Genomic DNA, 121,896 nt, shown 5'->3' with positions numbered 1-121,896 from the left:
CTTGAGCCACCATGCCCGGCCAAATTTGGGTTCTTTGGCCCGGCCTGCCTGGGGCAGGGTGGATTAATTTCGATTGCAGAATGAGCTGCCTTGGTGGGGGAAGGGATAGCTCCTACCCTGGTGCTCAAAATGATTGGTGTCCTGTGCCCCTCAATTGGGATGGAGATACCCATCCAAGAGCCTCCCAGTTCCCACTGGACACCCCATGCGTGGGATATCCCAGTGGGATAGCCATCGGCCTGCCCATGGACAGTTGCTAGGGAATAGGAATCTGGGTCAAAAGGAGTAGGGGTGACAGAGTAGACCTTTGCAACAGCAGAGATGGGAGGGCCCCCAGGAATACCTGTCAAGGCTCCTCATTATTCTAAAGGGGAAACTGAGGACCAGAACAGAGAAGTGACATGCTTAAGGCGACATGATGAGTCAAGCACAGACAGAGTCTGGCACTGGGTTCCGAGTCCGCTGTGCTTCCTGCAGTCCACAGGCGCTGCACCTAGTGCTTGACACAACAGCACACACCAGCCCAGGCCCCTCCCCTGCTCTCCCCAGCTTGGCCTGAGTTGGTGCAGGAGAGGCACTCACGCTTCCTTAAGGGCCCAGTTTTCAAAGCTGAGGTTCAGAGAGGGAACATGATTTGCCCAGTCATACAGTTGGCTAATGAGTGAGCCTGGGATAGAACCCAAGTCTCTCTTCCCCCAGTAAATGCCTTCCCTAGGCTGACCTGATGTCCCTGGGCAAATAGGCTCATGTCGTTTGGCACTAGTTCCCAGAGTCCCGTTCCCATCCCCCATCAGCATGACGTGCCTCATGTCAGTTTGCATAGGGGTCCTTCCTAGGTTACCTATTTCCCTTCCATCTAGCAAGGGTGGAAGGTAGTATCAAAACATCTTCAGGTGACAGGAGCCTGGGGTAGTGTCTGGTGGGGTGCAGGCTGGGCAACTGGACACAGGACAGGAGGGCAGGCCCCCACTAGGTCTCCTGGCCTTCTTCATTGGCTTTTTGGGGGCTCAGAAGGTCTGCGCAGGAAGGGCTCTGCAGGAACCCTTCTCAGAGAGCCCTAGTAGCACTGCTGCCCCCCACTCTTCCTACAGAATCTCACGCCAAAACCCACCATATTTCAGTCATTCCTGGCTGCCCGCTACCAGGCTGATGTCCAGAGTGCCAGCTACTTCTTAGGACAGGCTCCAGCAACCCAGTGGATGAGGGCTCCGGAGGGCCTGGGGAAGGAAGCCCCGCTGAGAACCACATCCTGGCATCCTGACATGGCACACGGATGTGGTGGGGGGCGGTTAGTGGAGCCTAGCCTAGGAGAAAAGGGAGCAAGGCCCTGGGGAAGAGGTGATGGGAATAGACGAGTTGGGATGGGGGAGTTGGTGGCCTGAATTGGCAACTTTTTCTTTTCTCTGGCAATAATGACCTCGAGGTCTAGGAGGTGCTGGGGAAGGAGGGGCAAGTGGGTGCCAGGCACTCAGCCTGGCTACTTGGGATTCCATGGGAGGGGTTTTCCCCTATGGCCCTGGCAAAGTCACCTCTATCCCAACCACAGTTGCCTCTGCTTCTCAAGTGGGATTCCCAGTAAACAGGTGGCAAAGGGACTAGGAACAGTTTGCCCCAACAGATTGACGGTTCTTCCTGTGGGCAAATAGGCAGAAGAGGAGGGTGTGTTCAGCCAGGAAGGGAAGTGTGCATCATAGCTATTGACCGATAGAGTGACCCAGGCTGTAGCCTAAGGGACAGGGATTAGACTTGTCCCATTCTGTCCCAAGGCAAGACATTAGGACTGGCAGGGAGAGACAGATACTGATCCAATGTAAATCAGAGCTGTGCAGGGGGTTGAGTTTTTGAGGTAATGAGATCCCCATCCCGGAAGGTATGTAAGCATAACTTGGGGGTGTTTTTGGGAAGATTCATATATCAGGTCATACTTTTAGATAGCCTTTAAGTTTGCTGATAATGGCCCTCTACAGTCCTCATTTTAGGACTCAAATGATAGAAGTGGGATAGAAGTCTTGCTTGCTTGAAGATAAGTATAACACATACACCGGCAAACATGCACACGTGTCTGGCCCTCTGCCTTCTTACTCAGTTGTGGTTTTCCCCAGGCCCCCTCTATACCCCTGTACCACTTTACCTGGTTCTTCTGTATCTGATTTATCCGTGGTGGGGATGTGGGGGGTGTGGGCAAACCTCTATGTACAGTGAGAAATACGCTGGGAGAGGGTGGGAAATTTGAAGCCAGGTGACCTTGGGGAGCTTCTTTCCAAAGATGAGGCCAAGTCTAACTTGCCTTCCTAGGCCCACTAGCCAGGTCAGAAATTCCCGTCTTTCCAGTCAAGACTGTAGATGGACGATACAAGTCCTCCCTGCCTCCCTCTCCCTGAGTGCCCCCAGCTTGGCCAAATCTGTCAACATCTCCCTCAACTCCCCCATAGCACGCTTATACCCGGAGGCTGTCCACGGGAGCTGAACCTGCTGGAAGGGCTAAGGGGTGGATTTCATGGCCATCTTGAACTTTAAGGGCATTGAGGGAGGAAGGTATGGGACTCTTGGCTAGATCAATAAGAAGAGCCACTATTTACCGAGTACCTACTCTGTGCCTGGTGCTGACCTAGGTATTCGATGTACATCAGCTGACTTCATCCTCAGGGCAACATCCCACCCAAATGCATTCTTTTCTCATTTTTACAAATGAGGAAACAAAGTTCTGTGGTGTTATAAGTATGTGTACAAACAAGGTGGCATAGCTAGGAAACAGCAGAGCCAAATTCACGCTCAGGGCCTGGTGAGGCCAAAGCTATCACATGACATCAGGAGAAAGGACGGTGAACTGGGCTCTTACAGACCAAGCACTTGGGGGTGGGGGAAGGGTGGCTTGGAGCCAACCCTAAAATGACCATGGACAACAACATAAGGGCAACACTGTGAACAGAGGCCATGCTTTCCCGGTGGGCCTCTCCTGCCCACCCCTACATGGCCCGGCCCTTGGCCCCACAGCTCTGTGCAAACAGCCACAGCATCTGCTGGCCACCTTCTCCTCTCCTGGCTTCTGGCTCCACTCCCTTCCTGCCAAAAGCCTGTGTATCCTCTGCTTCACCTACTGGGCAATTGTCTCCCTGTCCCCACCCGTCCCCTTCAGCCTGAGCCACATTCCAAATTCTTTAAGTTGCCCTCGACTCAGGAATTCTCTCCTCTGCTCCCAGACCTCCTCTCTTCCTCTCATCTGCCCCCCACCATCTCTGCCACATTTCCTCTCCTGGTCCACATCCTCCCTCTCCCTCACTTTGCAAGACCCACTGCTCCTACACTAAATGCTCCTAATGCATGAAGCCAGAGCATCTGGGGAGTCCTGCCAGGTACTCCGTGCTATGCTGTGCTTCTGGCTTGCTCAGTCTGTCTCAGGTGCCCATTTCAGACCCAGCCAGGAGGGTATCTGGCTATTCAGCTGACAAGGCAGTCCTGCGAGAGACAGGCTGCAATGGATGACAAACCTTCCCAAAGCCTCCAGTTCCCAGCCCTCCCGAGTCACCGTCCTCCCTTGATGGACAGGCAGGGGTCCATGGTGACCCATGAAGCAGAGAGAGAAATATAGCTCTGGGGTGCTGGGTAGGGTGGTTGACACCCTGCCCGGGGGCTTCAAACCCCACCCCAGTGTGGCCTATAGTAAAGAGATGTCCAGGACTCACCCCGTCTCGGAGCTACTGCAAGGGCAGCACATGCCTGCTCCTGGAAGTGGGCGCACACCCTCTGCAGCTCGGGACTGGCCGGTGAGCATCCCTCTGGTCAGGATATTCCAGCTCCCTCCTCCCTCTGCCCTCCTCCTTCCAATGAGCTCATCTGTCTGGGGCTCCCTACCCACCTTAGCCTGAAAGGATGTTTGGACAGAACCTGGCAGAAAACAGAAACAGAGGAAGGGAGGGATTGAGGATGTGGCTTCCTACCTGCCTCTGCCCAGAGCCCCTAGAAAGCAGAGGAGTGAGAAGAAGCGATCCACTCTCCTTGGGAGAAGGGTTCAGAAAGAGTTTATCTTTACTCCAACTCGCTGGTGTGAGGTGGACTCTGCGTGGTGTTCCTTGCTGGACTGCTAAGCCTCGTGCCTGTGGGTTGGTTTGGTGCATGCTGTCCTGTTAACCCCCTCGGCACCTGCCAAACTTCAGTGGACGCTGAGACTCTGGCTGGGGCCAAGCCGGTGCTCTGAGCTGGAGGAAGGGAGTGGTGAGTAGGGAGGGGTAGAGGGCAGACCTTGGTGCAGCAGAAGGAAGCCTCCAAAAGTTTGTCCAGGTAGCGTCACCTAACCCCAACCCAAGTGGCAGAAGCATTTGTGCACATTTAACTTTAAGTTAGTGCAAGTAGAGAGAATCTCCTGCCTGCAGTTTCCCCATCCTGAGACGGGGGCTCTGGTTACAACCAGGGAGTAGCTCGGGGAAGGAGAGGGGCAGATGCATCTTGGTGTTGATCTGGAGAGGAGCTGTGAGGTGGGTGTGTGGTGGGGGAGGCGGGCTCCCTGCAGAGCCCGTTGTCCTCCAGCTCCAAGAGCCGAGTCAGCGCTGCGCTGAGCTCCCTCTGTTACCTGCAGTGCCCCGGCAGGAGCGCGAGGGTTTATGGGGGAAGAGGAGGGAGAGGGAGGCGGGCCGGCAAGGGCAATAGGGGAGCCAGAGTAGGAGGAGGCTCCCTGCCAGGCTCTTGTTACTTAGGAGGAGCTCCTCTCAAAATAGCGCTGGAGACCTCCTTGGAGCTCTCTGTTGCCCTTCCTCCTCTGCACAGGGTCTCGATGGCTGTCTGAGAACTGACAGGGGAGGAAGCACTTTCCATGTACCCACCCTGATCATCTGTACAAGGTGATCCCGCTCCAGGGGTGAATGCCTTCCAGTGTAAGGGCAGCTCTGGAGGCTGGCAGCTGGAGCTCGGCCCTTTCCTGCCCACCTGACTTCCCCTAGGGCTTGCTGATTCCTCTCTAGGCTGGCCCTCCTGGAAAACAGGCACCCACCCTCCTTCCTAGCTTAGATTCAGCTCCCTAGGAGGGCAGGGGAGAGGAGACCAGCTGAGTCAGTTGCTTGGTCTCTGAGGATTTTTGTTGGGCTTACTGCTTCAAAGAACCCTACGTGAATCCCCAAGGAAACAATCTCCTTCCCCTTAAATCTAGGCCTTGTCTCCTGCAGCCTGAGAGCGGGCAGTTCTCTGACAACTCTGTGGCACAGGGCCCAATCCGCCTCTGCATCTTTGAAAACTGGCTCTTCAATGTATTTCTGAGCTAGGCCACCCAAGAGCTGTGTGTGCATTACCCCATCACCAGGAACCGGGCTTGTCTGACCGTGGCTGGGGACTGTGTCCCCAGATACCACCCCTGCCCTCCCCCAAGGGACTTCCAGCAGAAGGGACAGGAGCCAAGGTGTGGTATCTGTTTCTTCCTGTCCCTATCCAGTGACTGGGGACTCTTGAGCTGGGTGAGGAGGTACTAAATCAGGGAGGGCCCTGGAAAAGATAGTTTTAAAAGGTAAGAGAGAAGGAGCTCTGACCTTTTGACACCCTCTCCCCTGGCATCCTCAGTAGGAGCCTCTGAGTTAGATCGATGGGCTGGGTTTTTGAGAATTTTTGAGGAAAGTGCTCTATAAATGTAAAAATCCTCTAGCCCTTAAGCTAATGCATTTCCCAAGCACTCTTTCTGCCCAGCTGCGGAGCCCTCCTGGAGTTCTTTAGAGGAAAGCTGGGGGTGTGGATTGGGGAAATCAAGTAATGGGGGAGGTGCTAACCCTGACTTTAGCAGTAACTTTCTAGGTGACCTCGGGTTACACATTCTACCTCTCTGAGCCTCTTTCTTCCTCCCTAAGGCATGGGGATTGCCTATGGACCCTTCAAACTCTACGAATTGGTGAGGTAGCAGTGAGGTAGCAGGGAAGGTGGGGAGAGGGCACTGAGGACAGTGGCCACCTTTTCCTGTCACCAGGATCTAAAGATAACCCTGCAGCTCTGTCCCTCTCCTCCCCCTGCTCTGGGCAGGGGTCACTTTCCTTCCCTTTGGCTCACCTCCTCTCTCACCTCAGTCTAGGGCTCTGAGAAACATGACCCCTGCTGTAAAAATAAAGTGGTCAGTTTGTGTGCCTGGCCCTGCTGATCTAGTGCAAGGACCTCCTGGGGGAAGGACAGGGTAAGCCTTGGAACCTAGAGACAGAGCGGGAGGCTCAGCCTCAGGGCCCACAGACCTCTTTAAGTTCAAATGGACTGAGTGTTTTTCCTGTGCCTAGCAGTCTGCTAAGCACTTTTACATGCAATAATACCTCATTCCCTCTTTACGGCTAGGTCCACTTCTGATGTTGCAAGGCCTGGAGCAAAGATACAAATGGAAATCATACATATGTCTAAATATTAATCAGGAAAGCAAAGTGTTAAGATTGATGTTTTATCATCTGCCTTTAATTACTTTTCCTTCATGATAACCTGGAAAACCATGTCCAAAATGAAACTTTCAGGCCATTCTCTGGCACACGCTCTTCTCTGGTCCTGTAGGCAGAGGGGCTCCTGTGCATGCCTGGGGTGTATGTCAAGTTCCATGCGTTCCCCATCACCTGCAAACAGCTGTCCCTTGCCCACTACTCTAGCCCTTGAATGTACACCCGATATGGTCAGCTCTTGAAAGGACAGATCTGGGGAATAGGGGGAATTCCAGAGTTCCTGATACCCAGAGTACAGTCTGGAAGGGGAGGAGGTGCATGTCCCTGTCTGCCCTGCCCCCTTGGTCCCATGGACTCATTCTCCAGTGAGAAGGGGCATGGCCAGAGGAGGGCCAGAATGAGGGCCTTTGAAACCAGGAATCCAGGGCTGAGGCTCCTGTTGCCCAAGTCTAGGGGTAACATTGCTCTTAGTATGCCTAGGAGGCAAATATTATTGCATTCACCATTTTATAGATGAGGAGCAGAGGCTCCCCTGGAACACTGTGTAACTTGCTCAAAGCCATACAGTCATAAATGGTGGCGCTGCCAGAGCCTCTGTGCCACTATCGGGAAGGCAGCGACCCTCTCTCCTGAAAAAGCAAACAGACATTCAGCATTTTGCCTGCAACCTCAAGGGGTCCGCTATTACTCCGAAGCCCACCCAGAGACCCCTGTTAAGAAGGTGGCGTGTTGGTGTGCCTGCAGCAGAAGTCAGACCATGAAGTGGGAGCAGGTTTCCCAGTTCGGACCAGTCCTAGACAGTAAAGATGGCCTGTGATGCAGGGAGGGTCTTGGATGGTTGGAAAGGTGCTCAGGAGGAGATCTACTCATTTACAGAACCACCAGCCCAAGTAGCACCGCTCAGGTGAAACTCTTTCACTTGGGACTGTCTGGGAAAAGGCTTACTCGTTCACAGCCTCGCCTCAGCCCTCTGACCTGGTTGTCACCTCGGACTCCTGCACCCCTACCCCAAAAGGGAGGCCGAGGGAGTCTGCGGTTCCGAAGAAAACCGGAGAGTTGGAGGAGGGCGAAAAGGCAGAGTCTGAGGGGGAGGGCCTAGGTAGGAAAAATGAGAAGCAGGGTGCAGGGGGAGGGAAATGGGGCGCAGGACACAGACCAGGAGCGGGGCCGTCCTGCTCCCTAACCTGGAGCATGGCGATTTCCAAGGGGTCCATGGAGAAACGTGGGGCGGGGTGGCGGGTGGGGGAAGGGAGGGCGGGGGCAGTTTGCAATTGGAAAGCTCTGTTCCGGGCTTCCTAAAACAACCGCCGGAGTTGCCGAGCGATGGGGCTGAAGGTGGCGGGAGCGGGTCCCGAAGCTGCACGCGCGCCAAATCGCACGGCCACCGAGGAGGCGCAGGCTGCAGTAGGCAAGCCCGCACACGCCCACCCGTTGTTGCAGTGTCCGCTGCGGACTTTAGAGCGGTCTCTTGGCGGTCCTGGGAAAGGAAGCCACTAACCTTCCCGTGTTCCCCCAAGCAGAACAAAACAGCCTTCCAACAACCGAAAAGCTCCACCTCTACTCCCCTCTGAACTATGTTCCTAATTGGCAGCTCAGCGCATGGGATGATGCGGGTGGCTGCAGGCCGGCCCTGCAGTGCCAGCCGCAGCAGCCCAGCCCCACCGGAGAGGGAGTTGGGGGTATGGCCTGGTCCCGGGGCTCCGGGACCGCGAGGCGGGGCGCGCCGGGCAGGGTGCGCAGCGGGCGGGGGCTCCCTGGGCTCCGCGGCGGCCACCGCCCCTCCTGCGGCTGGAGCGCTTCCAGAGCAAAGGCGCAGCCTCGCTCGCCGCTGCGCTCGCTCTGTCTTCCTCCTGCTCCTGCTCCGGCTCCTCCTCCTCCTTCCCTCCCGCCGCGGCTCCAGCAGCCGGCTCCCAGCAGCGGGCGAGCGCGCCTCCCCCTCCGCTCCCTTCCTCCCCCTCCTCTCGCTCTCTGCCCGCTAACTTTCCCGAGCCCCGACCCGCGGCGCAGAGCTCCGGGGTAGCTTCGTGGCAGAACGCCGACTTCGGGCGGAGAGCGCGGCTGTGCCCAGTATCCCATCCCCGCGCCCCCCGCGCCCCCCGCGCCCTCCGGAGAGAACAGGACTATGCCCGGGGCTGGGGACCGAGGCAAAGCCCCGGCGAGATGGCTGGGCACTGGGCTTTTGGGTAAGGCAGCCCCAGCTTGGTCTCTTCTCTTGCCTCCCCCCACCCCCAGAGAAGGGGACACTCGAGAAGGAAGATGCCTTGGATAGGGTGGGCTTTGGAGTGCGGCACGGAATGCGGACCGTGGCCGCCGTCTTCCTGCCTGGTTCATAGGCTGTGCTCCCTGGGGACCGTGCGCGTCCCTCTCTGCCCCAGCAGCCCGCCAGTCTCAGGATGAGTTTTTTTGCTGTCTCTGGCACCTTTGGCTCCAGGTTTTTGGAGCTGGATCTTGGGGCTGCAGCGCGGGTCTCCCGAGTTCAGAGGTTCAGGATGCTGGAGGAGGGGGTCCATGCCTTGGGTGCAGGGGGTACCAGGTGGGTTGCTCGTGTGACTGTTGGGATGATGGTTTGCATCCCTGCCCAGAGCCGTTTGCTTGTTTCCCAGGCACCAGGCATGCACCAATTGGGGGTGGGGGAGTCCCCTTCTTCCTGGGCCCTTTTCCTGCTTTGCTCCTCTGCCCTCTACCTCCCTCAGGAGCCACTGCCTTCTCCACACCAGCACCCCAAAGCTGGAAGGGGCTGGAGGGGCTTGCGGGATCATTCAAGACCCTTTAGGAAGGGCCTTGTCTGTCTTCCTACAAGGAGATTCCGTAGGGAAGACCTGTTTGACCTGCTCCCGGCTCTTCATTTTTGGAGTGAATATGGAGACAGAGGAGACTTGTCCAGAGGACACGGAGGAAGAAGCATTATTAATATCTATTAATATGCACATGAGAGTTTTGAGTGTCAAACTCCAAGAGATTAGGGAATGATATTAGTCCAGAATGTAATCTCCTCATAAATCATAGCCAGACTTTAATGTAAGCCGACTCCATCTCCGGCAACGGCATCTCTTCCTGTTTATATTGGTCAGATTTGGCTTTCGGCAGCTCCCTGCATTGGGAAAGACACACGATGTAGGTATTTGTGCTCAAAACAGGGAGATAGAAGCCTATAAGGGAAGTGGCTACTATTTCTGCGAATGTAAACTGTGTGCAGATCTATCAGGTTGGTGCCTGGTGGTGAAGAGGGGAGAGAGTATTTCTTGTACTTCGGATGTTTATTTACCTCCGTACGGCGAGGTGGAAGACACCCGTGTTTTCTCCTGTACCTTTGGCACAGATGTCATGCTGGTTTCACAGTGACCTTAATGAAGTGGGCGTCAGTGAGGCCTGAGGCTCCTTTTCACAGGGTGGGCACAACGTCATTCCATGCTTCTTCCCCCCATCGAATCTCAGATCAGCCCAGGTCCCCATGGTGGCAATGGCAGGGGTAAAGGGTCACTGAGGAATTCAAAGTCAGACAGTCATTAAACGACCCCACTTCACACCTCTGGCTTATGTTCCTGGGTGGGGGATGCCAGTCCCTGGTTTGTTAGAATACTCATAGAACCAGGCCTCTGTGGACAACCGAGAGGGCTCTGAAAATGATGTATCTGTGTGTGTGCGCGCACGCGCATGTGTGTAAGGGGGATTGTGGGCATAGTCTCGGTACATTTCTCCAGGTGGAAGCCCCACCTTCTCCAAGGACTGTTCAGGTGTATAGACCAGGTAGGGGCTAAGGCCTGTTGATGGAGGTTTAGATGAATTTCTGAGCTACGCTTTGGGAGCCCAGGAGACAGCAGAGTGACTTGTAGGTGGGAGACCTGCTGGCCCCAGGACTGGCCTCATCTGCTCTGTCCCCTGCTCCTCTGGTCTGCAGAGGGGCTCCAACCAAGGTCCCTTTGGCCCTTGACCAGGCAACACTGACTGAGCCCTCACAGGGGCATTGGTCTGAGCTTGGGACATAGATGACATCCTTGCTGTCAGTCCAGTAGGGGAGACACACAGATGACTGGACAGCCAACTGGAAGTGTTCCCTGGGAGCATCAGAGCTGGCAGGGACTTTGGGAAGCAGAGCACAGAATTCTCCTAGGGATGAGGAAGTCATGGTCCAGAGAGGGATGGTGACTTGTCTAGGGGCGCATGGCCAATTGATGGCCAAGTGGGACAGAATCTGAGTTTCTTGGGCTCTGTCACACCACGCTGCTTCCCAGTTAACTCAAGTCTGGTGAGGGGGAAGGTAAATAGGGATTGTTCTTAGGGCTGAAGAATAAGTGAGGCTCTGGGGCATGGGCGTGGAAGGATAAAGACTTGGGGGGCCTAGAGCTGCTATTTTCATAGCTTTGGAGACTGGGTACAGAGCAGTGAACTTCCAGGAGTCCTCTTCCCCTCTTCCCATATCAAACCCAGTCTCACAGACTGAGACCAAAGTGATTTCTGATAACCTAACAAAATGCCCTTTTCTTAAACTGAGAAGCAGTTTCCAAGGCTGTATTATTGCAATTGAGGTTTATGTGCTTTCCTATCTCTTCCTAAGCATGTAACTGGTAATCTCTCTGTCCTGCCCACTCCTTCCTTGTTCCCCCATTTACTTAATTGCTGTGATCTATGTTTAATTATCACTTGTGAGAGTGCTCTGTTGCACAACCCTATTTCCCCTGGTGTGTACTTATTAACGGCTTGTTTAATGAGAATGCAATTAAGGAGAGGGTGCACAGTCCCACTCAGAGGGAGAAAAAGGAAAGAAGAAGCAAGGAGACTGTGGAGAAGAAGAGAGGAAAGGGGAGAAGTGGAGGGAGTTTGAATCTGGAATCCTGGGTTTGAACCTGGAAAACACGCTTAATTCTCCTTCTGAACCTGCTGGAGGTGCAAGCCTGTGGGGGCACCTGGGAGAGAAGGCTGGAGTCCCAAAGCTCTTTTGACTGGCTCCCTTCTGGTGGGATCAGCATGAGAGGGAGACTGGGCACAGCAGACCATCTTGCCCTACTGCCAGTCCTCAAGGAGGTATAGGAATCTTTGCATAAGCCAGGGGTGGGTCATGCCAGCACAACCTGCTCTCTGGCCTGTAAGAGGAGGGACAGGCATGCTGCTGGGACTTGTTTGCAAAGCTGGTTTCATTGAGCATCCCCTGCTGTCTCAGGGGCATGCTTTCATCCCAGCAAAGCTCCTGGGGGTGGGCAGGAAGCAGGCAGGTTGCCTAGGGAGAGGGAACTGAAATCTTTCCTTTGTCTCTGGGCCCAGGGGCCTTGCCTGGCCCAGCCCTGCCTCCCAAAGCCCCCAGGGCCTGCACCCCAGGAGGGGTCCTGTCCTGCTGGCCTCAGCCCACTTTCTGCACTCAGCTCTAGCTCTGAGCCTTTCTAACTCTCCCTGGGCCAGAGTGTATCAGCCTCCCTATCAAAGTCAGCCGTGTGTCCACTCGCCGTGCCAGCAAGCCCTCAGAGCTACACTTAGAGTGGCTACCAGCCTGCCCCTCTTTCCTGGGGTGGTTGTGAGTGATCCCTGGATGTGGGAAAAGGTGGTGGAATGTTTCCTGCCTCCACATTTGCCTTGGGATAAATGGTAGCTGCCATAAGATTCCTGCTGGTGTGAATATTTAATAATGTGATTTGCATGTGCTGAATACTTTTCCACTTTAACAAAAGTGTTCCTGAGTCAGTCCTCAGACAAAACCCCAGATAGGATGGCAGGGGGCCGAGGACTTCAGAGAAGGCAAAGAAAATAGCTGCTCTGAGAGTGGCTAAGTGGATAGGGCCTTTTAGGGAGGAAAAGCAAGGTTTTGGGGTTCAGGATGGAATTCCACGGGATCATGACTGGGAAGAGTTCTTCCTCAAGTCCACAGTGCCAGAAAGAGGCTCCCCACTCTCAAACACACACATGTGCACTTTAACATTCTAGAATTAAGTTCAGAAAAGAGCAAAGCAAGGCTTTCTTTACTCCAGGGAAACGGCCACATGGAAATAAGCCAAGAAGTGGTACAGGGTGAAAATACAGATCAATGTGGGAATGGCCTGGAGACATTCTTGGCTGACACTGGTTATTCAGGGAAGCTAGGGGTGCCCTGGCTACCTGTGATGAGGGATACCCTTGTCCCCTGCTCCCCTTTCAAATACCATCCTCCTCTATCTGCAGGGTGCCCACTCATGGAAGCCCCTCTTGTGTTTTATAATCTCCTGTTTTGGCTTCACACCAACCTTGAGAAGTAGGAAAGAGGCATCCCTGCCCTGGCTTGGGGATATGCACACCGGATGTGGCACCTCTGACTTTCTCAAGGTCAGCTGGCAGAGTGGGGCCTGCCTTGCGCATGCTCACCAGTCCTCTCCAGGGTTGGTCATCCTGAAGCAGCCCTCGGGGGGCCTTTGTGGACCAACACCTGCCCCTGGTTCCTCCCTCTCCCCCAGAGCAACCTCGTAGGAGACACTGAGTTCAGTGGGAGGCAGGCCCCTCAGCTTTCTCGTGCATGACCCTCCCAGACATAACTGGCTGGACTGCATGACTCCCAGCTGGGAGGGCTGTGCACTGAAGAAGCCAGGCTTGCTCCCCCTCTCTGATGCTTTCACTTGGACAGGGCTCTGGACTCTGTGAAACCATTTCTGTCGGTTTTCATTTTCCCCTTCCAGCTACTGAGGAAGTAGCAATGCTTCACTTGCAGAGTCCTGAGTGTATTCGAGTTAAGTCATCCACATAGACGCACACAAATCAGGCAGAAATGTGTACTGTGTCATGAGCCAGACCTTAAAGAAATAGTGTACTCCTCTCTTCTGGACCCGTCTTTTGCTCATTTTTGCTTCTATTTAAAGCAACCAACAAGATTTCCCTTTTCGCATGCATCTTTTGTGCTCTTGAATATCTCTTTCTGGCTGGGGTTGAGGTGGGGAGATTTGGGCACTGATTTGAGTTGCCCCATCTCCTCCGGGACCCTGATTCCTGGACCGGTATGCTGATGAGGAGCAGCCACACTCCTTGGTGCCCTGAGGGAGGCCATTAGCTATCAGGAAGCTGCGTTGTCTGACAGCTTCCCTGTCCACTGCTCTGCATTCACTTCCTGTTTGTGGGGGCTACGGAGGGTGGGAAGCAGAGTCGGTGTCTCCCACCAGAAGGTTCTAGTGCTGGCTGCAGACTGGAGAGTGGGATCTTGTGTCTGGCTTCTGTCCTTAGACCTCTGGGGGAGATGGGGCGGAGGAGGGCAGAGATAAACAGAAAGGCAGAAGTTCTATGGAATGCTAAGCCCTGATCAGTGTTTTCTTGGAGAGCACGGTTGGTCACAGAGTGGTGAAAGGGGGGCTAATATCTGAATGCTGCTTATGCCACTCACTGGGTGTGTGGCCATGAGCAAGGTAATCTCTTTAAGCCTGTTTCCTCATTTGTTTATTGAGAAGGAAAATGTAACTTATAGGATTATGATGAAGGTTAATAATAGTAACCTAAAGGATTATGATGAGACAGTGTATATAAAATACCTCTCCTATCCTATAGTAACTGCTCAGTCTCAAATTCACCATTTACTGTGTGGCCCTGGGCAAGTCAACTTAACCTGTCTGAGCCTCAATTTCATCATATATAAAATGGGAACATTATACATGCCTTTGAGCATTCTAATAAAAGTTGGAGTTAGTATCCACAAATCCTCTGGCACAGTGGTTCTCGGAGTGTGGTCCCTGCTCACAGCATCTCCTAGGAACTTTTTAGAAATGTAAAAGCTCAGGTTCCACTCCATACCTTCTGGATCAGAACTCCAGGGGCTGCGTGGAGCCAGCTGTAGCTGTTCTGTAGGGGATTCTGATGACTCTCAAGTTTGAAAACCATAGCTCTAGAACAAATTCTGGCTGGCCATGAATCCTAGAAGCTGACCAAAAATGAAGGCTAATTGAAATAACTTCCCAGCACTAATCAGAGCCCTGGTGGGCAGATCCGGATCTCGCAGGCAAGTTACCTAACCTCTCCAGGCTCAGTTGTCTCACCTACAATGTGGACCTATAATAGTAGGTGACTCATAGGACAGGTGAGGATGAAATGTGCCTGGCACATAGTAGATGCTCAGTTAATATCAGTTATTACTACTGTCACCGGCAGTGGCTGGATCACGATGGGATTACTGGACCACGGGGAGTGATTTTAGGGCTGGGGGCTATGAGCACTCCACTTTGTCATCAGAAGTTAAGGGCACAGGAAGAAGCTGAGCCGGCAGGGCTGCCAGCTCTCCTTGGAAATCCTTTTCTGTCATTTGAAAAGCATTGCTAAGACGCATTATCATCTGGTGGGGGCAAAACAAGAGGTTTATGATGCAGAACAGGGAATTAAGTTAGACAACACAGGGCCTTCCTGAGAGTGGGGGTGGAAGGTGCCAGTTTCCCCTAGGGACGAGGAGAGGCAGGCATCCACTTCCGGACACCCGCCCCCACCGACCTTGAGGCGAGTGGGGTTTCCTTGAGGCATCTGCAGGACATGGGGTGGGGAGGGGGCGGGGAACCAGGCCCCCTTACAAGGACACGGAGCTGCAGTTTGGAGGCCGTGAGCGGAGAGGGCTTGTCCCAGCGGAGAGGGGTCGCATCGGAGTGCTGGGGAGGAGGTACGAAGCGTGAAAAAGAAGCCTAGGGGCGCTCGGGGACGCACCGGGACGAGGGGGCGGAGTGTGGCAGGGAGGCCGGGCTGCCGGGCTCAGGACGGGACCGCGTGTCCAGCGCCCTCCCCGTCCCGCCCCCGCGCGCGTGCACTTGGGCTGGCCGGGAATCCCTCCCCAGGGTGGCTTCTGCCTGTGACTTTCCCACCCTGGCTGCGCCCGCGCGCCCCCGCGGCTGCCCAGCTCCAAGACCCGCGTTGGTCCCCACCCGCGCCGTGTTCCTCCCCGCCCGGCCGTCTTCCTGCGGTTCCCAGGCTCCCGTTTGGCGGCCAGAGTGCGTCGAACTCGGCTGACCCAGCGAGGTCCAGCCCGAACGTGTCCTTCTGCCTCTCAGCCCCTGGGGGCCAGGGAGGAGCCTCCAGTACGGGGGAACGAGAGGCTGCTGGACGGCAGCCCGGGACTGCGGCGGCCGCGTTTCTCTTCCTCACCTTACGGGACCCGGCTCTTCCCCCGCCTCGACCGCCCCGCCCGCCCCGCCCGCCCCACCCGCCAGTCCTGAAAACCTGGCGGGAGGTGCGCACTGTCCTAGGGGAATTCCCCTGCAAACAGAAGGGAGCCCGCCCTGCGCGTCCTGGGGTGGGTGCGACAGGAGCGCTTCCAGGCACTGCGTCCCCAGGTGAGGGGTGGAGCGGGCGCGGTTCGCGGCAGCGGCCAGGCCTTCGTTTCCTTGGGTTGGGGTGACCCCTGGTGGTCATCCAGAGCGCCACAAGGGCTACTCCCTGATCCAGAATTCAGTCCTTTCCAGGGGAGAAATGGAGAATGATGGAGGGCAGCCCAGACGGTGTTAATTGGAGTAGAGAGCCATCCTCCCGAAGTTGGGACGGAGGGTGACAGAGACCTCCCTGCTGGCCAAGTCACTCCGCCCTGTCCGAGCATCCCCTTCCAGAGCTCCAGGCTGAGGTTTTGGTGGGGTTTTATTAAGGAGGCGGTGCTCCTTACACAGGCCTCTTCCTGCTCCCCGTAACCCTGTCGCTGGAGGTGTCTGTGGGAAAGGCCACCAACATCTACGCTGTCAACGGCACGGAGATCCTGCTGCCCTGCACCTTCTCCAGCTGCTTTGGCTTCGAGGACCTCCACTTCCGGTGGACCTACAACAGCAGTGATGCATTCAAGATTGTAAGTATTTGGAGGAAGGACAGTACAGCCCAGCCTCCCTTACCCATGCCTTCCCTCCCAGGCTCTGGTCACTTCCGGACTGAGACCCACTGCGATGGTCCCCAGAACCTTTTGCCACCCTTTCTCCCAGTATTCTTTTCAGAGCCTGCCAGGAAGAATGTAACTGAGAGAGATGCATAGATCGTGTTGCCAGCATTCGGGGACTGTTGGAATTCTTGGCTAGAGTCCTCTGTCTGGTCTTAAGAAATACCCGGAGCTTGGACTGCTTGTCTAAAAATCAATAGTTTAGTCTAACAAACAGGAGAGAGAAAGGCCTTGGAAAGCTTGGAGAGAGGGAATGAGAAGAGTCTAAATGAGGCTGGACTGGCAGGGAAAGGAGAAAGGAAGGGAGAGAGGAGGGAGAGCTGCAGGATCATTGGTGGGGCTGCGATGGGAGTGGGAGTGAACCAATCAACAGGTATTTATTGAGTACTCACTCTACAATCTAGTGGGGGATCCAACCTGAGACTTTCACAGGGAAGCCACAAGAGACCAACTCTGGTTATAATTAAATGCTGACCTCAGAGGGTGCTGACGGGCAGAGCTGTGGGATTGATCCAGGTCTTGATAGAGGGCCAGAATTCAGATGCGCATGGTGTCAGCAGAGGCTGGGTGGGAGGTGACAGAGGGAAATGAGTTCAGTGCTTGCAGGAGTCATTACATAAAAGGCTTTTATGAAGAGAGCGGTAAGAGCTGTGCTGCATTCCAGGGAGACCTTAATAAAAGGAAATGGGTTTAGCCTGAAACAAGCAAAATTCAGGTTAAACAGGCAGAGCTATTGACGCTGGAAGAGGAAACTGTGGGGGCAAGGAGCAGGGTGTGACTGCAGGCTCTTCCTGGTCCTGGACAGGGAAGGTACTTAAGGAGTGGGCTGGTGTGATGTCATGACCCTTGAGGACCCTGATTCTTTCTTGGCCACCTTCTCTCTCCAACGCCTTTCCTCCACCAGCTCATAGAGGGGACTGTGAAGAATGAGAAGTCTGACCCCAAGGTGACGTTGAAAGACGATGACCGCATCACTCTGGTAGGCTCTACTAAGGAGAAGATGAACAACATTTCCATTGTGCTGAGGGACCTGGAGTTCAGCGACACGGGCAAATACACCTGCCATGTGAAGAACCCCAAGGAGAATAATCTCCAGCACCACGCCACCATCTTCCTCCAAGTCGTTGATAGACGTATGCAGTAGGGGCTGGTACAGGGCAGTGGAGTGGGAAGGACTTGGGGGGCACCCAACTCAGCATTACAGTGAAATGGCAAAATGGACTGTGTTGGTGTTTTCTTTTGCTTTACACTTTCCAGAGTTGCTGGAGTTACATCTAAAAGCTAGAAAAGCTCAGCTTGAACACTTAATTCTGCTACCAAATAGCTTATGAAATACTCTTAGCCTCTCTAAGCCTCGTTTTCCTCATCTGTAAAATGGGAATATGACTGCATTTTCCTGGAGTTGTGGTTAGAGAAGCTACATGTGAGTGTTTTGTGGCTAGTAAGGTTTTCTCCATATATACTGATTATTAATACCATTGGGTATTCCATTAGCAAAAATTGATTGAATGTCATGCATTGGACTAAAAAGTGCTGTGAGTGATACATCACATTCTTCCTTGAGGAATTCACAGTACAACGATAGAGTCGGGATTTTTGAAGAAAGTGAGAGAGGAGCCATGAGGGCGTCTTTGGGAAGACAGGGAGGGAGCAGTGAGTGCAAAGGCCTTGAGGCAGATGTGTGAAGAATCACAGCAGGCTAGTGCTGGAGTAGGGCAAAGAGTGAGAGATCAGTCAGGTGAAGCCAGAATGTGTAACCACCTTACTGGAAGGGTGAGTGAGGTGGGAGCCACTGGGAGCAGAGGAGTTAAGGCCTGAACAGGTTCACTCAGGCCCCTATGCCAAGAATAGATGATAGAGGGAGGAGATCAGTTAGGAAGCTATTGCAGACATCCACGGAAGAGGTGGCTTGGGCCAGGGCCAGGGGGATTGTGAGCCATCAGATTCTGGAATTTTATAAAGTTAGAGCCATCAGGATTCTCAGGTAGATTGGATAAAGGGTTTGAATAAAAGGCATTGAAGAAGACTCCAAGGATTGTGGTTATAGCGATTGGGAGGATTAAGTTGTTCTCAGTAAACAGAAAAATAATCAAACATATTGACTGGGAGCATCATCTATGCATGAATATTCAGAAGCAAACTCTGTTGATTGGCCTTGTTATGTATTCAGCATTTCAAGGTGACTCCAAGATCGAACTGTTTTACACAGAAAGAACCACCCTGGAGGAAGCCTAGATTACACTCATTTATTAAATCATTTGGTTATCCAGTCACTCATTTATTTGGAGGAATTCAGCATGTTCCTCTCTATTTACAAGATCCGGTTCGGTCCGGTTCAGTCTGGTCTGATCTGGTGTGGTCCGGTCTGATTCGGTTCGGACTGGTCTGATCTGGTCTGGTCCGGTCTGATCCGGTTCGGTCCCGTCTGATCCGGTTCAGTCCGGTCTGATCCGGTTTGGTCCGGTTCGGTCCAGTCTGGTCTGGTCTGGTCCGATTTGGTCCGGTTTGGTCTGGTCCGATCTGGTCTGATCCGGTTTGATCTGGTCCGGTCCGGTCTGGTTCGGTCCGGTCTGATCGGGTTTCATCCGGTCTGATCCGGTTTGGTTCGGTCTGATCCGGTTCGGTCCGGTCTGATCTGGTCTGATCCGGATCCATCCGGTTTGATCCGATCTGATCCGGTCTGATCGGTCTGGTCCAGTTTGATCCGGTCTGGTCCAATTTCGTCTTTTCTGGTCCGGTTTGGTCTAGTCTTATCTGGTCTCGTCCGGTCTGGTGCGGTCTAGTCGAATATGGTCTAGTCTGATATGGTCTAGTCTGGTCCGATTTCGTCTTTTCTGGTCCGGTTTGGTCTAGTCTTATCTGGCGTCGTCTGGTCTGGTCCGGTCCGGTCTCGTCTGATATGGTCTAGTCTACTCTGGTCCGGTTTGGTCAAGTCTGATGTGGCCCAGTTTAGTCTGGTCTGGTCTGGTCTGGTTTGATCCGGTCTGATCCGGTTCGATCCGGTTTCATCCGGTTTGATCCTGTTTCATACCGGTCTGATCTGGTTTGATCCGGTTCGATCCGGTTCAAACCGGTCTGATCTGGTTTGATCCGGTTCCATCCGGTTTGAGCCGGTTTCATCCAGTTCCATCCGGTCTGATCCGGTTTGATCCGGTCCGATCCAGTCTGACCTGGTTTGATCCGGTTCCATCCGGTCCGATCCGGTTCTATCCAGTCTGATCTGGTTCCATCCGGTCTGATCCTGTCCGATCCAGTTCCATCCGGTTTCATCCGGTTCCATCACGTTCCATCTGGGTTGATCCGGTCCCATCTGGTCTGATCCGGTTTTGATCCGGTCTGATCCGGTCTGATCCGGTTCCATCCGGTTTGATCTGGTTCCATCCGGTTCCATCCGGTCTGAACCGGTTTGATCCGGTTCCATCCGGTTTGATCCGGTCTGATCCGGTCTGATCTGCTTCCATCCGGTTCCATCCGGTTTCATCCGGTTTGATCCCGTCTGATCCGGTTTGATCCAGTTCCATCCGGTTTGATCCGGTCTGATCCCGTTTGAGCCGGTTTAATCCGGTTTGAGCCGGTTTGAACCGGTTTCATTCGGTTCCATCCGGTCTGATACGGTTTGAACTGGATTGAACTGGTTCCATCCGGTTTGATCCGGTTCCATCCGGTTTCATCTCGTTTGATCTGGTTCCATCCGGTTTGATACGGTTCCATCCGGTTTGATCCAGTTCGATCCGGTTTGAACCGGTCCCATCCGGTTTGATCCGGTCCCATCCGGTTTGATCCGGTTTGAACCAGTTCCATCCGATTTGATCCGATTCCATCCGGATTGATCCGGTCTGATCCGGTCTGAACTGGTTTGAGCCAGTTCGATCCGGTTTGATCCGGTCCCATCCGGTTTGATCCGGTGCTATCCGGTTTGACCCGGTTTGAACAGGTCTGATCCGGTTTGAACCGGTTTACCAGTTCGATCCGGCTTGATCCGGTCCCATCCGGTTTGAACTGGTTTGTACCGGTTCCATCCGGATTGATCTGGTCCCATCCGGTTCCATCCGGTTTGATCTGGTTCGATCCGGCTTGATCCGGTTTGATCCGGTCCCATCTGGTTTGATCCGGTTCCATCCGGTTCCATCCGGTTTGATCCGGTCCCATCTGGTTTGTACCTGTTCCATCCGGTTTGATCCGGTATGATCCGGTCCCATCCGGTCCCATCCGGTGTGATCCGGTTCCATCCGGTTTGATCTGGTCCCATCTGGTTTGATCCGGTTCCATCCGGTTTGATCCGGTCCCATCTGGTTTGTACCTGTTCCATCCGGTTTGATCCGGTTTGATCCGGTCCCATCCGGTGTGATCCGGTTCCATCCAGTTTGATCTGGTCCCATCCGGTTTGTGCTGGTTCCATCCGGTTCGAACCGGTTTGATCCGGTTCCATCCGATTTGAACGGGTCTGATCCGGCTCGAAGCAGTTGGAACCCTTTCGATCCGGCTTCATCTGGTTTGAACCAGTTTGATCCGGTCCCATCCGGTTTGATCCGGTTCCATCCGGTTTGATCCGGTCTGATCCGGTCTGAACTGGTTTGAGCCAGTTCGATCCGGTTTGATCCGGTTCCATCCGGTTTGCGCCGGTTCCATCCGGTTTGCACCGGTTCCATCCGGTTTGATCCGGTCCCATCCGGTGTGATCCGGTTCCATCCAGTTTGATCTGGTCCCATCCGGTTTGTGCTGGTTCCATCCGGTTCGAACCGGTTTGATCCGGTTCCATCCGATTTGAACGGGTCTGATCCGGCTCGAAGCAGTTGGAACCCTTTCGATCCGGCTTCATCTGGTTTGAACCAGTTTGATCCGGTCCCATCCGGTTTGATCCGGTTCCATCCGGTTTGATCCGGTCTGATCCGGTCTGAACTGGTTTGAGCCAGTTCGATCCGGTTTGATCCGGTTCCATCCGGTTTGCGCCGGTTCCATCCGGTTTGCACCGGTTCCATCCGGTTTGATCCGGTCCCATCCGGTTCGATCCGGTCTGAACCGGTCTGATCCGGCTTGAACCGGTTTGAGTCAGTTCGATTCGGTTTGAACCGGTTCGATCCGGTCCCATCCGGTTTGATCCGGTCTGAACTTGTTTGAGCCAGTTCGATCTGCTTTGATCCGGTCCCATCGGGTTTGATCCGATTTGAACTGGTCCGAACCGGTTCGTACCAGTTCCATCCGGTTTGATCCGATCCCATCTGGTTTGATCTGGTTTGATCTGGTTTGATCCGGCACCATCCGGTTTGGTCCGGTTTGAACCAGTTCCATCCGGTTTGATCCGGTTCCATCCGGTTTTTACCGGTTTGATCCGGTTTGATCCGGTACCATCTGGTTTGGTTCCATCCGGTTTGATCCGGTACCATCCGGTTTGATCCGGTTTGAACCAGTTCCATCCGGTTTGATCCGGTTCCATCCGGTTTGATCCGGTTTGATCCGGTACCATCCGGTTTGGTTCCATCCGGTTTGATCCGGTACCATCCGGTTTGATCCGGTTTGATCCGGTTCCATCCGGTTCCATCCGGTTTGATCCGGTACCATCCGGTTTGGTTCCATCCGGTTTGATCCGGTACCATCCGGTTTGATCCGCTACCATCCGGTTTGATCCGGTTTGAACCGGTTCCGTCCGGTTTGATCCGGTTCCATCCGGTTTATAACCGGTTCCATCCGGTTTGAACCAGTTTGATCTGGTTTGATCCGGTTTGAACCAGTTCCATCCGGTTTGAACCAGTTCCATCCGGTTTGAACCAGTTCCATCTGGTTTGAATCCGGTTCCATCTGATTTGATCCAGTTTGATCCGGTTTCATCCGGTTTGATCCGGTTCCATCCGGTTTGATCCGGTTTGATCCGGTTCCGTCCGGTTCGATCCAGTTCCATCCGGTTTGATCCGGTTTGAACCAGTTCCATCGGGTTTGATCTGGTTTGATCCGGTTTGAACCGGTTCCATCCGGTTTGATCCGGTTTGAACCAGTTCCATCTGGTTTGATCTGGTTTGATCCGGTTTGAACTGGTTCCATCTGGTTTGAATCCGGTTCCATCTGATTTGATCCGGTTTGATCCGGTTCCATCCGGTTTGATCCGGTTCCATCCGGTTTGATCCGGTTCCATCCGGTTTGATCCGGTTTGAACCAGTTCCATCCGGTTTGATCTGGTTTGATCCGGTTTGAACCAGTTCCATCCGGTTTGAACCAGTTCCATCTGGTTTGAATCCGGTTCCATCTGATTTGATCCGGTTTGATCCGGTTTGATCCAGTTCCATCCGGTTTGATCCGGTTGTATCCGGTTTGATCCGGTTGCATCCGCTTTGATCCGGTTTGAACCGGTTCCATCCGGTTTGAACCAGTTCCATCCGGATTGAACCAGTTTGAACCGGTTTGATTCAGTTTAAACCCAGTTCCATCCGGTTTGATCCGGTTCCATCCGGTTTGAGGTTTGATCCGGTTCCATCCGGTTTGAACCAGTTCCATCCGGTTTGATCCGGTTTGATCCGGTTCCATCCGGTTTGATCCGGTTCCATCTGGTTTGATCCGGTTTGATCCGGTTCCATCTGGTTTGAACCGGTTTGATCCGGTTTGAACCAGCTCCATCCTGTTTGAACCGGTTCCATCTGGTTTGAACCGGTTTTATCCGCTTTGAACCGGTTCCATTCGGTTTGATCCGGTTTGATCCGGCTGCATCCGTTTTGATCCGGTTTGAATCCGGTTTGAACCGGTTCCATCCGGTTTGAACCAGTTCCATCCGGATTGAACCGGTTTGAACCGGTTTGATCGAGTTTGAACCGGTTTGATACGGTTTGAACCGGTTCGATGCGGTTTGAACCAGTTCCATCCGGTTTGTTCCATCCGGTTTGAACCAGTTCCATCCGGTTTGATCCGGTTTGATCCGGTTGCATCCGGTGTGAACCAGTTCCATCCGGATTGAACCGGTTTGAACCGGTTTGATCCGGTTTGTACCGGTTCGATCCGGTTTGAACCAGTTCCATCCGGTTTGAACCGGTTCCATCCGGTTTGAACCGGTTTTATCCAGTTTGAACCGGTTTGATCCGGTTTGATCCGGTGTGAACCAGTTCCATCTGGATTGAACCGGTTTGAACCGGTTTGATCCGGTTTGTACCGGTTCGATCCGGTTTGAACCAGTTCCATCCGGTTTGAACCGGTTCCATCCGGTTTGAACCGGTTTGATCCAGTTTGAACCGGTTTGATCCGGTTTCATCCGGTTCCATCTGGTTTGAACAGGTTTGATTCGGTTTGAACCAGTTCCATCCGGTTGCGTCCGGTTTGATCTCGTTTGATCCGGTTGCATCCGGTTTGAAGCGGTTTGATCCGGTTTGATCCGGTTGCATCCGGTTTGATCCGGTTTGATCCGGTTGCATCCGGTTTGATCCGGTTTGAACCAGTTCCATCCGGTTTGAACCGGTTTTATCCAGTTTGAACCGGTTTGATCCGGTTTCATCCGGTTCCATCTGGTTTGAACAGGTTTGATCCGGTTTGAACCAGTTCCATCCGGTTTCAACCGAGGGTTTGAACCAGTTCCATCCGGTTTTATCCGGTTTGAACCGGTTTGATCCGGTTGCATCCGGTTTGATCCGGTTTGAACCGGTTCGATCCGGTTTGACCCAGTTCCATCCGGTTTGAACCGGTTTTATCCAGTTTGAACCGGTTTGATCCGGTTTCATCCGGTTCCATCTGGTTTGAACAGGTTTGATCCGGTTTGAACCAGTTCCATCCGGTTTCAACCGGGGGTTTGAACCAGTTCCATCCGGTTTTATCCGGTTTGAACCGGTTTGATCCGGTTCCCTCCGGTTTGATCCGGTTTGGTTCCATTCGGTTTGATCCGGTTTGAACCAGTTCCATTCGGTTTGAACCAGTTACATCCGGTTTGAACCGGTTCCATCCGGTTTGATCCGGTTTGAACCAGTTCCATCCGGTTTGAACCGGTTTTATCCAGTTTGAACCGGTTTGATCCGGTTACATCCGGTTTGATCCGGTTTGAACCGATTCCATCCGGTTTGATCCGGTTCCATCCGGTTTGATCCGGTTTGAACCAGTTTGACCGGTTTGATCCGGTTCCATCCGGTTTGATCCGGTTTGAACCGGTTCCATCCGGTTTAATTCGGTCCCATCCGGTTTGATCCGGTTTGTACCGGTTTCATCCGGTTTGAGCCGATTCGATCCGGTTTGAACCGGTTTGATCCGGTTCCATCTGGTTTGATCCGGTTCCATCCGATCTGAACTGGTTTGAGCCAGTTTGATCCGGTTTGATCCGGTCCCATCCGGTTTGATCAGGTTCTATCTGGTTTGATCCGGTTTGAACCGGTCGGATCCGGTTTGATCCGGTCAGTTCCGGTTTGATCCGGTTCGATCCGGTCTGATCCGGTCTGGTCCAGTCTGATCCGGTTCTATCCAGTTCGATCTGGTCTGATCTGGTCTGATCCGGTTTGATCCGGTTCTGTCCGGTTTGGTCTGGTCTGATCCGGTTGGTCTGATCCGGTTTGGTCCGGTCTGATCCGGTGTGGTCCTGTTTGGTTTGGTCTCATCCGGTTTGATCCGGTCTGCTCCGGTTTGGTCCGGTTTGGTCCGGTCTGGTCTGGTTTGGTCTGGTTTGGTCTAGTCTGGTTTGGTCTAATCTGATCTGGTCTCGTCTGGTCTGGTTTGGCTCGTTTGGTCTTGTCTGGTCTGGTCTTGTGTCGTTTGGTCTAGTCTTATCTGGTCTCGTTTGATCTGGTTTGGTCTGGTCTGGTCTCGTTTGGTGGAGAGGAGGAAGACTGGGTGGAGCAGGTTCGGGAATCAGTCAGGAGTTCAGTTTTCAGATGAAGAAAACGAGGCTAGGGGGGTTCAATGACCTGCCCAACATCGCCAGCTAGTTAGTGACAGTTAAATCCCGTACTTGAAATTCAGACTATCTGACTCCAAATGCTTCTCACCATCTAAGAGGTATCATAGGGAGGTTCTTAATTTTTTGTGGGTGAGTAAAGGAGGTCTAGAAAGAGGCAATGGAATTTTCTTCTGGTAATTTCGGGATCAAGTTACCACTCAAACTTGAGTGTTATGGGCTCCAATTCTGATTTGTTCCCGAACTTGTGTGAGCACATCTGTGGGAGGGCATGTGTGGGGTGGGGGAGAGGGCCCCTTGTGTGTGCCCTAGCCTGATGGATGCCATGCTCTGCCTCTCCAGCTTCCTGCTGCAGGCCTGGGGAGGGCTGGGGGTCTGGGAGTGGATGTGCCCCAGATGCCAGGGGATGGAGTCTACATGGCCCTTGTACTGCCACGGTGCTTGACTCCAGGTAACCCTTGCTCCCTTTGTGCCTTCCCTTTCCTCCCTACTCGGGCCACACAGTGGAAGAAGTGGACAACACAGTGACACTCATAATTCTGGCTGTCGTGGGCGGGGTCATCGGGCTCCTCATTCTCATCCTGCTGATCAAGAAATTCATCATCTTCATCCTGAAGAAGACTCGGGAGAAGAAGTGAGTTGACCTGGAGCACACTCCTGTCCTCCCAGCAGCCCACCACCCTCTCATCCACCCCCATCAGCTTTCAGCCTTCCACCTGCCTCCTCATTCCCCCCATTCCCATTCCTACCGCTCTCTGTTCTATCCCTGCCACCCCCACCCCATCTCTCAGCCCCCCTCCTCGCTTTCTTTCTTCCCCATCCTCCCAATGTGTATTTATTGAATACGTTCAATTCATTGAATACACAAACGCCAGCCACCTACTCTTCCTCATCCCACTGTCTTCCTTCCCGTCCCATTAGCCTCTCTTTCCATTTGTACCACCCAACTGAGAGCCTTACCAAAGGACTCAGGGAGCCTTTGAAAAAATCAGAGAAAATATAAGATTCCATGTACAGAGACTCTAAAATGGGAAGACCCTTCTAGGGAGATGGGAGCGAAATTCTTCTATTAGGAAATTCTGAAACTTCAGTAGGGGGTGATTTTTTAAAAGTTTGAAATGGCAGCTATGGCCTCCCAGGGAGCCCTAGGAAAAGTTCAGGTATAAAAATAGACATCTATAAGGGGAAGGGGAGGGAAGATGGGGAGGTATGGAGGGTGCAACCCTCAAGCCTAGAGTTTTTGGAACAGTATCAGACAGGCTCCAGAGCAGCATGTGGTGAACCTTGCAAAACTAGAGCAGGGAAAAGGCATTTGAAAGTTGTGTCCTGAGCAAGACAGATGCGACGAGATGGCTTCCCATTGGAACAGAGAGTGTGATGGTAACCACGAGATCCAGAGAAGGGAGAAATGCTCTACTCTGCTCCTGTTTGCTGAAACATTCTGCTCTGCTGAGAAGAGGGAATTCCTCTGGAAAGGGCAGAACTTACTCTGGAAAGAGGGGGTGGAAGTTGGAGGTAGGAAGGGGATGTACAGGTAGCAACACTGGGGCTGTGGACCAGGGGAGGACCCCAGAACTGGGTTGTTGATGAAGAGCTCCAGGGTTGTCTGCCTGCCTTGTGGCCAGAGGCTGTGAGGGTTTTGGTGATCTTGTGAGGGGCCAGAAGTGTGGAGCTTGACTAGGTTCTGTTTTTAATAACCAGTCTTACTATCGATGGATGGAGAACGTATTTGTCAATATATGGTTTACAAGCACCTAGAAAAGACAACAGTGTTCCTTCAGAGTCACAGTGAGTTGTGTTTTTTTTTTTTTTTTGGAGACGGAGTCTCGCTCTGTCCCCCAGGCTGGAGTGCAGTGGCCGGATCTCAGCTCACTGCAAGCTCCGCCACCTGGATTCACGCCATTCTCCTGCCTCAGCCTCCCGAGTAGCTGGGGCTATAGGAGCCCGTCACCTCGCCTGGCTAGTTTTTTGTATTTTTTAGTAGAGACAGGGTTTCATCGTGTTAGCCAGGATAGTCTCAATCTCCTGACCCAGTGATCCGCCCGTCTTGGCCTCCCAAAGTGCTGGGATTACAGGGTTAAGCCACTGCACCCAGCCCACAGTGAGTTTATTAAAAACAAGACATGCTAAGCTGGATGTGCGTGCCTGAAGTCCTGGGCACTGCTGTGGAGGAGGGACACACTGAAGTCGGAGCATGTCCAGCTCAGGGCAGTCAGGGTGGAACGGCTCCCGGGAGGTGTCTTCCCATCTGACCATCTCTCCTTCCTGCTGTCTTCTGCTCCATCCCACCAAACTCTGCCCAGACCTGGCTTGAAGCCAAACCCACTGCCTGCTCTGCCCCTTCCATGGACTCTGTTCTTCTCTTAATACCGCTGGTCACAAGAGCTCAGGGAGGAAGGCGTGGGGGGCCTGGGGAGAGGGACTCCGTCCTCACCATACTTCTTGCTGGCCTGGACCCCTCCCCCTGCTGTGGCACAGCCTGGGAATGGACCCCTGGGAACAGCACCTGGTGCCCTTTGCTTTCTGCCATGTTGAGACAACTAGGTGACAGCTAAGCTTTATTGAGAACTTTCTTTTTTTCTCTTTTTGAGACAGTCTCACTCTGTTGCCCAGGCTGAAGTGCAGTGGCACGATCTCAGCTCACTGCAACCTCCGCCTCCCAGGTTTAAGTGATTCTCCTGCCTCAGCCTCCCTAGTAGCTGGGACTATAGGCACGTGCTATCACGCCTGGCTAATTTTTGTATTTTTAGTAGAGATGGGGTTTTGCCATGTTGGCCAGGCTGGTCTCGAACTCCTGACCTCAAGTAATCCGCCTGCCTTGGCCTCCCAAAGTGTTGGGATTACAGGCATGAGCCACTGCTCCTGGCCAGTTGAGAACTTTCTACATGCCAGACACTGTTCTAAGTACTCATTTCTGCTTCCAGCAACCCCATGCAGAAGGTGTCTTCCCTACATCTATTTCACAAATGAGAGAACTGAGGTACAGAGAGGTTAGGTGACATGGCCTCTGGCTACCTTAGCTCTGCAGAAGGCCAGGGAGAGGCATAGGGCTGGGTGCAGGGCCCACGGCTCTCGCCACAGTTCTCCCCCTACTCTTGCTCCTCTCCTCACCACTGTCCCCTCTCTCTCTCTCTCTAGGAAGGAGTGTCTCGTGAGCTCCTCAGGGAATGACAACACGGAGAACGGCTTGCCTGGCTCCAAGGCGGAGGAGAAACCACCTTCGAAAGTGTGAGCCCTGCTTCGGGCTAAGCAGCTACAGGGAGCCCCCTTTCTGATGATGAAACTAATGCTTGAGCCCTGTCCGTAGAACCCATGTGCCTGAGACATCTGCTGCTTGGCTCAAACTGTAGTCTTTCCGGGCACAAGAAACCGGAGTCCTGCCCAGCCTGCCCATCCCCTTCCCAGTCAGGGCTCCCCAGGGACAAGGGATGGCCAGGGGAGGGGGTCTGTGGAAGATTCAGGAGAAAGAAACGAGAGGCTAGGGTGGTGTTGAGGGGCTGGTCCCCTGACACCTGGGCAGATGGGGTCTCCTTCGGTCTCCCCACCCTGCACAAACAGGGCGTTGGTTTTCCTCCAGGCTTCTTTTCACAGGGGACTGGGAGGATCCGTGAGGGCTGTCCTAAGAGCTGGGCCCTGGAGATGGGGTGTAGGAAGAGGTGGCTTCCTTTGGAGGTGGGAGTGAGCTGGAGGACTCTGGAAAAGACCTGGGGTAGGAGTTGATGGGGGCAGGCCCACAGTGAGAAGCTGCCTCGGCTTCATAGGATGCCAGATCCCCTACAGTCCCCCAAGTAGGGAACTTCCTTTCCCCTGCCCCGGGACCCTGTCTGCCTATTCCCTCCCCTGCTCAGAGTTTTTAAGCCCTCCCAATCAGGGCTGGCCGCCTTATCTTGAGAGGTTCTGGCCACCTAGCCTGCTCCTCTGCTCTTTGGGCTACTGAGGGGCTCAGGAAGGGGCCCCTCGAGCCTTCCTGGAGCACCGGAGTGCTCCCTATGCCTTTCCTAGCATTTTTACTTGGGGAATTGGGCCGCAGAGGTAGCGAGCCAGTGTCCTGGGCTTCTGGGATGCCCGCCCCATCCCTGCCAATGCTGGCAATCCCTCCCCTGGCATGGCAGGACCATCACCACTCTGGGCACTCCCGAGTTCAGCTCTCCCCTGTTGTTCCTCCTCCTACTTGAGAGGCTGCACCCTCCAACCTCCCACTGGCTCGCTCCTCCCTTGCCATCCATCACGCCCTGCCCCCAGGGTTGTTCATTTCCCAGCCCTGGGTCAAGGGCCTGCCTTCGCCTCAGGGACTTTCTTCCTTTGGGTGAGGGGGTCCTTGGATTTCCCAGATGCTTCCTGCTCAGCTGGGCCACCCCCTCCCACCTTGGGGTTGGGGAGGAGCAGGGAGTGGATGCCTGTAGTTTTCCTTTGTTTCTCCCAGAGCTGGTTTGCACACCCCTTGTGTGTGGGGCTAGACTGTGCCTTAGTCCTGAGTCCTAGCCCTTACCCCCGTCCTCTCCAGCTGGTATGTCCTGACATAACAGCAGAGTCTGGTGTGGCGCTGGTGATGGTTCGCCAGCCCTCCACTCCCCAAGGTCATAGAGGGGGCCATGAGGCTGGAATTGGCCAGTGACTGAATCTTGGAGACACTGGCCATTTCTAGCCTGCCCTAACGGGAGGCGGTGATGTTGGGAGTGGGATCTCCTGATGGAGCCCAGTGTGTGAGTCCCTGTGGGGCAGAACTGGTGAGGCCAGGGATGGTAGGGAAAAGTGATAACAGGCCTCTCTGCCCAACTGCTTCCAGTCCCTCTCTTCCTTACTGATTTTTTGATGCCTTGTCTTCTGGGCCCCTAGGAGGGATGAGAGAGTAGTAGCCCTCTTTTTCAGAGAGTTTGGGATCTGCCTCAGAGCTCTCCCTGTCAAAAAGTAGTTGCAAACCTTGAGAGGGTGGAGGAGGGGGAGACTGAGGACCAGTAGCACCTTCAGGGTACCCGTGGCTGTGGCCAGTGTCCCTTAGCCAACCTGCTGGGCTCATCAGTTCCCTGTCTGATCTGCCTATGCGCCTCCCATTCTTCTCTACCCAGAACCTGTCACGGGCTGGGGTTCAGATTTTCCTGGCTTTGGGAGCAGACAGACCAGAGCCACCAGCCATTCAGAGAACTTCTTACAGCTGCCTTCATGCAAAACTGCTTTCTTCTTCCTTCTCAATGGTGACATTTGAAGAGGCGGAGCACCTTGGAGCTCCTCTTCTCGTCTTAAGAGAAAGCCAAGGCACGTAGAGTAGGGAGAGGAAGGGCACCATCCTCTCTTTCCTCCCCTTGGTCTACTGCTGATTTCTAGATGGATCATGCAGCTTCTCTGGGCTCAGCTCTTTCCATCTACCAAATAAATGGGTGTAATAATACTTACCTACCTCACAGGACTGTTGTGAGGCTTGGCGAGTTTTGTCTAAAAACTTCTTTTTGGCTTGGAAAGGGATCTGGGAAGCCAGGTATTAATTGCAGGGATAGTTCCAAGTCTGTCCTGTCTTCATCTCTGTGTCCCATCTCTACAACCCCCCCCCCCCCCCCCCCCCACACACACACACTCTCTCTCTCTCTTTCTCTCTCTGTCTCTCTTTCTTTCCATCCCACCCCCTTGGAATTATTTAGTCTTTGCAATATTAGAAACCTTGACTCTGATGCTTAAAGCTTCTTGTCCATGGCTCTTGTTTGATGGTTTTCAATAGAGGTGATTGAGATTGTAGGGGAGCATTTTTGGTTGTCCCCATGCCTGGGGGCACTACTAAGAATGCTAAACTTAGTCCCCGCAACAAAGAATCATCCTGTCCAATATCAACATTATACCCATGGAGAAACACTGGCATGGATTTGTACTAGGATGTATGTGGGCAAAGCTGTCTTCCCCAAGTGGACCCTCAGTGCATGCAAATCTCTGATGGTGGCTTCCAGGGCTTGTGGGCTAGAGAGAGCCACTTACAAATACGATCTTGAGAGACCTGGGCGCATGCAGCTGCACTGAGAGTGATGCCAGTGAGACCAAAGACAGAGTTCCGAGCTCCTCATCAACTACAAAATATGACATCAGCATTCCAGGTTCTGGGCTTCTCCTCATGTAGGAATTGAACAGAAAGCAGCCCGAATAAACCCCTGATGCTAGAGGGGCCTGGGGAGAGCAGCCGATGGGGCTCAGCCTATATACGGCAGGCCGATCAGAGCTCCTGTGGAGCGAGAGCGTGAGAGCATGCTTGTGAGATGGCAGGAGGTGGGGTGTGCTTGTGTGGAGTGTGCGTGTGCAGGCAGTATGGGTGCATGGTGACGTGACTGTGGAGTGGGTGGGCTGTGCATGGAAGGGGTGATGCGTGATGGGGAGGTGCTGGACATTTCAGGAGCCGTCTTTCTTGGCCTGAGCTGTGCCTGTTGAGGCATCTGGAGACTGAGAAAGAATCAAAGATAGAGAAGACCAGCCATGCTCCTACATTCCATCACTCCATGACTTCATCTCACTGTTACAGACAGCTGCCATCAGAGGGCTGGCGGGAGGGAGTTCCAGGAGCGGGGACTTCTCGGGAAAATCCTATAGCTTGCTTTACTTTACTTTGTCCCAGGTTGGAGTCCCTACCCTCCCACCTCCCGCCTGATATGCAGTGCTTTTGACTATCTTATGCATGGTTTATTCCTCTGGCTTGGATGACAACAATACCCATAGTGAATTTTCCTATATAACTATAGATCAAATGATGCAGCGATGGGTCTTGGGAGGCCTCAGGTGTGTGAGTGCCTCTGGGAGGCGCGGATGTACACACACCCAGAACTCACTTGTGTTCAAGCTCAGAACGGATGTAATCAGACTGGCCTCTACAACAAGTTTTGCATTGTAGAATTGTATTTAGCTTTGCCTTGGATGAAATAAAAATTATGTTTAATAGTTTGGGATTTGGGCGCTTCGATTTTTGACTGATTGGGGGTTGGGGTCCAGTTTTATTTCTTGCCAGCTGTGCTCAGGACAAGTTCCTTTACCTTCTCTGAGCCTCAGTCTGTTTGTGTCTGAAATGTCACCTGCCTGGGTGAAATAACACATCCAAACTGCTTAAGAACCTCTGGCACATTCACAGGCGTTTGGGTCGTTTTCATTCCCATACCTTCTCTGGAGAAGTTGGCAAGGTGGACCTTTAATACTGGAATCATTGCCAGGGCCCTCCTGGTATGGATGACCTTGGTCATGACCCTGGCACCACAAATGTTACAACAGCTCCTCCTCCAGGCTCTCTCTCCTTCCCTCCTCCGGGTTAGTATTTAGGTCCAGGTAAAATCTGCTTCACACGAACGCCTACCTTCCAAAGAGAGTTTCCGGGTGCTGGGCATAAGGCCAGTGCCTGGGAAGGAACTGGGGATACATACCAATGTGTAGGTGTTTGTTTATATTCTTGGACTTTCTCATACCACAATTTCTTACCATACTGTATTCCCTTCAATGGATTCACCTCACACTGCATTTCAAAAGGTTCCAGACACTAAGTACTCAGAAGAGCTTGTTGAAAGACCCTGTCTTCTCTGTCAAGGACTCCAGGTATGCAGAATCAGTTTTGGCAGATGTCCCTGCCAGCTCTGCCTCCTCCAGCCCTCAGCTATAGAGACTGCACTATGCTCCTGCCCTGAATGGATTCACCACCTGGGTTCCCCACACAGCCACTTTCCTGTCTTCAGGTACTTCCTGTAGCCTGGGACCTCCTGCTACCTTTGCATCTGCAGTACACCGGTTGGATATTGAGGTTTCGTGCGGCAAGCCTGGGTTTAGAACACTTGGGATGCCATGCATTGAACTTGCAGTTACCCCTGTAAGGATCAGTCCCCAGGTCTGATTAGGTCTCTGTCATTGCTCTGTTTCATCCCTACTTCCTTTCCCCACCCAACAGCCATTATAACTGACAGATGGCCCAATGTCTCAAAACCACATTAGGAACTGGGACTGTCCTGGGCAAACCTGGATATAGGGTCACTCCCTGTTAAGCTCCATGCTAGCCCCACGCTAACTCAATGGGGACTAACATACACACAAATTAAGGGTCCTTAATCTGAGCTGGTGGCAGGCACGCAGATCAGATTGACTTTAGGAGGTCTGTACACCTAAAAATAAAGGTGAAAGTGAACATACGTGCTTAGGGGATCTTTCAGAAGGCCTTGGTACAAAAGCTGGGAATTATCTTCTACTCCCCCACATTGGTGTTAGGAAAGAAGCTGGTTACACTTTCCTCTCCTGCCTCCTCAAGTATGTCATCTTCTCCGTTGCTTTCAGAAGAGAGAGGGGAGCTTTGCTGACCCCAAGGGCTAGGCCTTTGCATTAAAGGAACAGAAAAGATTTCTTTTGATAGACCCTTTGGTCTTTTGGCCTTTGGGCCTAATTTCTTTGTCTTTGGCCAACTCTCCTCCCCACCTTGCATTCTGCAAGCCCCAGATTGGGTCGATTGACTCCCGGTGGAGAACAACCCTTTAGCTCCCTATGTTCAGCTTTCCAGGAGGCTGGGGGGTATCCGTGCAAATTCACACACTTAACAGAGGAGGCAACAGCACAGGTGGATCTGCTGCAAAATGGTAGACAGTTACCAAAAAGAAGTCTGGACCTTAGGAGTAAGCAGTGTCTCAGATTGTGGGGAAGGTGGCTCTTCTAGATTATGGGAAGGGGGAACCCTGGTCTCTGACATTCAGAGGCTAATTGGAGGAAGAGGAGGCCAGGAAGGGGACTGATGAGGAAGCACCCAAGGGCAAGGCAGAGTGATGTCTTTGAGGCCAATATAGAAACAGTGTTAAGAACAGGGTGACCATCGCTAAGTTAAGGACTAATCCTTGCCGCTTGGTCACTGGTGACCTCAGTGAACCCAGAAAAGTGAAATGGGTCAGCCAGATGCGGGGAGATGGCAGAAGCTTGATTCCAGTATGTGGAAGAGTCAGTAGGAGGTGGAAAATGGCCCTGGTGCATAGGTTACAATTTCAAGTAACTTAGCTGTGACAGGCATTGGCCCTGGTAGGAAGGAGGGTAGATGGTTTTCTTTTAAAGATGGAAGAAATTAAAAAAAGTTAAATGCGCATGAGGAAGAGACAGTGGAGCCAGACAGCCTGCAGTAGTTGAGAGAGAGGAAAGAAAGTGTCATTTGGGTGGACGCAAGGGGATAGGATCCAGTGGCCAGGCAGAATGATTGGCCTTAAGACAGGTCAGGTCACACCTCTGGCACCAAGACAGAGGAAAGGGTGTCAAGGCGAAATGAATGCAGGTAAATCTGCCGAGGGGGCAGGGCAAGAGGTGGAGAGACTTTGCTTTCCAGTCCTTGCTTCCTATGGTGTTATCAAGTCATTTGGAGAGCAAACTTAAGGTTGAAGCCAAAGAAAGCTGAAGACCCTCCCAATTCAGGAGCCCCAGGGCTCCCACTTCCTCAGGCAGATGGCCAGCCCTTCCGCTGCCATTCTAACTGGACCTGTGCACACTGTAGCAGCAGAGGGCACACAGCAGGAGGGGGGATGTTCTCTCATAGCTCATTGCTTCAACAAAGCCACCTGCAGTGCTAACAGGAAAGATGTAGGGTTCCCTTCCACGGCCTGCAAGCAGATATAGAAAAGAACAATCCTGGACTTAGAATCCAGGAACCTGGGTTCAAGTTCTCACTCTGTTACCTACCAGTGAAACGGCATTGGGCAAGCCACTTCATCTCTCCAACACTCAGTTCCCTAACCTGCAAAATGGGAATGATGAAACCTACTGCATAGTACTCTTGTGAGATTAAATGAATCAACAGGTGTGATATATACACACACACACACACACACACATATATATATATATAGAGAGAGAGAGAGAGAGACAGAGTCTCGCTCAGGCTGCAGTACAATGGCACAATCTCAGCTCACTGCAACCTCCACCTCCTACTCCTAGGTTCAAACAGTTCTCCTGCCTCAGCCTCCCAAGTAGCTGGGATTATAGGCGTGTGTCACCAGGCCCAGCTAATTTTTTTATATTTTTAGTAGAGATGGGGTTTTGCCACGTTGGCCAGGTTGGTCTTGAACTTCTGACCTCAGGTAATCCGCCCGCCTCGGCCTCCTAAACTGCTGGGATTACAGACGTGAGCCACCACGCCTGGTCTGAAATACTTTAAAAACTACAAAGTGCAGGCCATGTAAATGTTAAGCAGTTTGTAAGCTGAGCCAGCATTACGGGAAGAAAACCCAGGTATGGCCAGCACTGAGCTCACACCCTCCTGTTCCTGGTCAGGAGGGGCTGTCAGCTGAGTGGGTTGGGGCTGGGAGGGGAGTGGCCAGTATTAAGAAATGACTTCCTGGCAGACTTGGTTATGTCAACTGCCCAAAACCAAACTCATGATCTCACCTCAATCTGACTCCAAATCTGCTCCTCCCCACGTTTCCCCATTCATCCAGTCATCAGGCCAAAACTTTTAGAGTCTAACATGACTCCTTATTTTGTCTTCGACCTGAAACCTTTTTATCAGCAAATCCCATTGGCTTTATGTTCAAAATATATCATCACCTCAACTACCTCTCGCTGCCACCATCCCTACAGTCCTGACCCAGCCTGCCCTGGCTCTCCCTTGGATTATTGCAGTAGCTTTCTCACTGATCTTCCTGCTTTAGGTCCTCTTTAGTCTAATTTCCAGGGTGGTTCTTTTAAAACAGGATTAGATGATGTCATCTCTAGTTCTGGCCAAGATGGAGGCATAGTGACCATTTACCCTTATACCTTAAACAACTGAAAAATTGGAAAACACATATGATACAATGGTTTTCAGACCCTGGACAATAGGCAGTGGAGAATTGTCATTCCTGAGAGGGAGAAACACATGAGATGAACTTTACTATTGCTCCAGCTTACTGCCTGGAGATAGTTTCCAGGCTGCAGTGCCTGGAAGGCTGGGGAGGGGGCCCCAGGCTAAGCCTAGCATCGTCTCTGAGTTGTGGAGAGGTGCCAAGAATCTGGAGGAGGTTAGGACAGTAAGAGTTTGCAGGACCAGAGAACCTTGGAGGGTCCCCCCAAGTTTTCAGCTGAGCACTGATAGTGCAGATGTGTGAGGAAACTATCTAAGGTGAGGGAAGGAGCCTCTAAAAAGGATGAGGAAGGAAAATCCCTGGAGCTCACATAGGGCAGCCTTTAATCCAGGGCTGACCTCACCCCACTACTGAGGTAATGCCCTTTGAACACTCTTCCTCATCTCTCATGAATTAGGAAGTTTTGCCATTTTAGTTGGCTGCAATGTGAATTACTCTTGGCCCTGTGTGAGCTCCGGGGATTGCTTCCTCTAACCCTTTCTGGTGGTTCTTTCTCAGCCTCAGGCGTGCCTGGATCCGCAGCTGAAGACTCGCGGGGACCCTTTGCAGGTCTCTGGAGTGCTGTCTCTGTGAAGCTATCTCTTCTCTGAGACACTGCCCAGTCAGCCCTATCCACTGGACTCCTAACTCCATCTCCTTGATTCTGGGACGTTGCCAGACTCTGCCCGAGTCCCCTTTCCTGGTGCTGTAGCAATTGGAGGGCTCCCTCATTTGGTTCTCCTCTCTCAGAAATCACTGACCTGTGCTGCTGATGCCCTGTGTCTGAAAGCCATTTCGTGCATTTTTTTCCCCCAGCGTTTTAGTTGTTTCAGATGGGAAAGTAAATGCATTTTGTGTTACTGCATTCTTGTCAGAGGAAATTCATGAAAATTTATGTTCACTCAAAAACCTGTACAGAGTTGCTTCTAGAGGTTTTGCCATTGCCAAAATGAAGAAATAACCTAAATCTCCTTTGACTGGTGAGTCGATAAAACAAACTGTGTCTAGCCATACAGTACAGTGGAATATTCCACAAAATCCCATGCACGATGGGCTTCTCAATGCAGTATGCTAAGTGAAAGCATTGGATGAATCTGTAATGCAGTATGCTGGGTGAAATCATTCAGACTCAGAAAGGTACCTGCTTTATCATCTGTGACCCATGTACCACTCTGGTGGGGGTGGTTGCTGATAATGAGGGAGGCTCCTGCATGTGTGGAGGCAGGGAGTATATATGAAATCTCTTTACCTTCTGCTCAGTTTTGCTGTGAACCTAAAACTGCTCTAAAAAAAAAAAAAAAATTAAGTGTTGGGTCGGTTGTGGTGGGTCATGCCTGTAATTTCAGCTTTGGGAGCCTGAGGTGTGAGGATCCCTTGTTGAATAAGTAGATTTCTATGGTAAAGCAGAATAGTGCTAATTTTTCCTCTTTCAATATCATTTCAGAATAAGAGCCTGGTGTGATTGCCAACTGGTGGTGACAAAAGGATGGTGATTTTTTCTTTTCTATTTTCTTCTCTTTGTTTACAAGTTTTCACTTATTATAGCTTACTAGTGAATTGAAACTTTCGTGATTATGTAGTGACTCTCTTTATCCTAAAGTCAGTTTTGTCTTTTTGTCCTAAATCCTTATTTAGAAAAATATTATACAGCTACCCCCGCTTAAATTTGATTAAATGCTTGCTCTCTGTATCTTTCTCCACCTTTTCAGTTTTAATGGTTCTGTAACCTGGTGTTTTGTGTATGTTTGTTACAAATAACATATACCTTGCTCTCACGTTTTTATCCAATTTGCCTATTTCCGTATACTATTTGGTGAATTTAACATTTATTGTGATATTATATTAGTACTTTTTTCACCATCCCTCTTTGTATATTCTATTTGTTCCATTTTTCTGTGCTTTACCCTCCTTAGTGCTCTTCCTTCCCCACCTTTCTCTTTTGTGCTTGCTTGGTGTTTTTTGTTTTTTATTAATCAATTGCTACTTTCAATTGTTTTGGAAGGGACACACTTTTATTTCCATTCTTTTGTTGATTACCCTTTTAACCATCTAGAACATAGTACAAACATTTTATGTAACATAGCATTAATATTTAATCTTCCTCTTGAACAATTTAAGAACTTTATTTTTATTTTTATTTTTTTTGAGACAGAGTCTTGCTCTGTCACCCAGGCTGGAGTAAAGTGGCCGGATCTCAGCTCGCTGCAAGCTCCGCTTCCCGGGTTTATGCCATTCTCCTGCCTCAGCCTCCCGAGTAGCTGGGACTACAGGCGCCCGCCCCCTTGCCCGGCTAGTTTTTTTGTATTTTTTAGTAGAGACGGGGTTTCACCAGGTTAGCCAGGATGGTCTCGATCTCCTGACCTTGTGATCCCCCCGTCTCGGCCTCCCAAAGTGCTGGGATTACAGGCTTAAGAACTTTAGAATATTTTAACTCCAGCTATCCCCTTTAATTTACATGCTGCATGCTGTTGTTACTCCATATTTCAGTTAGGCCTTTAAAAATTAACCTACAATGGAAACTTCTTGGTCAAATTGTAACTAGCTAGTATTGTATTTATATACAGGGTCTTTTTTCTTTACCTATGTATTTTTCTACTCATAGCCAACCAATAAATTCAATATCTGTTTAAAAAAATTAACCCACAAAATAGATATTATTGTTATTTTAATAATATGTAGACACGCCTGTAATCCCAGCACTTTGGGAGGCCGAGGCAGGTGGATCACTTGAGGTTGGGAGTTTGAGACCAGCCTGGCTAGCACAGTGAAACCCCATCTCTACTAAAAATTCAAAAATTAGCCGAGCATGGTGGCATGTGCCTGTAATCTCAGCTACTTGGGAGGCTGAGGCAGAAGAATCGTTTGAACCTGGGAGGTAGAGGTAGCAGTGAGCCAAGATCCTGCCACTGCAGTCCAGTCTGGGTGACAGAGCAAGACTCGGTCTCAAATAATAATAATAATAATAATAATAATAATATGTAGACAGAATGTGTTTAGACTTATCTACATTTTCGCAATTGCCTCACTATTCCTTTTTGCTTCTTGATTCTTCCTTTTAGGATCATTTTCCTTCTTCCTAAAGTAAATGCTTTATATATTCTTTTAGAGAAGGTTTGTTGATGGTAAAATCTGTTTTTGTTTTCTTGAAAATGCCTTTATTGGCCGGGCGTGGTGGCTCAAACCTGTAATCCCAGCACTTTGGGAGGCCGAGACGGGCGGATCACGAGGTCAGGAGATCGAGACCATCCTGGCTAACACGGTGAAATCCCGTCTCTACTTAAAAAAATACAAAAAACTAGCCGGGCGAGGTGGTGGGCGCCTGTAGTCCCAGCTACTCGGGAGGCTGAGGCAGGAGAATGGTGTGAACCTGGGAGGCGGAGCTTGCAGTGAGCCGAGATCGCACCACTGCACTCCAACCTAGGCGACAGAGCGAGACTCCATCTCAAAAAAAAAAAAAAAAAAAAAAAAAAAAGAAAATGCCTTTATTCTTGAAAGATAGTTTTGTAGGGTTCACAATCCTTGATTGATTGTTATCTTTTGGCATGCTGGAGATATACTTCCACTGACTTCTAGCTCCTTTATTGCTGTGGGAAAGCCTGTTGTCAGTCTAATTGTGGTAGATTTGTGGTACTGTGGGTGGTCTGGGTTTTCTTTCTCCTGCTGTAAAGAGTTTCTTATTGTCTTTGGTGTTCTGCAGTTTCATTATAATGTACATAGGTGTGGATTTATTCTAATTTTTCCACCTTGGTTGTATATGTGTACACTATGGTGGTGTATGTTCTGTGGATTCACACCTTTCATCAGTTCTGGAACATTCTCAGCTCTTACCTCTTTGGATATTGTCTCTCTCTCATTGTCTTGATTTTTTCTTTCTGGGACTCTGGATATGTTAGAGTTTACCATTCTAGGCTTCATTGCTCCTGGCCTTGTTTTCATAGTTTTAATCTCCTTATCTCTGTCTGCTGTTAAGCCTAGTCACTTCTTCAACTTATCTTCCAGTTCATTTGTTCTCTCTTAATTGGTGTTTTAAATGTTATTTACCCCATCCACTTAGTTTTTTATTTTTATAATTACAATTTTTATTTCTAAAAGCTCTATTTGGTTCTTTTGCAAATCTGCCTGTTATTTTTGCTTGATTATTAAGATATCCATTTTTAACAGAAAATAACAAGTGTTGGGGGGGATATGGAGAAATAGTAACTCCTGTAAACTGTTGATGGGAATGTAAAATGGTGCAGTCTCTGTGGAAAGCAATATATCGGTTCCTCAAAAAATTCAAAATAGAATTACCATATGATCCAGCAATTCCACTTCTGGGAATATACCCAAGAGAATTGAAAGCAGGGCCTCAAAGAGATATTTGCACACCCATGTTCATAGCAGCATTATTCACAACAGCCAAAAGATAGAAGTAACCTGAATGTTCATCAGTGGATGAATGGATAAACAAAATATGGTATAAACAATATAATATTATTCAGTCTAAAAAGGGAGGAAATTCTGACACATGCTACAACATGGGTGAAACTTGAAGACACGATGTGAAGTGAAATAAAACAAGTCCAAAAAGACAAATACTGCATGACTTCACTTAAATGAGGTACCCAGAGTAATCCAGTTCACAGAGACTGAAAGCACAATGGCAGTTGCCAGAGATTGGGATGAGGGGAAATGGAGAGTTGTTTGATGAGTACTGAGTTTCTATTCTGGAGATGGATGGTGGTGATGACTGCACAACAATGTGAATGTACATAACACCACTGAACTATACACTTAAAAATGGTTAAGATGGCAACTTGTGTTATGTGCATTTGACCACAGTTAAACACAATTTTAAAATGTGGAACTAGTATTCATTTTTTATTTAAATATTTTATAAATTATCATATTGGTATAGTGTGGTAGTTTACAGCAAGACTCTGTATTCCAAGTGCTCATGTTCAACTTACAGTCTATAACCTCAAGCAAGGAGCTTAACCCCATTGTGCCTTAGTTTTTTTAATCCATCAAGTGAGGATAAGAATAATACCTATCTCATAGATTTCTGCAAGTATTAAATGAATCAGTACGTGATGAAGCACTTACAGTAGTGTCTGGCACATACAAATACTCTGTAAATATTGCTTATTATTATAAGTCTCTAATATTCTGACATCTGAAGCCTTTGGGGTTCTAAATTAGCTTGTTTTTTTATGCTGCCCACTTAAGATGTTTTTTATTTTTCAACATCTCTGATCTTTGATTGTGAGTTCATATTTGGAGGATCTTTGGGAATCCTGAGGCTCTAAATTTGAGATATTTTCCTCCAGACCATCTGCAATTTGAGATCACCTTTAGTGCCATCAGTTATCTCTGCTTCATGTAGGAGCCCTGGTTCAGCTCCCTTGTCTGCAGCGTGTCCAGGTTTAGCTCCACTGCCAGCCTCCTCCATATAGGTCTCGACCCAAGATTTTAGTTTATTGCTCCCAGATCATCACCTTCGTTTCCGCTCACAGTTCTGATAGTTTTGTTTTATTTTGTTTTGTTTTCTGGGTTTCTATTTTCTTTGTTTTTGGCATTTGAGAAATTCTGTTGTTTCCTAAGAACCTAGTACAATATGAACAAGTATATTTCATCTAGGATCTGACTTAACTATAGCAAGAGAGTCCTCAGAAAACCCAGGCTTTCACACAGCTGCCAAAAAAGTCCATGGGGCTTAATTCTTTGACCATTTTGAGTGCAGGGACTTATTCATGCTTATATCCTCACAACCCAGCTTGGGAACTGCCTCATACCTGGCAGCTGATCCCTTTTGTTTTTTAAATGTAAGAAGCCACACTGAGGGCTCTCCACGTGGAAAAAGTTAGGACACAGGACCATCATTTCTTTCCAGCCACTTGGGCATCCCTGATCGAATGTCACCCTTGACTGCCTAACTCATCTCCTTCCCAAGGAATAAGTTATCCCTGGCTCCTGGCTGATGATCACAGGCAGGGAGGGAGGGAAAGAAGCAAAGGGAGAAGGCCCTGTGTGGGAATGAAACTTGCTCACCCTGGCTTCTCTAATCTGCAGCTCACTCTTGCTGCCACTCAGCAGATCTGGTCTCCCCAACTCTTTTTTCCCCTGCCTCTACTTTGAGACTCAATTGCTTCCCCAGAACTTTTTTTCTCCCCAAGTCAAAGAATGAAGGTTCAATGGTCCCAGCTCAGTTCTTATCAAGCATTCCAGCTAGCCTATGCCAGAGATGTCACACAGCTCTTTAATAATAGTGGCCATAGCTGTAATAACAATAACAACAGTCGGTAACAGTAATCACACCAACAGTAGGGCAGTGCATTTTATATTACAACTGGTTTCTTGCTCCAATAGGCTTGGGGATGGGTGAAGACGGACAGGGCTGGCACAGACCCTTTCCTCCTCCTCTCCAGCCCACAGTGATCTGGGCTTTCACAAGACAGCCTGCTTCCATTCAATAGTGTGGGAAAGTTCCTTCTCGGCTTAGCAATACCCCTGAGACCTTGGCCTGCAGGCTGGCGTGTTCAGTGGGCCGCATCTGTCCCTGGGATGCTGGGAGCACCAAGTGTGGCTGAGCTCGGGCTGCTGACTTCCTCTGGGCGCCTCTGGGTTGTGAGGGTCTCTTACAGGAATTGAGGCCCTTTGCTGCTCCAAGAAATGCTGAGATTGTGGGCAGAGGGGTGTACCCAAGGGGGCTCTTGCTCTGTGTCTGACTTTGGGGATCCCCAGGTGGGCAGGGCAGGAAGGACGCGGCTCCCAGCACTGCAAAGGGGCAGCAGCATTACAGCTCAGCCTAGAATAAGAGAGACCGATGAAGAGAAACTCAGATTATTTGAAACTGGACAAAGTGGTGACATGTGCAAAATGAGTCTTCCTTTTCTGAGGCATTTTGCTTCTCTCCCTACCCTGCAGAGGACCAGGAGGTCTCATGAGCCTTTCCACTCTCTTCCTTATCAGAATCTTCTCTCTAGAAAGGATCTGATAGTCTCATTCTGTCAGAAAAGAGAAAGAAAGGCTTGGTGTGTTCTATTCCCTAAGGTATTTGCATTTAACAGAAATCTCTGACCTAAGGAATTTCAGCCTTAATAGTGCAATCTCAGGCTGTCCCTTGCTTGGAGGGAAACTCATTTGGGATGTAAAGAGTTGTCAGAGCCATTTAAATCAAACCTAAGGATGGATTGGCACCTCCCAGGTAGAGGACTGGAGGGAAGGCACAGTGGGTACGGCAAAGGTGCCTTACCTTCCGGACATTGTAGATCCAGTTAAGATAGGCTGAGACCTTGGTGTACACTCCTGGGGTGCTCGGGCCCCCACAGCCATAGCCCCAGCTAACGATGCCCACCACCTGCCATTGGTCAGATTGGTACATCAGGGGCCCACCACTGTCACCCTGTGAGAGACCAGAACAGAGACTGCTGGGGAGGGCAGGTGAGGTTGGGGGGGCTTCTCCTTCCCGGCTTCCTGAACTGGCCCGTCTGTTCCCCTGAACTCCCTGCTGCTCTCCGATGTTCCACCCTCACCCTCTTTGCTCATTAGCACCCTGGAATGCTCTTCTCTTCTGGGGCAGAAGGGCTTGTCTGTGAGCAAGTAAGTTGCAAGCGTGCTGTTAGCCTTCTCTCAGAGATTCACAGCTCACATTAGCAAATTAAAGGCTCTGAGAGATGCTGTAAAAAAAGTCTGGTTATTGGCCAGGCGCGGTGGCTCTCGCCTGTAATCCCAGCATCTTGGGAGACTGAGGCGGGTGAATCACTCGAGGTCAGGAGTTCGAGACCAGCCTGGCCAACATGGTGAAACCCTGTCTTTACTAAAAATACAAAAATTAGCTGGGCATAGTGGCAGGTGCCCGTAATCCCAGCTGCTCAGGAGGCTGAGGTGGAGAATCACTCGGACCAAGGGGCGGAGGCTGCAGTGAGCTGAGATCAAACCGCTGCACTCTAGCCTGGGCAACAGAATGAGACTCAGTCTCAGAAAAAAAAAAAGCCTGGTTATCATTGTTTAACCTAGTAGTTCCAAAATTTATTTAATTACTTATAGAGTGCCTATTTTGTGCCAGGTAGTGTTCTAAGCAATTGGGATCCAACTGATAAAAAAACCCAAAAGATCCCTGCCCTCAGAAAGCTTAGGATCAAATAGGGTGAGAGACAGTGAACAAGCAAATAACAAAACAAGAAAATGCCAGATAGTGAAAAGTGCACTTATCTGGGAGTCCTTATCAGCTCCTTTAGCCCCTGGGGCTTCCTCCCTCTGAACCCAAAACTAGCCTAAATGTCTGTTTAATGCTACCCCCTTTCTCCCAACCAGTGTGAGATCCCTGAGGGGTCTCCAAAGACTACCATGTTCATGGTACACAAGCGATGACTAAGAGATGCCTCTTAAGTGAAGGAATTTAATGACTGGAAATGGAGGTGACAGTAGGGTAGGGGTTTTAATGAAAATGGTTCAGGCCAAGCACGATGGCTCATGGGAAAATCCTTGAACCCAGGAGTTTGAGACCAGATTGGTGCAACACAGTGACCCTATCTCTATTAAAAAACATAAAAGAAAAAATAGAAAAAAAGAAAATGGTTCAGATGATCCTCTGGAAGTATGGGGGAGGAAGAAGGTCTACAGGGATTGCTAAACAGTCCTGATGGCCAATGAGGCCAGGGTGAGGGGCACGCACGGGGGCTCTTCCAGCATCCTGCAGGTGGTAGTTCTTTCCTAGTGTAGTTCAGCAGCTTGGGGACAATCACAGAGAAAATAGACCTGGGATTCCTGACCTCAAGGGGCTAATCATTCCGTAGCTAGTGAGAAGAGTGGGTGGGGAGGATGAGTAATGTAATCTTTGTTGTTGTTGTTTTTAGATGGAGTCTTGCTGGGTCGCCCAGGCTGGAGTGCAGTGGCGCAATCTTGGCTCACTGTAACCTCTGCCTCCTGGGTTCAAGCAATTCTCCTGCCTCAACCTCTCAAGTAGCTGGGGTTACAGGTGCACCACCATACCCGTCTAATTTTTGTATTCTTTTTAGCAGGGATGGGGTTTTACCATGTTGGCCAGGCTGGTCTTGAATTCCTGACCTCAAATCACCTGCCCTGCCCGCCTCACCCTCCTAAAGTGCTGGGATTACAAATGTGAGCCACCACACCCAGCCGGTAACATCATCTTTGAATGTGAAAGAGATTCTCTGATTGTCTGCATCCATCCATCCACCCACTCATCTATTCGTACATCTTTATCTGACTGTATCCTTTCCTTCCCTCCCTTTCTTCCTCCCATAATCACACATTGAGTGCCCAGGATATGCAAGGCTTCCTGTGGGGCATGCAGCCTCTGGGTTTTCTCATCTCTCTAGAACCTAAACCCTATTCCTAGAACTCCCCATGATTCCTGGAGGCCCCACCTGGCAGGTGTCCACACCCCCTTCCGGGATGCCTGCACACACCATCTTCTCGGTGACTTCCCCCTGGTACGCATCGTCTGCATTGCACCGTATGCTGTCAATGACCTGGACTGACGCCTGCAGCAGTATGTCAGACATCTTCCCTGGGAGGGTAAAAACACTCACATTCCCATGCTTGCCTTCTATCCCCCAGCCCTGGATTGCCAAACCACTTTGCTTTCTGCCTGGCGCCTTGGTGCTTGGTCCTCTGGGATGGGTTTTTCTGAAGGATGGTCCTCCTTCCCATCACTTCTGGAAGCTGCTCCCTCATACATGGGCATCTCCTACCCTGGGGTCCTGCACCCAGGACTTACCTCCATTTTGCTTTGTAAAGCCCCATCCAATGATCCAGAGTGGGGTGGCTGGAGTGAGCTCCTCATCAAAGAAGGGCAGGCAGATGGGCCTGACCGTGCCTGCCAGGAGCACAAAGGAAGAAGGAGATCTTTTATTCATCATAATTGTTAATTTTCTGTAAATTATGATGCTTTATGATTATGGGGATCTTGCTGGTCTGGGAGAGACTGGGTTAGCTAATTCCTGCAGATAGTAAGCAACTTGGCTCTGGGCATGCCTTTAATAGGCAAACCAGCCAACCCAAAGCCCGTATCCCCAACCATTTCCTTTATCTGACTCTCAGACACCAAGCCAATATTTTCCCTGCCCTAAATCACCCCAGGGACAGATACTAGACAACCAGAGGCTGACCTCTATAGCCTAGAGAATTGTCCACGCTATCCAATCCCAAGCATGCTCAATCTTGCCTTCCCTACCTTGGCCAGACCTGCCCATGGAAGCCACGGGTGGTTCTGGGCCATGCCTTCCCCTCACTCCTGTCTCCTGGTGGACCCAGCTGCTCCCCGGGTGTCCCTGTGTTGTGGGGGTTTCTCTCAGAAGCTATAAATAATAAGCTCTTCTTTCAAAGTTAGTTGTGTCTGTATCTGTCACCTTACCATACCTGATTAAAACAATTCCCAGGCACAAATCTTGAAACATACCCCAGGGTTCAGGAGAGCCTGGCAGTTAAGCTCTCTGAAAGGGGTCACACCAGGGTCTCTAGAACACTTGTTCCATGGGATGCTAGTAGAAGTGGCATGAAAAAAGGATTCTGTGGTCAAATAAATTTAGAAAATTTATGCAATAAAACACATTATTTTAAAAATTTCTCATACCTTTAATAAACTAATGTGCTCCAAGAAGGGAGCTGTAGTATTAAAATGCTTCCCAAACTTATTTGACAATGGAATCCTCTCCTCTCCAAGGGGCCAGTGTCTTACGGACCCCACAGTTGGGAATGCTGATCTAAATACATTTCAATATAAGCACAAGGCATCCAACAGAGCTGTTCAAAGACTCTGCAGGCTGCTTCACAGGTAATGGGTTCCCTGCCCCTGGAGGAGAGCAAACAGGAGCACAATGACTCCTTGGCAGGGATACTGAGCAGGCTCTCGGGTATTGGTCAGTGGTGGGGAATAAGCTCGATAATCTTTTTAAAAGGTCTCCTAAAACTCTAAGATCGAATGAAACTCCAGTTCTCCATTGAGGGGCTCCACATAGGGAAGACAGGCCTTGGAAGAATCTCCAGCATGGAATGGAGTGGTGGTGTTAGCTGACAGCTTGAGGAGGCCTCATGGCATTAGTGATGTTAGGCTGACATATTAGTTATAGACAAATGGGCAAGCTGAGGTCTTGAGAGGAGAAATTATGTGCCAAGGTCACTCAGTGAGCTAACAGCAGAGTGGATGTGAAAACTGATGGAAGGGGCTTGGGTGGCCTCAGGCCCTGCTTCTCACCTGAGAAAGTGAGTGGGAGCTGCAGCTTCATGAGGGCGATGTCATTGTCTTTGGGGTACATGGGGTTGAATTCAATGATGATGATCTTGGCCACAGCCAGGGATGGGAAACTGCCCAGTTTGTCTGAGCCGGCCCGCACCTTCCAGTTGAACACATCGGTATGTTTCCTGGGGGCAGAGACAGCTGGGTTCAGGCCTGATCCAAGCCTGAGGAGGCTTTGCCAAAGGCTGGGTCCCCAGGGCCCTGGGGATTGGGGTACTGGGTATCAGTGCCTTGGGAGGGAAAGATGGTGGTGGCGCAGGGATAGTAGAGAAGGGGCAGTCTTTTGGCACTTACAAGAAGTCGAATTCAAAAAGGGGATTTGACACTTTTTCCTTAGTGAAACCTGCCCAAGGAAATCTCAAGGAGGGCTGGGAAACGGGCTCCTCTAATGCCTGAGTTTTGGGGTCCTGGCGCTCTCTCCTCCAACCCTTTTCATTGTGTTACTCATGCTGTCAGTTACAGTACGTGCTTTCTTTTTCCCAATGCCAGGCACAGCTTAGTGTGCAGAGATGTTTTTCTAAGAAAGAATTTATAGCTCTTGCCAGAATCTCAAAAAAATAAACAACAACAACAACAACAAAATGGTTAAGAAACGCTGGCCTAGATCATGAGTGCCTTGAAGACAGCAGTGGGGTCTAATGCACTTGGGCGCATCATCTGGTGCTTGGTACCTGGTAGGTGCTCATTAGATATTGAATGAATGAATGAATAAAAATGAAGAGGGGCGGGACATGGTGGCTCATACCTGTAATCCCAGCACTTTGGGAGGCCGAGGTGGGTGGATCACTTGAGGCCAGGAGTTCGAGATCAGCCTGGCCAACATGGTAAAACCCTGTTTCTACTAAAAACACAAATATTAGCCTGGCATGGTGGCACATGCCTACAGTTCCAGCTACTTGGGAGGCTGAGGCAAGAGAATTGTTTGAACCCGGGAGACGGAGGTTGCAGTGAGCCAAGATTGCACCATTGCACTCCAGCCTAGGCGACAGAGCAAGACTCTGTCTCAAAATAAATAAATAAATAAATAAATAAATAAAAAGTGAAGGGGGCCTGGGAGTGGCCCTTCCCTGAGGTAAGGCCAGGCCTCTCTGTGGACTGGAAAGGAACCTATGCTTTCTAATTTTTTTAAAGTTTCCAGACATAATGAGGAAGTGGCTATGACTCTAGACCCTGGAACGACTTCTTGGAAACAAGCAAAAAGAGTGAGTTCTTGGAACTTCAGGCAGGTGGGAAGAGCTTTTGTGGCTTGAACGATATGGGGGTGGGGTGAGGACTCTGGGTATCTGATGGTGTCCCACCAGGACGAGGCCATGCTTGGTGACCCGTACCCTCTGCTCAGACACCCAAATGCCTAACAAAGGGCATCATGGCCATTGCTTCATTGGGGCCACCACACCCTGGCAAACGTCTCTAGTGGGAGAGTGAAGAGAAGGAGGGTGTCAGGAGACAGGACTCCAAGCTCTCTGGCCCCTGACTGGCCTTGGTCCCCAGAGACCTCCTTACAGCTGGGACCTTACCTGAAGCAATGGGCTGCTGTGAGGACCCAGTGGGGGTCCAGGATGCTCCCTCCACAGACGTGCTGTTTGTCGTACTGGATGCTGACCTGCCAAGGCCAAGAATCCACAGAGGCCTCCTCCCCGCCCACCACACGGGGGGTTTTCAGGCTCTCCCCACAGGCTGGACACAGGCAGAGGCAAGAAGTCAGGCTTTTGGGGATGAGGCTGCCTCCCCTCAGTACCCAACATGTGCTCTAAGCAGGGACCTTCTGGCTGGTGCCGGAGTGGGGAGAGGACCAGGCCAATTGGAGTTATTCATGGGAGGTATTGAGTGTCCCAGACCATAGGCTTTCCCCAAACCTCCCTCTCCTTTTTCTTTTTCTTTCTTTCTTTTTTTGGTTTAAGATGTGTTCAGGAGGTTAGACTACGAACACGGGTGTGTCCGTTGTGCTGGGAATTTGTGACCTTCGCAAGTGATGCAGAATTACGAAAGCCCTGCCCAGGTGGCGTGTCCCCAGCCACTCCCACTGAGTAACAGTAAACAGACACCCACAAGCTATTTTGTGACTCGGAAGTGGACTGTCCCAAACTCCCCCTTCTCCAAGTCTGTTCCCTGTGCCAGGGGAGTCTCTCAATCTAACATCCTGTCTTCCTATTAACTGACCTGGCTTTCACATCCCCTGACCCCTGGAACTCCAGTAAAGCCCTCAAGTCCCACCTCTCCACCCATGCTCTGCCTCTCCAATTCTTCTGGCAGCCACCACCATGGTGGCCATTCTAAAGGGAAAGGCTGCTTCCCTTCCCTGTGTGTCAGGCGCCGTGCTGGCCTGGAGCTTTTCAAACACCATCTGATTTCAAACACTGCTTTCTCCATGCCACCTTGCCCGCTCCCCCAAAGCCCTTCAGGATCTCCCTTGAGGGCAAAGTAGAGTTTCCACTCCTCCTGGCAGCCTCCTGCTGTTTCATATAAAGTCTCTGTCTAGCCAAATTGATCTGCTTGTAGTTCTCTAAAAAGTCATTCTGTTTTTGATCCAAAAAGATGCCCTTCCCATTGAAATGCTGTCTCCTCTCCTAGTTCTCGAAATCAGGGATCCCCAAACCCTAACCCCCGGACCTCAAACCAGTACTGGTCCGTGGCCTGTTAGGAACCTGGCTGCACATTAGGAAGTGAGCGGCAGGGGCAAGTGAGCATGACCACCTGAGCTTCACCTCCTGTCAGATCAGAGGTGGCATTAGATTCTGTAGGAGCACAAACCTTATTGTGAACAGCACATGTGAGGGGTCTATGCTGTGCGTTCCTCATGAGAATCTAGGCTAGGTGTGGCGGCTCACGTCTGGAATCCTAGCACTTTGGGAGGCTCAGGCGGGCAGATCAGATGAGGTCAGGAGTTCGAGACCAGCCTGGCCAACATGGTGAAATGCCGTCTCTACTAAAAATACAAAAATTAGCCAGGCATGGTGGCACATGCCTATAGTCCCAGCTGGGCTGGTGGCGGGCACCTGTAGTCCCAGCTATTTAGGAGGCTGAGGCAGGAGAATTGCTTGAATCCAGGAGGCGGAGGTCGCAGTGAGCCGAGATCGCAACACTGGACTCCAGGCTGAGTGACAAGAGCGAGACTCAGTCTCAAAAAAAAAAAAAGAAAAGAGAGAATCTAATGCTTTCTATCCCCCTCTTGGTTTGTGGAAAAATTGTCTTCCATGCAACAAGCTCCTGGTGCCAAAAAGGTTGGGGACCACTGAATTCTAGATCATTCATAAATCTAACCAATTTGTGTCAAGTGCCCTGTCTTGGGGCAGTGCTGGGTGCTGGGAGAGAGTGGCGGGCAAGACAGACAACATGGGCTTTTCCTCCTTGAACCTACAGATGCATTTTTCAGTGTTTAGCCTGGGCCCCCAGTCCCTGGGAATTTCCCTTTCTCTGGCATTCCCACAGGCTGTTCTGGGTGTTGGCCACCCTTTCAGTGTTGTTGAGTTTAGGTCTTGTTTTCTTGGTAAAACAGAGGCCCCGCAAGGGAGGACCTGTCACTTATGCTCCTTCATGCCTTCAGGGCTACTCAGTGCAGAACCTTAGATGGTCTGGCCATTTGTTCATTCATTCATTGACCAACCACTACGTGTCAGATCCCACACACTAGGTATTGTGGGGTCGGAGTGGGGGGGCACGTGATAATGAATGAAACTCTCAACATCCTGCAGGGAAGCATACACACTCCTAAATTGCAGAGGCAGCATTGTGACCTTCTTCCCTTAGGTGTTCTAATTTCTGGCTATCCTTCCAGGCCAGTCTCAGTTCTCTGTGAAGCTGGTAGGATGAGATGAGCCACAGTGCTTGTTTTCTTCTCTGATCTCCTCTGTTAGAGCTAGAAGGGTCCCTAGAGATCCTTGATGGGCAGCTGGACTAAACAACCTCTTGGGAAAATGAACTTCAGGAAGGTCAGGTGAATGACTTGAGGCCACACTGGAAGTGAACGGGACTGGTGCCCAGGTCTTCTGACCCCTGTCCAGCTCTCTCTGTAGCATGTCCACTGTGACTGCTACTCAGTCTGGCATTTTCCACATGCTGTCTTGCATCTCTCTCTTACTTAGTCATAAGCTACTGAGGATAGTGGCCAATTATTTCACTCATCTGGTACTTTCTACTTCTAGCCAACAACTGAGAGAGTGAGACATATTCTAACTGTTCAATGAATATTTGCTCAAATAATGAATGTGGGTAATCTGATCTTGGATACCTGAGCTGATTGTGACGAAGAAGGCTATGTATGTCCTGACCGGGGTGGTAGGCAGTGGAGGCCCCGTCCTGCCCTTTTCAGTCTTCCTAATGCTCTCTCCCAGGTCTCCACTTAGGTTGTGGAGCCATGCACAGATGGTAGAAGGGGGAAACTGAGGCTTGGAAAGACCCAGAAAAAGAAAGTGACCTGCCCAAGGCCACCAACAACTCGAGGGGGCATTGACTTGCAAGCCCAAGGGCTATAGACCAAGGCAGAATGAAACTTTGAGTCCCAGAAATTTAGGAGTGAAGACAAAGGTCTTCCTCCTTGCTCATTGCTGGCCCAGGCCCCAAACCCTCAGAGATTGGGGGTACTCACCAAGACAGTGCAGGGAGACCAGGGAGCCTGAGAGACAGGGCCTGGAAAACAGACACAGCACCCTGTGATTTAAGCTTCTTGCTCAGCTGGGAGGTAGGGACTTAAGCCTCCCAATGCTATTAATTCAAGTCCCCTCCCAATACCTGGGGAATGTGGAAGCTGCACAGTGGGGAACATGTGGAGAGCGCATTGACATCCATTGCATTTCCTGCATTGACACTTCCATTTGATTGGATTCAACACCCCCACTGCTGAGTACCTATGGTGCACTGGGCCCTGCCTGCTTCAAAGCCCAGCCTGGGCTCCTGGGACCCAAGAGGGAAGAGGGCAGATCCCAGAACAGAGTCTGTGGCACTGCGGGCTTTCCAAATGGAATAATGGAATTTTGAAGGAATTTTAGGCATAGGATCATTCTGGACCAATCCTGTCCATTTCAAGATTTACTTTCAGTGAATGAAGGGGACCAGCCCCTTCACCACCTGTGGGCATTTCTCGTCAGGTGGAACGAGAAACTTGAGAAAAGAAAGAGACACAGAGACAAAGTATAGAGAAAGAAAAGTGGGCCCAGGGGACCAGCGCTCAGCATACAGAGGACCTGCACCACCTGCACTGCACCACCTGCACCGGGTCTCTTGAGTTCCTCAGTATTTATTGATCATTATCTTTACCATCTCGGAGAGGGGGATGTGGCAGGACAATAGGGTAATAGTGGGGAGAGGGTCAGCAGGAAAACATGTGAACAAATGTCTCTGTGTCATAAACAAGGTTAAGAAAAGGTGCTGTGCTTTGATGTGCACATACATAAACATCTTGCTGCATTAAAGAGCAGTACTGCCACCAGCAAGTCTCACCTCCAGCCTAAGGCGGTTTTCTCCTATCTCAGTAAATAGAACATACAATTGGGTTTTACACCGAGACATTCCATTGCCCACGGACAGCAGGAGACAGATGCCTTCCTCTTATCTCAACTGCAAAGAGGCCTTCCTCTTTTACTAATCCTCCTCAGTACAGACCCTTTACTGGTGTCTGGGCTGGGGGATGGTCATGTCTTTCCCTTCCCACAAGGCCATATCTCAGACTACCACAGGGGGAGAAACCTTGGACAATACCTGACTTTCCTAGGCAGAGGTCCCTGCGGCCTTCCGCAGTGTATTGTGTCCCTGGGGTACTTGAGATTAGAGAGTGGTGATGACTTTTAACAAGCATACTGCTTTCAAGCACTTGTTTAACAAAGCACATCCTGCATAGCCCTAAATCCATTAAGCCTTGAGTAAACACAGCACATGTCTCTGCAAGCACAGGGTTGGGGGTAGGGTTATAGATTAACAGCATCTCAAGGCAGAAGAATTTTTCTTAGTACAGCACAAAATGAAGTCTCTTATGTCTACCTCTTTCTACATAGACACAGTAACAGTCTGATCTCTCTTTCTTTTCCCCACAGGTGAATAAGCGGCCCTCAGCAACATCCCTGAATGCTAAGAAGCCAGCCTCCTCTCTGAACCGATTTGCCACAACGTGACAGATTTCAACTGGATGCTCTGCTCTAAAGCAGGGTGATGAGGCTCAGGAATGGGCCACCCACAAGGGCCGTGGAGCCTCTTCCCTGGAGCATCAAGAAGGTGGGGAGCTCTGGCTGGGTAAGTGGTGGGGAAGGACAAAGTGACTTTGGAATCTTGATTATTGGGCAATTTATTAGAAAATTTACGGCAGTAGCAAAAACTATTTACTATCCAGATTGATGGAAAGGTCACATTATCCATCCCTCTGACTTTGAATAGGACAACACACTTTGTCCAGCTGTCCATTGTGTTAAAAACAAGTCAACACAGAAAACCTCTCCAAAATGTGAGTCTATAGCTCTTAGCATTGAATGATCTGTCTGGCTAGGAGTTCTTCCTGATGCCTGGCTTACATTCCCCTGGCTGCTTAGGGTTCCAGGTGAGCTGGTTGCAACCTGAAGAGCAGCATCCATGTGGGGGCCTTCTGTAGGCCAGAAGGTGTTCCCTCACTTACCCACTTGAGTTCCTCACATGAAGCTCCTGGCTGTTTTCTGTGATTTCAACAACATCCAGATCCTGGTCTGGGCCAATCTCCACAGCTCTGAAAGTGGGTTTGCTGCTCACATCGAGAGAGAGAGAGAGAGAGAAAGAGAGAGAGAGAGAGAGAGAGAGAGTTGTGAGCTGGGGCAGGGGGTTAGAACAAGATGGTAGAGTTGGCTCCCACTCTCAGGAGCCAGGGTGGCGGGGAATGCCTGGTGGGGAGTGGCCAGGGAGTGGAGGTGGTCTTAGTCAGTGAAGATGGGGCTTGCTTTGCTATACAATAAAGAATATATCCTTGGCATCCCAGGACTCAACCCTTGGTGCTGTGCTGATGTAACTTGCTTTCTTGGGCAGGGGCTCCAAATCCAGAACCCAGAGCCCTGGAGAAATGTTAAGGGTCTCCTTTCCAAACTCCCGGCTCTGCCCTTATTTCAAATATCCCAGCAATGTCTTCTGGTTCACAGCAGGGAAACAAAGAGGCATAGGGGCCCAGGTTAGCTCCCTTCTCACCTGGGAGGGAGTTGGAATGTGGATATTTGGTTCTCCAAACAAGGCATCTGGTTTGACTTTAATAGTGGGGGTATACTTTTGGCCCCCTTAAGGCTATTTAATAGAACAGGACTGGATTGTCTTCGTGAGAATCCAAACAAACGGTTATCTCAACTGGACCACCCTCCCTCTTTCTCTCTGCTAATCCACGCTTGCCTGCTTTCAAACCTTGGGTTGAAGTTTTTCCTCCAACAGGAAGTCTTCCCTGATTAATTCCATCTCTCTGATTGTTCCTTTACTGAATCTGCCTCTTCTAAATCTTTTCCTTCCATCCCCAACCATGCTAGTAATGCTAGCAGAAGCTCTCCATGGAGGGGTGGGTCAATCCATGATACTGGTGGTTTGGCACATTCTCAGGCAGGAATGCTGGCACTTCCTGGAAGGACCCAGGGAGGACTCGGACCTGGGAGGACTAGAGTCCATTTTAAGAGTCCTCATAATCTAGGTTCTGTCCCTGGTTCTGGCACTAGTTTGATGTGTGGTCTTGGGCAGGTCACATTCTTTTTCTGGGTCTCTCTAAGCCTCAGTTTCCCCCTCTATAAAAAGATGCATGGGGCTGGGCACAGTGGCTCATGCCTGTAATCCCAGCACTTTGGGAGGCCAAGGTGGATGGATCACCTGAGATCAGGAGTTCAAGACCAGCCTGGCCAACATGGTGAAGCCCAGTCTCTACAAAAATACAAAAATCAGCCGGGCATGATGGCGAGTGCCTGTAATCCCAGCTATTCAGGAGGCTAAGGTGAGAGAATCGCTTGAACTTGGGAGGTGGAGGTTATAGTGAGCTGAGATAGCGCCATTGCACTCCAGCCTGGGTGCCAGAGTGAGACTCTGTCAAAAAAAAAAAAAAAAAAAAAAAAAGATGCATGGACTAGATGACCCCTAGGGTCTTCCACATCTTGAAATGCCTATGGTTCTAGGACAAGAAGGGCCTCCAATCTAGGAGGAGGAGAGAAAGTAGAGAAATCTGAGACCTAGAAGGAGGAAATATGGTGGAAATGGACGTTCCCAGGAAAGTTAACTTCTGTTCACTGATTCCATCCCAATGAATGATTCTGATGAACTTTGCTTTTGTAAAGCACAAGAGTCAGGTGGTTTGGTGCCTTAGTGAGCTCCAAAAGGACAGAAATTCCAGGAACCTATCTCCTTAAGATCCTCTGGAGACACCCGCGTTTCATAATCAAGCCTCAGCCTGCTGTGCTAGGTACGGCTGACGGCTGACGCAGCAATTGACTAGACTACAGTGGGAAGCGGGGGCTGGCTGCAGCGAGGCTGGGCTCAGTGGCTGTGGGAAGAGGGGAGAATAGCAGGTGCCGGGCATGACTTCCTCACTCTCCTTGAAATGAAGGTGGCGGGGTGTGCTTTCTGGAGGGTACTGGAAGTTGCCCCCTGTGGAGAGTAGAGAGCAGCAGAAGCCTGATGAGCAGAGAAGAGAGAGGCAAATAATTCTGATTGATTTGTAATGGCTGCCTGGAGCATTTACTGAAAAAGCACTTTGAGGCTGCATGAGGGATCCATGAGAGAGAGTTCTGTGATCGATTGGTGATGTCTGCCTGGTAGAGATGTTTTTGTTTTTGTTTTTGGCCTAGTCTCTGGGTCCAGTCTCTTAGAATCCTGAAGAAGTTTGAGGCCTGCCAGAGATAGGTTATCTTACTCTGCAACTGAATGCATGGGTTCCTTTCCATCCTCTCCAGCTAAACTCTCTGAGTGATCAACCATCTTATCAGCCCCTTCCTTTATAGATGATGTCCTACATGAGAATAAAGAATCACCCAGTGTAGAAACAAGAAACACTATGAGAACTCCTAATGTGCAAGAATTAGGGATCTTGGGCTCAAATTCTACCCCTCTACCTCCCAACTACTACTCTAGCAAGTTACTTACTTTCTTTGAGCCTATTTATGAAATAGATATAATAACTATCTTTTTGGGTTTCTGCCAAAATCAAAAGAATATAAATATATAAAATGCAGATTACTCTTATTATAATCTTACACCTTTTCATCCACTCCAAATTTGGAACTGCTTTTGAAATTTGCAGAGAGAGCTGGGATTGCCGAAGATGGGGCCCCACTGAAACTAGGCTCACTTAAGCTAAATCTTAACCAACGAAACTTTGAATAAGTTAACTTGGCTTTTGTATTACTGGGCAGGAACAGTTTCTGCCAAAGTCAGGACAAAGGAGTGAAGGTTGAGGAGTAAAGGAAAGGAGAGGACTGCACAGAAGCTAGAAGTTGTGTGTGTGTGTGTGTGTGTGTGTGTGTGTGTGTGTGTGTGTTGGAGGGCAGCACACATTCTCTCACTGGCGTTCCAAAACCATCCTATGATGCATGGACTAGATGATCCCTAGGGTCTTCCACATCTTGAAATGCACATGGTTCTAGGATAAGAAGGGCCTCCAATCTAGAAGGAGGGGGTACTATGAGGTTGGTATTACTTCCCCCAATTCACTCCTGAGAAACCTGAGGCTTAGGAAATTTAACTTCATGTTGCTTATAAGTGAAATGCTGGGATTCAAAAGCCATTCTGCCTGGCTCCAATGCCTGTATTTTTCAGGAAAGAGAGAAGAAAGGAGGAAGGAAAGGAGGAAGAGGAGGAAAGAGGAAGAAGGGAAAAAGGAGAGAGGCTCAGGTTGGTTACCTGCTGTAGCCCATCTGCCTGCAGGCTGTCTCGGCCAGAGCTTCTGTGAAGTTGTCGAAACAGGCAGAGAACCAGTTGCCTGTGGCCGGGTCCAGCACCTGCAGGGTGGATCGGTCCTTGGAGAGGCGGACTAGGAGGAAAAGAACCTGGGTTAGATGGAAGGAGGGGCCCATCTGGCCCATCCCCCTCAGAACTCATCATGAGATCAGTCCAACCTCCCCCAGCCTAGAACTGAGGGTACCACAGAGCCCCAACACTTTCAATGTCAAGGGAATTTCCTCCATTTGGCTTTGTCTATTTGGGCCCCATTTTGACAGTAGCTAGTGTGACCAGACGTCCCGGAGTCAGTCTCTGTTTTGACCTGTTGCCCTGGCCCAATGGTTAATAGAGCCCCCTTTTGCTCTTACTGGTATCAGTTTTGATGATCAATTATGTGGTCACTCTACCCAGAGACCATATACAACTTGCTTAAATTGTATGGACCACATACCCATCCATGGTCCATGCAACTTGCTCAGCCTGGGGAAATGTCTCAGAGAGGGACCCAGGTCCTTCTCCAAGAAAGGTCAGAGGGGGAGGTTGAGTGAGAAGTCCTATTGGCAGTAGGATGACAGGTGCATTTGACTTCTGATAAGGGCATTTGACAGGCATTTGATTTCTGATAAAGAAAGAGCAAATACACAGGAAGTCACTCAGCCCTGCCCTCAGAAGCCCCATCACTCATCTCCTACCTATCTTTATTTCTTCAGAGCTCAAGCACCAGGGGGATGAAGGTAGAAGAGTCTAGCCCAAGAGAGAATGTGGGTTTTATGCTCAAAACACCTATCCATTGAAACGACCTGGCTCAGTCCTGTCACATAGTGCATCTCAGCAAACACTAAAGAATAGAAGGACCAATAGCTGGCCAAGTGGCTGAGAAGTCTCTTTTCTAGTCTCCTTGAAATAACAGATCTCATAGAAAGGAGGAACGCTCCAAGGTCACCCAGTCTAGCCCTCTGCCTGAAATCCACCCAGGCGCAGCACGCATGGGGCAGGTTCAGTTACAATTTCCTGTCCTTTCTGGCTCACATTTGTTCATCAATAGTTACTGTTTGCTGTGTGTTAAGTACTGGGATTTAAAGGTGGACAAGACACAGTCCTGCTCTCAAGAAACTTATACAGCAGGGTACAGTGGCTCACGCCTGTAATCCCAGCACTTTGGGAGGCCAAGGTGGGCGGATCACCTGAGGTCAGGAGTTCGAGGCCAGCCTGACCAACATGGCAAAACCCCATCTCTACTAAAAATATAAAAATTAGCCAGGCGTGGTGGCTGGCACCTGTAATCCCAGCTACTCATGAGGCTGAGGCAGGAGAATCACTTGAACTTGGAAGGCAGATGTTGCACTGAGCCGAGACCAAGCCATTGCACTCTATCCTGGGCCACAGAGCACGCTGCCTCAAAACAAAAACAAAAACACACAAACAAACAAGAACCTTATACAACAAGGATGAACAGTGACAGTAGGTGGCAGACACTATGCAGTGGGCCATGGGGGCCTGAGCAGACCTCCTGCTGGGCCCACTCCTCTTGTCCCTCAGACCCTGCACTCACCTGCCACTGCAGGCCCTTCGGGGAAGCTCTTGACACAGTGCTCCTCATCCTCTCCCAAGGGACAGTCCAGCTCCCCGTCACACAGCTGCTTCCTTGGGATGAAGTGGAGGTGCTGCCCACAGAGGAAGTAGTATTTATCCAGAATCACCTTGACTGGAAGGCAAGTGCAGGGAGGGGCAGAGAGGGCTGAGGGTCAGGCTTGAGTAGGGAGAGGCTGGGTTTTCCTGGCGATGATGCTGGGCTCTCAGACGCATGTGTGAGTTCCAGGCTCAGTTCTGCTATTTGGTAGCACATAGACTTGGCCTGAACCTCAGCTTCCTTGTCTGTAAAATGGAGATAGTAACACCGGCCCCATACCCACATGATGTCTGAGGATCAAGAGAGGTCACGTGTGTGGGAGAAATTGAGAAACAGGCTGGTACCTGCCTCTTACCCCCAGTGCTGGCTCAGTACGTTCTGGTAACAGAGGAGGAACCCAGAGTCTGAAGACCCAGTTCTGAGCCCTAGCTCTGCCACCTACCGTGGAACTTAACTTTTTTGTTTTTTGAGATGGAGTCTCGCTCTGTCATTCAGGCTGGAGTGCAGTGGCAGGGTTTTGGCTCACTGCAGCCTCCGCCTCCCAAGTTTAAGTGATTCTCCTGCCTCAGCCTCCCGAGTAGCTGGGATTACAGGCACGTGCCACCGTACTCAGCTGATTTTTTGTGTTTTTAGTAGAGATGGGGTTTCACCATGTTGGCCGGGCTGTTCTCGAACACCCAACCTCAGGTGATCCACCTGCCTCGGCCTCCCAAAGTGCTGGGATTACAGGCGTGAGTCACTGTGCCCAGCCATACTGTCCAACTGTATACGGATCACTTTCCTTCCTTAGTTCTCAGTTTCCTCATCTGTACAATGGGATGCTAGTATCTATAATATCTGCCTCACAGGGCTGTTGAGAGCATGTGGTACGATGGTAGTTGTGAAAATGTCTCGTAACTATCAAGTATAGTTCTAGAGTTGGGTGCTTTTATCTGGGTGAAAGAACTGTTGAAAGATAAGAACACATGCACACATGCAGGGGGATCAACACACTCTGGGGCCTGTCGGGCGGGAGGCAGAGGCAGGGAGAGCATCAGGAATTATAGCTAATGGTTGCCGGGCTTTATACCTCAGTGAAGGGTTGATCAGTGCAAACCACCATGGCACGCTTACCTATGTAACAAACCTGCACGTCCTGCACATGTATCCCAGAACTTAGAATATAAGTTGAACAAAAAATAATTAAAATATATAAAAAAATAACTAAAATTAAGAAAAAAAGAGAAAGATCTGTTAAGGGCTTGGTCCTTGGTTTTTTTGTTTCTCTTGCTGTCTTTAGATTCTGCCAGCTGCTTTCGAATTCTGTTGTTCTTTTGCCATCTTGGGATGATAGAAAGATGTCGAGTGTGTTTAATCCTTCAGGGAACTGATATTTTAACACTTTTTCTGGCCGTGCATGGTAGTTCACACCTGTAATCCCAGCACTTTGGGGTACCAAGGCAGGAGGATTTTTCGAGCCCAGGAGTTCAAGATCCGTCTGGGCAACATAGTGAGATCCTTGTTTCTCCAAAATAAAAATAAAAAAAATTAGCCAGGCATGGTGGTGTGCCCCTGTGGTCCCAGCAACTTGGGAGTCTGAGGCAGGAGGATTGCTTGAGCCCAGAAGTTTGAGGCTGCAGTGAGCCGTGATCACATGATTACACTCTAGCCTGGGAGACAGAGTAAGACCTTGTCTCAAGCAAACAAACAGACAGACAAACAAACAAACAAACTTTTCCTTAGTGAAGACTCATAGCCAAACACCCTGGCAGGAGGGGACTCCTCCTTCGTAACTGAATTCTCTCTTGGCCTGATGGGCCCCTCTCCGGTCCAGTATCATCCTGGGCTGGTCTTAAGAGTAGTGGCATTAAATCTAATAATGGTCCCTGCTTGTCACCGTGTTAGGAGCTTTCCATACATTTCCTCATGTAATCCTGGTAATAGTCTTGGGAGGGAGGTGTTATTACTAACTCACATTACAAACAGGGACATGGAGAATTGAAGGTCAAGCTTTATTTTCCCAGGGCACACAGTGCTTCCAGTGTACAGCCAGGGCCCATCTAACTCTCTGGGGAAGCTTGAGATGTGATCGCTGGCCCTGATGCTCCTGGCTTGAGTGAAGCAAGGGAGAAGGAGGAGCCAGGTATTACCTAGCTCTTTGGAGTTTGGTTTATGATCAGGAGCCAGAGTGAGGCAGAGTCACCCCAGCCTCCTGGGACAAATCCAGGAGACAGCGTTGCCAGTTGAGACTCCAGAAGCCATAGGTTGAAGGAGCCCGACCCAGGATGGAGGACTGGGTTACAACCTCTGATTACAGAATCCGGGGGCCAAGGATGTGGAAGCCATGTCGGACCTTCTGGGACAGGGAGTGTCTAGCTCTAAATTATGCTTCAGTGCCTGCCTGGCTTTCCCTGGATAACTCTGGCCCCCTTTATCTCCACTGCGGCAGAGTGTATGCTTATGGAAAGCAAGCTCACTTCAACATTAGCCTGAATAGAACAGGATGGCAAGTCTGCTGATGGCACTGCAAACCTCCATCGTGTGGGCAACCAAGACCAGGGAGAAAGGGTTTGGGGTCATCTGCATCTCACACCCATCCAGGGCTCCCAGGGCTTTGAGTGGGGTTTATGTTGTGGCTCTGCATTCTACCGCCACGAGATGGAAATGAACCTGTTCAATCAGGGCACTGGGGTCCTGTCCCAGCCTTGACCCTGACTGCCGCTACTCCTCTCCGAGCCTCGGTGCTCGCGTGGAAGGGGGACCAGAGGCTCTCTCAGTGTCCTCCAACCAGGCAGTTGGCTGCTACTGCTTGAAATGTCACCACAGTTACAAGTGCAGATTCCTGAAAGGCCAGCTGTTCCCTGGCTGCACAGGCAGTCCTGCCCCAATTAGCAAATGCATGTCCTGGGTCACATTTCGCCTGCTGCTATGTGATGACACACTCTTTTGCAAAACTTGGTTTTTAGCTTGGTAGTTTATGTATGTTATCTCGTTGGTGCTCAGGATATCGCTTTGAGGGAGGAAGGACATTTTACAGGTGAGGAGACTGAGGGTATGAGGCAGTGAAGGACTTACTCAAGGTCACGCAGCAGCAAGTGGCAGAGCCAGGATCCCTGTCTCAGGTGTCCTGGTTCCTAGTCTGGTCCCCAGTGCCCTACTTCTTGCTGTGAAAAGTTGCAGTCAGTAACCTGCTGTGCTCATGTGGATAACAAAGGCAATGCCTCCATCATAAGATGTGGGAGCCGAAAACGACCCACATCCCTGCTCCTTCAGTTGAATCTTCTTTATCACGGATAAGGGCCTGAGGCAGAGAGGCCTGCTCAAGACCACACTGGGCCTCAGGCACTAGCCATGGTGAAGGCCAGGCTGAAGGGGGCCAGGTGCCAGCTGCCTGGGGGGTCTTCTCTGCTGCCTCCTCTTTCTCCCCTCCTCACAAGCAGAAACTCTCCCTGTTCTTCCAGCCGCTGCTCAGAGCCACTCAGCTTGCAATCTGCAGAAGATGGGAAGGAGGGGGCAGGGGGCGTGGCGGCCCTGCAAATTGCCTGCGTGGGTTAGGAACATGTGCCACTGTGCTCTCCCTCTAGAAGAAGTCACCTGGGATAGAAGCCATCTGGAATAGATGGGGGCTGAGTTCATCTCCCCTTTCACTCTTAGAATAAGGTTCTCTTCAAAGCAGGGGGTGGATACATATGGTTTCTTTTTCTTTCTTTCTCTCTCTCCTTCTTTCTCTCTCTCTCTCTTTCTTTCTTTCTTTCTTTCTTTCTTTCTTTCTTTCTTTCTTTCTTTCTTTCTTTCTTTCTTTCTTTCTTTCTTTCTTTCTTTCTTTCTTTCTTTCTTTCTCTCTTTCTCTTTCTCTTTTTTCCTCCTCAAATTCCTTTTATTATACCAATGATTTTTTTTTCTGCAAAGCTTTATGCAGATCACCTGCCCCTGACTGTGGGGGTGGGGGCTGCCACTTACTGAGGGGGTGAAGGACAAGTAGGGGCTGCCACTTATGAGGTGATGATGGGAGGGGCGGGGCTGCCTCTTACTGAGGGGGTGAGAGCAGGGGTGGGACTGCCTCTTACTGAAGGGGTGAGGGCAGGGGTGGGGGACTGTCACTTATTCAGGGGGTGAGTGTGGGGGTGGGGGGGTGGGCCCTGTCATTTACTTAGAGGGTGAAAGTCGGGTAGGGGCTGTCACTTACTGAGGACAACCACAATGATGATACTCGCCAGGCTCAGTAGTGCTACGATGATGGGGATCCCCACCTTTCTGAAGGTCTCCATGGGGGTACGGGGTTTGCGCAGGGGGCTGACATCTGTAGGAAGGTGGGAGGCAGAGGGGAGAGCATGCCGTCAGCACTTGGTAGTCCCTGAGCCAAACTCCACAGCCTGCCGCCCTCTGGCCAGTGACAGCAATGCCTTGAGGACAGTTTTGGTTAATGCTGGGGGGTTATTCCTGCAGACAAGGCTTAGCTTCATCAGCACATGGTTACCCTGCTTCTTCTCACTTATCCAGGCTCACTTATCGTTCATGAGTGCCCCTCAAAGGAGCCCCCAGGCCAGGCCGCCTCCCCTGTGTCTTGCCTGAGCCTGTCCCAGGACATTTCTGGGTTTCGTCTGACCTTTGCCTGCCCGAGAGAGGCCTGAGCCCCTGGAGCATGTACCCATTCACTGTGCCACCATTTATCCTTTTCCTGACCTCCTGACTTAGCTTTTGATTAAACATTAAGCTTCCGGGAGGCAGGGCCCTCCAGCACAGTCTGTGCTTAGTAGAGGCTTAATAAACATTTGCGAATCAATGCATCTTCAATCCCACAAACAGCAAGTCCCAGCCTGGTCCTTGTCTTTAAAGAGATTACCATCTGGGGGAAGAGGCAGACACAGATGCCAGTCCAGCCAGGTGGAAGATAATATATGTTATAATAGAGACATCTTCAAAGGTAAGCTGGTGAAAGCCTCCTCAGCAGGTGGCACTTAAGTGCAGGTCGGGAGGGAGGCACTGGCTCAGCTCAGTCAGAGGCATGGAGGGGGCCTGTAAGCTGCCTGGTGTGCCTGGCGTACCAGGGGAATAAAGGCAAGTTGGAAGGCAGGATGGGTGAAGGCGCTGTGGAGACTCTTGAACACTATGCTAAGGAGTCTGGGTTTTATCCTGAAGGCAGTGAGGAGCCGTTGAAAGTTTTTGAACAGTGGAGAGACAGGATCAAATTAGTTTTAGAAAGATGGATCTAGTCGGGTGTGGTGGCTCATGCCTGTAATCCCAGCACTTTGGGAGGCCAAGGTGGGTGGATCGCCTGAGGTCAGGAGTTCAAGACCAGCCTGGCCAACATGGTGAAACCCTGGCTCTACTAAACATATAAAAATTAGCCAGGCATGGTGGTGCATGCCTGTAATCCCAGATACTCGGAAGGCTGAGGCAGGAGAATCGCTTGAACCCAGGAGGTGGAGGTTGCAGTGAGCAGAGATCGTGCCATTGTACTCCAGCCTGGGTGACAAGAGCAAGACTCCATCTCCAAAAATGAAAAGAAAGATGGATCTTTCATCAGAGAGGAGATGGATTGGAACAAGACAGTCTGGGGTTAGGGAGACCAGGTAGGAGTTGATCACTGCCTAGAACAGAGGTGATAATAACTACATTGTCAATTGCACATCATTATCCAAGAAGAAGGAACTTGAAAGGGAAAACGTAGGCAAAATTAATATCAGTAAGTGTCAGAGATACATTCTTTTAAGTCCCCCTCTCCTTGTGGGAAATAAGCTGGGGAGGTGCCATGGGGACTTCTCCCCTGGGGAGCTGGGGCAAGAATTCTGGAAACCCTGGAAAGCAACGGACCGGCTGTCCTGCCCTCACCTCCACATGGCTGGCTCCCTCTCCTCCTCCCAGTCTTTCTTCACTGTCACCTTCACAGTGAGGCCTACCTGGATCTCCCTATTTAAAATGGAGCCTTCCAAACTTTCCTATCCTCCTTTCTTGCTTTCTTTTCTTCCAAAGCACGCATCGCCTCTAACATATGCTATATTTGACATATTTTCTGTCTCCTCCCACCCTTCCATGAAATGAAGACTCGTTGAAGACAGAACTTGTCTGTTTTGTTCACTGCTGAATCCCTGGTACCTAGAACAGTGCTTGGTCCATAGTAATTGCTCAACAAATATTTGTCACATGAACAGATGAATTTTTCTTGGCTCTGTTCTCTTAAGCACATCCCTTCTACTACCTACTTCTTTTCTTTTCTTTTTTCTTTTCCTCCCCTCCCCTCCCCTCCCCTTCTCTCTCTCTCTCTCTCTCTGTCTCTCTCTCTCTCTCTCTCTCTCTCATTCACGGAATCTGCTGCCCAGGCTGGAGTGCAGGGGCAGTGGCATGATCTTGGCTCACTGCAACCTCTAACTCCTGGGCTCAAGCCATCCTTTTACCTTAGCCTCCTGAGTAGCTGGGACTACAGGCATGTGGCATCACACCCAGTTAGCATTCATATTTTTTGTAGAAATGGGGTTTTACCATGTTACCCAGATAGGTCTCAAACTCCTGGGCTCAAGCAATCCACCCACCTTGGCCTCCCCAAGTACTAGGATTACTGGCATGAGCCACCATGCCCGGCCCCTTCTACCTTTCTTACAGGTCACATTTTATTCTGCCTTGAATGATGGCTAATCACATGTCTGGCTCTATTTCTTTCCTCAGCTCTTCAAAAGCAGAGAATGGCATCCTGCCAGAGATTGGCACCCAGTGAATGCCAGTACTAATGAATCTGTTGACAAAGGAAAGCTTAGGACACTTTGTGTTTCCCCAAAAGAGAGTTTTAGCTTCAGACACAGAAGCCAGGCAGTGGGGATGTGGCCTGGAATGGTATTGCCCATAAACTATGACCTGGCACAAAGTAGCTTATCAGTAATATTTGCTGATACTGTTTTTAAAGTTCCAGCAGCCAGTCTTCAGAATTGTCCTCTTTCCTGTGGCCATGACTATGATGACATTTTGTTCATGAATTCATGCATGATTTATTTATTGAGCACCTACCTCTGGAAACATGAGATTGGTTTGTTTTCTCCAAGAGTGAGTGACCCATGGGGATCCCTGGGTTCCTGTGTCCAGGCCCAGATATTCTCGGGGAGCATCTGCTTCCCCCACTAGGAAGGAAAGCGCTTTCATACCTAGTTTAAGTTAACGAACACAGTGAGCTATGAACAGCCTCTTTGCCAGCTATTGTTCCTCCCTCCAGCCTGTCCTATCCACCGCAGCTAGACAGAGCTTCCTAAAAGCTTGCTTTCATCCTGTCACTTCTTACTCGAGGGCCTACAAGAGACTTCCACATCTGGATTATGTCTTTCAAAGCCAGTGTAATTTGGCCTCTCTCTCTGAGCCAAATGGACTTCCACTGCTAGTCTTCGCCAACCCCCAGTGCTGCATAGTTCTGCATAGGTACGTTCACTCCTCGAGCAAACTCAGCTTGTTTTCTGGTTTGAGAGTTCTCAGGCTTGTTCAGGTGGTGGAGCAGCTGGCACCCTGGTGTTCTTTGGGGACACCATGGCCTACTCTTATATTAAATTCCAAAGTATCAACTAGGCACCATTTTACTTGCTAAAGATTACTTCGTCTGTGGTCATTGTTAACTCATGACCCAGAACTGGGAAATAAATAACCTGTCAAGCAGGATTGGCCATTTTCTCACTGATCTGTTCATATTAATGTGTTCCTTGCTCATCTGTTTTGCTGATCTAGCAGGCTATCAGGAGTAGATATTAATGGTTTAAGAAAATGCAATGGAAGAAAAACACCTCCTTAAATTTGGGATCATTCTATTTTTTAACTTATTTTTCTTCCCCTGGAAATCAGGCAAGCACTGCCATTTTTCATGAAAATGCTTCTGGCCAGCTTGTTCCTTGGCAGCACAGTGGGACTGTGAACTCCATGAGACCAGGGACTTCCGCTGTCTTAATTATTGTGATAGGCCAGCGTCCAGCCCAGGGCCTGGGACATGGCAGGTACTTACAGTTTTAGTGAAAGAATAAGAGTAACTGAATGAATGAATTGGAGAATCATTGCTTTGGTGATTTTAGGTTTGTTGGTCCTGCTTCCCCAGAGACCAGGCCTCCTGCTTCTAGAATGAATCCTGGAATGTTTGCTGAGTGATGGTTAGACGGGTGGCTGGATGTCACCCATGGCATTTATCACTTTGGTGGTGGTGGCGAGGGCCAGGCAAGAGTGGCTTAGGATCTACTTGGCAGCTGAAACTCAGAGGCTAAGGTGGACAAACGAAAGCCGGACCTGAACTTACCAAGGCTGTTCAGAGGTTGATCACTGTCAGGATCCTGCAATTGAAGGAAAAACAGTCAGTGAGTTGAGGTGGGAGCCTCTCCGGCTGGGGCTAGCAGCCTAGGGGAGGTTCTTGGGTCTTGTCTATATTCCCTTCTCCCTGAGTCTAAGTTAGGGGTCTCTGTGTTATCCAAATACCTGGTTCAACAGGAAACATTCAGTCATACACCTATTTGATCTGTTTCAATTAGTTTACTTATTAATTTGCTTAGCCAGTAGCAACTGATTAGCAATTGTAGAAGCAACTGGCTGCTGGTTTGTTGTGTAAATTGCTGAATTCCTTAAGACGATTCTGCTCTACTGTCTGCTTTTGTCAATGATTTGTCTATGTTTACAGATACTATATTTCTGTAAAAACTTGAATCGACATTTTACAAAAGGGAACACCCAACTCGCCTACAAGTACCAAACAATGCTTAATGCCATTACTTATCCGGCAAATGCAGATTCAAACCACAATAAAATATCTCTACATAAACACCAAATGGCTAAAATGTAAAAGACTGACAATACTGTGTTGATGATGATGTGGGAAAACAGGAGCTCTCAGACCTTGTTGGTGGGAGTGTAAATTGGTACAAATACTTTGGAAAATGGTTTGGCTGAATCCACTAATGCTAAACATACAACTATTTTATGATTCTATGATCCAGCAATTCTGCTCCAGGAGATAGCCAAGAGAAACGAGTACAAACATCTAGCAAAAACCCTGTGCATGAAGGTCTACAGTCGCTTCATTTATAATAGCTAAACATTGGAAAAACTCAAACGTCAGTCACTGGTAGAGTAGGTAAACTGGTATTTTCATATAATAGAATATAATTCAGCAATAGACAAGAATAACCTAATTCAAAATGCAACGATATGGATGAATTCCATAGACATAATGATGAAGGGAAGAAAATAGTCACAAAAAGTACAATTCCACTTATCTAAAGTGTAAAAGGCAAGGTTAATCTATAGTGATAGAAGTCAGAATAGTGGTTACCACTGGGGAGGGGGGGCAGTTAGTTATTGGAAGGAGCACAGTGGAGTCTTCCGGAAAACTTCTGGATCTTATTCTTGACATTGGTTACAAGGGTGTTTATATGTGCAAAAATTCACTTTAGACTTGAATGCCTTACTACATATATGCTACCAACACTACGACATTTCTGAGCGTGGTCTTAGGCCACCATTGATGCATGTACACAAATACACGCAAAGGCATTTTTACTTACTCACACCACTCCACGTGTGCACTCGGCACGCACATAGCCACATAGAGTCACGTGGAGGAGCCACTGACACAAAGGCTCACATACAAAATACATGCACACCCTTTTGGCCAGGCAAATGTTACAGGGAGGATGCTGTCTGGGTTTACGCCCTCTGAACCCTGTGGTCTAGGTCTCCACCCAGGGACTTGCCTGCCCTATTGTGCTGAAGTCATGACCCGCCTTGGTGGTGGTTGGAGGAGTCGCAGGACCTTGTACATTTCCGGCTGGAGATTTTTTCTGTTCCTCTTGGGAGCGAGAGGGCCCCTTTCAATCCCTGAGTGGGTGACCCTGATTAGATATGGAGGGAGGGTCCCTGGGTGTTGCCTGCTCCACGGCTAAGCATGGTGGACACAGCAGTTGGGAGGAGCTCTTTCTTTTCCTCCCAAACGAGCCTGTAGTCTGCTGGAAGGACATGCCTGGCCTTGCCCTTGGGTGACACTAGGCCATGGGCAGCCTTGTGGTGTAGCACACAGCTTGGTTCTGCAGTCTGCAGGGGTCGAGTCAGAATACAACCCCAGCCTCCTGTTAACTGTGTGCTTTCAGGAAAGATCCTTCACCTCTCTGAACTCCAGGCTTACCCTCTGTAGAGTGGGGACAATAAAACCTGCTTCAAAAGACTACTGTGAGGATTACATGAGTTGTCTGGTGGGAAATGCTGGGCTCTCACATGGGAACCCTCTTCCCTCTGCCCTCCCATTGAAACTGCCTTTGCAAAATGATGCCTGAGATAGTGAAAGAGATCTAACTTAACCGACTCCATCTTACTTCTAACTTCCAAGCTGTCCTTGGTCATTCCTGGGCATAGGCTGAACTAACTTTGGGAGAAACTCAGCTTATAGTTTAAGCAAAGTTGGTAACAGCTCTTTCCCAAAGCAGACCTCCTTCTTGTCTGGGGACTAGATTAACATTAGCCCCGAGATTAGAAATTATGGTTTAGGAATCATACAGCTGGAGGCCACAAGACTCTGACCCTCCCCAAACTGCTTCTAAGATCAGTGCTTGGGATATTTTGCAGACCCTGCACTTAATGGATCAGCTGGCACCACCCAGATTGATAAACTGGCTTATCTGATCTCTGGCCCCCCACCCAGGAACTGACTCAGTGCAAGAAGTCAGCTCCAACTCCATATGATTTCGTCCCTGACCAATCAACAGTCCTGGCTCACTGGCTTCCCCCTACCCACCAAGTTATTCTTTTTTTTTTTTTTTTTTTTTTTTTTTGAGACGGAGTCTCGCGCTGTCGCCCAGGCTGGAGTGCAGTGGCGCGATCTCGGCTCACTGCAAGCTCCGCCTCCTGGGTTCACGCCATTCTCCTGCCTCAGCCTCCTGAGTAGCTGGGACTACAGGCGCCCACCACCGCGCCCGGCTAATTTTTTGTATTTTTAGTAGAGACGGGGTTTCACTGTGGTCTCGATCTCCTGACCTTGTGATCCACCCGCCTCGGCCTCCCAAAGTGCTGGGATTACAGGCGTGAGCCACCGCGCCCGGCCCACCAAGTTATTCTTAAAAACTGCTCCCTGAATGCTCGGGGAGACTGATTTGAGTAATAATAAAACTCCAGTCTCCCGCACAGCTGGCTCTGCGTGAATTACTCTTTCTCTATTGCAATTCCCCCATCTTGAAGAATCGGTTTTGTCTAGGCAGCAGGCAAGGTGAACCCCCTAGGCAGTTACATCATCCTCTGTATTTCTGTAGCATTTGGTACAGGAGTTTATCACAGGACTTCTCTCATAGGATGGTCAGCATTTCCTTTTGTTTTTTCTTCTTTTTGGTTGCTTTTTAAAATTTAAAATTTTATTTTTAATTGGCCGCTCTTTCTCACTGCCTTTGTACCTTTGGTGTTTAGCACCAGGCTGGTACTGAACTTTGAGCTCTGCATTGTAGTTCATTCCCAGCCGTCTCTCCTCCACCATCACCAGGGCTGGATGGAGCAGACTGTTTCCAGGCTGAAGATGAGACCCAATTGGGCAACTCTGCATTGTTGTGGCTAGAGTCAAGGTAGGATAATATCAACAGTAATTCACACCCAACTGGCATGTGATGGTTTACAAAGTCCTTGCTTGCATCTAACTCTTGTCTAGTCAAGTCGATATCAATTGTCTGCTAACCAGGATGGGCAGCGTTAAAGAATTAATTATTAACTAAACAAATGCTTGTAAAGCATCTACATTGTACCAGGCACTACTCCAGGAGGATTCAGAGGCAGATTAAGAAACCACCCCAGCAAGATGGGGAATATAGTGCCCAAAAAAGACAGCCGAGAGTCTGTCCCTGAGAAGCTTGTTTCTTGGTGGAGAGGAGGGCTAGGGGAAGGGGGAGGACAGGCCATAAACAGATAAACCAGAAAAGGTCAAAGAGGGGTAGGTGCTATGCAGAGAGTAATCCAGGGTGAGAGGAGACAGTGCCTGGACGGAGAGTGAGAATGGGAGCTCTAGGGAGGGGCTCAGGATGGTTGTGGAGGATCTCACTGGTCTCCCTAGAGGAGGTGACAAGAAGGAGCCAAGTGGCAAGGAACAAGCTTGGGGGGTTGGAGGAACTGAATAGAGATGGGCATGGCTGGAGCAAGGCAAGGGCCTAAGGAGAGAGGAGGTTGGTGGTAAAAAAAAACGCCATATGTGTTTGGAAGATACAGGCAATAGGCCTCGCCGATGGACTGGGTGTGCTTGGGTTTAGTTTTGTGGGTAAGAGGGTGCTTGCTGAGCTGTGGGAGGCTAGAGGAGCGGCTGGTGGAGCAGGGAAGTGGGCCCTTTCCTGTCGATTCATTCCCTTCCACTGAGTCTACTTGTGCATGCATGCCTGCATTCATTGAGGTAGGTAGGGCAAATTTCTTTTGTTTATTGTTAATTTGACAAATATTGACTATACACCTTTGATGGACCCGGAATTGTGCTAGAAGCTGACGCACAAAGGAAGCTTATATTCTGCATTTTCTGGGGCCTTGGATTCCTCATCACTGGACTGAACAGTGGCTAATTGTGTGTGTGTGTGTGTGTGTGTGTGTGTGTGAGAGAGAGAGAGAGAGAAAGGAAGAGAGAGTCTCATTCTTTCGCCCAGGCTGGAGTGCAATGTTGTGATCTCAGCTCACTGCAACAGCCACCTCCTGGGCTCAAGTGCTTCTCCTACCTCAGCCTCCCGAGTAGCTGGGACTATGGGCATGCACCACCACGCCCAGCTATTTTTTATTTTTTCGTAGGATGAGGTCTCACTGTATTGCCCAGGCTGGTCTCGAACTCCTGGACTCAAATGATCTGCCCACCTCAGCCTCCCAAAGTTTTGGGATTACAGGTATGAGCCACCATGACTGGCCCTTAATTGTTTTCAATTGCTATTCACTGAGTAGTAGCTGTGGGAAAAAATTCTATACCTGTTTGAAACCAAAAGAGAGAAAGAAAAAATGAACTAAAGCAAAACTGTAAGCTAGAATGATAGGAACTGTGACTATCTTGTTAACTGTGGCATCCCTGATGTCTCCCACAATGTACAGTAGATAACGAGTGTTGAAAAAATATTTGTTGAATGAAAGAATTAGTGAAAATATCTCAGTTTGAGGACTCAATCTCAGGTCAGTCTTTACGAAGCTGACTGTGGTATATTCACACAATGACATAGTAGGCTGCAGTCAAAACAAATGAACTATAGTGACACAAAATAATATGGATGGGGCCAGGTGTGGTGGCTCACACCTGTAATCCCAGAACTTTGGGAGGCCGAGGCGGGTAGATCATGAGGTCAGGAATTCGAGACCAGCCTGGCCAACATGGTGAAACGCTGTCTCTACTAAAAATACAAAAATTAGCCAGGCATGGTGGCAGGTGCCTGTAATCCCAGCTACTCAGAAGGCTGAGGCAGGAGAATCCCTTGAACCTGGGAGGCGGAGGTTGCAGTGAGTGAGATAGTGCCACTGCACTCCAGCCTGGGGGACAGAGTGAGACTCCATCTCAAAATAATAATAATAATTATAATAATTATAAGGATGATATTAGAATGTAATATTAAGTGAAAAAGTTAGTCCCAAAAGATTACATATAGCACAGAATCTTTTCCATAGAGAAGCAAGGGAATGATGAATATGGGGTTTGGGAGGAACTTACCTGGGCAGGGAGCTTGTAGCACAGTCCCTGGCCTATCAAATATGTACAGCCAACATTTGTTGAATTAATAAACGAAAGACTCTTGCCCTACCCACCTCAGGAGGGGGATGGATATGTGTGTGCAGGAGTGGGGACCTCATGGTTAGATGTAGGTTACTATTAAGTCCTAGCTTTTGTTGGGAATGGTGGATTTATGGAGGCTTATTACATTGTTAAAACCAACTAACTAGCAAGTTACAAATGGGCCCTGCAAGGACCAATAGTGAAAAAAGTCATGAAGCAAAGATTCTAGTTCCCCCAATGCTATGCACCCAAGCCTCAAGGAAAACATACAAAAGCCATCACCTGGCTATACGGACTGGCTTCAGGAGGTCAAACTCGTGTCCTCACCATGCTCTGCCCTTACTGTTGTGCTGCCTGAGTTTCCCCATGAGCTCCTGGCAAACATCTCTGACACAGAGTGATCAGAGATGATGGACAGATACACTTCTGGAAGAGGAGCTGCAGAAAGTCACACATACTGGGGCTGATGGGCAGAGAGGTAGGTGCATTTTAGGCCTGTGAGTGTCAGCTGGGGTCCATCAATGTCGATGACATCCCTGAGCAGGAGAGAAATAGGGACTTATGACCAGCTGCATCTCCTCTGAGCCCAGAAGCAACAATCCTGAGCTAAGGAAAGGAGAGAATGGGGCTGAGAGATGTGGGTACCAGGTAAAATTCAGAGATCCAGCCAGACCCCCTCACCATGGTGGGTCCCCGCCATGATCAGAAGATGCAAAGCTGAAATAAGGCAACTTCCTTATTTTCAGATGAGAAAACAGAGGTCAGATAGAATTGTCTTAACCTGGAGTTAATAGAGGGAAGGAGGAAGTTGAGACGTCACCAAACAACACATGTGCTTCCCTCTGCTTTGCTGGAGATGTATTTATTTACCCGCAGCTTGAACTCAGCTTCTGGCTACAACTGTTGCAGCCCCGGCGCAGCCCGGACCAAGCCAAGGCACTGGCCTTTCCCTTTCTGTTTGGGCCACTGGCTGGGCCAGGCCTGTCTGCTCTGTTGATTCAGCCTGCCGCAGAGCCCTGACTCACGGGTCCAGCCCAGCCAGTGTCTGACCTGGGGCTCATCCGGGAATGAAGCTCCTGCTGTCTGTGGTACCGTGGAAGGGCAAGAATGCCCAGGCCATCAGGGCCCAGGTAGGGGGTGAGGTGGGGAGGTGGAAGTGGGTGGGTGTTCGATCTCTGGAAAACCTGCCATTGCCTGATCAACTCAGAGAATCTTCTTTTCCTGCTTCTCGGTTTGTCACCGGCAGCAGGAAGACATTAATCCAAGCCCCAATATGGAGGCAGAACCATTAGTTATGCAGTGGAGTATTATTATATAATTTACGATGTCTTTCTTTCATAAATGCTGCCCTCTATAATCCGTGGAACAACCCCGAGAAATTGTCCCCATGTTACGGAAGAGGCAGCTGTTCCGGCTTCAGAGCAAGTAAGGAACAGATCTAGTCCTTCGGGCCCAGTGTCTGGACTTGGTGGACTGTTGGTTTCATTTCCTTGTGGTTTTAGGAACTCATCTGGATAACAGTCATTAGCTGGTGCTGGGTCCTTTTGAATCACTCCTCCCTTGCAATGCAGCCTTGTTGGATATAATCAGCACGCAATCATCACGCAGAGATTGCCCCCAGCATCTCCCCAGCTCTTCCTTGGTCTGAAGGTAGAGTGACTTTGCTCGGTTCTGGGCTCTGCCATGTCATCCATGAATGGGGTCAAGATACTTCCCTCAAAGAGCGTGTCGGGAAAGGGGCCTATTGCAGGGCTTGGTTCCTGGGAGGGGCTTTATTGATATTAGCCTTTGTTCTTCCCTTTCTCCCATTAAGTTCCCACCTTTCTCACCTGCCTCTTCTTCCTTTATTCCTACTCCTCACCCCTACTACTGTTTTAGATCATGGGGAACCTCCTGGTTAGGCTTAGTTCAGCTCCAAAAAGCAAAGGACATCTTAAGGTCCGCTTCCTTTCCAGCTCAGAGATGATGAACCCAGATACAAGGCAGCTCTTGTTTTTAAATGGAGTGAAGATTAAGTGGCTGCAGAGAGGCCACCAGCCTGGGGAGTATGAGTTCTCATCTTGCCTTGTCTTCTGACTTGCTGTGTGACTTTGGGCACACTCCTCAATGTCTCTGAACCTCAAGGTCCCTTTGGGTAATTGGGAACTGTCTTTCAGAGATGGAATGAAAGGGTTAATAACCTCACAATGAAACAGGCAAGTCCACCAGGCTAATAAGGAGGGGAAGAAGAGGCGGCAGCTCAAGGAGGCCAAAGGAACAGAAAGCTCGGCCAGCTCCTGTCTGCTTCCCTTGCCAAGCAGCCTGTCCCTGGAGCTTTATTTCTGTCTTCCTCTCTGTAATGCTGACTTGGCATTGCCTTGCTCTGGAAAGAAGTCAGTAAGGGCAGAGCTGGGATGACTGGAGTGTGGACAAAGAGAGAAAAGTAGGGGCACATAAAAGGGGCCTCCTGGCCCTGTTCCTGTCTACAGCAGCTTCAGTCTTCCCTGGAGTCCAAGGCCCTGGCTTCCCATGGTCTCATAGGAAAACCTAGAGCCAGAGATGCTGCTGTTGCTAGGTGATGGGATAAACAGGTCCTTTGAGGCTTGGGCAGGTGGCAGTAGGTTGCTGAGGTCAGTGACAAGCAGTGGGGAAAACCCAAGGGAGGGGGTGGGGAAAGTTCTTTGAGTAAGCCAAGAGACCCAGAGGTGCTCCCCATCAGCTTGCAGAGTGGGGCCTGGCCACAACGCTCCTCTGAGGGCGCCTTACTCTGCTCTCTGATCCCGGAACCTGCATCCCTCCCCCAAACCAACGGCGAACAGCTGTGTCCTCGCCACTTACAGCTGGAATAGGCAGTTCGATGCCTTTGCTGCGCTGGAAACAGGGCTCTCTCTCTTGGATGTCTCAGCCATGACAGGTAAGGGGAGAAGAGGGTCACTGAGGGCTGGAAGATCATGGGACAGGAGAGGAGGGAGTGAGTTTCTTGAGATGAGCCTGGTGGTGATGCAGCAGCCCAGGGTGCATGGGAAGTCCTCAGAGATGATTGATCATGCCTGCTTCCAAGTATCCTGGGATCTCACCTGTTACTCTGTCTCCAGGTGGGTCAACTACCAGCCCAGGCCATATGCAGCTGGGCATCTAAGCTCACGTGCAGACATTCAGGGAGCATCCTCACAAACACTGCCTGGTGTTGAGGCATTCTTAGAGCAGCGCTTTTTCCTTTGGGTCTACCCTCAGCCTCGGCTGCTACATTAGAAACCATTTTGCCTTGTTCTAAGCCACATAGGTGCTGACCTGTTGGCAACTTGAACCGAGTGCCTCAGCCCCCATCTTAGCACATAATGGCTCCAGGGCAGGGCCTGGGGCCGAAGGGAGGGGTCAGGCAGCCTGCCATTGTCCCCTGCCAGGCTGCTGTTCAGCTCCCATCATTTAAGAATCAGCTTTTGTGTTTGGGCGTAGCTCTTAGGTTTAGGTAGGGCCGGGAGGCAAGGAAGATGTAACTATCCCTATTTCACAAATGGAGAAACTGAGGCACAGCAGTTATGCTCTTTCCCCAGAGACAATGTGAAGGGCAGGAGTGAGGTATTTGTACATGCCCATTGGGCTGAATTAAACTGAAGACGGATCTGGCTCCCACTGGAGAACCCTTGCTTCCAGGCGATGCTGCTGTTTACTGCCGTACTTAGGAATCCCTCTGCGGTCTTCTCTTTGTCCTAGGGGAAGCAGCTCATTCTCTCCCACCTTTCGGAACTCGCAGCAATTCTACTTTGCTCAGCTTTCCCTCTGTTCTAGGGTGGTGGGTCCATCTGAGCCCACCTTCCCTTCCTGGAAGGGTCTGATAGGAAGGAAGGTGCTACCATCTTTGCACGCCTGAGGACAATGCCTGGACAATGGCTGGAGTGGACTTGAGAGGACCTTTCAGTTCAGCCTTTCAGCCTAACAGGGACCCTCACGGGTTTGCCGCTGGGAAGGGCTGATGGATATTGAAGCTTAGAGGGGTTCTCTCAACTCTGCAATTTACCTGAACTGAGGAGCTGCCGTCCATGGAGCAGTCTGATGTTAATTTAAAAAAGTTCAAAGACAGAGTGTATACCATCTTTCAAGAATCATACTCACTTTTGCTTGATCTGAATTGTCCTTGAAACTTTAAGGGGAAGAGAAATGGCTGGGAGGGAAAAGGAACTGACTGGAACTGACTCCAGTCAGGAGTTTGAGACCAGCCTGGCCAATACAGTGAAACCCCGTCTCTACTAAAAATACAAAAAATTAGCTGGGCGTGGTGGTGGGCGCCTGTAATCCCAGCTACTCGGGAGGATGAGGCAGGAGACTCACTTGAACCCGGGAGGTGGAGGTTGCAGTGAGCCGAGATCGTGTCACTGCACTCCAGCCTGGGCAACAGTGTGAGACTCTGTCTCAAAAAAAAAAAAAAAAAAAAAAAAAAAAGAAGAAGATCTGACTCCTCCATCTGTAGAAAAACTTTGAGCAAGTCACTCAACAGCTCCTGGACCCAGTTTCCTTCTTTGGAATGTGGGTACAATAAAAGCGACTTCACAAGATGGTAGGGAGTAGGGTTCTGTAAGGTGCACCACCTGCTCAGCACCATGCACTTTCCAGCACCTTGGCAAGGCCCTGGGAGCCCCATCTGGTCCTTGCATGATTTTACAGACTTGCTCATAGTCCCCTGAGTTGGTCTTTGCAGTTTGAGGGGTCTCAGCTACCTTGATCAGAAGGGGGTTGTCCCTTGATCCTGCTCCTCCTGAACTCTGAGGCAGGCACGCTGGCCTGAATCCAGCTCTACCTCTTCCCAGCCAGGTAGTCCTGGGCAAATTAATAAATATTTCTGAGTCTGTTTTCTCATCTGTAAAATGGGGAGAATATGACTTACTTCACAGGGTTGTTGATGAGAATTAATGATGACACATGTGATGTGCCTGGCTTGGTGCTTGAAATACAGAGGCGTTTAGTAAGTGAAAATTAGTGCCCTCTGCCTCAGTCACCCTACAGGCATGGAGAGCAGAACTCCACACATGCTCAAGGAGGGTCTGCACTGTGGTTCCATACAGGGGCAGGGTTGAGGATTCTCATTTGTTCTGGAGGCCCCAGTGATAACCAGCCTTGGTGGGCTGGTGTGGCTGCTGCAGCCAATCTCCTGGCACAGGTTTCAGTGACCCTAGATCTGTTTCCTGTGAACTCTGAGCTCAGGATCCTATAAATAGTGCTTTAATAGTGCTTCAGTGTCTTCTCTGCATCTCCGACTTTGTAGTTGCATAACCTGAAGTTCCTTTACTGCTTTCCTGCCCACTCACATAACTCATCGAGTGCTTCATGAAGTTTCTCCTTGCTGAGATTTCATTTGCTAGGAGAGGCTGTGTTTTACAGTGCACAGAGCACAGGCTGTGGAATCCTGCAGCCTGGGTCTGAATCCTATTTGCTCATCGGCCTGAGGCTTTAGGCAGTTTTTGAACCACCAAGAGCCTCAATTTCATGTGTGTGTGAAAAAGAGGGAGAGAGAGAAAGAGAGATGCAGTAAATCTCCCTCCTAAGGAGCCCCAGATATGCATAGCAGATAGTACATTGCCTGGTGCATGGTAAGAGTACAATAATTGTTTTTTTGTTTGTTTGTTTTGTTTTGTTTTTGAGACGAAGTCTCGCTCTGTTGCCCAGGCTGGAGTGCAGTGGCGCGGTCTCGGCTCACTGAAACCTCCACCTCCCAGGTTCAAGCGATTCTTCTGCCTCAGCCTCCCGAGTAGCTGGGATTACAGGCACCTGCCACCACGCCTAGCTAATTTTTTGTATTTTTAGTAGAGATGGGGTTTCACCATGTTGGCCAGGCTGGTCTTGAACTCCTGATCTCAGGTGATCCGCCCGCTTTGGCTTCCCAAAGTGGGATTACAGGTGTGAGCCACTGTGCCCAGCCAAGAGTACAATAATTGTTAACTGTAATAATAATAATAATACCAATAATAATAGTTTAGTCATTGAGTAAGGCACCTTTCTGGGCCCTGGAGATCTAGCAGTGAATCAGAGGTAAAGCTCTTTTGCCCATGGAGTATATTCTATTATTTTTATTAATTATTACTAACAATATTAAAATAGAACCTGGGAAGTTCATGACATAGTAGATACTCATAGTCAAAAATTATTTACTGTTAATGGGAAGGAGATTCATAGAGAGCCTGTCATGTATGTAATGGGAACTGAACAAAGAGCTACTTTTATGATTTCATGGGCCCCGGGGCTTGGCTTCAGCAGGGTATTCTGTGGACTAAGTGCATCTGGGGAGAGTGACCAGGGCAGTCAGGGGACAGGAGGGGATGTCGTGTGACCTATGTGAACTCTCTTGGAAGAGAGGGTGGGGGACGCAGTTCAGAGAAGCAGGGACCAGTGGAAGCATGAAAGCTTCAAGTGTGTGTGGCCATCTGAGAAAGGCAAAAGACCATTCCAGGAGGAACGGGGGAAGTTACAGAAAGTCTTTTCTCCTGGCAAAGGAAAGATTGTTTTCAGCAACTGTAGCTTCTAGAAACAGATGTGTGAGCAAAAGCTGGACTGTGAAGGTTTCTGTGGCAGACAAGGGCCAGGGTCACGTAAGGGCTCTGAGCACCCCTGGGGGATTCGACCAAGCCCCCCAGCGGTGCGGCAGAGGAGCAGTGAGGCAGGGCAGAAGTGGTGGGGGTGGGGGACAGTCCTTCCAAAACCTGCAGCTCTGTTTTTCCCGTATGGGGGTTCTGCATTTGATTTCAGTGGAGCAACCGGCTCTGAGGCCAAAGTACGCTTGGGGAACCCACTCGCCGAGAAGACCTCTAAGGTTTTTCCTTAGGGTCTGTGATTCTGAAGAGCTCACTCTCAGTCTGAAATTTCTCTTGTTTCCTTTCACAGATAGGATTAGCCCTAGGCCTGATCCACTTGTAATATTCTCTCTTTACATCAATTTTCTATCCTTAATGGTCTCCTGGTAATTTGGGTTTTTTCCCTGGGCAGCATTGGGTATGAAACTTGAATTTAGTCTTCTCGAAAGTCTAAGTTAATTATAGCTACTGGTTTTCCCTTTGCCCTTGGCTGAACGACTCTTTTCAAGTCATGAACCTCTTTGGGCCTCAATATCTTTCTTTTCTTTTCCCTTCCTTCCTTCCTTCCTTCCTTCCTTCCTTCCTTCCTTCCTTCCTTCCTTCCTTCCTTCCTTCCTTCCTTAATTTCTTTTTTTCTTTCTTTCTTTTTTTTTGACTGAGTCTTACTCTATTGCCTAGGGTGGAGTGGCATGATCTGGGCTTACTGCAACCTCTGCCTCCTGAGTTCAAGTGATTCTCGTGCCTCAGCCTCCTGAGTAGCTGGGATTACAGGCGTGAGCCACTGTGTTCGGCTAATGTTTGTATCTTTAGTAGAGACGGGGTTTCACCATGTTGGCCAGGCTGGTCTTGAACTTCTGACCTCAGGTGATCCACCCACCTTGGCCTCCCAAAGTGCTGGGATTACAGGCTTGAGCCACCACACCCAGCTGAGCCTCAATTTCTTCGTCTACAGAATGAGGATTACAATGTCTCAGAGAGTTGTATCAGACTGAAGGGAGATTTTGGATGTGAAAATGCTTCTTGAAGCACAATATGGTGCCTTTGTTGTATTTGGATAGAGACATGATGCTGCCACTATAGCTATTACTCTCTTTAAGACCACCAGTGACACCTACGTGTCCCGGTAGGTTCTCCCGGCAGCCTGGCAGGACCCTCCTCTCTGGGGACTGGAGATGTGATGGTGGGTGATGTCAGGGTGGAGATGGGATGAAGGTGAGGGGCTGACCTCGGCTCTATAGTTACCCCCTTCTTGTGGACATCAGTGAGTGAGTGAATGTCAGGTTCTGCCTGGGGTGTGGGCAAGCGGTGTCCCCTGCTCCTGTTCCATCTATGGAGTGCACAAAATTGAAGGCCTAGATTTTACATGTTCTCTGAATCTTCCATGGTATCTTTCCAGTACCTAGCACAAAGTAGATGCTCAAGGAACACATGCTGAATGAACGAACGAATGAATGAATGAATGAATACAGATTTAGAGGAAGAGACTAAGACAGCAGGATATGCTGAAACCATTGGTTGGCTCAACTGCACCAGTGGGCGAAGGCCAGCCAGACTAACATGCAGGACTTTTTGTGACAGGGGATGCCACTGCCACCCCTGGACAGGTGCCCACTCCTGGACAGGGGCCATCGTGTCTCTCGCCCTCTTCCTCAGTGTTCCTTTCATCTGCTACCCTTCGAGAGTTTCTGGTTGCATGTGGATTACACGAGGAAGCTGGAGGGGTCTCTGGGAGCCACGGGCAGGGGAGGACTGTTGCGGTTTTCCATCTCATTTACACGTCTCTGCTGCCGACGTGCTGGTTAGTCAGAGCGGCAGGCTGGGAGGTGGCGTTAGACGTGTCACGGGGGATTGCCACATTGGCTCTGCCCCACTTTTCCCCTTCCCTATCACCAGGGTTTCCAGGCAGGCTCAGACCTGTGCCTCCCTCACGCCCATCCGCCTCTGGGATAAAAATCCTTTAGTAACCCCTCAGATAGAATCTGGCATGTTTTCCAGTTCAACTTGGGGTGAGCCTTGTTTTCAGTGTCAGATAAATCAGACACTGGTTATAGGGGATTCCGTCTTTGATCATTTATCTGTCATCCATCAATCCACTCATTCATTCATTCACATTTACTAAGATCCTAGTCCATGCCATGGATGACACGCCCTGTGCTAGGTTTACGGCTAAAAACAGAAAAGACACAGACCCTGTCCTCAAGAAGCTCCCATTCTGGTGGCAACAGGTTTATAAGAAAATGTGGCAGATGGATGCACTTTAGGTTTGGAGGAGTTCACTATCCTGGGGAATCCTTGCTTGGGAACCTGAAGCGTTTTATTGAGGCTGTTGTTTTCACCTGAGCAGGAAGGAAGGCTGAGGGCAGAAGAGGCACCTGGGAAGGCTGAGGCCATGCAGATTTTCAGGCCTGAGAGCATTTGTCTCCTGCTGCCCTGGGGCTGTTCTGGGGCTTTGGGAAGCTTGTTAGCAGTTCCCCAGCCTTGTTTTCGGTCTGTTTTTCTCATCTGTCCCCCTGCCCACGGCCCCCCTGAACTGGTCTCTCCTCATTTCTTTCATTCAGTTTCTCAGATCTCTTGGGCTTTGGCATGGGTCTGGGCTAGGGAGGTGTCTGCTGGGTCCTCAGCCGCACTGAGCGAAGACTGAGAGGAGGAGAGACTGAGAGGAGGAGAGGCCTGGGGGCACACAGGAGCCCTGACATCTAAACCCCTTCTCCAGGGAAGCACCCAGGCACAGAGCTTGACCCCAGGGTCAGGCGAGAAGCGCCTTGGGAGATGGACAGGGCCTGGGGATGCAGCTTCCACCTCGGCAGGTGCAGCTCCCACAGCCTGGAGTGCCAGCACCTTTGCTCCAGCCGCAGCACAAGACCCTCTTGTCCCTACACTCCCACTCTTTCTTGCTGTTCACACATGCAGTTCCCTGTGTCTGGAGCTCCTTCCTGCTTTCCCTGCCTGGAGAGAGCCTGCTCATCCTTCAAAGTCCATTGCAAATCGTTTCTCTTCCAGCACAATTTCCCGACTGCCCTAGAGAGAATCTGTTGCCTTTTCAGCTCCAGGGGTACCTTGTAACCACTGCTGGTGTTATACTTGCCACACTCTGTGTTGAGCACCTGCAGGGTGAAACCTAGGTATTGTGTCCCCCAACCCCCAGCCCCATTTAGAGACTGGCCAATGACAGGGGCTGATTAAATGGTGGCTGGCTGGAGCTTCTTTGGGGGGAGTTACAGTGACACCAGGCCCCGTCACCCAGGTGGCGAGGGATCCAGGAGAGCAGGCAGAGCAAGCAGCCCCTCCTTGCCTGTCTTGCCTTTTAGGACCTTCCCACTGCCCAGCTCAGTTTACCACCTCAGAGCCTAGGATGGCACCGCCGGGGATGAGTGGGCTTCTGGATTCTGTGCCCTAGTCAGGGGTGGACTCCACAGTGCTCCCAGCACCCCACTGCCCGCAGGCTGGCTCCTGACTGCCACATTTCTGAGCCCAGCCAAGCCCAGCCAAGCCCCTTGAGTCTGTACCAGGCTGGCACAGAAAACAGGAGGTGGGAGGGAGGATCAGCTTCCTCCAGAGCAGCCGGAAGCATCAGGGGTTTGACCTCAGGTGTTAACACCCACGTCTGGTGGCTCAGGGTGCGTCTGGTGGCTCAGGGTGCGTTTGGGTCTCCGAAACAGTCATGAGTCAAGGCCAGGAGAGCCAGTCCCAGGGTCCCTGACTTCCCTCCAGGCCTCAGCTACGGAGTAGTTAGCATGGGACACACTTCCTTCGGGGACAGGGCTTGGGTTCTGACCTCTGCCTGGGCCTGAGTCCCTGCTCCAGCTCTCCCTAGGAATACCCAGCTTAATGGGTTCTGGGGAGAGCAGTCGTTAAGACGCAGCAGCTCAAAGGACCCTGACTGTCACAGAGAGGGGCCTGTGGGGATGGAAGGAGGTAGGGAATGGAAGGGAAGGGAGGGCTGAGCCTGGGCGAGGAGATCCCATCCTCCCCTCAGGGCTAGGAGCTATGGCTGTCTAGGGTTATTAAGCACAGGCTTAATGACAGGGTTATTAAGCACAGGCGGTATAATGGCTAGCTCTGGGGCTAGAAACTTCCTTGACCATACCATGGAGATTGGCCATGCTGCTGCCTTGCCTTTGGGGCCCCAGGCCTGACCTGACCCCTCCATCAGTGTGCCCACCTGCCCTCCCCTGCTCCTGCAGCAATGCCCAGCTCCTTCCCTGGTGGCAAAGGGTCTGTGTTGGGTGTGCTACCCAGCTATCATTTCCTAGCGCAGACTCCTCTTTAGTCCTAAGTCCTTACATTTGTGCGGGGCTTCATGGTTTCCAGAACCCGCTCACAGGTATTAGCCATGTAATCTCTGCGAGTCCTGTGCGTGTGCGTGGAGGTGTTGTGGGTGATATCATTTCCATGGACAGGGGAGAAGGTGAGTCTCAAGAAGATGAATGCCTCAAGACAGCACAGCTAATCAGGGAGCTGGCCTCAGCCTTCTGATTCTGTAGTTCGTGACCTGCCCTAGAAATGATTCCCTTCTCTGTTGCTCCCCCAAGAGACACCCCAGGTCTCCTTGGTGCCTGCCACCCAGAAGCAGCTCACAGCTAGGTAGGCTCCACAGCTGCTCTCCTCTCCTGGGAGCCCCAGGGGATGCAGTGTCTCTGCACACAGGCCAAACTTTGGGGCACCTCCTTGGATGGGAAAGCAGGAAGCTTGTGCTTTGATCCTGGCTCAGAGGGAAGCCCCTTCCCCTTTCTGATCAGCAGCCACAACCCTAGGAATTGTTCTTGCCAGAATTTTCAGAAGAGTGTCGTGGGAAGTGCTCAGGTTGGGAATAGGAGACAATCACTCGAGGGGCCCCTGCAGGTCACATCCTTCTCCCTTGGACAGTGGCTTCTCCTTTCCTCTCTTCCCTTCCCTTTCACATTGGTGTCCGGGCAATTGCTGCCTCTTGGCCAAGGATTGGAGAAGGAAGACCCCTGGACCCAGCGATTATCTCTTCCCCTCCCTGGCCCTCAGCTGTCCTCCTTGAAAGGTGGGGTTGATTCTCTTTGCCCCAAGACAGCGAAGACGCTCCAGGTATTAAGAGGAGAAGGAGGAGAGAGGGTGAGGGCATGAAAAGAGATCAAGTAAAAGATCTCCACAAACACCCTAGATTGTTTGAAGGCATTTCTGCACTGTTTTCTTTTCTTTTCTTTTTCTTTGTTTTTTTTTTTTTTTTTGAGACAGAGTTTCACTCTTGTTTCCCAGGTTGGAGTGCAATGCGTGATCTTGGCTCACTGCAACCTCCTCCTCCCGAGTTCAAGCAATTCTCCTGCCTCAGCCTCCCAAGTAGCTGGGATTACAGGCACCTGCCACCATGCCAGGCTAATTTTTTATATTTTTACTAGAGACGGGGTTTCACCATGTTGGCCAGACTGGTCTCGAACTCCTGACCTCAGGTGATCCACCCACCTCGGCCTCCCAAAGTGCTGGGATTACAGGTGTGAGCCACCGTGCCTGGTCTGCATTTTTCTTTAAAAAGAAAAGGAATCAGTTTCCCCAGGGAGTGGCAGAGGGCCACCGTGGCATCAAAACAGCCCCCTGCCTTGGAAAAATAGCGCCAACCTCTAACCAACAGACCTGGAGACACTGGGCAAAAGAACATTCAGGATTCAGGAAAGAACAGTCAGGAAGGACAGCCCTGGCTCTGTGCCTGAGGACCATGGCAATGGTGGGAGAGAGGAAGGCGGGTGTGTATGAGATGTGTATGGGACTGGGGTGTGGGGGGATTTGGGTGTGGCCTCTTTTCTTAACCTAGAAGGTGTCACAGAATTCTCAGCTGATGAGCGCTTAGGCTGGTTGAAGGGCCTTTTTTGGGGAGACCCACCCTCCCCGTGTCTTGGGAACAGAGGGGCCCCACACTCACCATGCTGGCTCTGTGATCCTCCCAGTCTCCCTGTAGCCTGGAGCTGAGATTGTCACCCGAAGGCAGCAGGAGGGCCTCCCCACACAGGTCCTGGGTGGCCAGCAGGTCAGAAGTCCCTGGTCAGCACTGGCTGGAGGAGGCCCGAGTGCAGGGCGGGCCTTGGTCCCTCACGCCCAGCATCCTTGTCCACTTAGCAAGCTGCTGCCTCTCACCGCTGTATTCCAGGAGTGATTGGGGGACTGTGGGCAGCTTGATTAAAACAGCACTACAGGTGAAGTTGCCAAACTGGAATGATTATGTGTCTTGTAACCTGACACCTGTCTTAGGGGCTGGAACAACACCTGAAGTCATTCATGGGCCCTTCGGCCTCAGAACAGGTGACACACCTATGTCACAAAAGCCTTCCTGCCTGAATGATTTCCACCCAACCATGTGTTGGCTGAAGGTGATGCCAGGAGTTTCCGCCCTTACTCCCCCTACCTTGTAGGTGCATGACTTCTCACTGTGTGAGTGCTTTGGTTTGGGGTTGTGGGAAGTTGGAATGGTCTGGGAGTTGGGCGACAGAGTTTGCAGCTCAATGCAAAGGGATCATTGACAGGTGTGGGGCAACAGGATTGGAAAGTTCACAGAGAAGGAGGGAGTTTCTTCTCTTAGGGAGATAAGATGTGCCCCCTTTCCCTGGATCCCAGAAGTGAATCCACAGAGCCAATGATTCGCCAATGTGCTAGTGCTTCCTGCCCCTGCCTCAGCGGCCATTCAAAATTCTGCAAATCACTATTGGTGCCCTGGCTAGAGCCCATGTCTCCTCGTCCACAGGGTCATTTCTTTCTTTCTTTTTTTTTTTTCTTTCTAAAGACAGGGTCTCTCTCTGTCCCCCAGGCCAGAGGGCAGGGGCGCAATCTCAGCTCACTGCAACCTCTGCCTCCCAGGTTCAAGTAATTCTCATACTCCAGCTTCCCGAGTAGCTGGGACTACAGGCGTCTGCTACCATGCCCAGCTAAGTTTTGTGTTTTTGTATTTTCTTTTCTTTTGAGACAGAGTCTCACTCTGTTGCCCAGGCTGGAGTGCAGTGGCACGATCGGCTCACTGCAACCTCCACCTCCCAGGTTCAAGTGATTCTCCTGCCTCAGCTTCCCGAGTAGCTGTTGGAATTACAGGTGTTGTGCACCACCATGCCCGGCTAATTTGTATTTTTAGTAGAGTTGGGGTTTTGCCATGTTGGCCCGGCTGGTCTCAAACACCTGGCTTCAACTGATCCACCTGCCTCAGCCTCCCAAAGTGCTGGGATTATGGCATGAGACACCACACCTGGGCCCACAGGATCATTTCTGGTTCATGCTCTGCCACATCCTGATAGCGGGAGCTGCCCCCCTGGCCAGGGGATGTGCAAGGTGAAACCTTACAGCCACGGACATTTTTCTGGGAGGGACTTGCATAATTGTCCACACTGTTCCTCCATTCTGTGGGTGACAAAACTAAATTCCAGAGAGGCAAAGTCAATGACCCAAAGTCACGTAATGAATTAGTGTCTGGTTCCATATGAATCTAGATCTCCTTCCATTTCTCAGACCTGACCCTCCCAGGAGACCAGCCTGGGTTAGATGTGTGTATTAGTCCTTCTGTCGATAACGTGCTTCTATGTATCAGCCCTTTAATTCTCCAAAAACAACAACCCCAATATTTTGTTTCCATTTGTCAGCTGAGGAAACTATAGCTCATGGACATGAAGTAGTTCGGGGCAGAGCTGGGGCTGGAACCTGGTTCTCTTACTGGTTCACATTGCCAGCCTTGTGAACATGCTGAATGGAACACAAGTGTCTGAAAGCTCCGGGTTTGTGGTTTGGGATAATATGGCCCATGGAGGACCCCAGTGATGTCTGAGCAGGAGGAATACCGGGTCAGTGTAACGGATTGTTGGCCAAATCTTGGCTGATGAATGCAGTGTGGCCTTGTACTTGTCTCTGAGCAGCAGAAATCTGAAACTGGCCTGAAGGGCTCTGGAGCCAGCGCAGTCCCAGCCCTTCCTTACTCAAGGCTGGTGGCCTTTAGAGTTGGAAGTCTTGGGCAGAGGCAAAAGCCTGTGATCTCAGGTGACCTCAGGGTCAGGGCTGTGATGATCCAGGCAGGTACCTCCCCAGCAGCAGGGCAGTGAGAAGCCAGTGGGCCACTGGGAGCCATGTTTTCAGTTGTCTTGGTTCCTCTATGTGCCAGGCTAAACATCTGGTCCACAGGTTTGCATTGCTTCACCTGGTGCTCAGGTGATGAACCAGGAAAGAGGCAGCTGTCTGGGCATGAAGGCTGCTGGGCATGGCTGGTTGGAGGCATGATGACTCAGCCTTCCTGGCTTCTGCTCCCCGTTTGGTCTGGGAATTTGTGGAGAGGTCTGGGAAGAAGGCACATGAGCAAGACTGGGCAGGGTGGTTGTGATGCCTGCAGGTGGGGGTGAAGGTTTACAAAGGGAGGCACAGGGGCCTGGAGAGAGCAGAGGCCCGCCTCTCCCAGGTGCCGGGGAAAACCAGCTGGACCAGAGCCCACTTTTTTTTTTTTTTTTTCTGAGACAGGGTCCTACTCTGTTGCCCAGGCTGGAGTGCAGTGGTGCAATCTCAGCTCACTGCAACCTCCACCTCCTGAGCTCAAGGGATTCCCCTGCCTCAGTCCCCCAAGTAGCTGGGATTACAGACTTGAGCCACTATGCCTGGCTAATTTTTGCTCAAGCCACTATGCCTGGCTAATTTTTGTAGTTTTTTGAAGAGACAGGGTTTCACCATGTTGGCCAGGCTGGTCTCGAACCCCGGAGCTCAAGCAATCCACTCGCTTTGGTTTCCCAAAGTGCTGGGATTACAGGTGTGAGCCACCACACCCGACCCAGAACCCCCGTTCTCCCAGAGGAAGCCTCAGCTCCCTGTCAGCTCCGTCTTGCCTGCCTCTTTCTCTTGCCCACCTATCTCTTTAGATTCTCCTCCCATTTTTCCTCCCTTCTTTCCCTCCCATTACTACCCTTTTATCTCTTCTTCTTTATTTTTGACATTTTTTCTCTTCCTTCTTCCTTTTCCTTATCTGTTTCCAGCATGTGTGTCAAGATCAGAGGCAGAGTTATCATGAAACTCCTGAATCTGAAGCTTCAGAGCCCGTCAAATGCACGGCTCCTTCCAGGGCCCTGGGAAAGGGACCAGCAATATGTTCACACTATCATAGGTTTTTGCAAATTTTGCCGAATATTTCTTTGATATGCTTTTTTTTCAAGAAAGCCCCTCAAGAAGTGGCCTATCCCTGTGAGTGAAGGCCAGAGCCTTCCTCACCCAGGCTGGTCCCATACAGGTGACCTCAGTTTTAGGACCAAGAGGTCTTATCCAGCTGAGAGCTCCATGCACACCAGATTCTGAGAGGTGTCAGCAGCACTTCAAAAAACTTTGTTGTTTGTTTTCTGTGAGGTTTCTGGACCATGGACTGAGCTCAGACACATCCTGTAGGAGAATATTATTTCTGTAAAGATGGTTATTTAACCCTCCTCCATCATGGCAGCGCTGCTGAGGGCTGACCCAGAGGCCAGGGCAACTCGCTGGTGTCCATGGAGGAGGTCCGAGGCCTATTGCCACAGCCCTCCCGCCTTGCACAGCACAGAGGCGGTCACCCCAGGGACAGGCAGGCACCCTGCTGCTCCTCTCACCCTTCCTGGAGGAGGCGCTGCCTTCTGTCCCTGCAACTGCCTTCCTTATGGGCCAGCCTGACGCTCAGACTTGTTTGAAGCTGCACGGGTAGCTTTTTTGGCTCTTTTCAGCATTCACAACAGCCAGGGACTTGATCTGAATGTATTTTAAATCACATTAAGTAAAGAGTCTGTTGCTTTTTGAAAAAAACCCAAGCCCCTCAAAATGGGTAAGCTTCAGGCCTCTTAAAACCTGGATCCTCCTTGGTCAAGAGCATGAGCTCTAGTGGCCTGGGGTCCTGCCTCCTAATCTCAGCCACGAATGATTTGTGCAACCATGGGCATTTTATTTAAACCTCTTGCACGCCACCTTCTTCATCTGTAAAGTGGGGATAATAATAGTACTGACTTCATAGGGTTGTTATGAAGATTAAGAGATAATCCTGGCTGGGCGCAGTGGCTCATGCCTGTATTCCCAGCACTTTGGGAGGTCAAGGCAGGCAGATAACTTGAGGTCAGGAGTTTGAGACCAGCCTGGCCAACATGGCGAAACCCCTATTAAAAATACCAAACTACTCTACTAAAAATACCAAAAAAATTAGGTGGGCGTAATGGCGGGCGCCTGTAATCCTAGCTACTCAGGAGGTTGAGGCAGGAGAATCGCTTGAACCCAGGAGGTGGAGGTTGCAGTGACCCAAGATTGTGCCACTGCACTCCAGCCTGGGTGACAGAGCAAGACTCTGTCTCACAAAAAAAAAAAACAAAAAAACCCCACAAAAACCAAAACAAAACCTTCACTTCCATGTGAAATGTTTGGTGCCTAAGAGAGAAGTTGTAAATGGCACTCTTATCCACACTCACTTCACAAAACGTGTTTATGTAGCTCATGCTAGGCCTACCTCTTGTGTTAGGATCTGTGGATTAAGAGGTAAAACACAGGCCCTGAATACACACACCCCACAATCTACTGAAGGAGACAGGAGACATCCATACATCATAGTAAGCTTAAAAAGATGTTCTAGTAGAGATAAAAAGAGAACATTTGGGGGTTTGGAAACCCTTTTTCATTTTTACAGTTCTCTCTGCTCCCTTCCTCCTTCCTTTCCTCCCTGCCCGATTTCCTTCTTTCTTCCTGCCTTCATTTTTCCCCTAGATATTTTTACTTAGCTACAGTAATTTGTAGGATGGTATATCAATTGCCAGTTGTTTCTTTTTGAAGACGGAGTCTAGCTCTGTCACCCAGGCTGGAGTGCAATGGCATGATCTCGGCTCACTGCAACCTCTGCCTCCCAGGCTCAAGCAATTCTCCTGCCTCAGCCTCCTGAGTAGCTGGGATTACAAGTCCCTACCACCACACCTGGCTAATTTTTGTATTTTAGTAGAGATGGGGTTTTGCCACATTGGCCAGGCTGGTCTTGAACTGCTGACCTCAGGTGATCCACCCACCTTGGCCTCCCAAAGTGCTGGGATTACAGGTGTGAGCCACGGTGCCTGGCTGCCAGTTTTTTCTGATTGTACATTTGATCTCAGTATCAGCAGTCACCCACTCATCCATCTATATGTGCCTGGCCATCCATCCACCCATCCATCCAGCCAGCCAGCAAGTATTTTCTATGATGATACCAGACAATGTGGTTAGACACTGTGGTTGGGGAAAGCAAAGTATCTTCTGCCTTGAAGAGCTCAGTCTGCCCATATACTGCACCTCCCTTCTAGGAGCTTCTGAGAGCAGCAAGCCCTGCAGATCCTTCCTGCTCAAGGTACGTGTGCCCATGGACCCAGCAACGCCACCAGTGCTGGAAGCTGGTTGGAAGCGCAGACTCTCAGCACGCCCCGCTGTTACTCAATCAGAGTCTTATTCAATCAGAACCAAGATCCCCAGGTGATTCGAATTTACCTGAAAGTTTGAGCAATGCTGTTCTAGGTCTCTTCCCACGCTCAGGAGTGGGTAGAGGCTGTTATTTCTGAAGTGAGCTGAATTCAGAGACTGGAGCTTGACATAGAAGAACCCTTGAGGTTCCTTCCAGCCAGCAGAGCCTATGGTTCTTCCCTTTGAACCCAAGTAAATTGAGATCAGTTTCAGTGACTGGCTCATTTGTTCACATCTCTTCCAAGAAAGTAGGTAGAGAAGGGTGCAGTGGGTGGGCATGAGCTGGCAACAGCCCAGGCTCACTCATACCAAGCAGCTCTGGAATGCGGCATGGAGGGAACCCAGTGTCTCTTTTACAGAGGCCAACGGGGGCACCTTGGCTCACTGTGCAAGCAGGCTCCCTGTTGATTCACTAGCTTTCTAGAAAGGATTTTTACTGCTTAGCAATCCTTCTCCTAAGACATTGTTTAGGCTCAGAGGTGGTTGAATTGAGCCTCAATTATCTGTACCAAAGAACCGAGGCAATGGAGAATCCCAAACCTGGATCCCAACTCTGAGCCCTAGTCACCTCTGTTTGGTGGGAGCTGACCTTCCTCTGGCCCCTGCCAGGATGAACAGGTGTTCCCTTCCACATGCCTGACTTAAGGCTGAGGGTGGGGGTGAGGGGAAGACAGGCATGAGCCTGACAGAATGGCAGGACGTGTTTGCTTCAAATAAGCCACACACGGTAAGGAAACAGCTACCACATAATGTGCGCTCTCATGTGCCAGGCTCTTATGCCTGTGTGAAGTCTCATTGTCTCATTTTGTCTTTGCAGCCACCCTATAATGTGGGTGCTTCTGTTACCTCCGTTTCACAAGAGAGTAAACTGAGGCTCAGGCAGGGTTGAGATCCAGGTCGCTGTAACCCAGGATGCCTAGGTCCTTTGCCCTAGACCATGCACTGTGGGCCCTGCGCAGATCCTGGAGGGGTCCTACACTGGCTTCTGCAGCCCGCCAGGGACCTCTGGAAAGCACTCAGGTTCCTGTAGCACCAGAGTCCTGTCTGAGTTTGCGTCTGTTCCAGGGGACAGTTTCCATATTGTCCATGTAATTTGCTAGCGGTCTCAGTGAACATCTTGTTCACTCAGTCCTCTCCCCTTTAATTAGACAAGGAACGAATTTCAGATTATTTGTGAGTCCATAGCATTTCTTTTCATCTGTCTCTCCAGGATAGTCTTAATTTCACCCTGGGGCAGCCCAAGGGTTAGAAGACACAAGAGGGACAGTGGAGCTGGGACATATTGCTTTCTATCCTACATGTACTGTAAACTCCAGACTATGAACATACAGTGCTTTGACAGTGTTTTTAATAAGAATCTGGCTAGAGGCTGGGCGTGGTGGCTCATGGCTGTAATCCTGGCACTTTGGGAGGCCGAGACAGATGGATCACCTGAGGTCAGGAGTTTGAGACCAGCCTGGCCAACATGGTGAAACTCCGTCTCTACTAAAAATACAAAAATTAGCTGGGTGCGGTGGCGGGTACCTGTAATCCCAGCTACTGGGGAGCCTGAGGTAGGAGAATCGCTTGAACCTGGGAGGCAAAGGCTACAGTGAGCCAAGATCATGCCACTGGACTCCAGCCTGGGTGACCTCTGTTTAAAAAAAAAAAAAAAAAGAAAGAAAAGAAAAGAAAAGAATCTGGCTAGAGAGTAAACAGCATAGATTTGCTTTATCCCATTTATTTTTCTCAGGATCTGGATAATGAACAACATGTACATGGAATTACCTCCGTGCATAGCTTTAAATCTTAGCTCTGTTGCCTCCCAGCTGTATTGCCTTGGTGAGTGCCATGATCTCGACTCATTGCAACCTCCGCCTCCCGGTTTTGTGCGATTCTCCTGCCTCAGCCTCCCGAGTAGCTGGGATTACAGGCGCCTGCCACCATGCCCAGCTAATTTTGTATTTTTAGTAGAGACAGGGTTTTGCCATGTTGGCCAGGCTGGTCTCAAACTCCTGACCTCAGGTGATCCACCTGCCTCGGCCTCCCAAAGTGTTGGGATTATAGGCATGAGCCACCATGCCTGGTCTCATATGAACTTCTTTCTATCCTTTTATAAGGAACCAGTTCCCAAGATAACAGCATGAATCCATTCACTGTGCCCTCATGGCCTAATACCCTCTCCTTAGGCCCTACCTCCCAACACTGTTGCACTGGGGATTAAGTTTCCAACACATGCTTTTGGGGAGACACACTGAAACCAAGGCAATATTCTAGCTAAAACCATCTCCAAAGCGTATCTGGAGCCCCTGTGCTGAGCTCCTTGGGAGATCTCCCCTTTATATCTGTGGCACCAGCACAGTGCCTGGCAAACAAAAGGTGCGTAAATGCTGGTAGACTGAATTTGGTTTAAAACATAACTCCTGCCACAGAGGAAGATAATTCCGGCAGTGGTGTGGGGGCGAGGCAGGGAGAGGGGATTAGAGACAGTGCCAATAGTTCAGGCGAGAGATGGAGAAGATCTTAATTAAGGCCTGATCCAACGGCATAAAGACGAAGAAAAGGAAGATGAATATTATTTACTGACATTCTACTCTGTGTTGTGCACATATAAGATATCTAATAACCTTGCGAATGAAGTCTTAATGTTCCCATCTTACAGATGAGGGAACTGAGGGGGTGGCCCGATACCTCACAGCCTGTACTTGGCAGGCAGACCCAGAGCACAGGTGGTGCGGTGTGGGATGCTGGGGTGCTGGCATTCACAGATGCTGCTGATGCAGAATAGAGAGGACTGGCGGGGGGAGGACCTGGGGATGATTTAGTTTTCCATGAGGGTGATGAGTCGGTGGTGGTCCATTAACAAATGAGTTCTTTGGGTTGACCCTGTTGGAAGAGAGAATGCTTTTAGATCGTTGTGGTTGGACCTTGCCAAATCCCACGGATGATAATGTATTGATAATGCTGATACTTCTGGCTCCACTGAGTGCTTTTGCCCATGGAGTGATGTGTGGGGAGAGACCATGGCTCCTGGATGCCGCGGGGCCTCTGTGGGGTGGCCGAGAATGCAGACACAGCGCCACCAGGTGGTGGAAGGTCACTCCGCTACCCCGGGTTTCTCCCTTTTCCCAATAGACCATCTGCAGCCTGAAAGGCCAGCAGGGAACAGCGCTGTGAGGTTCCACGTGCAGGTACCATCCTGGCTCACCCTCCCTGGCCTCGCTCCTTCATCCTTGCCCCAGCTCATTTCCCAGGCTGCCTGCAGAGGGGTGGATTCGGGCTGAGAATGAAAGTACTTGAAACTGAAATCCTTGGGCCCAGACTGTCCCTTGGCCTCACCCCCGTCTCTGTAAAAGCCTCTCATTCATCCAACGTTTACAAGCACCTCTAGTGTGCTGGACACTGAGGACACAAAGATGAATAAGGCGCTGTCCGGAGCTGTTTCACAGGCTGGGAGGGAGACTCGACACAGAGATCGTGCTGTCATCCTGCTGGCCAACTCTAAGAGGAAAGAGCACACAGAGTCGGAGGGCTCCTTCCCCAAGGAGAGAGCATTTGGATTGTACTTAGGGGAGGAGCAGGACTTTGTCAGGTGGAAAACCGGGGGTGCAATGGGAGGAAGAGCATCCGGTCCAGAGAGGAGGCTGTGTGTGCTGGGGAAATGGTGACCGACCCGCAGATACTGAGCATCCTTTCTGTGGCAGCTTGGCGCTGGGGCCAGGAAGATGAATCATACATGGCTCCAATTATGAGAAACTCTTGCAATAGACATTTTCTTTTGAAGGATCTGTACACAAGTAAGGAATTTGGACACAGACCTTATGTACTGGAAGTCTGTGATACTAAATATATATATATATACATTTATTTATTTATTTATTTTTGAGATGGAGTTTCACTCTTGTTGCCCAAGCTGGAGTGCAATGGCATGATCTCGGCTCACTGCAACATCCATCTCCCGGGTTCAAGCGATTCTCCCACCTCAGCCTCCTGAGAAGTTGAACTATAGGTGCGCCACCACGCCTAGCTAATTTTTTGTATTTTTAGTAGAGATGGGGTTTCACCATCTTGGCCAGGCTGGTCTTGAACTCCTGACCTCAGGTGATTGGTCTGCCTTGGCCTCCCAAAGTGCTGGGATTACAGGCGTGAGCTACTGCGCCCAGCCAATTTTTTTAAAGAGACAGGGTCTTGCTATGCTGCCCAGGCTGGAGTGCAGTGGCTATTCACAGGCACGATCCTACTACTGATCAGCACGGGAGTTTTGAGCTGCTCCATTTCCCACCTGGGCGAGTTCACCCTTCCTTAGGCAACCAGGCGGCCCCCTGCCCCTGGGAGGCCATCATATGGATGCCTAACTTAGTGTGGACACCTGATGAGCATAGCAAACCGAGGCCCAGAACTCAAGTGAGGGCTCAAGCGATCCTCCTGCCTCAGCCTTCCAAGTAACTGTGACTACAGGCACGTGCCACCACGCCTGGTGCATTTCTAATATTTAATGTACAGGTTGGCCTCATGTCTGCACTTGGTCCCTGTTCAGTGGTCCACATGTGCGCATCTGTGAGGGTCTGAGGAGGTTAGCATATTGTGACATGTTTACACGTGGTCTGTGAGGTGGATTTATCAGTGATCTCATCTGGTTTTAACTAAATTAATCCTCATACAATGGACAAGGTATTTAGCAAATTTCCTGAAAAGATATCAGGGATTAAGAGAAGGCCAGTAATGCGGGTAGGCACAGCAAATGGCCAGGCTCTTGCTCCCCTACTCAGAATGGGCTCTCATTATCTTTCTGTCTTGAGTATAAAATTGTAACAATCTCATTTTGCTTGATAGAAGCTGGCCGAAAAAAAAAAAAAAAATCCAGAATTATCAAGATAATGTTTTGATTTGTTTTTTTTTTTTAAGTCAAGGTCTCACTCTGTCACCCAGGCTGGAGTGCAGTGGCAGGATCACGGCTCACTGCAGTCTTGATCTCCTGGGTTCAAGTGATCCTTTTGCCTCCTGAGTAGCTGGGACTCAGGCATACCACCATGCCCGGCTAAGATAATTTGAAATATAGTCTCAAGTCTCCTGATGTTAGTACTACTCTGTCTCTCAGGGTGTATTATGCCTTCAGATATTGGCTAGTGATGTTAATGTATGTAAATATAATTTATACATAAACAAACAGACATATATTAGAGATGTGTGCTAAAATTCTTTTGTTATTGACAGAGATCAAAGAACTTTGGAGACCACAGCTCTAGGCAATAAGGAGCCAGCAGGAGTTGTTTAAGCAGGAAGAGGAATTGTTTTTGTTTTATTTTGAAAGATCACTCTGGTAGCTGTGTGGATGGAGAGCCTGGGGTAGAGAGAATAGTAGGGAACTCATGCAGAGGTCCAGGTGAGAGATGAGATCCCAAACCCATGGTAGGGCAGCCAGGAGGGCAGAGCAATTTCACATGCACGTTGGACTTGGTGACTGACTAGATTTGGAAAATAAGGGCGAAGAGATCCGATCCCGGGGTACTTCCAGGTGTCTGGGTGATTAGGCAAATAATGGCACCACTTACCAAGGTGGCAAACAGAGGTGGGTTTGGGGAGAAAGATGAAGAGTCTGGGACTGAAAGCTTGAGTCAGAGGTGCCAGGGAGAGCCCTGGGTGGAGGTCACACTTCCTGGGGTCCTGTGGCTGGTTTGGGGCTGCAGCCACCTCTTCCCCAGCAGGGTCCGGGTGAGGGAGCGGGCTGGGTCACGGTCATGATGAGTAAATCAGGCAGTAATGGTGTCCTCTGTCCAGACCTCCTGATTCTAGCCTGGTCACTGGGTGCTGCATCCCAGGTATCAGACCCTGATTGTTATCAGTGAGGGTGTCTAGGTTCTTGGCACTTCGAACAAAGAATTGGACAAAACGCACAAGCAAAGCAAGAAAATAATGAAGCAACAAAAGCAGAGATTTAATGAAAACGAAAGCACACTCCACAGGGTGGGAGTGGGCCGAACAAGCGACTCAAGGGACTGGTTACAGAAGTTTCTGGGGCTTAAATACCCTCTAGAGGTTTCCCGTTGGTTACTTGGTGAACACCCTATGTAAATGAAGTAGAGGATCACAATCAGTCTGATTGGTTGTGGAGAGGGATCAATCAGAGGTTGAAGTGAAGTTACAAAGTTACACCCTATGCGAATGTCTGATTGGTCGTGGAAAGTGACCAGAGGCTGAAGTGAAGTTACAAAGTTATACTCCTATGCAAATAAAAACTTGGCCAGCAACCAGCCTGATTGGTTGCGGGAGGGGACCAACTAGAGGTACTTTCAGTTTTTCATCTGCCACAGAAAAGGTAGGGTGGGGGGTGGTTACAAAGGGAGTAGCCTCTGGTCCTTTTGTTACTTGAGTGTGAAAGTTGGGGTTTTCCTTTTGATTTAGTTCTAGGAAGTCAGCATAAATTGGCCTTAGGTTCCCTGCCTCCAGGCCCTATTCTCCTGCCTCATGATCACTCTGTATATTTCACTTCTGCAAAACCACCCAAATGCAGGTACCCTGTCTTCCTCCTCCTCTAAGCCATCATGGACGTGACAAGGTTACTTCTTCATGGTGCTCTAGGCCAAAGCATTGGGAAAGCCGGGTTAGGTTGGGAGTGTCCTTGCTGTCATCGGATGCTGAGATAAGCAAAGTGAAATGCAGTGGAGAAGTGGGTGGGGCAGGGCAGGTTTGGGTGCTGTGCAACTGTCTAGGTTGGGGAGGGATAGGTGTTTGACCACTTGTAGATCCAAGCTAATCAGTGTCCAGCAGCCCAGGTCACAGGAAGGGCTGTGGGGAACATGAGCAGGTTCTGCGTAACAGAGGTTGCCTCTGTGGAGGCCAGAGGGATCTGTGGGTTTTTCCCAGGGTTCAGGTGAAGTATCCTCCACCCCTCCCACTCCCTTTGATCCGACTGTGTTCATCTGGTAACCTAGTTACTGATTCTGCTTCTCAGGAGCACTAATGCCAAGAAGAAGGTAGCTCCAACTGGGGACCTGCCACTCTAGTCCCTGAAATAATTTACTACTTAAAAAATGCAATACATTGGCATAAAAGTAGCTAGAAATGCCACTTATTGAGGGAACACTTGCTAAATGCCTTCTGTGAATCGATCATCCAATCTTTTCAGTCTTGTGAGGTGGGCATTATTTTCTCCATTTCACCTACAGGGAAACGCACTCAGGTCTGGAGTTTGCAGCTAGGTCTCTCTGCAGCTGAAGCCTGGGGTCTTAACCACTTCCCTTCTTGGAAGAGGCAGGGTTGAAAATGATGCTGGGCTTGCGTCTTGGCCTGTCTATAGCCTCTCAGTCATTCCCACTGTGGGTGTCATGTGTCTGTCATGAGTGGCAGTGCTCCCTTCCCGGAACAAGCAGGGCCACGACCATATGCTAGAACGGGTGACTCAGCAGAAGCGGTGCCTCTGGGAGCCTCTGCTGGCCTGGATGCCTCCCACTGGAGTTCCTCAACCTGCAACCAGGACACTGTGATGCGAGGCCACGGGGCTGGAGAGGGGCAGCATGGAAGTGCTTTCTCTGTCCCTCTCTTAGTTATAGATCAAAACAGGAAAATTAAAAGGGGGCCAGGGTGGGTGTCTGCCTGGGGATCCAAAGGACAAGGGCAGCCATGTGGGAGGGGTTATGGGAGGACCCATGTCTGGCTGGCTAAGAGAGACTTGGAAGCCAGATTGGAACTAGCATTCCAGAGAACCTGGAGCTGGCAGGGAATTAGAGGAAGGGGTGGGGAGGGGAACAGCCATAGGGACACGCTGGCTTCTGTAGAAGGGGGTCCCAGACAGCCATTTGCAGTTGCTCTCCCAGACCCCCGGGGGGCCCAGAGGAACACAGGATGCTAAGCCTAGAAGGGAAAGGCTGCCAAGGACACTCTCCCAGGTGAGCATGGCAGCCGTCCCTGGGTTTCCACCACTAAGGCTTCCCGGGGCTGCCTGGCCCCTGTCCTGCCCTCCACTCCCAGCCTGAGAAGAAAAAACTGCCTATAACATTGACCGAATTGAAACAGACGACAGCAAAGCTCTGACTCATGCCTTCCAATGCCAATAGACCTGATTTTGTATTTCCCAGCGCTTTTATGAGCACCAAGAGCTATTAGAATTGCAAGAGGTGTGTGGGGAGATGGGAGTGGGGGCTCACACTCACAGCATGGGAAGCGGGGCTGAGACTCTTGTGGGGGGAGAAAGACCTCAGCCTCCCACCCCATCCCCGTTCACCTGAGAGGTGGTGGGAAAGGGAGTGGTCTGGGCTCTGGGCAGAGGCTCTAGGCAGGCCATACGGGTGGGGGACCTGGAGGAGAGGCATGTGAGTGGATAAGGTTTGAGGGAGCCCCTAGAGCATGGGAATTGGGTTGTCATAAGGGGACTGGGCTTGGGTACAGCCCTGGCTGCCTCATAGCACCCCACTCAGACTCCTCTCCTCCTGGGCCCTCACAAGTGGGTCTGCAGGTGTGTCTGCCAGGTCAGTGCAGGCTCCACTTGCTCCCAGGTCCAAGGCTACGAGATAAAATGCGAATCATTCCCTGCCTGTAGGCTCCTAGCTTGCTTCAGTACTTATCTTCCCTGTCACGGAGGGAGTGGGAGGTCTCCGATCCCTAGGCCGGTGTGGGAGCCGGAATTCTAGGCCAGTTTATCCAGTAGGATTGAGCAGCTCACTCTGCATCTCAGATATGGGGGCTTGCAGCAGCAGTTCGGGTTTCATCTGGGCGCAGAGTGAGGCAGAGCTCTGGGATTCCAGGCTGCTTTTCCAGGTGAGGCGGCAAACGAATGGAGGTAGAGCTACGTGGGAAGACCTGCCAAGACTGAAAGATCCTGACAGACCCCAGGGCACCCCAAGGCTTATCAGTTAGTTGCTTGCCTGGGCCCCATAGCCCCTGTTGCATGTTGCATGCTTTTGGGTTTTTAACAACAGCAGCCAACTTGTGTGTCATGCTTCACAGTTGGCAAAGACCTTTCACACATTCTGCACTCTGAGGTGTGTCTATGAGGCTGCTCATGTTCCACGTAAGAGGTGAACCCTCGGTGAGTGGCAGAGCCCAGACCCCTGCAGGGCTGTGGGCTCCACGCTGGGTGCTCTTCCCTCCTCTCAGCGCCTGCGTGAGGAGTGAGGGGCACCACTTTCCCTCCCAGACTGAGAACTGCCCACGCCCCCATGCCTGGGCATCACAGGTGACAGCATTCTTCACGTGACCTCACCTCTTCTAGAGACTTTTCTCACGTCGGGGCAATGTCATGGGATGATATTTACTGTGAATAGGAAGTCCCACGCTCCCCCCCGGGTTATAACTCCTCTACAGGATGGCCAGGGGCTTGAAGATGACACTCTGGCTTCTGCAGAACCTAATGCTGGATGGGGTAGGTGCCGGCAGTGCCTAGTGACTCAGACTGAGGCTGTGTGTAGACGCCAGCCTGGGACAAACCCAAGTGTGGAGGAACTGGGAAGGCCCCTTTCTCTGGACAAGACCCTGGCCTGGTGGGAGGCCTCCCCACCAGCTCTGCCACCACGCTCTGGGGATGTTTCTGATGCATTTGTCGCTTGCCCCACTTGCCCTTTTTGACCTGTCTCCTGCTTCTCTGTAGTTACCAGCAAAGCCTCAGAAGCACTCACTGCTTTAGGGATAGGAAGGTGGGGAGGGGCTCTGAAGCTGCGGCTTCCTTTTCTGCAGAAAGACGACTCCCACCCCATTCCTTCTCCAGGTCCCCCGAGCTGGGCTCTTCGTCACCTCCCAGAGCAGTTTGGCCTGGAGGCACGACGTGTGCAGCGCCACAGCCCTCTGGTCCTGGGTGGACTTAGATGGGTGCCCTGGATTTTTGGCTCCCAGTCTGCACTGCGTCTGCTTTGATAGAGATGCACCTGCCCTGAGTTCCCTGAGCATTTTTCTCTTGTGCTTACAACTGGATTTCTGGTTTTGCTTCTACTCCAAGCCTGGTCCCTGGCATTTGCCTGTCACCTGTGGTTTTGCATCGCATTCCTCGCCCCGTCATTTCTTCTTGTGCCGAGGCTGCAGCTGCTTGCTGGTCCCTCATCCATAGCTGCCCACCTGCCCAGGCCTGCGCCTCTCCTACCTTGGATTCATGTGCAGCGCGTTCCCCACACTCCTGGCCCTGGGGTGAATACTGAACCTGAGACTGGGATAGAAGGAGATAAAGTTCTGTGCAAGGAGGGGCGGGCCCAGGAAAAGGAGACAGAGATCACCTTGGGGGCTGCAGGGATGTCCTGAGAGGTACATGGCAGCCAATGCAAGCTCTGTTTCAGGGACCCTGCCCTCCTGGCCCAGCAGAACAGTCCCACAACAGGGTGACTGGCCCCTAGGCCACGGGGACCGGAGACAAATTTTTAACACAATTACAAAACTTGCTCTAATTAGGCAGGACAACTAATTAGCTGTCAGTATGACCCTATGTCAACTAGGTCACAGGGTCAATAGAGTTTAATCCCCTGCCTGCGGTTACCCTACCCTGCAGCCAGGTATCAAATTATAGACTTGGATGAACTGGAGATGAATGTCATCGTTTATTTTGAACAATAATGTCTGTTTGTGTTTCATTCCACAAAAATTGCCTCTTGGCATCATCAAGCTCAGTCTCTGGTCAGTCATCCTCCAGTCCTGTGCTGCCATCCTTCTAACCTTCTCACCCTCATGCCTGCATTCTGCCTGCTGTCTGCCTCATGAAGAATCCCAGTTCCCAACCCCTCCGATTTCTCATTTTATCCGCTCCTTCTTGGCATTACTTTCAGCCCCTAAGGTGAATCCCTTCACCATACCATTCACTTGCAAATATAATACCTTCATCCTTGTGCTTCTCCCACACCTGGCCAGCAACACTGCAGTCCTGGGGCAGGCCCGCCATCCACCGACACCACCCCTGCACCTGGGTGCTGAAAAGTCCTTCAGCCACGGGGCGGTGACCACAGCAACGGCACTGCCTCCAGCGCCCAGCGGAGTCTCCCACCCCCAGCAGTGTATCACCTGTGGTCCAGAGGAGCCTCCTGAGCTCTAAATCTAGATCTCCATTGCCCAGTGGACATCTCCTCATGGGGTCTGGCAGGTACCTTGAGCTCAACAGGATGGTGGAACTGCCTTCCTGCATGTCCCCAGTTTGATCAGGGGCACTGCCATCCACCCTGTTGCCTAATCAACACCCAGGTCTCCCTTCTCTCCCTAACTTATTACCTCCAATTGATCACCCAGTTCTGCTGACCCTGCCTTCCAGGTGTCCCATCCACCTCTCCCCTGTCCCTTGCCCTGGGTCAGGCTCCCACCATCTTTCCAGGATGACCCTTCTGGTTGCCTGGAGGGCCGCCTTAGCCTGGGCTCGCTACTCCCAGCATGTCCCAACCCTGGCCAAAGTGAGCCTCTCAGGGGCCAATAGAATCCTGCCTCTCCTCAAGGAGCAGCAACGCCTCCATGACCTGCCCCGTCCACCACTTGATCCTCAGTCACTACCTGGCCACATGGAACCTTCAGGGAACCGTGATCTCTCCTGCCTCTCCACCTTCAGCCCAAATCCTCTTCCTTCACCACATCCCCTGCTGGCAACTGACTACTGACCGTCCTTCACAATTCATCACAGACCTCACATAGCCCAGGGGTGCTTCCTTGACATCACCCTCAAATCCGGGTTTTGGGCTGTCCCCCAGTGCTCTCCAAGCCCCCACGTTTACCTCTTTTTTTTTTTTTTTTTTGAGATGGAGTCTCGCTCTGTCGCCCAGGCTGGAGTGCAGTGGCCAGATCTCAGCTCACTGCAAGCTCCACCTCCCAGGTTTATGCCATTCTCCTGCCTCAGCCTCACGAGTAGCTGGGACTACAGGCGCCCGCCACCGGGCCTGGCTAATTTTTTGTATTTTTTTTTAGTAGAGACGGGGTTTCACCGTGTTAGCCAGGATGGTCTCGATCTCCTGACCTCGTGATCCACCCGTCTCGGCCTCCCAAAGTGCTGGGATTACAGGCTTGAGCCACCGCGCCCGGCCAATGTTTACCTCTTATAGCACAGATTACTTGTCAGCGTGTGCTATCTCAGCTCCTCTTTCTCTCCACCAGAGGTCTGCGGCTGTTTCTCTCATTTCCAGATGCCTGGCCTATGTGGGAAAACAATAGTATATAATTATCGAATCAATAATCAAGGAGGACTTCCTAGAAGAAGCAACTATTAGGTGGTGTTTTGTAGGCAGACACGAACTGGTGTGAAGAGGAGGATAAGAATGACTTGCATAGAGTGGAGTCTCTGACTCAGAGTCCTTCAAGAGCCAGGGGAAACTGAGGGAAATGACTAGACATATTTGACAAGGAGGGGGGGGACACCAGCAGAAGACATGCTCCACCAAAAGATGTCACATTCAGGTATGAATTCAGCACTGCAGAAGCCAAAAACGCACAGACAAAGCATGTCTTGGTTGGAGGTGGCAGGGCCAGGGTGGTGGTGGCAGGTGTGGCATAGAGTAAGGCTGCTGAAATGGAACAGCTGGTGGGGTCCTTAGGAAACCAGGAATAGGGCATGACTTCCTGCAAGATGGGGTCTCTGTCGTTCATCCTGGCCCTGGCAGAAAATCCAGGTATCTTGGAGGCCCTGGAATTTGAGGGATCCACTCAGAGGCTGCCAAACTGGCCTTGGCAGCCACAAACAGGAATGTCATACCAGAGACATAGGAGGCAGGGATGGCCTTCCCTTTTTGGAGCTGATCATAATTGCAAAAGACACAATCCTGAATGTTGAAATCCTGAAAGTTCAAAATCCCAAAAAATAGGCCAGGCGCAGTGGCTTACGCCTGTTAATCCCAGCACTTTGGGAGGCTGAGGCAGGTGTATCATTTGATACCTCACTTGAGGTCAGGAATTTGAGTCCAGCCTGATCAACATGGTGAGATCCTGCCTCTACCAAAAAATACAAAAATTAACCAGGTGTGGTGGTGCACACCTGTAATCCCAGCTTCTCGGGAGGCTGAGGTGGGAGAATCTCTTGAATCCGGGAGGTAGAGATTGCAGTGAGCCAAGATCATGCCACTGCACTGCAGCCTGGGCAACAGAGCAAGACCCTGTCTCAAAAAACAAAATCCTGAAAATATAATTCTGGAAAAAATAATAAAAACATTCATTAAAACCTATTTATTTATGTTTAAAAGGGGATTTATATTGGAAACATATAAAAACACAACAGAATACTTTATAGTGTACATTACACAATAAAATAGGCAGTGAAAACATATATATTTTTGCAAGCATAAACACTCAGGTAATGACAGTTGCATGGTTCTTAGAGTCATGAGCAGATGAACCATATTCATAAGGAAATAGGTCAAAAAGAGCAAGACATAAATGCATGTCACCAAGGTTGGTACTTGTGTGCACCCAGCTTTATAACTGTGGTCATCTGAAACAACAGGATGAGCAACCAAAGTCTTTCAATGAGTTTGATCAAAAACTTCAATGGATCACCACCAAAAATGCGGTTGTTTATGCATGGAACTGCATTCCAAGCTGCGAGGAGCTGAGATTCCAAGAAAGTTTAACTTCACAAAGGCAGATGTACAGAAAGGACATCTCTGTAACTACTGAGAAAATTTCAGTGTTTTTTTGTGCATACACAATGCATCCACAAAAGTTGACATTGTGATAATGCACTTCCAGGGAGCCAAATTTGAAAACAAACAAACAAGAACAAACAAACCAAAAATCAAAAACCAAACCAAACAAACGAAAAAGCCCAAAACCATTCATAAAACAAATTAGAACTCTCTAAAAGTCTATACAACTTGGCCTCCAGTCTTGCAAATATCGCAAAGATGAAATACCTAGAATAGGGAACTGTGAAAAATAATGCTCAAAATTTAAAATAGTGAAAAAGAAAAGAAAAAAAAACAAAAAAACTATCCTGTGATTGTGATTTTGGGGATTTTAGATGTTAGGGGTTTTAGACTTTAGAGAGTACGATCTTTCAGGATTTTAGCATTTGAGGTTAAGCGTTTGCGATTTTGTTTTGGTCCAACTCCTCTTTTTCCTCTCTGAGACCTTATAGGCAGATGTGGAGACCACATCACTGTCAGGGGAGCAGGAGCTGGGGTGGAGGTCTTTGGGACCTTGAATGAGATGAGTTCTCAAAGCTCCTTCCAGGCTAAAGAATAACAGAAATTGTAGGACTTAAGCCTCCAAGTGAATAAAAGCCTCGTAAACACATTGCTTTAGGAGGTTAAAGAGCTACGCTGGATATCCCAGGAATGCCCCACCTGTTGCCTCTAGTTTTTGGGGGAAGACACCATTTCAGCCACCAGAGGGCGCTCAGGTTGCAGGAATGGTTTCTCAGGCCTGCTGCTTGGAGGAGTTGAATAAGGAATCTAAGGAAGGGTGGCTGGAGCATGGGAGCCATGCAGATGGGACTCCAAGACTGAGTCCGACCTTTTCAATCACTCTGCCATTGTCCCCAGCTAAGGCCATTAATTAATTCATTTATTCAAGGAACATTTGCTCTGTACCCGGGAGCCCTGAGCTAATAAGCTTTGTTTTGGTTTGTTTGTTTTGAGACAGAGTCTTGCTCTGTCACCTAGGCTGGAGTGCAATGGCATGATCTTGGCTCACTGCAAGCTCTGCCTCCTGGGTTCAAGAGATTCTCTAGCCCAGCCTCCTGAGTAGCTGGGATTACAGGCGCTCTGCCACCATGCCTGGCTAATTTTTGCATTTTTAGTCAAGATGGGGTTTCGCCATGTTGGCCAGGCTGGTCTCGAACTCCTGACCTCAGGTGATCCACCCGCCTTAGCCTCCCTAAATGCTGGGATTCCAGGTGTGAGCCACTGCACCCGGCTGTGAGCTAGTAGGCTTTGGAGACTCAGAATCAGATAGACCTGTCTGGACCCTGGAGGAACCACAGCCTGGGCTGGGAGGTGGACCTTCAACACTGCAGTCCCCTGCGGGGTATTTGTGCTATGACAGAGGGACATGCTGAGCATGGTGGCAGCGCCCAGGAGGAAGTGCTGATTCTATCTGGGACCTGGGGGAAGGCTTCATATTGTTGGAAGTATTTGCTGTGGGTCTCGGAGGGTGAGCAGGAGTGCGCCAGGCTGAGAATTCGGGGAGAGGCAGGCAGGGGCACATTATAAGCCAATGCCTGCCTAAATTTGGATAGATAGGGAAATGCCCAGGTGGGGCTCATGAGGTGCGGCTGGAAGGTGGGGAGCATAGGCGATCAGGTTAGGGAAGAGATGGGGGCTTATCTCAGAAGAGAGAAACATTCTATGTGGGAGCCAGAGCAGACTCAGGTTCTGTGGGGACCTGAAGCTTACATAGTTTTGAGGCTTTCTTAGATGAAGAATACAAAATTATAAACACAAACTTAGGAAGAGGGGCTTGGAAGGGTCTGTGCAAGTGAGCAACTAGAGGCTTAGCTTATTGGCCTCCTGGCGAATCCTCCTCTGCGTGGGAGACACATCTTCCACAATCTCCCTGCTTCCCTGCAGGGGCCCGGCCTGCCCTCAGCAGCTCCCCGCTGGCCGCAAACCACTTCCCTCTCACTCCTGCCTCTCACCCTTCTTGGGACCCCTGGAGTCTTGAGTAGCAGTAGAAAGCCAGACGCAGGAAACTGGAGTCTGAGGTTTCGTCTGGGGAAAGGGAGGCAGAGCTGCACAGCTGTTGCCTGAGGTGGTGGGTGGGAACGACCTTTCCTATAGTGTCTATGGAAATAGCACTCCCTACCCCCATTGTTCCAAGAGCTGCCTTTGAATCTGACCAGCAACTCTTATTCACGCTTTCAACAACGCAGTGTGGAAGAGTTTCCCCTCTTTGCCAGGCACTTTCACGCCTCTCATGTCATCTGCGCCATGTTCCAGGGAGGCAGGCAGTACTGTTCCCTCTGCAGAAGGTTCACGATTCAGACACCTGGCAGGTGGGACCTCACACCTAGCACTCTCCCTGCGTCACCCGTGTCTCTTGTTCACAATCAACCCAAGAGTATTAGTATTAGTATTAGCATTAGCATTAGTATTAGCATTAGCATTAATATTAGTATTAGCATTAGTATGAGTATTAGTATCAACCTAAAGTAAGATTGCCCTGCTGGGGCACCAGTGCAGGAAAATGAGTCACCGTAGACGTGAAACCACAGATGACATGGCTGGCTTTGTTTTTCTCCCCTTCCTGTGGCGTGTTTTGATGGTAAAGGTGTGCACAGGTGGGGTGGAGCTGGCAGCCCTTGTTACACTGTCTGCACTGTAGTGAGAGTTCTCACCTTTACCCCCTTCTTGGGCTGTCGGGAGAGCTCTCACCTGGGTTTAACCTCAATTTCAGGCTATCACCAGTGCAATGGATCGCTGAGACTCAGCACTGATTTGTAAGATCTGCTGGGTGTTCAATTTGATGTCTCATCCAGGGCATGGGGAGCAGACAGGTGACTGCTAATTTCAGTAGCCTTTAATCAAATAAAGAGAACTGAGCATCCACCTGTGTTAGACTGTGCTAGGATAGTGCCCAATCAGGCATGGCCTTGTCCTCATGGCTCACTTCAGCATCCATGAACCGCTCCTGTGTGCCAGGCAGTGAGCTGGCCTGTGTGAGACCCAGGGGTGGGTGAGCAAGCTGTGTGGCTGCGAGTGAGAAGTTCCCATCTGTTTCAGGATGTCAGCCTTTGTTATACATCCACAGAGAACAATACAAGGCATAGCATCGTCTGTACAAAACTGGATAGGATAGTTTCTTTGCTTCTTGTGCCACTAGTTAGAATGAAAGACAATGCCTCTGATATCCACTGGTCCTTTCTTGACTCTGCATACAGGCAAACATGAGCCTGCCTCTACCTCCCTCACACATCTTCACAAAAGCCCAGAGCAATCCCTTCTGTCTCTCCTGCTTCACTAAAGGATGAGAATCAGAAGTAGGGGAATGGAATGAGTCAAAGCATCTTCCCTGCCCCCAGAGAAGCTCTTTTGCAGATGGGGTGGGGATGGATTGGGGGAGATCACTGGAGCCATCTTCTACAAAGGATGCTCAAAGGTTTGGAAGTCCTGGGTCTGGGATTCAAGAAGCATCCCAGTGGCAGAGGTGACAAAGGAGAGAGAAATCATCCAAATATTTAGGTGTTTCAATGCTTTGGGCAGATCTACAAAACCCCAAAGCTTCTGAACTTGCAACCAATCAAAGCAGCCCTGATTTATCTTATTTTCTGCAACATGCATGCATTGGCCGGCACTTACGATGAGGAAGCAAGGACGGGGGCTAGAAGAGTGAGTGAAATAGAGGCTTTGAGGCAGGAGGACTGCAGGGGTGCTCAGGATGGGTGACTGCCACTTTGTATGTGTCAGTTGTTTTTGCTCCTCGCCTTCCTGCCCAAGGTCTGGTGGGGATAAACGGAGAGCCAAAGCTGCCTTGGGTCTGCAGATGGCAGGGGTGGCTGACGGTTGGTGTCAGTGGCTAGGTGCTGGAGCCCAACTCACCTGGGCTGTGCATGACTCTGGCCCACTTGAGCCTCTGCTTTGTCTGGGCAGGGGCCTTGGCCTAGGTTCCCCCAGCTGGCAGCCCGTCTTTGTAGACCTAGGAGCCCAGGAGGCCTGTGGGGCAACCTGTGCCTGGGATTCTGCCTGGGTGAAGGAAGATGTTCTACGATTCCCCAAAGGCCATTTCTTCTTCCATTACTTCATGTGACTCTCACAGCAATAGCACAAGGTATACACCACTCACCAGCCTCTTCATTTTATGGGAGACAACCTGGAAGGTCGGAGTGGCTCACCTGAGATTGGACAGCTGGTGTGTCCCAGGGCTGGGGCTGTAGCACATGCTCCTCTGAAGGCAAACCCTGTGCTCATTCCAGTACTGAGAGACTTCAAAGAGCCTCTCTATATCCGTTCCCCACAAGGATCCTGGGCCCCTTGGTACCTTCTAGGCTCCAGTGACTCCACTACAGCATGAGGTGGTTTGAACTCAGTGGCACAGGTCTCCACAACACCTCCCTGACTATCCTCCCTCAGCATCTAGTGTGGGAGGCACAGTTTGCAAGGCAGACACACTGACAGCAATGCAAGGCAAGAGTAGTTAGTGAGGAATGTGGACTTACCCTTGCCAAACTCTTTCGATCATGCCTCCCATCAATAAACAATTTTGCACATGCACTCTGATATTTATGTATTTATAAAGTATATTTGTACTGATACTCGAACATATATGACCATTAAAAAGCACACATGCAAAAAATAAATTACAAACATTAAGGATGGGCCAGGTGCGGTGGCTCATGCCTGTAATTCCAGCACTTTGGGAGGCCGAGGTGGGTGGATCACCTGAGGTCGGGAGTTCAAGACCAGCCTGGCCCACATGGCGAAACCCCGTCTCTACTAAAAATGCAAAAATTAGCTGAGTGTGGTGGTGCGCACCTGTAATCCCAACTATTCAGGAGGCTGAGGCAGGAGAATGGCGTGAACCTGGGAGGCGGAGCTTGCAGTCAGTAGAGATTATGCCACTGCACTCCAGCCTGGCTGACAAAGCGAGACTCTGTCTCAAACGAAACGAAACAAAACAAAAAATTAAGGATGGAACAAACATGTGAGAATTGCAGCTTCCCTTCAAATCACTCCCAGACAGTTCTGGGGTCCTCAGCTAGTGTCCCAGATTCAATGTTTGGACCAGCCTCCTGGCCACTCTTGGCAGGGGCCATTGCCCCTCTCTGGCTCTGTGCAGCAGTGTCTCCTGTGGCCCCTGGTGCCAGGGCAGTGGCTACCCTGTGGAGGCCTGGAAAAGAGCCCTGGCCTCTCCCCACACCCGGTGTTGCTGCTAAAGCTCACGCTGGCAACGTCCCTGGGAAGTTTGGTGAAATAGCACTCTTACTTAAAAATATATGTTTTTGGTTGCGAAAGTAGCACATTATGATTATTGGCAAAATCATCATCATTTTCACTTGCTCTTTTACTTTATTTTATTTTTTTTTTGCGTTTCTTCAGCCTGTGCCATAGGCATGAGGCTGCAGGAGGAAGGAAAGCTGAAGGGCAGGTTTTCCCCTTCCCCATCCTGGCCCAAGACCTGTGACACTTCGTTCCGTTAGGTCATGCCCTTTCCAGAAGTCGCCTCCATCTCTTCCGGGGTGGCCTGCTGTTTGGCTGTTACTCATGTGTTTAATCTAGAGCCGTGGTTTTGTTGCTGTTGTTGTTGTTGTTATTGTTGTTGGTTTCCCATACTTTATGACTTTTGCCTCATTCCTGAGCCAGTCGTACCATTATTTACTCAATATTTTTCTTTCTTTCTTTTTTATTGAGATGGAGTCTCACTCTGTCGTCCAGGCTGGAGTGCCATGGCGCAATCTTGGCTTGCTGCAACTTCCGCTGCCCGGGTTCAAGTGATTTTCGTGTCTCAGCCTCTCGAGTAGCTGGGACTACAGGAGTACACCAGCAGGCCCAGCTAATTTTTTTTTGTATTTTTAGTAGAGACTGGGTTTTGCCACTTTGGACAGTCTGGACTCAAACTCCTGACCTCAGGTGATCCGCCCACCTCAGCCTCCCAAAGTGCTGGGATTGCAGGTGTGAGCCACTGTGCCCGGCCTGATATTTTTCTTAAATCTGACTCACTTTTTAAAATTAGTTACTTCCTTTAACCTTGTTCTAAGAAATAAAATCCACAAAATCAAGATTTGATATGCTAGTTAGGTCTCTTCTTAAATATGTGAAAATAAATGCATAGCTATTAAAACAATAAATGGCTCCTGGGTACCACCTCCCGTGTTACCAATGGAGGCACCCCCACTCTGGGGGCGGTGATGGGGAGGCATGCAGAGAGAGGCCTTGGTGAGATTCCATCTGAGCCCCAGAGGCACCTCCTAAGAGACTGTCAATAAGCCACTTGAAACACGCTGGGCTGCTACCTGCATCTGCTTCTTCCCAAGACACAGACCCTGCCTAGCAAAACTTAGGCACTCAAGCCAGTACCCTGGGACAAATGTGGAGGGTCACAGAGATCCCCAGCCCACAGAAGGCATTTGCTTAGGCCACTGTAAAGGAAGCTTTGCCTTGACTCCCCCCAAGGTGAGTGGCCATAGCTTATACTCAAAGTCTCATTTTGGCTGCTGAAATAACTTATTTGCTTCTCTGTCCACGGGGCTTCTCCATCCACTAAATCCTTCAAACAGAAGCACTGTGTTCTCCATCTCTCCCAGCCCTCAGTCTCTGGATAGGACAGTCTAAGGTCTGGGGTATACATCACTCACCAGCCTCTTCATTTTATGAAAGACAACCTGGAAGGTCAGAGTGGCTCTGAGATGGCTGTGGCTGGCTGCGGGTGTATTGCCCATGCCTGCTCCTAGATGACATCTTGGCCATCCTGAGCCACCATCAAGACTCTGTTCAGGAAAAGCCAGGACAGAGGAGCTGAGCTTCAGGGTGTCATCTGTCAAGAAGGCCCCAGAATGCCAAGCTCCAAAGCCCTGACTGGGGCCAGGGTTCATTCTTTGTATATTTTCTCTGTCTCTGTCTCTCTCCCTTTCTCTCTGTTGTCAGACACACAACAAGTGTGTGTATTCTAGAATCCTTGTTAATTGGTTAATTTAGTTAAAACCAGATGAGATCACCCATAAATCCATGTCACAGAACACATGTAAACATGTCACAATATGTAACCCCCTCAGACCCTGGCAGATGCGCACAACATGTGGGCCACTGACACAGGGACAAAGTGTGTGTCATTTCTCCCAAGGTCACCGCACTGGGGTGGTGGCTGACTCTCAGCAGCCGGTTTACTCCTAAACTCAGTCAGTTCTCTGTTCCTTGACTTCATCTTGCTTAGGGAAGTAATAAAACTGAGTATTCTTGGGACTGGCTTCTACAAAGAAATTTAAAATGTTTATTTATCTTAAACTCCTTGACTCAAAACAATACATTTTCAAATCTAAACATCCTTCTCTCTAAACTTAAGTATATTCAGTATGACTCTCACTTTCTTCCTCCTCAATGTGAGATAATCAGAACTAATTACTTTGGGAAACTCCCTATACCGACTCTCATATGAATGGACTTTGATGGACCCGTTCCTCTGTCTTCCAGACCCAAATGGTGTCAGTCTGGCTGTGAAAGAATCCCCTGGAGAGCTTATTGAAAACTACAGATTCCTGGGCCCACCTCTGGACAGCTTCCTTGGATAGGTCTGGAGTGGGTCCCAGGTGCTCCATTCTTTGAAAGATCCGTAGGGAACTCTGAAGAATTTGGGGACAGCTGCTCTACACTTGCCCTGACTTGCCTTAATTGTAGGGACAACTTGGCTCAGACTCAAGGCAAGGTTCTTGATACCCAGGGGTCTGTTGAGATGGAGGGCTGAGCAGGCAGGAAACTACCTGATGTTAAGACTACATTTCTGACATAGCCAAGCACCAGGACTTACAGCTTCTTGAGGCTTCCTGGTTCTTCATAAACCCTATCATCAGTGCAAAGGTTGATGCCAATCTTCCTGTGTGCTTGGAAGGAGATCACACATCCATCTAATCTAATGTGGTATCAGACCAATGTGACATCATCACTTAAAGAGAAAGGGGCCCGACTCTGAGCCTTGTTTTATGTCACAGGAAATTGTGATCTGTCAGGGGCTGTTTCTATCCATCTCATTCTTGTATTAGAGATCAAAGGCAGACTTTTGGTTGTCAGTAGGTGGAGATCTCTGTGGGCTCATGTAACTTGGTGCCTAACTGGTCTCTTTCCAGAGGAGGACAGAGGCTACTGATAAATTAATGAAGAGCTGCCAACACTCTTATACTGTTCTAGAAAATTTCACTCTAAGTGAAGGAAAATAACTTATCGAATATCTACCATGTGTCAGGAACCATATAACTCTCCTTTCACATACATGTCTCACTTGATCTTCATATTAACCTTGTGAAGTTAATATTTTAATTGCCATTTCAACATAAGAGAGGATTAAAACTCAATCTTGCCCGGAGTAATGATATTTTAGCTTCCAGATGGCCTGGCTCCAGGTCTCTTTCCATCATCACACACTGCTAAGGCACATATCCCAGTGGTCAAGGGTTACAAAGATCTGCCTGAAATCTGCTGTCTGTTCATTCATTATACTGGGTTGAAAGACTCAGCGCTGTACATTATCAGAGAGAGAGTGAGGGTAAAGTTTAGAGAGCAGTCAACAAACCAGTGGGTCCAGTTTCAAACAGGAGATACTTGATTTTGTATTGTTATTATGTGATTGGTTCCTTTTTCTTCAGCAATATTCTTCATCACACGAATATTTCTATTGAAAAAGATGAAAATCATATGAAATTGATGATACTTGTTTTGACCTTTAAAAATGGCCGTTTTATATGTTCAAGCTAATACTAAGGCAAAACTTGAAAGGCTCTTTTTACTTCTACTCCGTACCCCACTCCCCTAGTTCTTCATAAACCCTGTCATCACCTGCTTTACACCTGCCCTGTCTTACCTTAATCATAGGGAGAACCACAACTTGGTGAGAGCCTCTCTCTCTCTCTTTGTGTGTGTATGTGTGTGTGTGTGCATGTGTGTATACCACAACTAGAATTATATGATATCTATTCTTCTGCGACTTGAACTGATCTTTAAAAAATGGAATTGATGAGCAACAAATGAGCAACAAAGGAAGGATTCTTGATTCCAGCTGAAGAAAAGTGTAGGCTCCATAAAACCTGATGTATTGAGGGTGAGGGGGCTTAGAAGCCCATGGTGAGGAAAATGTTCCGTTTTTCTTGCCAAACCTGGACCTTGGGCAATATCATCTCCACATCTGCCTCTACCATTGATCCTAATAGTAAAGCCTAGGGCCTCCCACTAGGGTTTGTTGTACTCAGGTTTTGAGTTTTAGAGCTTCCTTCTGGTTTTGTTTGATGTATTGCTAATCTTGCAGGGGGTTGTGCTGCTCGCTTGTTCATTTTTTGTTTTGTTTTGTTTTAAAGTTCCTTGTCAGTATGATCTAAAAGCTAGAGAGGTCCAATCACCTGCTGGAGGTTTCTTCTAAGTGATCAAACTAGGATTTTTAAATTTTTTTATTTTTTGTTGGTAGAATGAACTTTTTTTTTTTTTTTTTGGAGATGGAGTGTCACTCTCGCCCAGGCTAAAGAGCAGTGCTGCAATCTTGGCTCACTGCAACCTCTGCCTCATGGGTTCAAGCAATTCTCCTGCCTCAGCCTCCTGAGTAGCTGGAATTACAGGTGCCTGCCATCACACCTGGCTAATTTTTGTATTTTTAGTAGAGATGGGGTTTCACTGACCTCAAGTGATCTGCCCACCCTCAGCCTCCCAAAATGCTGGGATTACAGGCATGAGCCACTGCGCCCATCCTAGAATGAACTTTAAATGGGAGTTAGAGGGACATTTGGAGAGAAATCATGATTTAGATGGGCAGCGGGATGACCACGTGCAAGATCTCCTGGCCTTAGGTCAGTTCATCCAAATGGCTTGGTAAATAGTCAGGTTCATAATGCCACCATTGCCTTCGTGCTGCTTGGCATGTACTCATGGCTGTATTTTTTTTTTTTTTTCAATTCTGCCAGACTTCTCAGTGACTAAGATTTGGTTTCTGGAATGTGAGTAGATGGATAGATAAGTACAATTAGGGTAGATTCTTACCCTAAGTGTAAGGATCTTGATACTTCTGCTTTTTGCATGGGTTTTGAGCGTTATGTATCTGCAGGAAACCTGGATTATAGAAAATGCATTTCAATGCACTTCTTCAAGTTTAAGGATTTAGGAACTCCTCGGTCCGGACGATAATTTAGACAGAGATACATATAGGCTGACATTTTATTGCTTTTTTAAACAGCTTTGTTTAGATATAATTCACATAACATACAAGTTACCCATTTGTTTTTAATATATTCACACATATCTGCAGCCACCATTACAGTCAATTTTAGAACATTTTCATCACCTGAAAAAAAAAAAAAACCCATACCCTTTAGCTAAGACAACCCCCTCTTTTTCTCCCCACCTCCCCTGGCCCCCCATAATCTACTTTCTTTTTCTTTTCCTTTTCTTTCTTTCTTTTTTTTTTTTGAGATGGAGTCTTGCTTTCTCATCCAGGCTGGAATGCAGTAGTGCGATCTCGGCTCAATGCAACCTCCGCCTCCCAAGGTCAGGCGATTTTCCTGCCTCAGCCTCCTGAGTAGCTGAGACTACAGGCATGTGCCACCATGCCCGGCTAATTTTTTTTATTTTCAGTAAAGACAGGGTTTCACCGTGTTAGCCAGGATGGTCTTGAACTCCTCACCTTGTGATCCGTCGGCCTCGGCCTCCCAAAGTGCTGGAATTGCAGGTGTGAGCCACTGCGCCCAGCCTCTACTTTCTTTCTCTACAGATTTTCCTCTATGGATTTTCTGGATATTTCATATAAATAGAATCATATAATATGTGGACTTTTGTGACTGGCTTTTTTCACTTAGCATACTGTTTTTGAGGTTAATTCAAGTAGCATGTATCAATACTTCATTTCTTTATATGACTGAATATTCTGGTATATGGATATACCACATTCTGTTTATACATTTGTCTATGGATTCCTTAAGATTTCTTTTCTTTAAAAAAAAGAAAAGAAAAGAAAAGAAAAAATCTTTTACCAAATACTCAGACTTCAAGGAGAAGGATTTTCCATGTATAAGACTGTGTTATCTGTGAATAGAGATATTTTCATTTCTTCTTTTCCAATCCTGGATACCTTCTGTTTCTTTTTCTTGACTATTTCCCTGGCTAGAACCTCCAGTACAATGTTGAACAGAAGTGGTGAGACCAGACATCTTTGTCGTGTTACTGATCCTAGGAAGAAAACATCTGTCTTTTACCATTTAGTATGATTGCTGTGGGTTTCTCATAAAGGCTCTTTGTCAGGTTGAGGAAGTTCTCTTCTGTTCCTAGTTTGTTGAGCGTTTTTATCATGAAAGAGTGTTTGATTTTGTCAAATGCTTCTGCATCTATTGAGATAATCATGCGATTTTAAAAATTCTACTGGTAAGATGTATTACAAGAATTGATTTTCAGATGCTAAACTAATCTTGCGCTCTAGGGAGAAATCCAGCTTGGTTATAATATACACTTATTTTTAGATACTGCTGGAATTGGTTTGCTAGTATTTTGTTGAGGATTCTTTTTTCTTTTTCCACATACAATCATTCCCAATTGTTGAGGATTTTCGCATCCATATTCATAAGATATATTTTTTCTCTGGTTTTCTTTTCTTGTGATGTCCTTGTCTGGTTTTGGCATCAGGGTAATATTTGCCTTATAAAATAAGTTGGGAAGTGTTTAGCCTCTTCTATTTTTTGGAAGAGTTTGTGAATAACTGATACTAATTCTTCTTTAAATGTTTGGCAGAATCAGTGGGAAAGCTAACTGGGCTTGGGTTTTTCTTTGTGGGCATTTTTTTTTAAATTGCTAGTTCAGTCTCTTTATTTGTTATGCCTATTCAGACCGTCTGTTTCTTCTTGAGTCAGTTTTGGTAGTTTGTGTGTTTCTAGGAATCTGTCCATTTCATCTACGTTATCTGTTTTGTTGGTGTACAATTGTTCATTGTATTTCTTTATTATTATTTTTGTTTCTGTGACATTGACAACAATGTCCCCTCTTTCATTTCTGATTCTAGTAATTTCAGTCTTTTTTTTCCCCTTGTTTAACTTAGCTAAAGGTTTGTCAGTTTTGTTGATCTTATACCAATTTTTTGTTTGTTAGTGTTCTCTACTGTTTATTTTATTAGTTTCCACTCTAAGCTTTATTATTTTCTTTCTTCTGCTTGCTGTAGTTGAATTTGTCTTTCTCTCTCTCTCTCTCTCTTTTTTTTTTTTTGGTGACAGAATCTCATTCTGTTGCCCAGGCTGGAGTGCAATGGCATGATCTTGGCTCACTGCAACCTCTGCCTCCCAGGTTCAAGCAATTCTCGTGCCTCAGCCTCCCAAGTAGCTGGGATTACAAGCATCTGCCACCATGCCCAGCTAATTTTTGTATTTTTAGTAGAGACAGAGTTTCACCATATTGGTCAGGCTGGTCTCGAACTCACGACCTCAAGTGATCCACCCACCTCAGCCTCCCAAAGTGCTGGGATTACAGGCATGACCCACTGTGCCTGACCTGTCTTTCTTTTTCTAGTGTCTTAGAAGATCAGGTGGAAGGTTAGGCCATTGATTTGAGATCTTTCTTCATTCCTAAAGTAGGCATTTACAAATATAAATTTTTCTCTTATCATTGCACCCCATAAGTTTTGGTATACCGGGTCTTCATTTTCATTCATCTCCAAGTTTTTAAAAATTTTCCTTTTGATTTATTCCTTAATCCATTGGTTATAGGTTGTATTTAGGAGTGTGTTGTTTAATTTCCACATATTTGTAGAGTTATTCACATTTATTTTGCTATTGGTTTCTAATTTTATTTCATTGTGGTCAGAGAATATACTTTGTATTATTTTTATCCTTTAAATTTTATTGAGGTTTGTTTTATGTCTTGGCCTATGGTCTATCCAGGGGGATGTTTTATGCACACTTGAATGCATATTTTGTTGTTGAGTGTTTTACAGATGTCTGTTAGGTGTAGTTGGTATGTAGCGTTGTTCAAATCTTCTGTTTCCTTGATCTTCTACTGAGTTATTCTATCCAATATTAAAAGTGGAATTTGAAGCTTTCACTTATTATTGTTGAGTTTTCTATTTCTTCCTTCATTTCTGCCAGTTTTTGCTTCATGTGTTTTGGTGCTTAATGTTTTAATGCTTTTTTCACTATTTTAAAGTGGTTACTCTAGGATTTACCATATATATCTTAGCTTACCAGAGGTCACTTCAGATAGCTTAATACCAGTGATGTATAGAAATATTACTCCTATATAGCTCTAGTCTCTTATCCTCTTTTGTGTATTATTGTTATATATATTATATATTATATATTATTATATTATGCAATATATTATTGTTATACATATGTCACATCTATTAATGTTACAAACTCAGCAATATATTGTTATAATTATTACTTTATCAACTACAGTCATGTCTTTTGCTCTATACTGCTTTGCTCCCATCCACCCCTTAGTGCTCTTATTGACAAAAATATTACATTTCTATATGTTATAGGCCTAACATTACATTATATATTTTATATATACACATAATTTTGTATGATTGCTTTTTAAATCAGTTATGAGGAGAGAAATATGCACTTATACATTTAAAAAATTGTTACTAGTCCCCTTTGTTTTTGTGTGTATGTATTCAAATTAACACGAGATCATTTGCTTTTAGCCTGATGGATACCCTTTGGTATTTCTTGTAAGGTGGGTCTGCTAGCAACAAATTCCATCAACTTTTGTTTATCTGGGAAAGTCTTTAGTTTGCCTTCATTTTTGAAAGATAGCTTTGCTAAACATAGGACTTTTGGTTGACACTTTTATTTCTTTGTGCATTAGTCCCTCTGACCTATAATGTTTTTGCTGAAAAGTCAAGTGCTAATCTTATGAAGGTTCTCTTACAAGTTCCCAGTGAGTTCTTTTTCTCTTGCTGCTTTCAGGATAGCCTCCTTGTCTTTTACTTTCAGCATTTTTTACTATTATGTGTCTGTTTGTGAATCTCTTTTAGTTTTTCTTACTTGGAGATTATTTAGTTTCTGGATGTGTAGGTTATTTCTTTATTTTTTTTCTGAGACAGAGTCTTGACCTGTCACTGAGGCTGGAGTGCAGTGGCATGGTATCAGCTCACTGCAACCTCCGCCTCCTGAGTTTAAGTGATTCTCGTGCCTCAGCCTCTCAAGTAGCTGGGATTACAGGTGTGTACCATCATGCCTGGCTGATTTTTTTTTTTTTTTTTTTTTTTTGAGACAAGATCTTGCTTTGTTACCCAGGCTAGAATACAGTGGTGCAATCTTGGCGCACTGCAACCTCCATCTCCCTGGTTCAAGCAATCCTACCACCTCAGCCTCCCTAGTAGCTGGGATTACAAGCATGTGCCACGACACCTGGCTAATTTTTGTGTTTTTAGTAGAGATGGAGTTTCACCATGTTGGCCAGGCTGGTCTCAAACTCCTGACCTCAAGTGATCTGCCTGCCTCAGCCTCCCAAATTGCTGGGATTACAGATGTGAGCCACTGTGCCTGGCCAGGTTATTGTTTTTCAATAAATTTGATAAGCTTTCTGCCATTATTATTATTGTTTTGAGACAGGCTATCGCTCTGTCACCCAGGCTGGAATGCAGTGGTGTGATCATGGCTCACTGCATCCTTGACCTTCTGGGCTCAAGTAATCCTCCCGCCTTAGCCTCCCAAGTAGCTGGGGCCACATGTGTGCACCACCACACCTGGTTAATTTTTGTATTTTTTGTAGAGATAGAGTTTCACAATGTTTTCCAGGCTAGTCTTGAACTCCTGGGCTCAAATGATCTACCCACCTCAGCCTTCCAAAGTGCGGGGATTACGGGAGTGAGCCACTGTGCCAGGCCACTAGCTCCTTTATTCTTGTACAGCCTTAAAGAGGCCATTACAGAACTCCTGGACTAGGCAATAAAATTCTGTGTTGGTCTGATACAGTTTCCTAATTAACTGAATATAAGCCTTAATGTTATGTCTCCCACCAAAGCTACCTGTTCAGATAACTGGGTATTTGGTACTTATTCCATGTATTCCATGGCAGAGACAATAATTCCTCAAGGTTAAGTCACCACCTTCTCTTGCCTCCCAATTAGTCTTTCTCCCTTCATTTTTGCTCTGCTCTAATTTATTCTACACATGGCAACCAGAGTTGTTGTAGAAAGGGGACATTTGGTCATGACATTATACTGCTTAAATATTTGAGTGGTCTTCCATTTTTCTTATAATAGAGCCCCAAATCCCTAAAATGGATGATAAGACCCTGTTTATCTCTCCCGCTTCTTCTCATGCCCCTTTCTCTCTGTGCCCTACTCTCTGCTCCACCCCCATCTTCACTCCACACCTTGCATGTACTCCAGCCACACACAAATCTTTCAAATTTTTATTGTCCAAGTATCGTGCTCTACCCTGTTTTGAGTCCTTTGTGCATGTTGTTTGCTTTTCCTAAAATGTTGTTGTTATTTTCTTTTCTGATTCCTATCATCTTTCAGGTCTTGCTTAAATGTCAGATTCAGGAAAGGCTTTCCTAACCTCCTGGAGTAGTTCAAGTCCCCCTGTTTTTTATTTTTATTTTTTGCTTTCTGTTATGAAAACAAAACAAATGCCCCAGGAGAAGGGTTCATGATTACCAGAAACATCAAAGAGTGCTTTCTACTGTTTTTATTCTGTTGTGTTGAGGCCAGCATTGCGATAAACAAGCTAAAACTACTTACACTGGACTCATTTGCAGTAACTGACATTTACAGGAATATACTAGAAATGGCACCAAAAAGTTTAAGAAAAGTGATGGTAAACTTGCACGTACATCATATAGAAAAGTAACATTTTAAATATAAAAAAGAAAAACTTCCTGGAATTGTTGTGCCAGTATTAAAGATCAGTGCTACACTGGACGTGACAAATTCTTTACGTGGGTGTTATTCTTTCCCAAAAGACTGTCAAAAGCGTGAGTGCTGCAAAAGAACAAAAATGAAAACAAACACAAAGGAAAACGTGTCTTACAGTTTATAAACAGGACGACACTGACTAGCACAAAGAGGGGTCTGGAGTCCAGTTCACGCCTGAAGCCTGCCCCGCCGGCCTCCAGGGGTCATTCAGAGCATTCTCAAATCCATTTCCGACACACAACTTGTCACAGCTCCTCTCCCCTTGAAAAAAGCATGTTAGAAGCTGCCCTACAGGTCTGAGCAGTGGGACAATCTAATTGAATCACTGAGGCCTCCTAATACATAAGAAATGGACATGACCAGCACCCTCAGCCCCACAGCAAGGGCGTTGAGGAAGTCATCAGTCCTCCAAAACTCTGAAAAGAAACTAGAGTTGAAGTCTGGACAGAAAGCCTTAAAAAACTGACAGCACCAATGCAGTCACTCAGTGTGCCCTAGGTGGGCTGTCAGGGTCAGCAGCTTCTTTCTAGAGGAAAGGAATGGAGGCGACAACAGAAGAGTACCCATTCTTCCTTTTGTTATTGGAGCAGGAGTACTAAGCAAACTAGGTACTGGCATTGGTGGTATTACAACCTCTACTCAGTTCTACTACAAACTATCTCAAAAACTAAATGATGACATGGAACGGGTCGCCGACTCCCTGGTCACCTTGCAAGATGAATTTAACTCCCTAGCAGCAGTAGTCCTTTAAAATCGAAGAGCTTTAAACTTGCTAACTGCCAAAAGAGGGGGAACTTGTTTATTTTTACAGGAAAAATGCTGTTATCATGTCAATCAATATGGAATTGTCACCGAGAAAGTTAAAAAAATTCAAGATCGAATACAACATAGAGCAGAGGAGCTTCAAAACACCGGACCCTGGGGCCTCCTCATATGCCCTGGATTCTCCCCTTCTTATTATTAACAAAACGTAATTAAAAGTTTAACAAACTGACTGAAAACTCACCAAGTGCCAGACTCACCAGCAATTAGAAAAATGGTAATTTACCAGCATTTCCTCATCGAAGTTCTCTCTCTGGTAAGGGCATATCTAGATCTGTAGGGGTCAGTGGACTCTGAATCAATTTTATGGTTTTCAAAAAATCACCATGTATTGGCTGGGCATGGTGGCTCACACCTGTAATCCCAGCACTCTGGGAGGCCGAGGCGGGTGGATCACTTGAGGTCAGGAGTTTAAGACCAGCCTGGTCAACATGGTGAAACCCCATCTCTACTACAATACAAAATTAGCCAGGCGTGGTGGCAGGCGCCTGTAATCCCAGCTACTCGGGAAGCTGAGACAGGAGAATCACTGGAACCCAGGAGGCGGAGGTTGCAGTGAGCTGAGACTGCACCACTGCACTCCAGCCTGGGAGACAGAGGGAGACTCAACTCTGTCTAGAAAAAAACAAAAAACAAACAAACAAACAAACAAAAACCCACCACATATTAGGATACTAATGATAGTCCCTATATCCATCCAGAAGTTCGATAAGTGCTGACATAAAGCACTGACCACCCCACGACTCCACACTTAGCGCCTGCCTGGAGGCTCCCGGACGCCGAGGTCCAGGAGAATGCCTGGTTTCAGTCATTTCTGGGCTGTGACAACACGTGAGCAGGGAGCACTGTGTGAGTCTCTGGGAGGGAGTCCTCCGGGGCCCGAGAGACTCCTCCACCCCTGAGGAGGGCAGACAGGTTGGGGAGAGCCTGGCCAGGCCCCTAGAGACTGGCAGGGGGCAGGCATGCCCCACCCACGCATGTCCTTCTGTTCTGATAGCACCTGGACCCCCTGTACTTTTTCATAGAACGTAAGTTTTTGAGCAACTGATTATTAGGGTGCTGATATGTTGAACATACCTCCTCATAGAACACGAGCTCCATGAAGGCAGGGCTCCTATGTGCCTTGACCACTCTATGCCCAGTGTCTAGTACAGGGCCTGGCACATAGTAATAACTCCATACATCCTTGTTGAGTGTGGAAATTAATGCTCTTTGGGGCACAGAATTCAAGGGCTGGCATGGGAGGTGGGCAGGGAGAAAGTCCCGGGGCTGTACTTAGAGCTAATGTGGACCTGGTGGAAAAGTTGTTTAAATCTCAGACGGGCAATTTGGGAGGCCGAGGTGGGTAGATCACTTGTGGTCAGGAGTTCAAAAACAGCCTGGTCAACATGGTGAAACTCTGTCTCTACTAAAAATACAAAAATTAGCTGGATGTGATGGCGCGTGCCTATGGTCCCAGCTACTCAGG

At 49.4% G+C, this 121,896-nt stretch overlaps 3 protein-coding genes across 8 annotated transcripts in view; 2 read left to right on the top strand and 1 right to left on the bottom strand.

The window, feature by feature from the left end:
* Nucleotides 1-8,194: 8,194 nt before the first annotated feature.
* SCN4B (sodium voltage-gated channel beta subunit 4) lies at nt 8,195-31,981 on the top strand. 2 transcript variants are annotated; one of them, XM_025356641.1, is made up of 5 exons: nt 8,195-8,569; nt 15,965-16,137; nt 17,126-17,354; nt 25,577-25,706; nt 28,211-31,981. In XM_025356641.1, the coding sequence occupies exons 1-5, from the start codon at nt 8,509-8,511 to the stop codon at nt 28,302-28,304; spliced, it is 687 nt and encodes a 228-aa protein (XP_025212426.1). In that variant the 5' UTR covers nt 8,195-8,508; the 3' UTR covers nt 28,305-31,981. The 2 variants fall into 2 exon arrangements, with proteins under 2 accessions (XP_025212426.1, XP_025212427.1); XM_025356642.1 differs by lacking the exons at nt 15,965-16,137; nt 17,126-17,354 and having other exon boundaries at nt 8,258-8,569.
* Nucleotides 31,982-40,693: 8,712 nt separating this feature from the next.
* Nucleotides 40,694-84,991, bottom strand: TMPRSS4 (transmembrane serine protease 4). Of its 5 annotated transcripts, none has more exons than XM_025357874.1 (13): nt 84,697-84,991; nt 66,810-66,853; nt 62,749-62,862; nt 58,506-58,658; nt 56,915-57,044; nt 53,703-53,804; nt 51,690-51,730; nt 48,622-48,781; nt 47,063-47,229; nt 45,587-45,685; nt 45,234-45,376; nt 43,097-43,246; nt 40,694-42,649 (listed from the first exon to the last, which is right to left on the bottom strand). In XM_025357874.1, the coding sequence occupies exons 3-13, from the start codon at nt 62,828-62,830 to the stop codon at nt 42,638-42,640; spliced, it is 1,239 nt and encodes a 412-aa protein (XP_025213659.1). In that variant the 5' UTR covers nt 62,831-62,862; nt 66,810-66,853; nt 84,697-84,991; the 3' UTR covers nt 40,694-42,637. The 5 variants fall into 5 exon arrangements, 4 of the variants coding, with proteins under 4 accessions (XP_025213659.1, XP_025213658.1, XP_025213661.1 ...); XM_025357873.1 differs by having other exon boundaries at nt 66,820-66,853; XM_025357876.1 differs by having other exon boundaries at nt 53,703-53,789; nt 62,813-62,862; nt 66,820-66,853.
* Nucleotides 84,992-99,431: 14,440 nt separating this feature from the next.
* Nucleotides 99,432-121,896, top strand: part of SMIM35 (small integral membrane protein 35) — a 45,231-nt gene continuing 22,766 nt past the window's right edge. The window contains 3 exon segments of the mRNA XM_025355829.1: nt 99,432-99,511; nt 99,513-99,549; nt 109,207-109,224. Coding sequence (XP_025211614.1) covers nt 99,432-99,511; nt 99,513-99,549; nt 109,207-109,224 — 135 coding nt within the window.

This window comes from Theropithecus gelada, chromosome 14 (assembly GCF_003255815.1).
Source record: "Theropithecus gelada isolate Dixy chromosome 14, Tgel_1.0, whole genome shotgun sequence".
NCBI classification, from domain to species: domain Eukaryota; kingdom Metazoa; phylum Chordata; class Mammalia; order Primates; family Cercopithecidae; genus Theropithecus; species Theropithecus gelada.
The sequence above is the reverse complement of the archived record's forward strand: the minus strand, read 5'-3'. Positions and strand labels throughout refer to the sequence as shown.

Excerpts from the sequence above, each read along its gene's own strand:
- TMPRSS4 (XM_025357873.1), bottom strand. Across the intron at positions 45,686-47,062 it reads GCTCCCACTCACTTTCTCAG|GCACGGTCAGGCCCATCTGC; the intron begins GTGAGAAGCAGG and ends TGCTCCTGGCAG. Across the intron at positions 43,247-45,233 it reads GGGGTGTGGACACCTGCCAG|GGTGACAGTGGTGGGCCCCT; the intron begins GTGGGGCCTCCA and ends GGTCTCTCACAG.
- SCN4B (XM_025356641.1), top strand. The coding sequence starts at position 8,509 with ATGCCCGGGGCTGGGGACCGAGGCAAAGCCCCGGCGAGATGGCTGGGC. Across the intron at positions 16,138-17,125 it reads GCAGTGATGCATTCAAGATT|CTCATAGAGGGGACTGTGAA; the intron begins GTAAGTATTTGG and ends TTCCTCCACCAG. Across the intron at positions 17,355-25,576 it reads CCTCCAAGTCGTTGATAGAC|TGGAAGAAGTGGACAACACA; the intron begins GTATGCAGTAGG and ends CGGGCCACACAG.